At 40.8% G+C, this 106490-nt stretch overlaps 1 protein-coding gene across 7 annotated transcripts; it reads left to right on the plus strand.

Annotated features, from left to right (window-relative positions):
- The first annotated feature begins 11621 nt into the window (after positions 1-11621).
- On the plus strand, positions 11622-93899 carry LOC137155368 (kelch-like protein 5). 7 transcript variants are annotated; one of them, XM_067551566.1, is made up of 10 exons: positions 11622-11676; positions 19423-19505; positions 64855-64954; positions 65040-65222; positions 77132-77268; positions 77854-78050; positions 82757-82969; positions 91905-92091; positions 93091-93315; positions 93658-93891. In XM_067551566.1, exons 4-10 carry the CDS (start codon positions 65080-65082, stop codon positions 93822-93824), a joined length of 1269 nt encoding a protein of 422 aa, XP_067407667.1. In that variant the 5' UTR covers positions 11622-11676; positions 19423-19505; positions 64855-64954; positions 65040-65079; the 3' UTR covers positions 93825-93891. The 7 variants fall into 7 exon arrangements, with proteins under 7 accessions (XP_067407667.1, XP_067407669.1, XP_067407671.1 ...); XM_067551569.1 differs by lacking the exons at positions 11622-11676; positions 19423-19505 and adding exons at positions 46422-46510; positions 47899-47985; XM_067551567.1 differs by lacking the exons at positions 11622-11676; positions 19423-19505 and adding exons at positions 46428-46550; positions 47899-47985.
- The last annotated feature ends 12591 nt before the right edge of the window (positions 93900-106490 follow it).

Genomic DNA, 106490 nt, shown 5'->3' on the forward strand with positions numbered 1-106490 from the left:
AGGACACAAGCAGAGTCAGCTTAATGTTTGTCACAGTTTCCAGTGAGCACCTCCTCTCTGCCACTCACTATTCTGCTGTGAAGGAACACAGCTGCTGGGTCCCTAGGGGTTTTAAGTATCTGGAACCTGAACAATGCCTTAGTATTTGGGGTCCCTCGGTACATCTTTGGGGCACAGCTCCTCCTCCTGAGAGCTAGAACCAGTTGTCCAGCTGCCTAATCCATGGACTCAGTGCTGATCCTTCAGATTCCCATGTAGTTTAAGCACACTCCCTCCCAGAACTCCATCCAAAGATATAAGCTTTTTGGTTTAACATTTAACTCTCTCAGGTGATAACATGGTAGTTGTGGCATATAACACACACACAGACACTTTATTCAGAAGGTCTAATAGATAAAGCACAAGAAAGTACAGAGCATTTAGAAATAGATAAACATCCCAAATGCAATGCCCTCATTAGCTCATTCTCTTGGGAGACCATCTGTGTTCAGGAACTTAGGCAGGGTCCTCTGTCTTATCACACTGCTACACACTGGATTGCTTGTTCCCTCATCTTGTGTGGAGAAAAATGACCAAAGACCCATAGATCAGATCTTCCTTTTCCATAACCTTCCTCTCTCCTTTATCATGTGACTGAAGACCTTTACCCGGTGACTTTATTACCAACTGACTTCTCCCCAGTTAAATCAGTTTTCCCAGTTGGGAGCCAATGTGTTGTCTATCTAGAGCAATTACATTACAGTGGTCAAACACTTAAATTAAACAACCCTCTGTTGCTATCTGGTGCCAGCACTCTTCTATAATTCTAGTTCAAGATGAATGTCAAAAGACAGTAAAAGAGCTCTCTGTAAGCTTGAAGGCTTGTGTCTCTCACCAGCAGAAGTTGGTCCAATAAAAGATATTATACTGGTGAAGGCCCAGTGCAATTTGAGTTGCCTGACCACTGTCATGGGCCTAGCATAGCTTAAGTTGCTTGCTTGATTATTCTGGCCTCCGCAGCTAGACCTCTTCCGGTTGGCAGAGACAAATAGGAATACGGAGAAACCTTGCAGATGTCTCAGTTTCTGCACACCATGGCACATAATAAGATGAAATACATAACATGTATGCTTGACGTGAACATAGATAAACATGATGGGAATAACAAGTTATCTTTGAACGTCGGGGGGTACATTTTTCCACTGCCAAGGGTAATATTTTCTCACTACCCCTCCTATCACCAGATGTAGTTTTGACAACCTCAATTATCATGGTGAGAATGGAATGTAGTCAAGGGTGAGAAGTCAATGTACGTAATAGAATATGTAATAATTAATAGATAGGTAATGAGATGAAAGTTGTGTATAGAAAGATATAAAAAGTCACCAGTTGGACAAAGGGATGCGCTCCATCAACTCCTGATTCTGCAGGAGGTGCTGCCAGTTGGACAACAGGATCCACTGACTCCCTGGTGGGGCCCCTGAAAAAAGCCATTCCTGTATGAAGGCTTTTGAGTGACTGCTTAGCTCTCGAGGTTTAGTGAGTATGATATATTGTAGTTAATTTTAGGCTTTGTATGTAACTAGTATATTTATAGAAAACTTCGCACATTAAACCTTATTGACTTCAGTGGCATACCATTGGGTGGGGGCCAAGCCTCCATGAAGGGCTGGCCTGGAGCACACTTATCCGCTGCTCCAGCCCCACAGCCTGGCACTGTCTCGGACAGGGGTGGCCTCACCTCCTGGCCAGGCAGGCCCTTCACGCTGCACGGGGGGCGGGGTGCAGGAACGGAAGTGGGAGCAGCCGCACCTCAGCCTCCTGCATTCCCCGCTGTCTGCCCGTCATGAAGGGCCAACCCGGCGCCCCAGGTGAGGGGAGTGAGACCGCCCCCGTCCGAGCTGGCGCTGGACTGTGAGTAAGTGTGGGGAGGGGTGCCGGGCCGGCCCTTCGTGATGGGTGGGGGACGGGGAGCGCAGGAGCCTCTGAGAGGCACCCCTTCGCACCTCTCCCCACCCGTGCATCATGAAGGGCCGGGCCGGCCCCCCTCCCCAGGCCAGGGGGGTGAGGCCGTCCCATCCAAGCCAGCACCTGGCTGGGGCTGCCACTGCAGGGGGGAGGCGGGCACAGTGTGCCGGGTAAGGGCAGGGGGGGAAGGTGGCGGAGCCAAACCTGCATTTGCGCCCCCACGCCTCACGACCCCTGCAATTACAGACCTGCGCGGGGGGGGGGGGAGGGGGGACGTGAGGCCTAGGGGGGCACAAATGTTAGCTTGGCCCCCAGGCACCAGAGACTCTCAGTATGCCACTGATTGACCTGCAAATCAGGCATACCATGTCTCACTGGTATCCACACTGATCACTAAATGTCTAGTATCAACAACCTCACCAGCCTTGTCTCTCTAAAAGACAGTAGGAAAGTAAAGACCAGGCTTACAATCAAAATGGAGTTTTCCATATAACACAGATATGTACAGATTTCATAATCTCAGAAAGAATTCATAAATTGTACAGACAGATTGCTCAAATACAATGTTATACAGTATATCATATTCAAGGTCAATGAAGAGGTGACATATGTTCAGGCCACGGATACTTACATAGTTATCCAAAACATAACCATTTATTAATACCCTCCAAACAATAGAGTCTAATAAATATAATTAAATCTCCTTGAGTAGGGAATGGGAAGCATCATATGGTAACCGAGTGCTGCCTGCACAGCATGCAATTTGTGTCTTCCAAACAGATACTCGCTGAAAGGATTGCATCTCAGCTCATCAAATACTAAACAGTTCTTCATTATACATGTTTGTCCTGCATTAGGAAGGCAGCATGAGAAATATAGAAACCCCATATAGAGTGATTTTTCTCCATTTTGGTCCAGTGGTTTAAATGTATCAAACAGAACTTCTAATATACTGGTCAGAATCCCATTGAGAAGAATAGACCCTACTTCTTGCTAAGGCCCTGCAGATGCTAACTGTTTGAAAAGGGAGTGAATCTAGGGCAGGGCCATTCTCTTGCCCCCCTCAAATCTGTAACGAGCATTATGTTGCATCTTTTCTCAGGATGGTAGAACAAGCATATCCTGGCAGATCCCAGTAGGAATTCTAATTGATTCACCTCCATCTCTCAGGACTTTTGCTGTCGTATACTATGCAACTAAATTGGCTGGTATAATCAGTTTCTATTAATTATCATGGAAATAATACAGAGACAGCAGTGCACCAGGATCCCAGTTCTGCAAACCGTTTAAGCACATGTGTAAGTCTGTCCCTATTCAGGAAATGCACTTAAGTGTCTCATTGTCTACTGACTTCAGTTAAACTTAAACATGGGCTTAAGTGCTTTGCTTAATAAGGATGTATTTAAATCCATGCATAAGTGCTTTGCTGAACTGGGCCCAAGTCATTTAATAATAACCATCATTACAGAATTCAGCTTGAATGAAAATTATAGTAAAGATCATCTCTGACATCATCTTTACAGGAATCCAATCTTCACTACAAGGTCTGAGAGAGGGAAAATTGTGATTCAAAGGAGTAAGTATGAGTGAAAAGTAATAAAGTATTTTTTAAAAGTTGCTTTTGGAGCTTTTGTGTAAGTTATTAAGTTTACCAGTAAACATATATGCCATAAGTGTCAAAAACCGAGGTACCAAATCATTGACAGATACATGTGCAAACTTAAGAAATTAAAAGTAAATACATTATAAAGTTAACTGTAGATATTCCAAGTCTATATTCAGGGCACAGAGAATGTTCTTATTTTTCTGAAAAGCACCTGGCATCCTTTGGCTCTATACAAATAATAACCAACAATATTTAATAATAACTTCTGTGGTTTTCCTACAAAAATCAATAACACCCCATCTTCTAAAATGTTGCAATTTCCCCATAGTTTATCTAATAATATAGTATAGCATTACCTGAGAACTTTTCCATTTGATACTGTATCAGGATTGTGACTTTTTTTTAAAAGGAATATGGAACAGTATCACAGATATGGAACACTGTAATAGGAAATCAACTGAACTAAGAATCTCAAAAACAATGGATTTAAGAATGATAAGTTGCTACAGTGTCTTCAACAACTAGTGAGTCTCTACATTTCTTTCATATGGTTTAAATCAGGGGTGTCAAATGCGCTGAAGGTGACAGGCCAAATTCACAAAACCTGTACTTCGTAGGGGCCATGCAATGCCCGCCACCGAAAAAGTATGGGCATCTTCCGCTTTTCGGCGGCAGGGTTCTGCGGAGGAAGGTAGACTCTCTTAAAGTGGCAATGCCTCAAAACCCAAGTAACATGACCATCCTTTTTGTCAAGGAGGACTGGGGAGAACTTCCATAGGAGCAGGAAGTGATCTTAGCGGCAAGTAACAGGGTCACCACAAAGGCAGAAATGATGAAGATATGAACATAGGAAATGCTATACTGGCTTGTGCCTAAGGCTCATCTAATCCGGTATCCTGTTTCCAACAATGGCCAGCACTTAAAGAATAAATAAGCACTTAAAGAATAAATAAGAAGCTCCTGATCTCTTTATGTCTTTATTCTTTTATTCTTTTTATCATGTGCCTTCTTATTTGTCTCTTTTCTAATGTAAATAATCCCAATCTTTTCAATTTATCTTTGTATCAAAGTTTTTCCATGCTCCTAATTATTCATGTTATTGATGATACTGTTTAATATCTTGGGAAATTGGTGTAGTTGACTTGGACTTACAATAAATGCCAACAAAACAAAGTTTTTTATCTTGGAAAAGGGACAATAGATAAAGTCTTGAAATGCAGAAGGGGCCAAATCGTAGAACAAGTAGAATCTTAGCCACAAGTGCTGCATAGAAATTGATGAACTTATGGACTATTAATAATATTATGTTTGGTTCCAAAATATAGCGAATATTTATCAAACCATTTGTGTCACTTTATGGAGTTAACTGAGGTGTCTGGGGTGAATAACTACCACCTACAGAGGGAAAGCACAGGGGGAGTGAGCCTTTGTGATACTGGCAAACCTGGCGTCAGCTCATATTAAGGCCCATAGGCCTCAACTGAACACTGACCAACACATAGCTGGAAACCAGTCTGGCTCACTGTAGCAAGGTGCTGTGACCTTCCTCAGAGCCTGGACCCAAGGAAGGGTCACGACGCCCCTGCTGGGCAGAACAAGGCTGCAGGCTGAATACCCCAGGAGAAAAGGGATGGAGCCAGGACAAGAAAGGGAAGCTTAAAAGGCCGGCCTAGCAGCTCAGTCAAGGGGAAGCTGCTGCCAGAGACAGACGTGTCTTCCCTGAGGTTGCTGTCTGGGCCTGACTCAGGCCTTGCGGCTGTGTAGAGCAACTGCCCCACCGACCGGAGCCTCCAAGGCCTGCCCAGGCCGCTGGGCCCTAGTGACTGGGAAAGCCCAACAGGCCCTAGTAGCTGGGAAGAGCTACCCAAGACCACTGAATGGGAGCAACCCCCTGAGGCTGGTCCTGACCTGGAGGAGCTGCCCAATGCCGGGGACCCACTGGAGCTGCCTGAGCTCGGTGTACCGGAGGACCCGCTGGGACTCTCTGACCTGGAGGAGATGCCCTCCACTGACGGCCCAGAGGAGTTTCTGGACTTGCTGTCGGCTGATGGTACCTGGGTACAGGGTGGGAGGAACTAGCACAGGGATAGCCAAATATAGTTTGGTTGAGGCTATGGCTGATCCAGTCAGCATGTTGTGGCTGGAGCCCCGCTGACCCAGTGGCAAACTACTTTGCCACTGATAGGGCCCTGGGCTGGGATGCAGTGGGGTCAGGTGGGCCTGCATCCTCCTCGCCCATGCCTTAGCCACCCTGGGAGTGCTTGGCTCCTCTGAACCTGCATACCAGAGGATAACATACTTGCAAGCCCAGCCTGTTGGAAGGCCAGGGCTACAGACTACTTTGCCTGCCCTGCCCTGCCTGAGGGCTGGGGGCAACAAATTGCTTGTCACCCCTGCCTGTCTGAAGGCTGGTGGCCACTGACTCCTTACCAGCCCTGCCCTACCCTGCTTGAGGGCTGGGGCCTACTGACTCCTTACTAGCCCTGCCCTGTGTGAGGGTCCAGGGGGTTACAGACTGGGAGGAAAGCCTACCCCACCGGGGGCCGGGACTAAAGATTTATAATCTGTGAAGTTTATCCCTGTAAACCAAGGCGCTGTGGCCTTCCTCGGAGCCTCGACCTGAGGAAGGGTTGCAACGCCCCGGCTGGACCATGTCACCAGCCTACACTCACCTTTGTGTTAGTATTGTTTAAAATAGATGTTAAGTTTATACGAATGTGCTTAGGGTTTAGACTTTATGACATGCTCATAGGATGCTGCATGTAGTAATCTCACTTATAACATTGTGCCCCATGTTATAAAGTAAAATTGAGTGTGTGCATTGTACACCTCTGTAACTATATAACTCACCAAACAGGAAAGAAGCATTAACTAATGTAAAATGCTAACTTCTGCAGAGATGTTAGGTCCTGTCCACCATGAAGGCCCACTGAAACCAAATGAGCTATTGTGAAACATCAAAGACCAAAGACTTTGTCGATTGCTCCCCCCAATACCCATGAAGAGGAGATGTGCAGGTGGACTTGTCCCATCAGTTTGAACTCTGGAGGAAGGAGTTAAAAATCCTGATAAGAAGGAACTGTATCTCTATGCTGCTTGGACTTGGAAAGGGCAAGATTTCTAAGCATAATCAAGGGATCCCCAGTGCTTGACCTGGGTTAACCCTAGAGGACTTATAGAACTTGCATATTATAGCAGCCTCTATCATCTTTGGAACCTAAGACTGTAACTTATTTGTGTGTGTGTGTGTTTACTTTAACTTTGAACCTAACTATTTCTTTTTCTTAGTAAATCTGTAGTTAAACTTGTAGCCAATCCTATAATAAATTATCTTTGGTGTAAGATCTAAAGTGCAATTGACCTGGTGAAATCTAAGTATAGAACTCACAGCCAGTTTGGCGTTTGTGTCCTGATTTGTAACAGTCTGTCCTCAGGTTGATATTCACACACTTGAACCACTCCAAACAGCTTGACAGCCTTGTCTGTCCCCACCAGGCTTGGCAACATAAGTGCTCTGCTCCAGGCTACACGAGCCCTCCTCTTTCCTAATGCAGGCTAGCAATTTAAACATCCCACTTTGTTACATTCAAGTGCCCAGTGCCTTATGTTCTAGTACCTAGAATGTACACCTATCAACTGCCTCTGTGGAAGCAGTGCACCCCAGTTCACTAGTTTCACCTCCCTACAACACCTTCCTTAGCACAAAGCAATTAGACATAATAAAACCATAGTTTATTTAACAGAGCTTGAGCCAGAGATTCAATAAAAGCAAGTATGAGGGTTTGGAATCATAAGGTTACAAGTAAAAGAAAACCATAAAATGCAATCTATATCTTATACTTATTAACAAGTTATTTTCCTGTTTAATAAGGTATTTCTTATCCAATGGTCAGTCCTAATGGTGCTTGACCAGTCCAGAAAGCTGGAATCCATATTTCATGAGACACTCTGCTAGCAGTCTCTCCTTCATAATGGATAACATGTTGTGCCCTTTCTTTTTCCTCTATTTGGTTAAAGACTATTGTCCCTTACCCCAAGAGTCCCCTATTCAAAGTATTTTCTTGGGGTTCTTATGTCTTTTTAAATGCTCAAGACTGCATCTGATCCAGCCTATAAACACAGGGCTGGCTCCATGGATGCTGATTGTTCTTAATGTTGACTGAGTCAGCTCTGAGACTCACCTGCCTCAAGTGACAAGTTTCACTTCCAACAGTTTTGGAACACAATATCCTACTTGTTACATAACTCTAAAATTGTTTCCTGTACAAACATTTCACAATAGCCATTGCAATCAACTAGTTCTTAGCTTTCAGCAGAGACCACACATGACCACCTTCATTGAACTACTGAGAAAATGTTCGGATACAGGGGTAATAGACCTGCCTGGGCCACACCAATGTACTAACAATATTACTGTGTAGTCTGGAAGCAGCTGCATTAAATGAAATAGACATCAGAAGGCTATACGTAGTAGAGATGAAGATTCTTTGAAAGACAGTGTGTATAAAATGGGATGATTTTAAGACAAATGAAGTTAGAAGGAAAGTAGCATGTGAAATCAGAATACAGGATAGTCTACAATCAAAAGGATTATGATGGTAGAGACTCATGGGGTTCCTATTCACTGTTGGAGTCCCCTTTGTGGCTGCATCTGGGGAATAGCGCCTCCCATTCTGATACCACTTTCTGTCTTATGTTCACGCTGTGGCCCCTCTCATGCTCCAGGAGTTGCTGTGGTTTCTTTTCATGATGTGGGGTGCTTCCTCTTCATGGGTTGGCCCTCCAGCCAGCTCATGTGGTTTCCCCATTCCAGGATATAAAAAGTCTCACTGACTGGCTAGCCAGATATAATTCCTGACAGTCCTCCAATTCAAGGCTATGCCACTTCCCCAGTGGGGGGTAGAGGAACCTGGGTCTGCCTGCTACCCCAGGTTCCAGTTCAGGGACCCTACAATCAGCAAGCAAGGTCTGCTCCATCCCAAACTCTGCTGCTGTTTCCCTGGGATGCTTCCTACTTTGCCTCTATCAGGCTTCCTTATCCACCATCCTTCTGGGTAAATCCTTCCTTCGCCAGGATCCCAGATGTTCCACTCTCCCTATGGGTTTTCTCCTTTCCCTCTCTAAGCCCAGAGAGTGACTGCAAGCTTCCACACTGAAGTCTCCTCCTTATTCTATTTTGTGGCATAGTAGACTCATTTCCTAAGTCCACAACCACCATGAACTATACTTTGTATGTTGTCCATGACTCAGTGTCTCACATCTTTGCCAGTATTCTCAAATAGTTCAGCCCCTTTCTTCCTCTTCTTCTTCTTTAGTTTTGTGATGTAGCAGATTTGTTTCCTGAGTCTATGACTGCCAGGCAGTATACTTCATATCTTCTTCATTACTGACTCTTGCACCTTTCATCGTAATCTTAAAGAATTGCAGAAGAGCTTTATTTTATTGCAGCAGCCTCTTTCTGCCCTCACTTCTTGGCCTTATACCAGGTCAGTCTGATCCTTCTCAACTTGGATTCTTCCTTCCTCAGTCAGTACTTGCATATCATGCCTAATTCTCCCTCAGATGTGGCCTATCAGGTTACTTAACCCTTTGTGAGACACATTAACCCTTTCTGAGCTAGTATGGGTGGAACATCCCATCACATGAGGACACTGCAGAAGATAAACAGAAGATAGGATACCAGAGAAATGACTGTAAACATAACCAAGGTTAGTCTGACCTATAGGCCAATCACTGACTAGATGGCAGGACATTGTACTCAGGGATGTGACCATGTTGGGCTTAATGGATGAACAAGCCAGGAATGAATGTCGATACTGTATTGCTCTCTGTGTCTGCAAAGACACTTTGGGATAAAAGAGAGACAATCATTCATGTCACTCTTCTCTGAACCCCATCTAAATCCCCAAATGGATTCATCATTCACCAATAGCTACTGTTTTCCTACCTTCCCTCTCCAGCAGTGAATAGTGTTCATGATATCTTCCACCTTTACTTGGAGGGACAGCTAGATCACTGTGCAGACACAGTTAAACCCTGATCCTGCAAATGGTTAAGCATGTGTCTAAGAGTCTGTGGTATCAGGACCATATCTTTCACATCCAATTCCCTGGGAAGCATCCAGCTGATGAAGGATTATACCTAACCTCCACTGTTTCACAACTACTTAAAGGATCTAAGCTGAAGGGGAAATGTTGACTAGAGTGCCTAATTTTTTACCTAAACTTTTTTTCTGTGAAAAATGCAGATTCAGGGATACCTTAAAGTTTCATGAATTTGTATCAGTTTTGTTGACTTGTTCATTTTAAAACACTTCCTTTAATTTTATTTTAAAAAAATAAAAAACATTTAAAAATGCACAAAATTTAAGTTAAACATTTCATTTTGGAGATTTTTTCAACTTTTTGATTAACTGAAATTTTTAAAATTTTGTTCTGACCCAAACTGAATACACACACACGTACACACATACTTACCAATGAACCAAAAAGTCCATTATTTGCACAGGTACAATGGTGGCCAACACTACCATTTTGTAGTTCATTAAGGTATTGATCCTCCAAGGCAATGAGAATTTTGGTCCCAATCCAACAAAATACTTAAGCTTGTGATTTGAAGTCACATATTTAAAGTTATTATTAATAAACAAAAATTACATTTAGTTACAACTATTCTTATATTGGGACTTATCCTTCCCGCACAAAGCCTTAAAAGCATGGAAATAAGAAGGGAAAAATCTCTAGCATTCCTTGCCACCTTCCCACAATGCCACCAATAACACTCCATAAGGTTCTCAGTTCTATCTATCTCCAACAGATACCTAAAAACAATACATGCTCGAAAGTCATCAAACACATACTGTGAGGCAAAAGCTTAATGGGGAACTCACACACTCTTGTATCACATCTGGTTGTCACACCATCCATTCATTTGGGAACTTATTCTGCATTCATAGGATTGAGGACGTTGATAAGGTTTTGCATGACAGCAGCAGGTGCTTTGTAGCCCTCAGGGTATGCTGCAAGGCCTAGCTTTTCTCCTTTGCCTATGAGATGGATACTGAGTATGATGGTGTGTGACTCTAGTGGGGATTGTGCAGGGAGGATGATTTTTGGTCTACTTACATTGTCACTAGTTTATTTGATTTAATGTGGGGTTTATACATTCATGTATCTATTCATAAAGATTGTTTGCTAAGGGCACCCAGAGAATTGGTTTGGCTCTCTTTTAGACTATGCCTACACGATGAGGTTGGTAGGACTATGAGTCCCAGCTCAGGTACACATACTTGCACTACTTCAATGAGTGCTACAAACCTGCCCGAACCTCATGGGTACGTACTCAGCACGGCTGTCGTGCCCTGCTGCCACTGCCTGTACTAAGTCTTCAGCTAGCCAAGTATGCCTGAGCCAGCTGGGAATCACACTTGTTCTGGGAGTGCAGATGTGGCCTTGGTGTACTTTGCTACAGAATTGAACAAATAAGTATATAAATATCCCAAAAGGGTGGCAGTGCCCCCACATTCCATCTGCCAGCCTGAGGGAATCCTCATATATGGGGAGGAGAGTATAGCTCTAACTGCTTTCTCTCCCAAGGACACAGTCCCTGCCCTAGCCCAGGGCATCCCGCCCTTCCGACGCTCTCCTTGGGCGAGGTGCTTCAACCCCGCCCATTCCCTTGTTTGGGCATGACACGCCCCTAATTTTGCATATCTCCACCCCTTCGGCCTGTGACTCCAATTCCTTCCCCCTCAGTGGGCGGAAGTGAACTGTTGTCAGCTGGCGCGCGGGCGGCGGTTGGAGGAGCCCCACCCGCGAGTGAGGAGGCGGAGTCGACGGTTGGTCGGAGGGCGTGGCTGAGTGTGAGTGGCCCGCCCCCTCCTCTCCCCTCGTTGTGGTCCCCTCCATCCGCCGCCTGGGTGAAAGCCGCCCTGAGTGGTGTGGGACTGGGACCGGACTGGGACTCAGAGCCGGGAAGTCCCGCAGCCGAGGCCGCCAGGGAGGGGGCTGCGCGGTGACTGAATCCTTCCTTCCCCTGCCTTAGCGCGGGCTACAGGATAGAGAAGGAACCCCCTCCCCCGGCCGGGGGCCTTCCAGTGAACCCCCTCCCCCCGGCCCTGAGAGGTGAGAAGGGAGGCGGGTGGACGGGACGTGGCGTGGCTCTGCAGCAGGGAGGGAGGCCTGCGGGGGGCAGCGCCAGCGGTTCTGCGGTTCTCTGAGCTGGCCTCAGTGCTCCGGGCACTGTACAGAGGAGCCGGCGGCCCCTGCTGCCCCAGGAAGCTCCCATGGACGGGGAGGAGGCTTGCGTCCGTGTCGAGTGGGGTTGAGAGACTCTTGCAAAAAGTGACCCAACTTTGTGTGGGTGAGCAGGGGGTGGGGGTGTCCGAAGTGAACAGCGGGGTGGGCGTCTCACTCCAGACACGCAGTAGCAGCCTGTCCCACTGGCAGTTGAGCCATAAATCTGGTCTGGGGAACCTAATCTAGCACTGAAGTCGATACAAGTGAATGATGATCCCCGCCTGGCTGGGATGGTTTGATTGGGGTTGGTTTTGCTTTGAGCAAGGGATTGGACTAGACGACCTCCTGAGGTCCCTTCCGTTCCAACCCTAATCGTCTATGATTTTATGATTGATGGAAGTTGAGGCCCATGCAGAAAGATGAGAGAAGACAGTGGTTTGGGGTAGGGTTTTTTGTCACATACCACTCTCGAGCACTGCACACATGATTGGGGGGGAGATCAGATTTAGGAAAGAGTTCCTGTGTCCTTACTAAACCAGATGGGCTATCTAATAATTAAATAACATAAAATACTTAGCATATTTTTCAAATATTTTCCCTTTTTTTTTCTAGTTTTTTTTTTTTTTTTAAACACAACACTTGCAATATAACAAACTGCATTAACGGTAAAATGAGAATCTCTTCAAATGTATATAGAAGAGAATTTCCAAAAAATGGAACGGTAAACCATTCTTTTAATTACTACTTTTAAAAATAAAAATTAGTATGTGTCCTCATTCAGGACCTGTTCTGAATTTAAATTATCTGCTTTTTTTAAGGTAATCATCTTTGTACAGATTTAGGCCCTGATCCTGCCAAACACTTACCCGTGAAAGTAACTGTCATTATTGCCATAAAAGTCTGCCTATCTGGTATTTAAGGGCTTGTCTACACATGGATGTTTGAACAGGTTCTACCTATATAACTCCCCATGCAGACATACTTATTATAAGGTAAGAGAAGCTTTTTTGGTTTAGTTTAAATCTCTTCCAAAATGACATGAGGTAAACCAGAAAAGTCACCCTTATTCTGGAATAAGAGTGTCCGCAAGGAGTTATACTGGTATTGCTGTATCAATTTCATTTAACCTTATACTAGTATAATAACTTTCTTGTGTAGACATGTCTAAATGGTTGTAAAGATTAGGATTTAACTGTTCAAGAAACCAAAATCTCTGTTATGGTGTGCAATTGCTTAATCTCGCGGGAAACAATACTTCCAGTTCCTTGTCTTGAAGATTCTTTCCATGAGTGTTTTAATTTTGGGTCTGTGGAATAAGATCAGGAAAAATAGGTCTTCATACTACAATGTTCTCACCTCTAACGATTTCTGGTATTCTCAGAATTTAAAATCAGCAAGGGTTGCCAATAGAGTTCCATTGTTGCTCTCTCCCTTTTCTACCCTATGGGAATTGTATTGTTTTTTTCCAGTGCCCACAAAGATTTGTATCACTCTCAAAATAAAATAAGTTTTTCTACAAAAGCAACCAAAGCTAGCAGTATTTTGGCTTCTGGCATGTTTAAAGTTTTTTATTGTACTTTTTTTTTTTTTTTTTTTTTTTTTTTTGGACTTTCTTATGTTGTCAGAGTGCTGTATTTTCTTGAAGTTCATAGAAATTGATCTCTGGTTTGGTATCTCTGTTGTAGTTGTTATTACTGTATTATTAAATATTTGTAATGTTGGCAGAATGTTGTTATTGGTGGTTTAAAAACTTCATAGATTTCTGCAAAGAACAATTCTTTTATTTCTTCAAATATTTGTTTAATTGCAAGGCCTTTGGAAATGCACTACTATTGTCTGACTTCTAGGATAACTGAAGTGAACTTTGAAATGTGTAAGTGAAAGGGATTAAATAGGGCATGAGTTGACAAATTATAATGAGTCTTTAATTTCATTTATTTATGTACTTACTTTTTGTAATGAAAGCAGGAGAAATCAGCCATTATCTTCTTGATATTGTGTTAGGTTACCACCACACTTTTTTAAAGAGAAACTCACCTCAGTATCAGTAAAAGTATATTGAGCCTGCTTTTATTTATAGTAGCACTTCCAGGTAATACCTGGATTACAGTTCTTAATTTTTATTTATGGGGGAGTGTTTTGAACTAGGGTGAGAATGAGACATAACAGTAGCACAAGTGAGGGGAACATATTCATAGAAATATGCTTATCATTTCTAGATAAATGTAGTTCCAATCCTGCAAACACTTACTTAAATGCTTAACTTTAAACATTTAAGTAATTAAATTGTAGTTCTGTTATTGATCGTCTGCTATCCTATCACATAAGAGTGTGTGAATATTTGCAGGATTAGATCATGTGCCCTGTTGATACTAGAATGGGAGTTCTGCTAGTGACTTCAGTGGGAACAGAACTGGGTTCTAAATAAAAACTATGCTTACAAGTTGATCACACATATTTATACCAGAAAATTATTTTTAAGAACTGTAACTTAAATTGTGGATTGCCAGAAAAACTTTGACCTACTATTTTAAGAGCACAAATTTTAAAATATATTTTAGAACATGATTTGAAGTGACAAATAGGAACTATATTAACATTTTCAATTTGGACATAATTCCAAATATATATATGTGTGATTGGTTGTAAAACTAGACACTTATTCTAGAGAACTGCAGTGTCTACATCTTTAGAAAAGTGAGTTAATTTATCATTCTGTGTAATACTTTGTAAAACATATATATATTTTAGTAATTCCATTATAAAATCATAGAATTACATCGAAGAGACCTCGAGAGGTCATCTAGTCGTCTCCTGCACTTATGGCAGGACCAAGCATAATCCTAGTTCAAAAACTCTCCCATAAATAATATATATATATATCCAGAGGCATTTCAATTCTTGAATGGGATTTAGTTTCTTTGTTGTGCATGTGTAGGCCCTAAGGCTGCAAGTGACTCTGCTTGGCGGACCCCCATAGACTTCATTGGGTCTCTGCGCAGATGAAGTGGTCCATTGACATGGAGTAACATGTAAGATATGGACTGTCATTTGTGTGCCTGTTGGTCTGAGAATAGACCTCCACTTAACCATCATTGTCTTATAAACACTGACAGATGAGATTTGAATATACCCTAAGAATATTCTATTGTAAAATAGCAAGGCACATTGCAATGGATGGTAAAGAAACTGTTAATTTCAAAGTAATTTTAGAACCTCAGAATTACGAACACCTCAGGAATGGAGGTTGTTCGTAACTCTGAAATGTTCATAACTCTGAACAAAACGTCATGGTGGTTCTTTCAAAAGTTTACAACTGAACATTGATTTAATACAACTCTGAAACTTCACTATGCAGAACAAAAATGCTGCTTCACCTTTATTTTTGTAGTCGTTTGAGTTTAAAACGGTACTGCACTGTACTTGCATTTTATTTTTTTGGTCTGTGCTACTGCCTGATTGGTCAACCATACACCTCATTCGGAACTGGAAGTACTCAATCAGTTTGTAACTCTACTGTTCGTAACTCTGAGGTTCTACTGTATTTTAGTATTTTTTCTTTGACATATAATTCCAGCTCTTTTTTGATGATGCAGTATACACATCATATCTCTTGTGCATAAGATTGGAATGTATCCTTCTTAAATGTGTATGTTGTTGCATCTTGATTCCTAGTCTTGCCTAAAGAAAATTAAAATAGGTTATGGTGTTGTATAAAAGGTTATATTTTTTGTAACAAGTTTAAAAATCTTATGGCCAGTTCACTAGAAAATTAATAGAATCAACCCAAATTAAGTTTCTTTGCTACAAAGAAATCACTTCCAGGTAAACTACAGCCCAGGACTTCAATGACATTTACTAGAATATATAATTTTGATTTTGCCCCTTTGATTTAATTCAGAAAATTATATACAAAGACTTAGAAGTTTGAACAGAAGATATATAATCAGACCATTTGATACCATGGTGATGGGTACAGTATAGGAACTAGAATAGACTAGATTCATAATATGTGCTTCATCTATTTCTATAGTAAAATTGTTCATGTTATGAAAATTGATATGTTAAATATACTGATTATCAAGCTAAAAATCTGTGGCTGTACAACATCTGCAGAAATTGCAGACTCAAGATGTTCCATGAACACTTGTTCCCCTCATGGCATATGAAGAAAATAATTCATTCTTTGCAAAAAAAATCTTTAAAAGTGCATTGTAAAGAATTAAATCATTTTTTTCCTCTTTTTCAATTTTCTGGATAGTCTATTATCAATTAGTTCTTCATCCCAGCACAATGACATTTTAAAAATAATGTACAAACTGAAGTCTATAATATTAAAAGAAAATAGATGTGAACCTAATAAAACTTAAACTTCAGGTAATAGATAACATTTTTAAAGAGTTAGATGCATTTGAATAAGAATTGCACTGCCTAGGTTCAAAAGTTACAGATAATGTCAAATAAAGATAATGGAAATATTCAAGTTTGTGGGTAGCTTTACTCAATTAAGTCTTTGCAAAACTAGTCCATAAGCCATTGTACAGAGGGAAACTAGGTGTGAGTACATGCAAAGTGCTGTCAAATACACAAAGATAATAAACTGTAAAATATAGATTTATTTTGCCAATTATTTTCACTTCTATATCTTGTGTTACTCATAACTATAGTAAGCACAAAATTTTCAAATAGGATTTTAAAATAATCACTGTTTCTTCAGTCATGCACATCATTGCTAGAGACAAGATACCAGACTAAATGGACCAGCGCATTCTTGAAATATAGGAGCTGCAGTACCAGAACTTTATTCATGGATGAAATTGTGGCATTGCTAGTTGTGTAGGACTGTCCTATAATCCATGGACTGCAGTATCAAGCAGCCTCTCTTCCAAAATCTTCAATTTCACAGATGGGATGTTACATCTGTGAACTAAATTTAAACTAATTGCTGGTAATTGCTTTTCCCTGCCAAATTGTTGTCAGAGATGGCAGGGAAAAGGCAATCAGAATGTGAGGTAGAGATTCACTCCATGAAGCTTTCATTGGAGTAAGAGGCAAGAGCCACACTGTGAAGGATAAGCTTCTGGAGTGGGAGGGAATGCCATCCTAATTAAAAACAAAACAAAAAAATCCCTCCAAAATAGACATTAATGGGAGGATGGGTGTGGCAACAGCAAGGAAAAGGACAGCAGGCAGTCCTTGTAGGGGTCTGCAGTGCTTGGATCTGTCACCCTGGTGTATGTATTATATACTGTAGACTGGAAAACAAACCCCTTTTAAAATTATGAGGCTATAATTCCACAGCCAGATTTGAGCTTTGCTCTCATGGTTTGATGTAATTCAGACCTTCTTCATGGAATTATAGCCCTATCATTCAGCTACTTATTTCTCAACTGGTTTCGGAGAGTGTACATATTGTATACAGATCATGGTTTAAGGGTAAGAATTTTAAAAGTGCTTGGCAGTGGCCTAACTCTGCTTCTTTTGACTTCAGTAGGAGCTTTGCTCTTTAATTCAGTGTGAGCAGGGTTAAGTCAATGCTTAGCATTTTTAAAAATCCCACCCTAAATTGACATTAGAAATATAACCGTTTCATAAATTTTTTTAATATTAAACAAGGCAGCCTGTATCAAACCCTGTGCATATACTCTTTTGGGCATGTCTGACTCTTTTTCACTTTTGTGAGGAAGGATAGTCTGGTGGTGAAAACACTGAACTTGGACTCAGTAGACCTGTTCTCTCTAACCTTTGGTGGTAGGACAGGAAGCAATGGGCTTAAACTGCAGCAAAGGAGGTTTAGGTTGGACATTAGGAAAAAATTCCTAACTGTCATGGTAGTTAAATACTGGAACAAATTGCCGAGAGAGGTTGTGAAATCTCTGTCACTGGAGATTTTTAAGAATAGGTTAGACAAACACTTGTCAGGAATGGTCTAGTTATTACTTAGTCCTGCCTTGGGTGCAGGGGACTGGACTAGATGACCTATTGAGGTTCCGTCCAGTCCTATACTTCTATGATTCTCTGATTACAGATACTGTATCATATTGAATTGTCTTCATAGCAGGCCTCAAAAGAGTAAGAAAATAGCTTCTCCAAATAAAATAGTCTCTTATTTTCCATTCTTGGATCTTTTGCTTCAAGCACACAACTAGGCAAGAACTCTTTTTTGATTTCAAAGATATAAGTCACTGGAGAATCTGAAGAGGGTGCCAGACTGTTCCACTGTATTCAGAGTTGAGTTCCTTACTGACGTTAGTCTGATAAGGAAATTCTGGGGAACCATCAAGGCTTCAGACTGATGTTTTGAACCAGTGCTTCTCAACATGGGAGCACCTCATTTATTTATCCATTTTTCTCTGGAGCCCTTAGGGTACATCCTACACAGCAGTTAAATGCCTGGAGCTGGCCTAGATCAGCTGATGGGCTTGCAGACCTCAGGATGTGGTGCTGTAAAATTGCTGTGTAGATGTTTGGGATGGGACTGGAGCCTGAGCTCTGGTACCCTGCAAGGGGGGAGATCTTTTATTCCAGTGGCCATGACTTTGAGATCAGCATAGATAGGAAAGCCGTGTTTAGCCCTGTGTCAGCTTGTCATGGGTTTAAACTCTAGTGGGATATTAAATCATATTTAAACACATTTTATTGTATTTAATATAGACGTGCACTGAGACTCAAAAGAGACTTCACTGTACCCTTTGGTACCTCTGAGAAATCAGCTGGCTGCTTCCTGTTGCTAGAGTAGGCTTGCTTATGTCAATGTGCTTCTCAGTTTTCCCTGGTCCCTTTTCAATTGTCTTGAAGTTCTTAAGGAGTAACCATGCTATGGATGATGCCTCACATTGTTTCAGGCTTGTTACTTTCCTCACTGTAATTTCCTCCTCCTAGTTTTTGCTCTGTGTTTCATTAGTGCAATTTGTCACTACATTTGTTGTTTTCTTCCAGTGATTTAAGATATTCCTAGACTGGTCTTATGATGTTTTTTATGTTTGTGCATGATTAGGGAGGGGGCAAAGCTCAGGTTCAAAAATGTTGTTCAGTGCAGCCCAGTGAGCTCAGTTGCCCAGTGCAACATTCACAAATGTTGCTCAGGTTCTTGCAGAACCACGTAAAACACTTTTGAATCCTCTAAGTCTGACAATTTGTTAGCCCAGAACTGAAGCATCATGTTTCTTGGCCATTTCAAGGCTAGTACCCAAGTAAGTGACTTAATACATTATTCTAGCGGTGCTCTGCTTAAAGCAATGTAACACTTTCTAAGGTAGCCAAGTAACATATACTAGAGGAGACCAGTGATAGCAATTGCCTCAGGCTTCTGATGACTCTTCTTTGAACAGCATTTGAGAGGATATTGGAGTCGGGATGACCTTTTTCTCTCTTTTAAAAAAAAAAAAAAAAAAAAAAAAAGAGTTTTCATCCCATGACAGTTGGTATTGGAAAGGTGTTTTAAAAGAGCCAAGGTGAGGATTTTGGCATTTGAACTAAGTACATTTCATACTGAACCAAATTTATTCTATAGTTGTATTTTGAGACTTGCCCACAGTACTGTTAGTTTCACATTCTAGTTGTGGGTATAGTCTAATGTCCAGTTCTTTCAACCATTCACTTTTTTATTAATGTGTGTTTTTCCTCCTCTAGGTTCTCCATCTAACTGGAACATTTTGAAGGAAGAGAACAAATGAAACTACAGGGCTCTGTGAGCATCTAGAGAAACAGCATAGGTAATTATTATATATCTCTTTTATTATAACTGCAAGCTATGCTCAAGTAATGTTATGGAGTTGATGCTAGCTCACAAAAGCATATCAGTTTCAAAGTTAGACTAAAATTCCATCCCTTCTTTATTTGTTGTGCTACACATTGTTGTCAGATCCCCTCATTAAGTGAGGAACACTTGAACAAATTTTAACTGAATTTGCTTTTGTGGATTTCAGACCCCTAATGTTGTTGAAACATAGTCGCTTGTGGCTTTGTCTCCTTAGTTCTCCTTCAAAGCATGGTTTATAAAAGAATACCTGTAACCCTATAAACTGCTTTTTTTTTCTTTTTAAAATACAAAAGAAACTATTCTAATTTGTACACAAGCATTAAATGAGAATCTGTTTAATCAGTGGAGGGGAAAACAGAACAAAATTATTGTAACATAGAATCAATAAGCGCAATTGTTGTATTGAGAGGAATAGTCATGATGAAGAGGAATTAATAGCTCAGTTGAATCTCATTATTCCAGTAGTGCTGATAGGTTTTAGCTTAAGAGTCTACTTGTTTTAGATGAAAGCTAAAGTAACTTTCAAAAGGCATAGCTTTGACATCTGAACAAAGCAAGGTGATGAATGCTGAAAACATGAATATATACAGGAATCTAGCATTGTCTGAAGTCACTGTAAAGTGAATTGTTGCAATAAAACTGAGGGGTTATCGCCAATTAAATTAAGATTTCTTTCTTGTATTAAAATGGAAATTGATTAGCTGCTACTTGTTTAAACGATAGAACCATTTTCAATTTTGGATCTTTGATAAAGAAATAGAGGGGAAAAAAATCAGTTATTTCTGATATTGTCTAGAACTCATTCATGATGTGATATTACTACAGAAACAGAGGTGGCCCTTCTCTGTATTTTTTCAACTTCTGTCATGTTATCAATAGCAGTGCATATTTTAAATAGTAAATGTAAGTTGTTCCACTGTCTTTATTACTACCTATCTAATTCTATGAAAACATTATTTTGACTTTTTTGGGGAGAGGATGTGGGTGGAGCATATTACTCTCAAGCAATTTCAGTATAGAAGCTTGAGTGCTATGCCTTGTGACCCACAGAATCATTCAAAGCAGTAAAACTATTGGGGCATACGTGTATTGACACATCTGAATATTTACAATTACAAAATTCTCTGTCTCTTCTACAATTGTCAGTCTCTCTCTCTCTCTCTCTCTCTCTCTCTGTCAGCTGGCATGGTTATAGAGCCAACAATTCTTTCCTTATTCTTCCTCCTTCTCTGTTATCTCTTTTGTCTCTTGCACTGTCTCACACATACCCCATAAAGTATGTCTACACTACAGCTGGGAGCAAGCCTCCTAGCCCATGAAGACAGACTTGAGCTAGCATACTAAAAATAAGTGTGGATGTTGTGGCTCAGGCTGCAGCTCGGTCTCTGAAACTCTCCTGAGCTGCAGCTCAAGCCACAATGTCCATGCTGCTATTTTTAGTGAGAATCTGTCTACCTTGGCTGGGAGGCTTAATCTCAGCTGAAGGGTAGACACACCATCACTGGCTTTTGTAAAGAACTATTCTTTAAGGAGAGAGTATTGCAAACATATGGATATACTTTCTTGCTCCCTCAATAATCAGACGACTTGAAACAAGGAAATAGAAATGTTAAGAGACAAGCTTGTAAATATTTTAAAATCTAGTGCCAAAGGCTACAGTGGACTTCTTAATAAATAGAGGCTGATTGGGGCCTGTAGATGAACTTTGGATGAATCTAGCCATGACTAAATAACCTAACTCATTATGTCATTGAAGATCTTGAATTTCTTCTTGCTCCTCATGTATTTAAAAAGCCTCTGCTTATTATTCTTTGCTAGGTGTGTGTAACTCATTTTGTGCTTTAGTCTTTGATTTTGTTGCTATGTGCTTGTTCTATTCTTTCATTCTCCTCCTTAGCAATTCATCCATGTTTCCAATTTTGTAGGATTCTTTTTTGATTTTCCTGTCATTAAAGAGCTGTTGGTGGAGCAATAATGGCCTCTTACTATTCTTCCTATCTTTCCTTTGCAGCAGGATAATTTGCAATTTGTCTTTAATATTATCTCCTTGACAAACTGCCAGCTTTCCTGAACTCCTTTTTCAAGTTTAGTCTTCTTCCAGTATTTTCTCAAGTAGTATCCTCCCAACATCCTTAGCTCTTATTTATGTTGGCATTATCTAACGAGCAATACAGTACCCCTACATGCTACATATTTGTTCTTAACTTCTATAGGACACTAAGATTTGGTCTACATTAGAAAATTAGGTCAGTTTAACTATGGCAGTCAGGGGTGTGAAAAATCCAGGCCCCCTGAGTGGCATCGTTGAACCGACCTAAGTCCCTATGTAGACAGTGCTAGGTTGACGGAAGAATTCTTCAGTCAATCTAGCTACTGCTTCTTGGGGAGGTGGATTACCTACGCTGGCTGGAGAATCACTCTCATCAATGTAGGTAGTGTCTACACTGAAGTGCTATGGTAGCACCGATGCAGTGGTGCAACAGTTCCACTGTAGCATTTTAAGTGTAGATAAGCCTGAAAAAGCCAATATTGTTTACTCACATAGCCAAGGAGACTGCATTGATCATCCCTAAATTAAGTAAAAAATAAATTTAATCTAGGGAATTTGCCTTTTCAGTTAGATGCTATCTTAGTCATCCTCTTGTGTATGATCCCATTTGGGTTTCTTTATGCTTATAAACAGCTCTCTGGCTAACAGCCTGGCTATCTTTTGTGGTGACTGCAAGTAATGTGCATAGTAAGTGCTGGTGTGGTAACACACTTACTGCAGAGACTGCTTTCATTCAATGGCAGAACCAAGGCATTTGGTAGTATATATGAAAACTTTCTCTTGTACAGTCACCTAAACAGAATTTACCATTAAAAAGCAGTCCAACTTGGAGATATTGTACGGAAAGTGGAATATGTTCCCTCTTCCCAAATTTTGAAGTCTTTACATGTAGTTACAGCTCGTAGTATTGTACTCTGCTTATTCCTTGTAGATATTTTTTCCTCAAGAAGTCTTTGTGGCTCACTGCTCCTGTCAAACAAGTTATGTGTTGTAGAATTTTACATGTCAGCTCATGACGGTATCCCCAGAAAAATCAACTCATCGTAGTAGTACCAGAAAAAGATAACATAGTTTAAACTAAGAGTGACTGTGAAACAGTTTCAGTAGCACTAGGAGATTGCAGTTGGGGCACCAGAAAGGAAAAAGAAAAAGGGGGGGGGCGGGGAAGCTTCCGGGGAAAAGAAATCCAGACAGAGGTTTAGCAAACTTGAAAATGTAATGTTAAAATTTTAAAATTTTTGGTTGTGTGAGTAGCTTTTCAAAGACTACCATTTTCTCTCATATTTTTGTAAATAATTTAATACAGTAAGAGACTTTTCTTAAATTAACTGTAATCCCAGCTGTTAATTAGTAAGAAAGGTGTGGCCTAATTTAGCAACTCTTCATAAGCAAGGCATGCTTTAAACTGTCTGGAACCATTTTTTCCCTTCAGAAAGCTGGCTTTTGGGTGTGGCAAAAATACTATCAATCACAGAACAAAACAGATGAAAGGAATAGTCATGGTTCTGGCCTCTAAATATTGCCAAAGCTTGCACAGGAAAATCTAAATTAATAGATTCACTGATGGATATTTCACTGCCAAGAATCACTGGCCCAAAATTTTGATTCTCTTTTTTTCTATCTGTTCTACATATGGTTCTCTCTGTGGATGGGTGGGTGTTAGTGTTAGTTATAATCCTTCTGTGGTTATGCACTCCCTTCATGCTCATGGTCTAGTATTGGCAGCCACATTCTCATGTGTAAATAATTCTGCACTTGGAATCTTGCTTAATATTGAAATCCAATATGAAGATCTTCTTGCTGCCTGCTTTATGCATAACCTGTTTCACGTTTGATCATGGGCTCCTCTTCTTGGCTGAAGTGTAGATGGAAGGGAGTCTCCAGAGAAAGGGAAGAGAGAGCAATGAAAGGGGGTGGAAGGAGAGAAGAACAAGGATTTTGAACATTGCTTTCCATGACTCCCCTCCCCACTGCTTGCCCCCCACCACTGTGAAAAAATGTAAACATGAGCTTTCTCTTGTTACCCCTCTGGGCTACTGTGCAATTAAAATCTTAAACAGTATAAGGAAGGAGAGAGCTACCTTACAATTAAAACCTTTTTGAGATTGTTCTTGAAGTTTTGCCTTTTCCCTAATGTGACATCCATCCATCCATTCCCATATTTCCTTTCATCTTCCCTTAACCCCTCCACAATAGTACAGCACAATGCAAGAATAGCAGATCTCATGTTGTGATTCAATATGTAGTTGCAGGAGTTTGTCCCATTTGGCATTCTTGGAGTAGCAACACTGTGTGCTGTAAACAAATACATATGACGTGCTAGATATACACAAGTGTAATATTTAAAATGTGAACAATATTGAAATAAGAAATACTGTAATATTCATAATGCTATGAATCTTGATTGTACATTATATATGCTGAAACTTAGTGGCATTGCCATTAAATTCTCAATATTTGCTGGTGTTTTGATCCAGTTTTAAAGGAAGAGTGGATATAGATGCATGGGATCATCAACAATACAATATTCAGAAAGATGAGAAAAGAAGCATTACGTATGAGTGCTTGCAGTTGCAAGCAATAAAAAAAACTTGAGATTTTGCTGTCTTTTGAAAGGTTGAAATAGCATATGCATTAATCAATCTAGTAAGTTTAAACTGTTAATTGTTCTTATTGGTAGTGGACAATAGCCCACGTTATTAAAATCCTGCACACCATTCTTATAGTTGTTAGTAGCATACAGATTGTGTAGTACAAGCAAAGTTTCTGTCTTCTCTTGTTCTTGGACATTAGGTTCTCTCCTGGTCAAGACTGAAATTAAGCATACCTATAAAACGGTTTAGGAAAATATTTATTCATTGTACCTGGCTTATGTTATTTAATACTGTAGGTATGCATAACTTCATAGATGTAATAAGACACAATCAAAGATTAGAGAAGCTTAAAATCTAAACGGTACAGAACACAAAGATATCAGCAAGGTTGAGTGACAAAGCAAGAATGTGTGTGCGTGTGCGGTGATGGAAGGATGGGGGAGGGAACTCTCAAACTGCTTTCCTGTTGTTCATGGGCAAAGTTTGCATTGCCATTATTGGAGTTATCATTTTGTTAACTTTTGTATAACAAAGCTCCCTAGCATTACAGCTTGCTGTTGAATAATGCCTCCTACTTTGTTTACATCCAATTTAATTTAAATAACTTTAACTCAACTTTAAAACTAAAATATTGTGTCTAAAAACAACAAAAAAATCATAGGTGTTGAATGTCAGTGTAGTAACAAACCTATGCAATCGGGTTATAATTACAACATTAAATAATTAAAGTGCTTTGTGTATTAAATCTTTCTTCTTATTTCTATTAACATAAACCAGATAAGGCTTAGCAAGCTTTTTTTACTAATAAGAAGCATGGAATTTTAAGCCTTGAAGTATTCTTCTAGCAAAAAGAGAATCTATTAAGATTCCGGAGCATATACAGTATAGTAAAGCTTTGGTAATTATCATTTGGGCTCCCACACTGTCATAAATCCACAACTCAAATTTAGTTAATCAGCAGTTTATTTCTTTCAACTAGTTAATTTAAATTCAAGTTGCATTTTTGTACAATTAATTGACTGAATTTTGGCCAGAGAACAACTGTAGTTGGAAACACAGTAAATGGACCATTTCAGTAAAAATCTGACTGGTTCTTCACTTCATCATAAGTATTCTCAATATACTATATATTTAAAAAAAATCAGATCAGACATTTTAAAGAGCCACCCTAGGATTGTTGTGTGTGAGAGAAACAAGGTAATGGTAAGGGGACAGTAAATTAGCAAATAGTTACAAACTAGTTTAAAATACTACACAAAAACTTAGAGTAGTTAATCTTGCATTGGACTCTCAGATTTATCATCTGGCATGATAGAGAAAATCAGATGTTAGACCTTTGTCCTAAAGTTTCATCCTAGTTTAGCTCTTGCTTGCTTTCTTCTGGAGACCGAGCCAGTTGACTTGGAGGTTTGTCTTACTCTGTGTGTATTTTGACTTGTTAGACAGGTCTTGCTTCTCTAGGAACGAAAGGATTTTGATGCTAGTCGTTCAAGGTTTGTGCTTTTAGTTCCTCTCTGGAAGTTTGTGTATGCCACCAATGTACAGTTGTCACTCTGGATGTGAAATGAGAAAATGCTGCTGGGAGTCTTGTAAAACAGGGCTTCCTTCAGTGGCATTGCTGTGTACTTTGGAAGAACTATTAGAGAATTAAATTAATTGGTGCCAATCTTCAGAAAGAGGAATTGTAGCATGTAGGGGTACTGTTCTTCTCATTAGATAGTGCCAGCATGAATAAGAGCTGCAGATATTGGGAGGATACTACTTGAGAAAAATACTGGAAGAGAACTAAACTTAATTTTTAGATATTGTAATTGGAGAATTACTAGTTCAAGTAATTCCCAAATGAGTCAGAACTAGATATAGAACCAAGGAAGTTTTTTGGCTTGTTTTTGTTACTTATGAATTGCTGCTGGTGCAGTTACTGAAAAAAGTGGAGAGAAGTTTCCTTTTAAGTACCCAGGTAATGTAGATATAAATGTCCTCTTTCCCTATTGGGAAAACCACTTTGATCTGAACACCCCAAGAGGATAATTTATGTCAAAAGACACTATGTGAATTGCCAATGTTTCTGTTTAATTGCAGAACATGCGAACACAGTTGACCAGGTCTGATGAGAAAGAGAGGGCTAGATTCTTGAAATATGTGCAGTGTAAAAAGGCAGAATGAGTCAATTTCTTGAATGAGTCATGCAGTGTCTTCTGACCTTTTGTTTTTTGTCATAAATATGGCTTGAAGGAGGATAGAATCCACTTATTTTTGTAGGAATTACAAAAAACCTGAATTCCAGGATAATGATCTAAGGTATTGGAATTATAATCTCTGTGTCTGGCTATGTTTATTTATTTCTTGGGCATAGAGGATAAGAAAGAAGATGGGAAATCTCTCAATTATATTAGGTACTCCTTTTGTGTAGCATTTACATTTTGATAGTATTGTAAGTGAAAATTAGTATTTTTTCCAAAGACACGTGGAACAGGTGCTTCATATGCTAACACTTAAAATGTTTTGGATTTATGATGTCTGAGAGTTTTTTTTTTTTTTAAAAAACAAAGGATCACTTTAGTGAACAGAGAAGAGTTTTAATCATCTGAAGTAGTTTATTCCAAGTAAAAGCTGTTTTGGAAATGCAGCAGTAAAAAGGGATTGCAAGCATTTTGGAGTACAGGATTAGAATTCAAATTGACCTTTTATAAATTGGAGAATTGGTCTGAAATCAACAAGATAAAATTCAATAAAGACAAGCACAAAGTACTGCACTTAGGAAGGAAAAATCAAATGAACACATACAAAATGGAGAATAACTGACCTGGCAGTAGTACTGCCTTGAAGGAACTGGGATTATAGTGGATCATAAATGGAATGAGTCAGCAATGTTAGGCAGCTGAGAAAAAGGTGACTATTTTGGATGTACGAGTAAGAGTATCATATGCAACTCAAGAGGTAATTGTTCTGCTCTTCTTGGCACTGATGAGGCCTTGGCTGGAGAACTGTGTTTAGTTTTGGGTGCCACACTTTAAGATGTTGACAAATTGAAGAGAATCCACTGGAGAGCAACAAAAATAAGAAGTTTAGTGACCAAAGGGAAAGGTTGAAAAAATTGGGCATATTTAGTTTGGAGAAGACTGATAAGTCTTGATGTGTAAAAAGTTGTTATAAAGAGGACAGTGATCAATTGTTCTTAGCAGAGGATAAGGAAAGAAGTAATTGGCTTAGTTTGCAGCAGGGGAGATTTATATTGGATATTAGGAAAACCTTTCTGATTAAAAAGATAATTAAGCACTGGAACAGGTTACCTGGGAGGCTGTGGAATCCCAGACATTGGAAGGTTTTAAGAACAGGTTAGACCAGTGGTTCTCAAACTGTGACCCATGGGCCGCTTGCGGCCCAATCGGCACACAGCTGTAGCCCATCTGACATCCTCAGGGCCATACAGGTAGTGTGTGTATATATAGTGTGAATGCTGCCCCCATAACACACACAGAGCTGCATGTGCGTAATGATAAATAGGTTGAGAATCACTGGGTTAGACAAACATCTGTCAGGGATGATCTAGCTATACTTAATCCTGTCTCAGTGGTGAAGGATGGACTTCACTAGATGACCTCTCGAAGACCCTTCCAGCTCTAAATTTCTGTGATTAACATAAAGGAGTGAATTTTCAAAGCACAGTGTGGGGATTTATCTGCATGAGTCCTATTGATAAGGAGAGTCGTGTCTAAACCCTCTCACACAACTTTAAAATGTATCCTAAATAGACATTTTTATATAAGCACACTAATCATGATTAGCAATACTCACTGGGTTGGTGGTGTGTGTGTATATATACTACATATCTATATAGTTGAGACCTATTTGCTTCTGAAGTATTTAACCGTGTGTATTATGTTTAAGTACCAACATATTCTGAATCAGCTCAAATATTTAGTGAAGGATGCTATTTGGTTATGACTAAGTCTGCACATTAGCAGTTGAGAGATGTGTAATTCTTACTGTATGGGCATATAACTACAGATTATCAAATATGGGCATTGTCACCTTCTCTCCCAATATATAATGAAATGTATATCACTTCCTTTTTTTAAAATTTAAAATTATGCACTAGAAGTTAGAATAAATAAGAGATTATTGATTACAAATGGTGGTGTTCTTGAGAGTTAATAGCTCCAGAGATGTTTTCAGATGGATTTTGTATGGTGGGAGTATTTCTTCATTTTTCTTCAAAAATTGAAGGTTGTACATATAAATTATTTTATCATGCATTTTGTAAAACTGTTTCATAACACCTGGTTTGTTTACATACATGATGTGTTTACAAATACTAACAATGTACACTTTTCATGTTACACTGTGCACAGTGATTAAATCAGAGCAGCCAACTGAGACTTCTAACTGACTCTACACTCAAATTTTGCTCAATGCATGCTGTTCTGAAAGAGAAAAAATACAGAGCAACTCAGTATAATTAATCATCCACTTTCAACAATATGCAACGCTCTCACAAACTACCTAAGCAGATTGAGAAAATGTTTCTCGTGAAAACAGACCCATACATTTTAAAAGTGCTGCAAGACTCTGGTTGGTTTGACACTCACATAGAATCGTAGACTCGTAAGACTGGAAGGGACCGAGAGATTTTCTAATTCAGTCCCCTGCACTCAAGGCAGGACAAAGCAGTATCTAGACCATCCATAACAGGTGTTTGTCTAACCTGCTCTTAAAAATCTCCAATGAGATTCCAGTGTTTAACAGCCTATGCTGACACTTAGGCGGGACATTAGGAAAAGCTTCCTAATCTGCCCTTGCTGCAAATCATGCCCATTGTCTCTCTTCCTATCCGCAGAGGTTAAGAACAATTTTTCTCCATCCCCCTTGTAACAACCTTTTATGAATTTGAAAACGGTTATCCTGTCCCCCTCAGTGTTCTCCAGACTAAACAAACCCATTTTTTTTCAATCTTTCCTCATGTTTTCTAGACCTTTCATCATTTTTATTGCTCTTTCTGGACTTTATCAAATTTGTCCACATCTTTCCTGAAATGTGGCACCCAGAACTTGACACAGTACTCCACTTGAGGCCTAATTGGCATGGAGTAGAGAGGAAGAATTACTTCTTGTGTCTTGCTTATAACACTCCTGCTAATACATCCCTGATGGAGTCCCACAGGAACAGTGCTCTGGAACCACTCGGAGTGAAGCCAGTCAGGACTCTAGTGGAGCTTGTCTACCTTAAATCCCCTCACACCAGTGCAGCCACCTCCTGAATCTGGCCTCTGAGTGTTCAGCACCCCTGCTCTGCCATGAGCTCCCTGCAGTGAGTCCCCCTGGTTGGGATGCCTAGGGAGCTCTTACATGCGCCCCAAGGGACCATGCACCCCACCTTGCAGTCAGAAGCGATTCACAGCTAGCGTGGAAGTCAGAAGGGTTTATTAGTTCTTAGGATCACAGCATAGAAAGACTTCGTTAGCAGATTAATCAAAAAATTACAGCAACGACCAACTGGGCAGCACCAGAACCCCATTCTTGGTCTCTGCCCCATGCGATCCCTTCACAGGGGACTGACTGACTCTTCCAGCCAGCCTGTCCCAGATGCTCGCCCCCGACCCCTTTGTTTGTTTGACCTGGCAAGGAGGTCACCTGACCTCTCCCTGCTCTCCAACACCTTTGCAAGGGGATTGGTTCCAGCCATTGTAACTAAAGGCAGTCTGCTTTCTAGTGGTCACTACAAAGATTACACACTCTTAACCCAACATCTAAATACTTGAATAATACATAGTGGAAACTGAGGCACACACAGTAGTCAGAAAAGACATTAAGAATATCTCCACTTCATCACAACATCCCAGAATGAAGTTTGCTTTTTTCATCAGTTACACTGTTGACTCATGTTTAGCTTGTGATCCACTATGACCCCCAGATCCTTTTCTGCAGTACTCTTTCCTAAGGAGTCATTTCCCATTATGTATGTGTGTATCTGATTGTTCCTTCCTAAGTGGAGTACTTTGCATTTGTCCTTATTGAATTTCAACCTATTTACTTCAGACCATTTCTCCACTTTGTCCAGATCATTTTGAATTTTAATCCTGTCCTCCAAAGCACTTGCAATTCCACCCACCTTGGTATCGTCTCAGTGCCTCTACTGGTACTGGAACCACATGTTTGTTATATTGTGTTTCAGGAACACTTTCAGTGGAGGAATTTTCTTTAGTCTTCCGCTGCCACTTCCAGCAGGAATCATTCCCCAAGATCAGCACCATTTTCATTAGATTGTTACAGGAGCAGGAGGCATACTGAAATAAGTTCCTCCCAGTTCCCCTTCCAAGGTCATACACCTGCAATTCCTTATGCCACTGGGGTGTCACCTCTTGGCAAAACACACCATATCCTGATAGTTTTCGGACCTGACCATGTTGACCTGCATGGGTCCTATAGCAAGAGAGGGTTGTCCTGGGCTCCTATTTTCAGTGTGGCAAACCAGGACACAGACAGTTTGAATGCTATACATGGTAGCATGATTCCTGAAGGTGGTCTGGTCAGAAACAGAGGAGTGATGAAGAATGGACCAGGAGTGAAAAAGACACCCTCCTGAGCGATGCAAGTTACAGCAACCTAAGTGCTGTTTACACCAGCGCTGTGTCACTCAGGGAGTGAGAGAGGATCTGCAGGAAAGACTCTGACATCACAGGAGTTTGGAGGCCACAGCCCAGGGAGCAGGAGGCTCCTGTGGGAAACACTGATTGGGTTTGGGCATGGAGGCCAGAGCCAGAAGGCTGAGCTCTAGCTAGGAAGATCTAGGAGGATTGTCTGAGAGGAGCAGAGTGGGACAGAAGAGCTACTTTTGTGGCAGAAGGGCCAGAGTTGAGTATAAACTTTTGTGTTTAGTGATGGACTTTGTTTTGGGACCCTGAGGATTGTTTTGAACTGTTTTTTTATTAAACCAGCCCAGGCAGGGTTGGTGGTAACCTGAAGAGAAACTTGTGAGCAGTTCTTAAGGGGCCCTGAAGAGGGGGAACAGAGACAGGGTACCACAGAGTGATCTCTGGCCATGAGGGGCTGCTCAGGAGGTGGCTGGCCTTGTTAGTCTTCCACTCTCTTCTGAGGGTGGACCATGTCAGAAGAGCAGCAATTGCTGAATGAAGGTCATGACATGGAACATAATCTCTAGATGAAGCAATGGTTTCCTTATTAAAACATTCCAGCACTACCTCAAGAGGCTAGCAGAAACCTTTGAGAGTGTGTTAGAACTTGTTCAGGAGAAATCCAACAAACAGCTGGATTTTTCTCCATCTGGTCTCTCGGGTGTGTTGCTATGCCCATAAATGAAGGGATGATTTTAGGCTCAGCAAATGACCTATGGGCTACACCAGCTTCAATTCCTGTGTTATTAAAGTGTGTGGACTTCAGGTCTCAGGTTCCCTTGGAAGGATTTTGAGTATTTTTGTACGCATGCAGCTCCAGGTACCTTGGTAGTGATAGCAGCTAATGAAAGGTCTAGACAGCCTAGTTTGTCTAAGTCTCTACTCTGAAAGATTATAAATCTCTGATTATACTATATGTTTAGCAGAAAAAAACTATTCTTTGGCCTGCTTGCAATTCAGGATAGCAAACTGCTACGCTCTCCAAGCTAAACATGATTACCTTCATTGGGACACTGGCCCAATTTACAGATAAGATGCCAGAAGACCTGAAGGATAAATGTAATCCATCTGCTCTGAGACACAATTTGTGGCCAAGACAACTCTACAGGCAGCTCTAAATGCCACAGACATGGATGTCAGAGCTATGGCCACAAGCATTATAATGAGAAGGGACTTGTGGGTGCATGTGTCTGTTTTGCTTAAGGAAGTGCAGACAGGTATTAAGGACTTACCTTTGAATGTCAGGACTTGGTATAGCTCAAAGACTGATAAAGCTTAACATTTGTTACCATAATGTCACGCTGTGTGCAGCGCCTCATGACCGTGAGTGCCTAGCTCAAGTCAGACTGTCAAAAACAAGGCCCCGCCCCCAAAACTGGTGGTGTGTTCTATAATTAGATTTCACCCACCCAGTAACAAATATGAACTCCTGGATCCCTATATCGGTCTTACCATGGAGTCACAGACAGTCTCTTTGGGCTCTCCAGTCTATCTTGCCACCCAGGCATGCTGAACTTAGTGATAAATGGTCACTCACACCAAAAATCACAAAATAGTGAGGTTGAGGTTGCTTCCAGTCCCAAGAGACCAGTCGCTTACCTATCAGTTGGTACCCTGGACCTTACACCAAAGACAGCACCTGTAGCCAATCCTGTAATAAACTGTCTAAAAGTTTATTAACTAGGAAAAAGAAATGAGTTATTTACAGCTTAAAGAAAGCAAGCAAGTATATAACACATTGAGTTGCAATCTAAATTCTAAGAGTGACAGAGTTATAGTGATCTTTCAATTCAAAATGTCTTTCAGGGAAAACCCAGGGATAACTCTGGGGAGTCTCTGACTTCAATTTAGAATCTCTGGCCCTGTGAGAGTTCAAAGAGGTGGTTATTTTTCCTTTTGAGGTATTTTTATATCTTCCCTCAGAAATCAAGCTGATAGCAACAGTTCCCACACAATACCCTTCTTCCTGAGCTGGCGGGGAGAGGAATGCACTTAACAAAGTCTTTGATCTTGCACAATGGCTCATTTGCATTTAATGAACAGGATTTAATATCTTCTTGTTAAAGATGATTATTTACATTACACAAAGCTTTTCCCCTGTTTGTTGAATTAGTCACAGAGGTTTACAGTGCAAATGCTTGCTATCGCTTTATAACCTGGGTAGTAGTTGAGTGAGAACAATACATGCAGCATTCTACTAGCATTTTATAAAACACTAAACACGTTCTTAAGAACTTAACATGTAATATTTCTTTTGGTAATGCTAACACACAGGTAAGCAAGACTGGTTTCCAGCTATGCATTTGTAAGTGGCCTGAGAGGCATCTTGTCTATCAGCATCACACCCAGTGCCCAAGAACTTGAGAACAAGATATTACCAGACAGGTTTTGGGTTTTTTGCAGCTGATGAGAGGGAGGTTGCTTCTAGTTCACTTCCAAATCCATGGACTACTGCAGCTCAGGATTTGTTGGCTAGGTGTATTGCCCTATATACCAGCTCTGAGAGCCACAACAATCCAAGTCCTAATGGACCAATCAAAACCAATCTTTTACATAAACAGACAGGAAGGAGAGAGATCAGATCCTTTTTGTCAAGAGGCCATCATTCTGTGGGAAAGATGGAGGCAAAATCAAGTTGATTTATTGGCTCTACAACTGCCAAAGGAAGAAAATGATTTAGCAGGCCATCTAAGCAGAATGATGTCATCTGACAAGTCTCAGAGGACTCAATCCAGACTCATATTTTTCAGAATTGGGTAGTTTCTCAAGTAGGTGTGTTTGCAACCAATGAGAACAAGGAATGCCCCAACTTCTGCTTTGGAGGAGGGATAAATCCAGGGTCCATATCCTGTTCCAATGGCCCAATCACCTGAGGTGCATCTTTTCACCATTTTCTTTAATTCTGTGGGTCCTTTGGAAGATGAGACAGGACGAGGCATGACTGATCCTCTTAGCTCCCCCATGGCTGCATCAGTTCTAATATTCAGATGGTCTCTATTTCTTGAATCATAGCTTCATAGCCCATACATCTCTGGCACACAATTCCCCCAAATCATGTTCCTGTTCCTAGACCCAATGGCCTGGATGATCTGTGGCTAACCTCAGGAGATAAAAGCTGCCCAAAAGAAGTTCAAGATGTTATGCTTCAGAATAGAAAACCTCCACTAGATGAACACATTCTATATAGTGGAAACATTTTCTTTGTGGGCAGCTCAACATGGATTTAGTCAAACTACAGTTCCAAATATTCTGGACTATCCATTATTCCTAAAACAAATTTATCAATCAGTTCAAAGTGAAATTAATGACAATTGCAGCCTATCATCCACCAGTCCAGAATGGCCTGTTTTTTGCCATTATGGTATTCATAGATATATTTTTTAACAGAGCCTGTCTCAAGCTTTTCCACCCATTAGGAAAACGGAATACTCTTCTCATTGATTAATCTGCTTTATGAATCTATGATATTGTGTTCTCTTCATCGTTTAACAATTAAGACTGCCCTCTTAGTTTCAATACCTTCTCTTTGGAGATAAGTGAGATTGAGACCTTAAAACCAGGCCTTCCATATACGGACTTTCATGTGGACAAGGTAACGATGAGATTTCACCCCAAGTTTATTCTGAAAGTGGTCTTGGATTTTCATATGAATATGTTAATTTGCCAGTATTCTTTTTGAAGTCTTGCTTTTCTCCAAGAGAAACAAAACTCCATCCCTTAGATGTTAGTAGAGAATTACCTAAACAAGAGAAAATGTCTTCAGAAATTACCGAGATTATTTGTGGCTGTGATGAGGTGTAAACCTTACTAGCATGTGTGGGCATCCTTAAGCCTTTTGATGACTGTGTGATCTCACTGATTGCACTTGGGGGAGAGAGTGATCAGGTGAAGGAGGTGGATTTAAGAAAGGAGATCAGTTGGGGGAGGAGACCCAAATAAGAGGTCGTAGTGAGTTCCCTCTCTCTGGGAAGAGGCCAAACAGAAGGCCAGGAAGGCTGGGAGAACACAGAAGTTAACATTCTGCTCCTCAAATGAGCCTGAAGCCTGAGGGAAGATCAGGCATCACTGGAGGATGAGAGCCTGCATGAAACCTTGGGAAGGCAGAAAACTATGCCAGTCTGAGGGGAGAGAGGTGGAGTAAGGCCCACAAGCCTGTTGACAGATGTGAAGGCATCGTATTATAGCTGAGGCTTGTGTGTGAGGGAAAGGAGCGACCAGCTGTGTGTGTGAGAGTGTGTGTGTGTGTGTGTGTGTGTGTGTGTGTGTGTGTGTGTGTGTGTGTGTGTGTGTGTGTGTGTGTGTGTGTGTGTGTGTGTGTGTGAGAGTGTGTGAGAGTGTGTGTGAGAGAGAGAGGAGATTTAGTTGTCTTTATATATTTTACTGTACTTGTTAAAGGGCTCTGTGTCTCCAGGAGGGGTTATACTCTTGAAGATGTTTTGGCCAGAGAACCAGACTATTTCTATTGCTGGAATAGGCTGAAAAACACAAGGGAGAAACTGAAGCACAGCTGCTGCAACATCACATCTAGCCACTTTGGGCATGGTGGGGTGGCAACTTTCCTATATTGGCATTCAGTAGTAGATCCAAGGGAAAGGCTGTTTCGTCACAGAGACTTTGAAAGTAGATGTATTGTATCAGAACAGCCTATGATATTAATAAATTGACTCCTATCCAGTATTAGATTGCCCTCTACCAGACCACAGGTGACCTTGACAGCATGTTTCTGCAGAGCTCAAATAGCTGAAATCTGCAGGGCAGCTACATGAAGCCCCATCCAGATGTTTACCATCTTACTACTCATTGGCATCACCTTCCAGATCTGATGCTCAGTTTGGTTGAGCAGCATTGCAGCCATTATTTAGATGATGGCTTCTTGAGTGAACTGCTGGCTAATCATGATGAGTGGGGTCCATGTTACAGATGCTTGAAGAAGAAAAAATGGCTGTTTACCTTACAGTAACTGTGATTATTAGCTATTCTATATGTATGGATCCCATGACCTACTTTCCTTCCCTGAAACTCCAAATTTTTCATCTGGGTGGCGAAGGAATTGAGTGGTTGAGGTAATTCCTTCTGTTAGGCCCTTGAGGGGGAACATGAGGGCATTTACGGTACATAGAATCATAGAAATGAGGGCTGGAAGGGACCACAAGAGGTCGTCTAGTCCTTTTCCCCCATGGTGAGAGAGGACCAAGTATACCTAGACCATTCCTGACAATTATTTGTCTGTCTAACCTGTTCTTAAAAACCTCCAGTGACAGGGATTCCACAACCTCCCTTGGTAATCTATTCAATACTTAACTATCCTTTATATTTAAAAAATTCTTCCTAATATGTAACCTAACTCTCCCTTATTGCAGATTAAACTGATTACTTCTTACCTTACTTTCTGTGAACATGATGAACAATTGTTCACCATCCTCTTTATTACAGCCCTTAACATAACAAACTGTTATCAGGTCCCCACTTGGTCGTCTTTTCTCATGAGTGGTCACAACAGATACTGCTTGCTTTTTTTTTTTTTTTTTTTTTTTTTAACCAACGAAAAAACTTCACTCCTCAATTCACGGTGCATGCACACTATGAGTGGGGTCTGTGTATACAGAACATCTTGAAGAACTGGTTATTGTAAGATAAGTAACTATTTTTTGAGACAGGGAGGACAGCAGTTCCCAACTTTCTCTACATCATTCATTATTATACTTTTACGTTATCTCCTTTCTAAGGTAAACAATAAAAATATTTTCATGGCCTTGATTATTGTTGATGCCTTTCTCTGAACTCCGTTCTAGTTCAGTAATACCTTTTTTGAGTTGGGGTGACCAGTACCGGACATAGACTTCCAAATGAAGCCACACTAGTGTTTGTTGTAAGGGCACTGTTTTCACTGTATTATTCACAGGCCCATTCCTTATGCATCTTGAAATCTTGTTTGGTCTTTTGCCTACAGCTACATCTGATGCAGAGGTCTTCATGAGCTGTCTGTAATGATGTCCACGTCCCTTTCTTGAGTTGAAATGGGTAATTTAGAGCCCTGAAATGTGTACAAGGAGCATAAGCTTTACGTCCAATATCCATTACTTTGCATTTACAGACATTGAATGTCATTTGCCATTGTCTTACCCATTCACCTAGCTTATTTAGGTCTCTCTGAAGTTCCTCATAGGCAGGAGTGGAGAGCACTAACTTAAATAATTTATCTTCACATTTTGCTACCTTGGTACTCACCCTCTTAGCAGAGCATTAATAAATTCAGTGGCAAAAAACTACACTAATGCAGAGTTAAGATTGCTTGGTGATAGGTTGTCCCTTTACAGAATGTTGAGTTGAGCAAAACTCAAACTTCTGAAAACCTGGATATGCACAGTTAAGGTTGTCCATGCAATCTTAACTCTGCCTTCTTTCAGCAATGCCACAGTACACCCTGTAAACACATGCCTTTAATCTAATGCCATTGTTCAGTGATTTTCGAGCTGAGCCCCTACCACTTTTGAGTTAGTTTTTGGTTGTGCACCCTCCTTCCCCCCTGTCCCTCCAAACCCAGACAAAACAGATCCACAGGAGGGGTGGCCTGCTGAGGTGACTCAGTGAGTGGAAGTGGTGCTCCTTCCCTGAGCTCCACCATGCAGGGCTGGCCCAAGCCCCACTGTACAGGGCTGACCTGAGCCTCTGCCTCTGCCCCTGGCCAGGGTGGGGGAGCATAGTGTGGGCCTGCTAGGAGCACTATGATCACAAATGGGGGAGCGGGTCTCTGAGCCTCATCCAGGAAAGTGGGAGGTGACCCTGTGAACACCAGGATTGCAGGCAGACTGCTGAGCAAGCCATATCCTACACAGCAAGAGATTGGGCACCCTGGCTTTGCATTCCCCAGTGACCCCTGCTCCAGGGGTCAGACTGCACTAGGGGTGGAGGAGAAACCGCAATGGTCCAAAGTAACATAGCTTAGGTGATAGTGACAGCATTGCCTTCCTGTGCTGGGCCAGACTATCTGCCGCCCACTGGGACAACGGCAGTCATAGGCAGGGAATAATCCTCCAAAACAGATGGCTGTGGAGATCCCACCCCTCTGCTGGAGCTCCTGCCTGGTCACTGCAGTAGCAGGGTCTGGGGCCCCCTGCCTGGGCTTCTTTACACTCTTTGATGATTAACAGATCCTGTCACCCAGGGGGAGCCAAGCTCCCTGGCGTGTTCTAAGGGGGGCTGCCAAGGCTGGGCTCAGGCAGACTCCAGGTATCAGGAACCTGCAGGTAGAGGGCAGCTTCCCATAGTGCTTTGGATGCCACATGCAGTGCTGGGACCCCAGACAATACAATCCTCATCCACCACCCTCATCTTTGGTCCCAGAAACCATTGTCTGTGCAGCCCCCTAGTGCTTCCTCAAGGTAACACTACATTAATCTGCCCTTACATCAGGAAATAGGCAGTTACCATCTCCCTGCCCACGGGGCTAGTAAAATACAGATTTTTTTCAGACAATCAATAAAAGGCTTTCTGTCACCTCTTATCATTGCCCAACCATTGCAAGCAACATGAGTTATTAAATCTTTATTGTGCAGGTGTACAAAGATTTGGACTAAAGCGTCCGTGATGGAGTGTTCATCACGGCAATCTGCTCAAGTGAAGAAGTGAAAGTGTTCTTAAATACCATTCACGATTTGAGTGGGTGTCGTGTATTACCTTGGGTAAGAATTGACCAACTGAGTCCATTTTGATCTGCATCGTAGCAATAATTTGATCTCTAGCTGTGCAAAGATAATCACCCATCTAGAAACAGTTTTTTTTTTTCAAGGATTATATCTCTGGAACCCTTGGCTTAGATGACCCCAAGTATGGGTCACTAAGCCTACTCTGCACTCCCTTGAGGCAAAGGAAATTTCAAGAACATCTGTGCAAGCATGCAGATTTTAGAACATTTAGAAGTGTCATCCTTCAAACAGGAAGGATAGAGGGATGAAGGAGATGAAAAGGGGCTCCTCTGTATATACATGTCTGCAGCACAGGAGGCTTTGAAAAGTGTGAAGTGGCGTATTGATCTCAATGTGATGACAATATGCATGAAGTACGCCCATTTTACCCCTTTGGGTGTGGAGCTGAGGACTTCCTCAGATCCTGCCTCATGTGCAGGGCAGATAGGGGGCCTGCGACCCTCTCACAAGGGCAGGGCCCCACAGAATCTGACTCACATAAAGGAGAGTAGGGGGTCCAACCCCTATATGTGGGTGTGGGCTCCTCAGATCCTGGTCGACATATGGGGGACAGCAAAAGAGGCTCAACACCCCAAAGGGGCAGAGACTCCCCAGATCTGGGCGCACACAGTAGGTGAGAATGTGAGGCTGACAGTTGTTCCTGCCCCTGTTCTTCCCCAGTCCTCCTGCCACTTATGCGCACATCTCTTTCTCACTGTCCCACCTCTTCATTTCTCATAACTACCAGACCTCCCTCACCCGAGCCCCCCTCTCTCCCCTCCTCTACCACCCATCCATATTTATCCCTCACCCCTTGCTGTGGCCCCAAACACTCTCCCTTTATTCCCTCACTTCTTTGCTCCCTAAGACTCCTCCCCTCCCAAGACGCATTGACATGTCTAATTTTCCCCCCAGAGACTTTATTTTAGGGGGAAATGTAATCAAAATTGCCTCCCATGTTGCAGCAACCTCCAGCCACTCAGTCCAAAACTCCTTTTGTCTTAGTGATGAACTTATTCTTAGTTAGGTTAATTGAAGGGTGAGTTCACAGCCATCAATCTCAGTGAGGTCTGTGATTCATCCAGTCTCCGTTTAACTATACAAGGCAGTAGAAGGAAATAGATGTCTTTTGGTGGGGCCTGTAACTCGAGAAACCTTTGGTCAAATGACCCCAGGCTTGGATCACGAACTTACCCTGCATCCCCATGAGGCACACCAAATTCAATCCAACTAACCGTTCTGATTTTAAAGCTTTTAAAGCATATAAAATGGTGGGAATGGAACCACTCTCGCCGTTTTTCATGTGCTATATAAAATGTACATTTATATTAAACACTGTTTCTTCATTTGGATCCTCCAAAGATTTAAAGGGTGCCATGTACTATTTTGGGCAAAATTTGACAGATTGAGACTATGACCTGCATCACGTTGGTAGTTCTCTAGTGCTGTGGGGAGAAAAATCCCATCTAGATATGCTTTTTTGTTTTTAGCTTGTATCTCCACAACTCCAAATTTGTGTCACTGACAGTACTCTGCTCCCACCTGAAGCACACCAGATTTCAAAAGAATCTCACTAAGCATTTGATTTTTAAAAAGTCCACCTTTTAAACAGAAGTCATGACACAATCTTAACTATAGTAGTGCTGCCATGTCACTATAATACATTAAACCACACAGGTTCTAGTATAGAACCTTCAGGTGTGCTGCTGTTAACCTTTTCCCATCCAGACAGTAATTGGTCTGTTACTTAAGAAGCTATTGCTTAATGCTGGCAGTCTTGCCAATTATCTCCATTCTTCCCTTTTTTGAGAATTGAAACTCCAGAATCACCACAGAATCATCAGATTCCTTTAATCCGTTTTGATTTGCCTTGAAACCAGGGTATTACACAAAAACAGACCATGCCTTATTTCTTCATATTCTCTTCACAACAGGAAATGGTGTCCATGGTGTTCTGTAGAGATCTGTCAGCAGCCTGTGATATCCTTGACTATGCAATTTTCCTAACTTGATTAGATGATCCCATTCTAAACTGGTTCCGTTCTTCTCTAACAAGTTCAAGAGGTTGGGTTTGGGCAGTTGTTCAGCTGCTTGAGGGATCTGTTGTGTGGGGTTCCACGAGACGGTTTTGTTATCCCTCTAGTTCAGCACTGTGAGGCTTTTAGAGAAGATAGTGGTGTGATTTGGGTTGTTGTTTCACTGGAATTCAGATGATCCATACACCTAGGTCTAAGGAAAACAAGTCAAGGTTGTTCAGTATCCTTAGGCTTTCCCAATGCCACACTGGAACTGAGGCTTATGTGATAGTGAACAAGCTGAGGCTGTGGCCTGACCTAAAAATCCACACCCCTGAGAGACATAGTTAAGCTGACCTAAGCCCCAGTATAGATACTGCTAGGTGGTTGGAAGAATTCTTCCGTTAACCTAGTTACTGCCTGTTGAGGGGATGAATTTACTATAGCAACAGAAAAACGTCATCTGTTGCTGTAGCAAATGTCTAAACTACAGCAGTGCTGCTGCTGTAGCACAGACATAGCCTCAGTCTCAGCAAGTCAGATGGTGGGTGAAGGAATTAGAAGGGAGTGCAGGACTGACTGATTCTTCCCTTATTATAAGGGTGTTTTTTCCATCCATCTTTAAGAGGTTTGCAAGTTGGTGGTGTTCTTGGACACTTGTCTACTCCGAGAATTTGTCAGGAGGTGGCACTTGCTGAGTTGTGGTTTTTTTGTTTTGTCTTTTTTTAAATCTGTGCCTGTCTAGGAATGTGTGAAACTTTTCAAAGGCAGACCTCACCACAGAAATATCTCTGATTTTTTTACTTCTAGAGTGGTGTATTGTGGCACAACCCATGTTGGACTATAACTGAAGGTCACTTGAAAGCTAGAGCTGATGGTATATATGCCTGCCCTCCTCTTAAGGGGTACTGGCTGCAGTGAACATATTTATTATCAGTTCTCCAGGAACTGCACTAGATTCCTGTTTATTTCTAGGTGCAGTTCAAGATGCTTGTACCACTGTGATAGATAGATGAACTTAAATCCATATAGCCTTGTATGCCTTAGAACTTGGCTGCCACTGCTTTGCTCTCCAGAAGCTGCTAAAATTAGCTGAAACACTAGATTTAAACATATGGGGGCTAGTAATATGCTTTTCTCTCATTAGAGAGCTCTCAACTCTGGAATATGCTTTCTCCTTCCCTCCCCCCACTACGACTTTGTCAGAGCTATAGTCTATCCTTTCTTTTCTTAAGCTTTTGCTTGTGAGGTTGGTTTGGATAGCAGTGATATGATGGATTTTAATAAAGTACCTTTTCCTCTCTAGCATCTTCGGAGGCAGAAATTTTATATCACTGTTTAAATTTGTAGACATGCCCTGAGGTATGTTACAGGATGGAGAGCAGAGCAAAGTCCAGTTGCTGGTCTACAAAGGTCCCTTCATGGTGCCATAAATCTGAATGCTGTCTCTGCTCTAAACAAAGCTCCTTCTCCTTTTGAAGTCCCTCTCAGGCTGTTGCCATTATCCTCTGGGTGAAGCTAAAAGGATGCAGAAAAAGGAGGACAGAGAGGGCTTTTTTTTCTTTTAGTGTAACCACTTGCCTTCAGACACAAGTAGGCTTTTTTTGTCTCTGTGTTAACTACTTTCTTTGGATTAATATTTTAATCTGATTTTATAATTTCAAATGCCACCAAAAATAATTTTGCAAGCCTCATAACATTCCAGAATATGCATTTGATCAGTTTACAAACATCTTAAGTATTCTGAAGCACTCATCTATGCCTCAGCATAGAAGCCTAGTGTTGGTTTGCAAATACTGGAAGTTGAAAATATTTCTACTTTGTATCAATTTTTTAAAGTTTACTTATGTTCTGAAGTTTGAATTACAATACCATTCAGTACAGGGCAGTTTTTGAAATTAGGAGAAACTAATCACTAGCAGTTAAAATAAGGACTGTGTGTATTCTTTAGTTATAATTTTGATATTTTATTCTTAGTTGACACTTAGATTGAATATTAAAATTTTCTGACAATCGGCTGAGTCTTTTGTCCACCAGGCCTTGACTTGAAGGACAAAAAGGCTGTTCAGGATAAACCGATAATTTTATAATCCATTTGACAGAATAATCAGAATGAAAATACAGTATCTGATGTTCCTTTGATGTTGGTTAATAATAATATAATTGTGTAAAGCAAAAGGGTAGGGTAGCAGCAGCTACAGCAGGAAAAACATCTGGATAGCAGAGTGCTGATTTTCAGATCTTGAAAATGCCTCAGAAGATATTATTAGTTGTATATTTCTGTTCATTTGGAGGTTTAATTTTAAGCCTTGATTTCGTAATAGAAAGTTAATCTAAGATGATAAATACCAAATAATAGAGACTTATTTAGACTTACCTTTTTAATCGGTGTATATATATTTACTGAGATGTATTAAGTGCCTCTCTAGTACTGTATGGATACTTCACATCCTTATGAAAATGCATGCACAAAATTCAAATGGATTACTATCTACAAAAGTCTAGCACAAATAAAATCTCTCTCCTGCCTCTGCTCATGTACTAGCCATATTTCTTTAGATCGGCTAGTTGAGGTTAAATAGCACCTTCTGATCTTCTTTGAATAAAATTACATCTAAATTCTAACTAATTATATTGGAATATCACTCTTCCACACTTGCATAAGTGAAGAAGGTCATATATATTGTCTAAGGATGTGAATGCCATGGATTTCTTTTTTAATAGTTTAAAAAAAAAAAAAAAAAAAAGGCCAAAACCTTCCCCCCCCCTTTCATGCTGGTGAATTATTGTTGAGACCTTTTGGGAGGAAGTAATTTATTAACTTCAAGAATTCAGCAAGGCAGTTTTATCTATCTTGTCCACTACTGCAAGTTTAACTATAGTACCATTGGGATTTTAAATTGTTCAGAATACAGATTTTGGTAAATTAAGGCCCCAGCCATGCACATACTTAAGTGTTTGCAGAACCTTATTCACGTGAGTAGTCCTGTTGACGTTTATGGGACTACTCTTGTGAGTAAAATTATACACATGCTTAAGTATTTACAGGCTCAGGGCATCATCATTCTTTAAAGAATATCAGTATTCTGTTATCATTGGAATCGGAGCCTGGCAAGCTCTAGGTTTCTCCACAGTAAGTATATAAAACTCTCATTAATTTCAGCAGAATTATGTTAGCCAAGAGAGGAGAACATGCCCTTAGAATCTCATAAAAACATATAATTTACTTATAAAATAGAAAATTATACCTTTTTTACTTTATTATGAAAAGATGTGCTTAGGCATAGATTCTTTGGTCTACAAGTTAAAGGCTCCAATCTTGCAAAGACTAAGGCCTGGTCTACATTACAGAGTCAGCTTTTGTCAACAGAATGGTGGAGGTGTTCACATTGAAGTGCTTCTCGTGCTGATATAACTCCCCTGCTATGTCGATATAATAAAACCATAGGGCTTATGTTGGTGTAGTTAGCGTGACGCAACGTCAGTGTAGACACTATGTTCCTTACATTGGCTCTTGGCTATCATTCTTGTCAATTTTACGGCTCCAAATTGACAAGAAAGCTAGGCAGTTAGAGCCCAGCTGCCCCTGTCTTCCTTGCAGGGATGAATGGCTGGAGCCCACTCCTGGCTAGGAGCCAGAATGAGAATGCACTCTGCACCCGGCTGGGAGTTGCAGGTGGCTGGACCCAACTGGGAGCTAGGGTAAGAGGCCTGAGTGGCTGGACCCTGCTCCTGGCGGGGAGCCAGTGTGAGAAGCCCAGGCAGCTGGACCTTGCCCCTGGCGGGGAACGGGAAGGAGAGGGGACAGCCTGCCAGGAGCACGGGAGCCTGTGGGCAGCTGGGCTTCCAGCAGGGAGCTGCCAGCAGAGCTGAGAGACCAGTCTCTCAGCTCCCCGCACTGCCCCTCTTAGGTTGGTGGAAGTGCTTCTGATGAGGATGTGCATCACCAACCCAAGGAGGTTAGTGTCGATGTCAGCCTCTGCAGTAATTAATTCAGTGGCTGTAAATTGATCTAACATAGAGTGACTTATCTTGGCGTATGTCTTCAGTGATGACAGCAAATTTGCCACCGTCAGATCGATTTATCCAGATTGATTGAGTGAAAGTGAAGTCCTGTTCAATCGATCCAGAAGTCGATTAAATAAAACCACCTCTCCAGAAAACGCAGCATAGCAAAGACGGTGCACAGAAGAAGATTTAGGAAGTCGATGTAACTTATGCAAGCTACTCTGTGTAGCTTGCATAATTCCTGTCGACTGCTGCCAAATTTTCCCGTAAGTATAGATCAGGCCTTAGTAGTGTAGACAAGACCTTATACACGTGCTTAACTGTGCACTGCAAGTAGTCTCATTGAGTTATTAAATACATGTGAATTAGTTTTGCAGGATCAGGGCCTAAGTGTAGCTCTCCTCTGAAGGTATGTCTATGCTACAGAGACCGTATCAGCATAGCTACTCTTGCATAATCCTGTAGTTTAGGTGCAGCCTGTATGCATGGAAGGGTTTTTCCATTGGCATAGTAACACCATTTCCCTGAACAAAGTTTGCTATATTAATGGAAGTGGTCTTCTTTTGACATAGCTGCATCTCCACTGGGGATTAGGTCAGTATAGCTGTGTTGGTCTGGGGTTTGAGTTTTTTCGTAGCTATGCTGACCTAACTTTAAACCAAGCCTGTCAAGTGCCTATACAAATGGCATTATGGCATCATGTATGTACACGCACTTGCGTGCGTCTCTCTCTCCCATATAAAATATGAAACTAAATGGAGGTTATTAGTTGCTCCTGTACAATCCTGTTAATTTACATTGAAGATCTTGGTGATACTTATCTAATCCTAATGCATATTATTACAAAAATATGTAGATTATAATTTTACATATATTTTCATATAATTTAGGTACAAATTGTTAAAACATGTGCTTTATTATTATCTCTTGGGAGATTGTTTGGGAAATCCAAATTTGTATAATCTCAATTATGAGGGAAATCAAAAAAATAGAATTTTTTTTGTGCTTTTGTTGTTTCATAATACAACACAATTTATTCTCTGATCTCTCCATGACTGAGTCCACAACCTTGTGCCAGAAAAAGCGGTAATTTGGTGGGAGTTCCCAGTATGTCGGTAGAAGGGGCTGAAAAGCACTAGAGTTGGCAAGTCTGCCATTGTCTTTACTGGGTTTGCACAGGAGCAATTTGAATTTAAATAAATTATTTTGTTGACATGCAAGAAAGATAGAATCCAGGTCAGTCTCTTAGTTGTGTTGGCTTTGCCACACTAACTGCAGCTGTAAATCTTATTGCTAACATATAAGTCGGTATGACTTTGAATACATGCAGGAAGCAGATTGTTATTGTGTGAACATGAGCCCAGGTGTTAATGTGTTCACCACTTCTTATCATGTATTGTTTCATTGTTATCCCTCAAGAATACTGAGCACAGATATACAACATAGAGAGAGGGGATGAGTAAAAAGGTGCCATTTTAAATTTCTGTTCATGAGAGTAAAACCACAGTTTTATTTTCAAATTGCAGAATTCTTGTAAGTTATATTTAAGTTAATATTTAAACAATAATTTCAGTAGAACTTAACAAGATCATCTGGAAAGCAATGCATTGTTGTCTGACCTCACTGGTATTTCTCTGTTTATGTAATGTGATAACGTTTTACTGTCGCATACAATCAATTCCAATATTTCAGGGAATGTTTTAGGTATCATTGGCCAGATTCCTAATGATTTTGGAATTTTGAATTTTTCTAATTATAATATCTAAAGAGGAAAATGGTGAACACCTGGACCCACTATCATTGGCATCCATTAACACCTTGCAGCACAACAGTACCCCAGCTCATCTCTCCAATACAACTTAACATATTGACATCCTGAATGACAGAAGAGTAACAGTTATTCTCCTTCTTGGGAGCCAGATGGAGAATACTCAGCCAGCAGGAGTATCCAAAGAGAGAGGAGAGGAGAGAGGTGGCTTCTTCTATTCCTACCTTCTAAAAATCTGCTCCAGGTGATGGAGAGAGGGAACCAGTTGTTCAGCCCTCCCTTTCAATCTGGGGAGAAAAAAGTACTTTACAGGGGTGGAGGAAGAGAGACTCACAGAGTCCCTGGCATGATGGGGAGAACAGGGGACCCTGGTGTGGGGAAAGGTGGGAATAGGGGGGAAACTGAGTCTATGGTATGGTGGTATGAATGGGGGACTCTGCTCTGGGGTAAGGGGGAAAGCTAGGGAAACTGAACTCCTGGCATGATGTGGAGAATGGGAAGTGGGGCATGCGTAACCCCTGGCAGAGGAATTGCGGGACACTGGAATGGAGGGGTGCACAGAATACCTGATGGTGGTGGGGAGATTGGTGGAACCTGGCATGGGGGAAAGTGGGAGGGGGTACATGGAACCCCTGCCATTGGGAGAGGAGGAGAATAGAGAGCATTGGGGGGAAGTAGGAATGCAGGGGGACACAGAGCTCTGGCATGGTGGAAAGAATGGATGATCATGATACGGAAGAAAGGAGGAATGGGGGATACAAAGAACACACACACACACACACACACACACACCCCGCCAGGGGATAAATGGGGGAAGTTGTGAGAGTCCCTGAAATAGTGGGTAGTGGGAGCATGGCACACAGGGAGCTTGTGTGGGGAAATGGAGGGAAGCCTGGAGCCCCTCGTATTTGCAATAAACTAGGCCTACAGAAGCCATGAATTGTGCACCACCTTTATATATTGGTATTCATTGACACTGAAATCTGAGGTTAGGTACATGTCCAGTAGAGAAAGAGAATGGGTTTGATCTATGTTTTGTAAAACATCATGTAACTTCTGTGTTGCTATATAAAATCATCAGTATAAAATAATTCTGTCATACTGCTCTGATCAAACAACGTCACCCTCCCCCAACAAAGGCAGCAACAATAATCTCATATCCTACACACCCACTCAAAATAGTAATCTTGACATGCTTCAAAGGTCTATAAATCTGGGGTCTGGTAGATATAAATTGAGAAAACTGAAACACCTCTATTGATTGCAACTGTGATAGCAAGCGGGAGAGGCATTCTCTCAAGTTACCAATCCCTAACCAATGTTTGAGCTTAACGGGTTAAAACCAATGCTTTTATCAGTACGGATCCCAGAGCATTGGTATAACCTGGGCATGAACTACTTCTTAGGAAGTGAGTGGCAAAATTCAGCATTCATTAAATTTTCAAAAATATATAGCCCATGTAATGGAAATTACAATAATCTAATCTTGAGGTGACAAAAGCATGGCTAATATTTAAAATATTTGCATATGAAAGAATATTCTCACTTTGCAACTGTCTGAGAGTTGTTATTTTTTCTATCTGCATTTCCAGGAGCAGCCTGAGTTTTAACAGAATAACTACATTGTGAAGGATAAAATGCAGACTTTGACCTAACCTGGCAGTGTAGACCAGGCCTATGTAAGTCGCCTTGTGTCAACCTATTTGTACGTGTGTCTAGACTCAAATTTGTCTCCAGCCAACATAAGTGCCCCATTATGGCAACTTAGTAAAACCACCTCCCCAAACAGATTGAACAGTGGTCATCCTACTGAGGTCGACTCAATGCGAGTGTAGACGTTTCATGAACTGTGTTGACCCCTAACAATTCTCCTTCAGCTTACACAATGCCCAACGGTGACCGCTGTGGTCATAATTGTGAGCTCCACTGTCCAGGGAGCACGTAGACTGGAAGTCACTACCTGACTTTTAAAAATCCTTAGTATTTTTGAAATGTGTTTTCCTAATTGCCCATCTTGGCGAACACACCTAATAGCTCTTCCCTGTTGTGTGAAACCGCCCAACTGACCATGCCAGCTCCATGCTCTAGATGCACTCCTACCAGGAGTAGACAGGAAGTATTGGATCTCGTGGGCCTGTAGGAGGTGATACTATGCAGGCACAGCTACTGACCAGCCATAGAAACGTGGACATCTCAAAAAGATGCACATGTAATATATAATATAAAAATAGTAAATGAAACAATGAATTCATACTACTATGGCTCTTTTGGGTAATGTTGATTGCTAATTTGGCTTCTGAACCACTGAAGCCTTAGATATCACTGGTCTAGCCAGTCCCACCAGCTGAGCACGGATGAGGCCTCAGGTAAGTGTATGTATGCATTTTTCCTTATAGTGTTTACATGTAAAGATGGCGCCCAGCCACAAGTTGGCAGGACAAAGGTATGAACTTTTCATTTTTACTCATAGGAGAAGAGAGAGCAGTACAGCAAAAGGCAGAGTTATATGCTTTTCATTCCTCTATAGGGTTAGACGAGGGGAGTCATGTGGAGGAGGTTGTTTATGTACATAGAGTTGTCCCTTGTATTCTTCTGAGAGATCTTGATGAAACTTTCACAGAGATACTCTGATCCTCTCCTGAAGGTTTCTAGGGATGGCAGCCTTATTTTTTCCTCTTTGGTAGGACACCATTCTGCGATGACTTCATCAGGCACCATTGCAGTAAACAGGCTAGTGGCACACAGGCCAGGGTGGCTTCAGGACACCAGCAACAGCTGTTCTTTCTGTTCCCTTGATACCCTCAGGAGTGAGTATCTGCTATAGTCACCATTGACTCTTGAAAATAGTGTCAGTGTTCGGTGGCATTGCCCTATACTTGTATTCATGGAAATAAGGGCCAATATTATTTTATTGTTTCATGCATCCAAAAAATTCCCTCCCTCCTGTCCGGTGGGCTGTACTCACCATGGCTGGGGCTGGAGAGTGGTGCTATGCAGAGGTGATCCAAAGCTGAAGTTTCAATAAGCATGTCTTATTAAAAGTGATTATGGGAATAAGGGAAGGAAGTTTTGAAATTTACCTCTTCTTCGAGTGCTTGGTCATGTTGATTCCAAGCAGGTTTGCACATGCCACATGCACAGATCACCAGAAAGTTTTCTCTCAGAAGTACCCATAGGGTCGGCACTGGAGCCACCTGGAGTCACGTCTTCATGGCGCTCTATATAGGGCCCTGCTGATCCTCCACCGCCTCAGTTCCTTCTTACTGGCCATGATGGTTGCTGTTCTCTTGCTTAGCAAGTGCTTCCCTCTCGAGTTGTTTGACTCAAGTATCTGTAAATAGTTGGTTTAATAGTTCTTTGTTGTTTTCTATAGTATAGTTAGGTATTCCTGCTTATCAGGTTGTTAACCGCCCTTTCCCCTCTGGGGATGGGGTATGCCTGCCTTCAAGCCCTGTCAGTCCTGCCTGAAGCCTGTACCGAGAGACGACCTGCATTCTGCCTGCCTAAGGTGTCTCGGGAAGTCTCATCAAAGGAGTATGAACACTTCTACACTCACCCACCTCCCGGCTCACTGGTGGTAGTGACCGCTAACGAGAGAGAGCGCCAGGGTCAACAGGGTCCTTCCCTGAAGGCAAAGGAGGCTAAGAAATTGGACCTCTTCAGGAGGAACGTATATTCCACCGGGGGGCTCCAACTTCAGATAGCAAACCAGCAGGCTATCCTTATAGATATATCTCTAATTCTTGGCTATCTATGGAGAAGTTTGCAGAGCCATTGCCTCCTGACTGTAAAGTGGAGTTTGCTGGCCACGTTAAGGAGAGGAAAGCAGTGTCAAAGACCCTCCTGTAGGCAGCACTGGAGAGCGCCAGTGCAGCTGCTTGGACAATGTTATTGGGGATGGCAATGAGACGGAGCTCCTGATCTGCAAGCGTTGGGACTCCTTCACGAGGTCCAGACCACCATTCAGGACCTCCCATTCAGGGACCAGCCCTCTTTTCGTCTCAGACTGATGAAAAACTGCACAGTCTGAAAGACTCGTGCGCCACACTCCAGTCTTTGGAGCTTTGTATCTCGGTTCCTCAAAGGAGACCTTTTAGACTACAGCCCTTACTGCAGTTTTATCGGAGCTCTTCCAGGTAGGACAGTGACTGCAGGAGGGGTAGAAGTAACAACAGGTGGAGGCCCCAAAATCCCTCATCCAGCAGGGACTCTGGGCAAGCGAGGCAGTCCTCAGGGGGCAAGCAGAACTTTTGAAGATGCGCCCGAGGATGGCATGACATTCATTTTCCCTGATCCATTCCCTTTATTTTTGCACCGGCTATCCCATTTTCACACTGCATGGTCCCAAATCACCTCAGACCAATGGGTTCTTTGCACTGTGAAACTGGGATATTCCCTCCAGTTCTCCTCACGCCCACTTTCCTAACTCCCTTCCCCTTCCCTGTCCTTCTTCAGGGACCCATCTCACAAGCAACTCCTTCAGCAGGAGGTGCAGACACTCATAGATGTGGGAGCAGTAGAGGAGGTTCCTCAGGAGCTCTGGGGAAGGGGTTTTTATTCCTATGACTTCCTAATCCCAAAGGCAAAAGGAGGGATCTGCCCTATTCTTGACCTGTGAAATCTCAACAGCTACATGAAGAAGTTACCCTGGCCTCAATTATCCCATCTCTGGATCCAGGCAATTGGTACGCCACCTTCGATTTGAAAGACGCTTCTTCCCATGTGGCTATCTTCCTGGCTCACAGGAGATTTCTCTGTTTTGTTATCAATCAAGTACATTACCAATTCATGGCCCACCCTTTGGCTTGTCAGCAGCTCCCGTGTTTTCACCAAGTGTACGGCGGTGGTAGCGGCATTTCTGAAGAGGAGGGGAGTCAAAGTGTTTCCCTACCTTGATGACTGGGGTTTGACAGGTTGGGCCTTATCCTCAATGTGCAGAAGTCGACTATCACCCACACCAGGCGAATAGAATTCATTGGGGCTGTACTGGATGTAGATCAAGCCAGAGCATGCCTCTTGGAGGCCCGCTTCCATATGGGGCATCATACAGAATCTGTGCTTTAGCCACATACTACGGTCCGGAATTGCCTAACGCTTGTTGGACACATGGTGTGTGCACATATGTGGTGCAACATGTGAGACTGCATCTCAGGCCCCTTCAAGCTTGATTAGCTTTGGTGTACCACCCAGGGCACCATAGTTTAGATAGGATAGTTTCCTCCCACCCCTTCCTCAATGCTAGATTCCCTGAGTTGGTGGTGCCAGACAATGTTTGCATGGGAGTTCCCTTTTCAGCCCCCCAGCCATCCGTATATCTGGTGACAGACACCTCAGCAATGGGATGAGGAGCACTGTTGGGGGACATGAGGACACAGGACCTTTGGTCCCAGTCGGAACTCCTGCTTCATATCAATGTGAGAGCTGAGAGCTGTGCGTCTAGACCGCCAGACTTTCCGAGATAGTCTGTGGGGCAAGGTGGTATCAGTTCTAACAGACAATATGACAATGATATTTTATATAAACAGACGGGGGAGCTCGCTCCTCTCCCCTGTGTCAGGAAGCCCTCAGGCTGTGGGACTTCTGCATCATGCGGTATTGTAAAAGATCAAGCGGGACAGGGGTTGGTGATCCTGTTAGCTCCAGCCTGGCCTCGGCAGCACTGGTTCACCACACTGCTCAATCTTTCAATAGAATCCCCAATAACCCTCCCGCTGCTACCAGACCTCATTACTCAGGATCACAGGGCCCTACTCCATCACAACCTAGGACCTCTTCTCGTCACAGCATGGAAGCTCCATGGCTGAGCCCCCCTGGAGTTAACATGCTCTGAGCTAGTGAGGGAGGTACTCTTAAGTAGTAGGAAACCCTCCACAAGGGCTATTTACCTGGACAAGTGGAAAAACTTCTCATCTCGGTCCAGCCAAAGGGGTTGTCGGGCCAAGTCAGGCACAGTCTCTGGATCTTGGACTATCTGTTACACTTGAAACAACAGGGCCTGGCATGCTTCTCAATTATGGTGCACCTAACAGCAATCTGAGCCTTCCATTCTGGTGAAGCAGGGCGCTTGGTGTTTGCCATCCCTTTGGTGTCTCGGTTCCTGAAAGGCCTAGATAGACTGTACCCTCCCACTCATTGACCACTTCTCCCGTGAGACCTTAACCGTGTCCTCTCATGGCTCCTTATTATACTTATCCTGGAAGGTGGCATTCCTTGTGGCTATCACTTCGGCCAGAAGGGTCTCCAAACTCAGGGCACTGATATCAGAACCACCTTACATCGTTTTCTTTAAGGATAAGGTTCAACTCCATCCTCACCCGGCATTTCTACTTAAGGTGGTGTCCCAGTTCCATATGAATCAGGATATCTTCCTACCTTTTTTCTACCCGAAACTGCATGCTAGCAGTCGAGAACGCAGGCTGCATTCGTTGAACATTAGATGAGTTTTGGCCTTCTATATAGGAAGAACAAAGCCATTCAAAAAGACTTCTCAGCTCTTTGTGGCACTGCCAGAGAGGATGAAAGGTCTTGCAGTTTCTTCTCAAAGCATTTCTTCATGGATTACCTCATGCATTAAGACCTGTTATGAGTTTGCGGAAGTGCTGGCTCCCAAGCTTATGGCAAATTCGACTAGGGCATAGGTGTCTTCTGCTGCCTATCTGGCCCAGGTACTGATTCAAGATATTTGTAGAGCTGCAAGGTGGTCCACCATACATACTTTCACTGCTCACTATGCTATCACCTAGCAGGGCAGGAATGATGCTGCGTTCGGCAGAGCTGTACTCCAGTCCATACTTCTCTACGCTCCGACCCCAGCGCCATTGGTTTGACTAGGGAGTCACTTACTTGGAATTGACATGAGCAAGCACTCGAAGAAGAAAAAATGGTTACCTACCTTCCATAACTGTTGTTCTTTGAGATGTGTTGCTCATGTCCATTCCAAGACCTTGCCTACCCCTCTGTCGGAGCCAACAGGCAAGAAGGAACTGAGGGGATGGAGGATCAGCTGGGCCCTATGTAGAGCACCATGAAGGCGTGACTCCAAGGGGCTCCAATGTCGACCCTACGGGTACTTCTGAGGGAAACTTTCCAGCAATCTGTGCACGTAGCGCATGCACGCCTACTTAGAATGGACATGAGCAACACATCTTGAAGAACAACAATTATGGAAGGTAGGTAACCGTTTTTTTCCTTTCTGTTGTAACTGTAAATTCAGTGTTTACATCTGTCTTTCATTTGTAACTGCTGCCATTGGAGCCTTGAGGAGTACCCCTTCACACTTGAGGAACACCTGACCCTGGTGAGAAAATAAAGAGGATTAGGGAGGATAGGTTCAGCAAGATCCTACAAGCCACTGCTGCATCAGACTCTGAACAGAGGGCCTGGAGGATGAATATTGCATATAGTATGGAGAAGGAAAGAGCAGACAAGAGACAGTACCAACAGGAAAAGGAGAGGGAGATGCACCAGGACATAGTGGGACTTCTCAGACAGCAAACAAATGCTACAGATGCTTGTTGTCCTTCAGGTCCAGGAGTCATGGCTTGCCACCCTTTGCAGTCACTGGACAACTCCAGTTTAGCAGCTCTCTACATCCCCCAACATTCCATGTGGCATCACGGGCCATATCCCTACCCCCACCACTCCACTCGGGAACAGCAATGAGAATCAAAGTTCACATATACCAACTGTGGCTCTCACAGATCAGTATATGTATAGCCAAAATGGATAGAAATGTTTTTTGCCTTTCTAATTTTAAAATTCTGTTCTGTTAACTTATTTTGGAAGGTTGTATTGTATTGTTTTTTTAATGGCACATTGTTTTTTGCATGGTTTTTGGCATGCAGTGAATTTATATATTTTTTTTAAATAAATTCATCTTTATTTCTTCATACTATACGCTACTACTAGAGCGCTCACTATTTATAACTAGTTAGTTAGCGGTCCCATTAATTAGTGCTCGTTTCTCAGACCCAGACACGATGCTCCACCATCTGCAGCTGCTCCGTGAATGCCATCAACAATCTTGAATTGTTTTGTTCACTATGTCCCTCATCAATATGTCCTTAAAGAAATCATCATGTCCCTCATTCTTGTGGTTCCCCTTGTGACTCTGCATATATTGGAGGATCATTTGTCTTGTGTTTGTAACATTCATGACAATAGAGCAGAACTGTGAAGGCTCTATGGTTCTGTCATAGATGGTGGACAGTGAAAAATGCTGTAAAAGTTTGTGTGTTTTTTTTAAAAATGAGAAAATTATGGGCTATAAATGACATTATGGGATGGAGAAAAGTTCCCATCAAGCAACTAACTCCTTGCTCCCAGTCACCCCTGTGAGACTCATTTCTACCCCACAACACCCTCTGAAAATTTCCCAAAAGGCAGTGACCTGGCCAGTGGCGAGTGGCACACTGGAATACCTACCTGTGGCGCACTACACCCTGCATAGACAAAATCACTGCTGAGTACACACAGCATCAGTGCATGCAGCCAGATATCACGTGGATGAGTCATATGCTAACTGCAATGGCTGTATGTTCGTGTAACTTACATTGACCAATGTTGGTAGTGTAGCAGGGCCTCACTCTCTTTAATCAAGATGCTTTTTAATAAAATCCTTGCTGCACCTTCTAGTTGCTTCTCCCAAACCACCAGCACCATCTCTTTTTTTTGTCTGAATTGAGAGTCTGCTAGCTAGTTTTCAATCAACCCCAAATCTTACATAAACTGTGATTTAAAATACCCCTGTTGTTTGACCTTCTCTTTTCCAAATACAAATAGAGAATTCTAACATGGGATTTTAGAATATTTTAAAAATTAAATTATTGCTTATAAAATGTATATTTGGATAGCACTAGAGACAGAACTCCTTTCTGCGGAAGCAGTTTTATTTTTCCTCTCTTTAAGCTTGACCTGTAGAGGCCAGTTCTAGAGATGAGAAGATAGTGTAGTCCTGATGCTCACTGAGTCTGTGGTGCCTCTGACCCCTTGATCATGATCCATTAGTTTCAGCTGTGATTATGGTTTTCATGATGTGTAAATAGACTGAGACCATTAACTCATTTCTCTTAGGCTACTAACCAACTATTAATAATAACTTTGTTACTACAGACCCAGATTTGATTTAAATCAGCATGTCAAGATAAAAGGCTCTGTAACCCTTTAGCAGTCCCCTGAGCCATTGTTTGAAAAGTAATTTGATGCATGTCTTGTAATGGGAAAGAAATAAGGAATCCTTTCCAGTTCAGATTGTCTTAAAATAGAAACAGTATGTTGGAATATTTTAGCTGTTTTTATAAGTGATTTCTAACAGTGCAAGAAGATGTTTCATTTGCTTTTTAGAATCACTGATTTTTTCCCTCATTTGTAGTAGCAAGAGTTAACACAGTGGAGCAGTAGAGATTCTGAGATGCAGCATAGGAATTACATTCTCTGTCATTTGTGGTTTAAGAAAAGGGGGTGGTATTCAGCATTTGAAAGGGTTTTAATGAATGCTCTTAGTGTTTGTGAAAATGAATGGTCAGAGGATGGGGAGGAAAGCAGTAGAAAGTGCATTGACTGCTTTAGTATAACCTGATTAGCATTTTTCTTGATTGAGGTGACTGTTTCATCTTGTATTTTCATTCCAGTATTTTTCATCATCTCTTGCCATTTGTTTATATTCAGATGACGTGATTTTAAAAAAGCGCTTTTATGCATGGGAATGCAGTCCCTCCCAAAATTTGCTTGCCATATGCAGGCAGAGCATGTGTTTCTCTAGTCTTGGTTGGGTGCACAAATCTTCTTTTATGTGCACTGCTTCTTGCCCTGTTGCCTAGACGATCACTTGCTTTCACTGAGAATGTCTGGCTCTCGTAAAGAGTTTGACGTGAAGCAGATTTTAAAAATCAGATGGAGATGGTTTGGTCACCAGTCATCAACCCCTAATTCTGCAGTTGATGACCACCAGAGAGACTTCTGGAATAGAGGCCAAAGTGCAACAACTGGTGGGACAAAGTTTTTAGATCCAGGTAACCTACCATTACCTTTGGCATCAATTGGTTACAGAAGGTCCAGCCAACAGGATTTCCAGAATTCACCTCCTTGGCCAATGGCATCCACCTCTGAAGTCTCTACATTTGAGTTCACAACAGCAGACTGTGGAGGTGCACGTTGGCTTGACAGACCAGAAACAGATGATGGAGCGAGTGAAGAAGAAAATGAATCGGACAGCAGTTCATGCAGGTTAATTGTTATTTTCCTATTGTGGGAAATGAGTTGTCATTTGTTGTCTTTAATGTCATTTTATGTTTCATGCCTACAAATGTAGGCTATAATTGATCATAGTTTAAAATACTTCAGAATTTTCTGACAGTTGCATTGCATCAAAAACATAAAAATACTGATAAATGGCAGAGCGTATAGCTGAATATATTTGCTATGACCAATTTAAAGTGTAACTTTAATATAACTAACCTACAGCAAAATTAATCTTTAAAGCTACTAAAAATATGCACATGACAGCTTTACATTGCTGTTTTTAAAATTACTTCAGAGTAACATTTGTTCTGTGCTTAACTGTATTAAGAATTGGTTTTACACTAAATTAAAAAGAAGTAATGTAGAGGTAAGATTTCTATAGCTCTGAAATCTTCAAATGTTTTTGAGAATAAAAGATTCAATTGGAAAAAATAAAATGATTTGTTTTAGCTATGAATCTCAATTATAATTTTTTCCTTTAAGTGCATTTTTGTAGTGTTCTTCAGTTGTAAATCTGGGCGTATAAATCTGTATTTTAATTTCCACATGTATATGTTGATTATGAAGCCGAATGTGAGTACAACTTAAAGAAAAAAATGTTACTTCATACATTGAACTGATACACTGCCAACCAGCTTGTGCAGCAAACTAAAACATGAAGAGTGCCTTAAAATGATTGTGGCTGTGCTAATCAAGTATCTTAAGTTGTAAACCTAATTATGTCCATAAAATTATGGCAATGGTTTTGTTTTTCTCTTGCATCTTGTTTCTGGTGCTAAAAATAAATAAGACATGATATTGCTATTGTTTTTTATCAAATGGTGATTGTTAATTGGTGGAAAATAAATTATACGTATTTTAATATCTTTTTTTTCTTGGTTACTATCAAAATGTCAGTTTATTTCCATTACCTCCTTTAATACTTAGCTCAACTGTACTACACAAAGTACCATGTCTTGCTGTGCCCTTTTTGTTGTTTTAAATATTGGAAATGCTACAACAGTTAACTTGCCCTTTCAAATTCATTTTTATGTTGTTTGCTTTCTAGCTTTTAAAATTATTTTGCAGTGACCTGATATTCTAAAGAGGGGGTGACTATATTTATTCAAAGAGGGGGAGAGTGTTTACTAATAAACCTTTTAGGAATAGATCAGTCCAGTTAATGTAGTTTCAGTGCATTGAATTCCCTTTGGAGAGTGTACCCATATATAGAAAAAATTACTTGGTACAAAGGCAAACAGACAAGAATAAATGCTGCACAGTTTATGGTTATCCTTTCAAGATGGGGGAAAAAACAACCAAAAAGCAAAAGAAAAATTCTCTCTGTTTAGGAGACAACATAGTGTTTGCTTTTGTCACTGAATTGTAAACCTTTTTCAGAATTATAAGGGAATGAAACATTGCATGCTAAGGTTATATGGAAAGCAGTTTAATCTTGCTGTAATGAGTATATCCAGCTATCAACAAAATGTGAATCAGAGAAAGTATGCAAGGATCTTCTTTATGAGGTGATTTTCAGTATTTGTTTTTGTAAACAATTATATGAACAATTACTACAAATGACATGAATCCATCACCATTCGGTCTACATAGATAGTGTCTTTTTAATATTTTCAGAAACCTCTTCAGATTGTGTAATTTTTCTATGTACAGCACTACACAAACAAGAGGATATTCTCAAGGTGAAAACAATTGGTATAAGAATCCATTTTTCATTTGAAGTGATCAATGTGCAGTCTTTAAAATTTTAAAGAGACATTTCAATTTGCAGAAAAGGTCAAATACAGGAAAGGAACTGAAGTATGACAAATAAAACTAGTTAATAAAATAATAGGGAAGTGGAATATTATGATTATCTGTTTGAAGTATAAGGGGAATCTGTGTATAATCTTAGTATTTTAATTTTATTTATTGTGGTCGAGTTCTGTTTTGTTTTTGCAAGTGGCAAGAGTTATATAGTACTAGAAACACTTGTAAATTTAATAAAATTGAAGTACAAATCTTGTCTGGCTTCTGTATCCTTTACCAAAGTAACTGCATCCTAGTTTTCTTTGTGTTTACACTCATCATCTGTACCATGTAGAATTATTTGCCTGATGCTTGTATTCTTTGTATTGTGATTTAACGTTTGCCATTACTTTATTTTCCTTAAATGAGAGAATTTTAGATAAATTATGGGTTCAATATGAAATTTCATGTATAGTTATTGCTAATGGTTAGGAAGTTTCTTCAGTTAATCATTTGTTTGTGTACACTTGCATCTTCAAGATAAAGTGTGTACTAAACCATTTTTGCTCCACATTCTTTACAAAAGGTATGTAAAAACCCACAAACAGGAATCCTCTAAAAATACTAAACAGTATGGCACATCAGTTGATAAACTCTGAATGAAAAGTTTGAACCTCCTTCCTACTTGTAATCATTAATGTAAAGGGAATTAATAACCATACAATCAGTCTTCTCTGTACATTCTTCTAAAATACAATTTCACATTTACTATGTTTTTTTGGGGGTAGCTCAAAAATAATCTTTGTTGCCTTCAAACTTCCTTCCCAATATAAGGTCCCCATGTTCCTGTCAGTGGAAATAAGCCACATCTGGGAGTGGAAACTCTACTCATAGGTGTTTTTTCCATTGAATTCTTCTGTAAAAGAGGGAAGATTTGGATGAATGGGTGCATGTGCACACAACCACCCCCCGCCCTTTCTGTCAGTAAAGGAGAATTGGGTTCCAAGCCCATTGATCTGCAGAGATCTGTAGAAGAGAAATGTTGTGTCTCTCAAGTTCTTGCGTTTGCACTCCTCCCTAGATGAGTGCCATGTTGCAGTCCCTGGAAGCACAGCATGGTAGAGGCAGTAGTCTTGTACTCTGCATGTCTTCTCCTACCATGCCGTATGGGAATATGTGGGCCAAAGCAGAGGGAACAAGGGGATTTAAATCGGGTCTCTGGTGTGGTGAAAGTTTAAAATCTTAACGTACACTTAACATGTATATTGGGGCCTATAAATGAGATCCTGTTGGCTATTGATCCACTCCTACACCTACTGTAGTGCAGCTATGTATTAGCTCTTTTAAATACCATAGGGCAGTGGCTCTCAACCTTTCCAGACTACTGTACCCCTTTCAGGAATCTGATTTGTCTTGCGTAATTCCAAGTTTCACCTCACTTAAAAACTACTTGCATACCGAATCAGACCTAAAAACACAAAAGTGTCACAGCACACTATTACTGAAAAATTGCTTGCTGTCTTATTACCATATATTTATAAAATAAATCAATGGAATATAAATATTGTACTTACATTTCAGTGCATAGTATATAGAACAGGATAAACAAGTCATTGTCTGTATGAAATTTTAGTTTGTACTGACTTTGCTAGTGCTTTTTATGTAACCTGTTATAAAACTAGGCAAATATCTAAATGAGTTGATGTACCCCCGGAAGACTTCTGCAAACAGCCAGGGGTACATGTATCCCTGGGTGAGAACCACTACCATAGGGTGTGCCGAGTAGGCTAAGCATACAGATTGTTCATTTCACCTAGACAGCGCTGGAAGATTGTTAGGGATAGGTTATTTAATGATTAAATAAATACAAATTAAAAAATAAACATCACCATGGTACTAACCAGATCTGTACCAAACATTATTGATCACTTTGCTGGTATGTTGTAGCCTTCCTCTCCACCCCCACTCTCTTTTTAGATTGTAAATTCTTTGGAATAGGGAGCATGTCATATATGTACAGTGCCTAGCACAAAGTAGATTCATCCTGATGGAACAGTTGTTTCTGGATTTCTTAGCTGTGGGTTTGTTTGTAGTGGGATGATACTAAGACACTTAATACTAACTGAGGGGCTTATAGAAAGAGAGTGTACTGTTGTATGCCTCTGTCCTGGGAAGTAAAAATCAGAATAGATACTTTGAAAATATTAAAACAAATTTTCCCTTGTAAAACTGAAGTTGCCTGTATACATATAAATAAGACAATTCTCAGTAACAATGGCAGTTATAGAAAGTGTTAATGTCTTCTGTTTCTTCAGAGACACATCACACACACAGAGGGGCTAAAAAATTTTGTCTTTATTGTTTTTCCCTACCTGGGTCAGAAAATTCATTTTAGCATAATTCTATTGTGAAAGGTAGAGATTTGCTTTTTTAAAAGGCACCTTTTTACTCAACAGGTCTGTTTCTCCTGTATTTTGTGTCTTTCTTTACTCACAGATTTTGAAGGGTTTTTTTTTTGTTTGTTTTGTACTGCTTCTCTTCTGTGTCTCCTGAGATCTAGATTTCAGTGTCATCTCAGTCTTTACAGAATTAAAGATCTTTTTTGTTCCTTCTAATTCCTCTCAATCACCATTAATATTCTGGTCTCTAAAGCTCTCAATCTCAGTCTCTTCTTTCACTCTTTTCTTCTTTTCCCCTGCCATCATGACCCTTCTTCCTAATATCCTGTTTCCCATTAAAGGGTATTTCTTGCTTCTGGGATCACTAAAATTGATTCTTTCCTTGGCATCCCACTCTTTAAAACTCTTGCCCACACCTTGATCATTTTTCAACGTGGCTACTGTAAAATTATGCTCTCTAGCCTTCCTGTCTCTCTTCTCTCCAAAACACTACAATTAATGCCATTTCCTTTTGCTCTGTCCATACCACTTCCCTTCAATATTTAAATCCCTTCCCTGACTTCTTATGAAAGTGGTTAGCCATGATCAAAGCAAGTCTTATCTGAAAAGTGTTTAGCACAGATACACACCATTAGGAGTATTTTTATATGAGGATGTAAGATCTGTTTGATTTAGAAGGACCTCGTGGTCCTGGCCATTAGCACAATACATTTCTCTAGTGTAGACAAGGCCTTAGTCCTCAATTTCAAAGGTGTATATACTCTCTCTTCCTTTACTTTCTCCCACAACCAACTCTGTTCTCATTTCCTCCTAATTTTCGCCCTTCACAGTCTTTTGCTCCCTATGCTTCTCAAAAGCCTCTTTAACAATCCCAGTATGGCTTCATGCCTTCATTCATGTTGGTGTCTAAGTTTGGAAGAATCTTCTACTTCCTGTCTGCCAAATGCCTTCTCTTTCATATATCAAGAATCCTTCCTACCTCATTCTCCTTTTCAACAAACTTTCCACACTCTCTATTACTTGAATTGTTGTCTTGTCAGTTTTTGATTGTGAGTTGTTTTTGGACGGGAACATCTTATTCCAAGTTTGTGAAGTATCATGTAAGCTGACAGCATATGCAAATATTATTAAATAACCTAGAAAAAGCTGATGTCTTAAAGTGAAGTACATGTCTTGCCTCCATTTACTGACCAAAATTACATGAACAATGTATCTATGACCTTTTCTGCAATAAAGATTTTTGCAAAATCTTTCCCTAGAAAAGACTTCAGTGGCTTCCTATATTTTTACCATTTCTTGGCTGTGGTGTGTGGGGTTTTTGGTGTTATAGTAGGATAACTATATCACCTTAGCTGCTCCTCTCCCTTCCTCCCCCATTAAAATCCTAGAACAGATGATGCACTGCAAGGTAGTCTTTACTGCGAGGTGGCTAAGCAAGATCAGCCCTTATAATCCTGCCTGTGGTTGACCTCACCTAGTTTACCTCCCAGTAAAACTACAGTGCTTTGTCTCCACTAGGATATTATAGCGGGATAACTAGTGCATGTTTGGCATACCATGGTAAGAATGCAACTTTTCTTGACAGTGAAGACAAAGCCTCAGTTTAAACTAACTGGACCAATGGTAGTTTTGGTAGGCAACTTTTAAAAAATGATATTTACTGAATAATTGTTTTTCAAACCAAAGGCACTAGTCTTCAAGAGGAACGATGTCCATGCTAAGTTTAAAATGTCAGGTGTTGGTCCTGTAGTCCTGTTTCAAAAAGGATATTTGGAACTTTTTATAGTAGGAAAGGGATAAAATGTGTTTTTTTCACTTTATCAAAAAGAGTTTTGCTCAGACTTAAAATTTTGATTTTATTGGTAGAGCCAAAGCATTGAGCAGCTCAACCTAAGACTTGGTCTACACTAAAAAATTAGGTTGACCCAGCTGCATCGCTCAAGGGTATGAAAAATCCACATCCCTCAGTGGCATAGTTAAGATGACCTAATCTCCAGTGTAGACAGTGCTAGGTTGATGGAAGAATTCTTCCATCGATCTAGCTACCGCCTACTGGGAGTTGAATTACCTATGCCGATGGGAGGGGTGTAGATAGTGTCTACAGTGAAGTGCTACAGCAGCACTGCTGCAGTTGTGCTGCTGTAGCATTTCAAGTGTAGATAATCCCTAAAAGGTGAATATTTTTGAAAATGGAATGTTCGAAAACAAGTGCTTATAAGAATGATGGATTTGCAATCTTAATTATGATAGGCCAGGGCTAGTAATTCTTGTACAAATAATTCTTGTATAATAATTAAAATTTTTCATTTGCTTTGTTACTATCCGAAATGATTAAAAATCCAGAGTTTACATGTTCCCTGACACTGTGCTCCCACTCCCTCCAGAATTTAAAAAAGAAAAAGACATTTCTTCTGTTTTCAGAGAGAGCTTTCATATTATAAACTGCTGCTGTGTGACCTCTTTGCGCTGCAGCACTGCATCCTGAAACAGCAAAACGATAGGTGTCTATTTCACCCTCCTGCTTTTTAATAGGCTGTTAATTTTGAAGCCTAATTATGATCACTTCAGCACCAGCATGATTAATTGTTTCACTGCTGAACAATGAACCACTTTCCCAGGCAAAAATACTTAATTAATCAAAAGTCTTGCTTGGAGGAAAAAAAAATCCCTTAAACTACTAACTCTCTTACTTTGGTCTCTGGTCGTCAGTTGAAATGTTTTAAGTCCCGAGTAGTGAGTTGAGTTCAAAATAACTACTCATGATTAAAATAAAGCACGTGCTTAAATTCCCTGCTGGATTGGAGTCCTAGAGAACAGGTTAAAATCTATATCCTCTGTATATTGATACATTTATCTTTATCAACAGGATATCCAAAACCCCATATCTAATATGGATAAAGGCCAGTCTTCAGATTAACAATTCTGTATTTCTTTTTTATACCTCCATCCTTTTAAAACTATCCTCTTCTTTCAAATCTTCTTGTTGGTGTAGTCAGTGCTATATGAGCTCTTCTTTACAATAAATGGTGGAAAGAAAAGCAAGAGAAAAATAACAGGAAGGAAGGAAGCTTAAAAGAGAAAAAGGAAAGCGTTATTAACTGAATCATGTTCCAAGATATTTGACAATAAAAATATTTCCATTGCATACATGTCATAACTGTGTGTATCTAAATATTAATTTTCTTAAATTTATCCTCAGAGAAGTTGTATAGAAAGGGCACTTTAAGACCTTTATCTCTCAAAAAGTACTGATATGGCCCCTGTTACAATAGTATCCGAAAGCCTTACAACAACCTGTGAGGAAATAGAAATGTTGATGTGACTTTCATTGTTTCAGCTGTGAACTGAATTGCTTCATTAGAATATTAGCCATTTTAAGATTTTGTTGTCGTCTCCTCCAGGACTTCCAACAGCAGTCAGACTCTATCATCTTGCCAAACCATGGAGCCTTGTACATCAGATGACTTTTTTCAACCCATTTTACAGATGGGGAACCAAGTCTCAGAGACTAAGGGTATGTCCATGCTACAGCTGGAATCATGCCTCCCTGCCCAAGTAGACAGATGTACACTAGCTCTGCTCAAGCTGGCATGTTAAAAATAGCAGTGTGGAGATTGCAGCCTGGGTGGCAGCAAAGGCTAGCCACCTAAGTGCAAGTCTACCCAACCCCATGGATACGTACACAGGTGGTTAGGCCATGCTGCAACACCCACACTGCTATTTTTTGCATGCTAACTTGAGCAGAGCTAGTGCATATATGTCCACCCGAGCTGGGAGGTACGCTCCCAGCTGCAATGTAGACATGCTGTAAAGGTATGTCTACACTACTGAAATTGTCTGTCTAGCATAGCTGTGTTGCCATAGCATTGCCAGCATAACCCGCTAGTGTGGACATAGCCTATTTGGATAGAAGAGATCTTTCTGTCTGTGTAGGAACAAGACCTCTCCAAATGATGGTAGCAAGATCAATGGAAGCATTCTTCCATCAACATAACCTCCATAATCAATGCACCTAAGTCAGCATATTTATGTCAGTCAGGAGTGTGGATTTTTAAGTGTAAACCAGGCCTCAGTGTTTTGCCTTCCACAAAGAGTCTGTAGTGGAGCAAGAAATGGAACTCTGGTCTTCCGAGTTCCATGCTAACTCCCTAACCACTAGATCTTCCTTTTACTCTTCAATAGGCTTGGACCAGGCCCACAGAGAAGAGGGAAGATGCGAATAAAAATAATGGCAAGAGACAAAATGTTAACCTGAGTAGTATATATCACTTCTAAAATGCAGGTGTGACTTTCATTGTTTCAGCTGTAAACTGAATTGTTGCATTAGAATATTAGCCATATTAAAATTTTATTGTTGTCTCCTCCAGGACTTCCAACAGCAGTCAGACTCTATCGTCTTGCCAAACCATGGAGCCTTGTACATCAGATGAATTTTTTCAAGCACTCAACCATGCTGAACAAACCTTTAAAAAAATGGAAAACTACCTGAGACACAAACAGCTATGTGATGTGGTATTAGTTGCTGGTGATCGCAGAATTCCAGCTCACAGGTAAATATCTAAAAGATTCTGATTCTAAAATAAATTACATTGGTTACTTATGTTTGTGCATCTATAGTGTGATGGTTAACTATTTTGTTTTAAAATAAAAGATTTCAAGAAAGAGGAGGTATTGACCAAACAAACTTTGGAAACTAAAAATTAACTTCTGTCTACTCCCTGTGACATAATCAAAAATAATTCCAATGGGTACAGTGTCAATTCCCACCTGTGACTATATGTTCAAAGATTTGGCAAACAAAAAAAATAAAATCCCTACTCAGAATCAATTTTGAGAATATTTTAAGGACTATAGTATTTTGTACTGTTCACAAAGAAAAAATAATTTTTAACATGTGTATTGGATGTTCCTTTGTGTCTTCAAATTAGTTCAAAGTGTTATAGTTTGCACAATTTTAAGACCAACCTATCCCATATAGTTTGCCACTCACATGAAAAAACCAAACAGTGTGTAATTGTTGTACCATGGGTTCTTGTTGGCTAACCTTAACATCTATCAGCTTTCTCAGAAGATATTTAAATATATACTGATGTTCTGGAGAATAGGCTGGAAAGCAGTTAACTGATATTTCACTTAGGGACTCAAAAGTCTGAACACGTAGGCATGTAGTGTCAGTTTCTTAGGATATTAAGATTCCAATGTCTTGGCATCTGTAGTTTGCAAAATAATTGAAATACATTGAATGGTATTTGAGTAGAGTACATATTGCATCTGGAAGAATAGTAATGTGTCAGTAGTCAAAAAGGTTAAGTGGGATGACCTGGGTAATGATAGGCTAGTTAGCCTGACATCAGTCTCAGACAAAATAATGGAAAAGCTGATATGGGATTTAATTGACAAAGAATTAAAGGATAGGGATATAGCCTTGCCTGCCAACATGGTTTTATGGAACATAGCTTTTAACCTGATTTCATTCTTTGAGATTACAAGTTTGCTTGTTAAACGTAACAGCATAGATGTAATATACTTAGACTTTTGTAAGATATTTGACTTAGTACTGCACAATATTCTGATTAAAAAATTATTGCTATACAGTATCAATAAAGAACTGGCCAACTGAGAAGCTCAAAAAGTAATTGTCAATGGGGAATCATCATTAAATGTGGGTATTTCTAGTGGGGTTTTGCAGGGACTGGTTATTAGCCTGTTCAACAATTGAATAGATCTGGAAATAAAATCATGCTGATTAAAATTTGCAGATGACACAAAGATTGGTAGAGTAGTAAATAAGAATGAGGACAGGCAGTCATAGAGAGTATCTGAGTTGCTTGATAAATTGAGCCTGTTCAAACAAAATGTATTTTATTACAGCCAGGTGCAAATTTATACTTATAGGAACAAAAGTTGCAGGCCATATCTGCAAAATGGGGGACTGTAGCATGGAAAGCAGTGACTCAGAAAAGGCTTTAGGGGTCATAGTAGTCAAAAAACTAAACATTAGCTTCCAGTGCGATGGTGTGGCAAAAAGGGTTAATGTGATCCTGGGATATATAAATGGGGAAGTAGTGAATCAGAGTAGGACAGCAATTTTACCTCTGTTTGGGTTTGGCGAGACTGATACTGGAATAATGCATCCAATTCTGGAGTCCACATATTAAAAAATAAGTTGAAAAATTGAAAGGGGTGCAAAAAGAATCACAGAAATTATTTGAGGCTGGAGAAAATGCCTTACAGAGAAACTTAGAGCTCAATCTATTTAATGTATTTAAAAAAAAAAAAAATGATGAGGTGACTTCTTTGCTATGTATAAGTACCAGGCATAAAGAAAAAAAATACTGGTTACTAAAGGGCTCTTTATTCTAGTGGAGAATGGCATGGCAAAAACTAGTGGTCGGAAGCTGAAGCCAGACATATTTCAAATGACAAATTAGGCACAATTTTTAAAAGTTAGGACAGTTAACCAAAGGAACAAAGATAGATGTTGGATTCTCTATCTCTTAATGTCTTCAAATCAAGACTTGGATGCTTTTCGGGAGGATATGTTTTGTCCAAACACTGCTGTTGGCAACATAGTTGGCACTTTGTTTCATAGTCATACCACTTATTTTCAAATATGTCACTCCAACCTATATTGTTCACTGGCAGTTAATTTCCCAAATCTCAATGTCAATAATACATTAGTTTAAAAAAAAAAAAAAAAAAAAAAAGTGGGCTCTACACATGTGCAACCCCTCAGGAACAGATAAGAATATGCAATCAGTTCTACTTAAAATACTACAAAATTCAAGTAAACTACTTAATCATCAATATAGAAATTAAAAGATACTGCCAATGCAGTACAGTAGAACCTCAGGGTTACGAACGCCTCTGGAATGGCAATTGTTCGTACCTCTGAAATGTTGGTTACTCTGAACAAAATGTTGTGGTGGTTCTTTCAGACGTTTACAACTGAACATTGATTTAATACAGCTTTGAAACTTTATTATGCAGAAGAAGAATGCTGCTTTTAACCACTTAATTTTAAGGAAACAAGCACAGAAACAGTTTCTTTACCTTGTCAAATAATTTTTTAAACTTTCCCTTTATTTTTTAGTAGTTTACTTTTAACACAGGACTGTACTGTACAGTGTACTGTACTGTTTTGTCTCTGCTGGCTGACTGTGTACTTCCAGTTCCAACTGAGGTGTGTGGTTGACTAGTCATTTTGTAATTCTGGTGTTCATAACTCTGAGGTTCTACTGTACTTCCAAAAAAAATTTCAAAAATCCAATCAATTACTCTGAAATTGTTCTTAAATAGAAGTCCAAAAATTTGTGTCCTATTAAAAGTCCTGTGTTCCTGACATCATATGAGCTCTGATGGTGATGTCTGAAAACCTTAGCACAGATAGCTTGTGCAAAGAGGGGGGAAGGCTGATGTTTTATGCTCAAATTCCTCCATACTGGAACTGCTGTTAGCGTAGGTTGTAGTGGTGGAGTGCCTGGCGCTTAACTTTACTTTTATTAAAAATCATACAACACGCATTTTATATCAGAAAGTTAAGTAAACTAATTCTACAATCCTTAGAGGGGGACTGCTGAAATATAAGGTAAAAAATTAATGCTAATTTCCCACTGTTTTTCACACTGTTTCATTGAGTCACTGGCATGAGGGCCGGATTAATGCAGGGGTTTTAAGAGCTGCAGCCCAGGGCCTCAGGCTAAGGGGGGCCCCGCAGAAATAAATCCCCAGCCCTCCCCCCCCCCCCACCGCTCTATCATGTGACATGGGCCCAGCGCCCTGGCTAGGAGCCACTTCTGGCCCCAAGTAGTGCCACACAGTGACCGCTTCCCCCTCCCGGCCCCGCCTCTTACTCTCACCCCTCTCCCATGTGAAGTGGGCCCAGCATGCGTGAGTGCCACTCAAAATCATCTCGTGTGCCATGTTTGGCATTGTGCCATAGGTTGCCAACCCCATTCTACATGTTTTAAGACTGAAATGAAACCACAGAATGGCTTTATGTTAATTAAAAGGCAAGTTTAGTATAGCATTAATAGCCTCGATGCCATAATTGTGATCATTTTGGTTTAAATTAGGAAAAAGACTTGTATACAGGAACCCCACAAAAATCTTATAGCCCTGGGCCCACAGGAAAGTTAATCCGGCCCTGAATGGCACACCTCAAGATCCTTGGAGAAATCCTTTAAGTTCTTCTTTGAGTAGTGTCCCTGTGGGTGCTCCACTCCAGGTGTTGGTGTGTCCTCGCATGCTCGATCGGAGATTTAACCAGCAGTGCCTGTCTGAGTCGCACATGCGCCATCCCTGTTTCGCGGCGCCGTTGGCACCCTTTTCGGCATGCGCAACCTGGGCTCCTCAGTTTCTTCTCAACAGTCTGCAGTCCAAGACAAAGCTCCCAGCAGTTCTTCACAGCCCACTAGACATCTTCAATTAGTCTTGTCTTCTCTGTAAAGTTACTCAGTTTTACCCGTAGTTTAGTTTACTTTACCTTAATCCTTACCTGATTTAAAAAAAAAAGAATTCTCCTCATACTTACTCCTCTGTTATAAGTAGGATTATGCCGAGTCTCCTGTCTTCAAACGCTGTACCTGATGCAGGGACACTGTATGCCTGCTTCGGACAGACACAACAAGTGCATCAGATGCTTCGGTGAAGGGTATATTGTCCAGTACTGCGTCCATTGTACAAATCTGAAAGCCAGAGCCAGGCATGAAAGGGACCTCCGCCTGAAGTTAATACTCATGTAGCAGTCGCTAAGATCTGCTTCAGACCTTGGGCAGGGTAACGGCTCCTCACAAGAAAACACCAGAAAAAGGCATTCTACTCCACCAAGAAAAGGAGGTCACCAGAAAAGGAGAAAGGTTTCGATACCAAAGAGGCTTTAGGTTCTTCAAATATATTGACCTCCTCGACAAGGAGAGATTCTCATAGCTCCTCTAAAGAGCTGAGACACAAAGCTAAACAACCCCATGCTGACACGGCACCATCTAAAGCAATGGTTTGCACAACGGCTGAAACTACCTTGACAGCGGCACCGACTCGGACGTTGGCGCCAATAAGTGACATGGCACTGACGCACGCTGTCCAGACTACATCACACTGGTGAAAAAACCGTGGTACTGATGGCACCGATACCACCTGAGCACCGTTCGGCACCAGGGGCACCCATGGCACTGGCAGTGCTGATGGATATGTCCACACTGGAAAAGACTATGGTGCACATTTCAGCGCTGTCATTGACAACAGAACCGACAACTCCGGCTCCACAAAAACATGCTCAGAGGAGCAGACATCATGAGAATGAGGAGGAATTTGTAACATCTTCCCTGCTATCACCTCCCTACGGGACTGACACCTCTCCAATGCACTTTACTCATGAACAGCCCATGTCTCCCATCCCCTTCTCAAGTGATGAGGAGTGTGATGGTGAACAGGCTATCACCCAGAGGCCACCCATCCAGACATTGGCCACATCACAGCCAACCAACATATCCATGGTTTGTGCCTCCAAAATCTGCACCACAATGCTATATGCACTGGTCTGGCTGGGACACCTGGTCTACTTATTCTCCATCGCACAGTAGACGGTCAATTTCATATAGGCAAAGAGAGATCACCTATTAGACCTACTCAAACAGGACCTGAAATAACTGGTCTTGCCGATGAACAGGATGTGAGTGCAGAGCAAGAAATGCCGCGAACCACACACAACTCATCCTCCTCATCCAACGAGACCATAGTTTCCCCCACCCCTGACGACTGCAGGTGATTTTAAGCAGTTCCAGGAACTGTTTAAGAGTGTGGCGGACAGTTTGGAGATCCCACTCCAGGAGTGGCAGGGTTACAACACAAATTGCTTAAAATATTGCAGACCTCAGCTGCTACCAAAATTGCCCTTTCAATGGATGATGCCCTTATGGAGCCAGCAAATAACATCTGGCAGACCCCTGCCACCATCCCCCCTACTTGTAAAAGGGCTGACAAAAAGTACTATGTCCCAGCCAAAGGCACTGAGTTCCTCTTTGCCCATCCAGCTCCTAACTCCCTAGTTACAGAAGCTGCTAACCAGAGGAACAAGCAGCAGCATCATAAGTCGACACCACACAACAAAAATGACAAGACTGTGGACCTAATGGGCAGAAAAGTCTACACATTAGCTACTCTCCAATTAAGAGTGGCAAACTACGCCGCCTTACTATCAAATTACGATCACAGCAATTATTCCAAGATATCAGAATTTATTGAATTTCTCCCAGAGGATAGAAAACAGCAATTTCAGTCATTGATCAAAGAAGGGCAGCTGGGCACAAGAATAGCATTGCAGGCTTCACTTGACGTGGCTGACACTGCGGGTAGAATTGTCGCAATTGCTGTCGTCATGCATAGGGCATCATGGCTTCACTCTGCAGCCCTGCCTAAACAACTTCAGGCAACCATCGAGGATCTTCATTTTGATAAAACGAAGGTTTTTGCAGAAAAGACGGATGAAGTCATGCATGAAAGATTCCAGGGCTATGCTCCGCTCCCTTGGAATTTACACACCTGCAACAAGACGACAACCCTTCAGATATCAGGCGTATAATTCCAGATACCAACGTTACTCACAAAACAGACAATACAAACAATCATGATCCCGACAAAGGCCACAGTGATGTCGACAGACTAACGAGGAGTGATCAACGTCCCAGACTGCCCCTCCTAAAGCAGCAATTTTGAGGACTTGGTCGAGGGTCTGTATGACCTCCCGCTGCCTTCAACAGCCAGAGTCCATCTTCTTCAAACATCGACTACAACCCTTTTACCAACACTGGGCGAACATAACATCAGACAAATGGGTACTAGAAATGATCTGATCTGGATACACTATCCCCTTTACCTCCGTATATACAACCCAAACTCCTTCCCCGTCCCTCCTCAGGGACCCATCTCATGAACAACTATTACAACAGAAGGTCGATCATTTACTCCAAATAGGTGCCATAGAGCATGTTCCTTCCCAACAGAGAGGAAAAGGCTTTTATTCTTATTATTTTCTCACCCAAAAGAAGACCGGAGGTTGAAGACCCATTTTAAACTTAAGAAAATTGAACAAATTCATAAAGATACAAAAATTCAGGATGGTTACTCTGGCTACTATATTGCCGGCACTGGAACAGGGAGATTGGTTTGGAGCCCTCGACCGTCAGGATGCATATTTTCACATTGCTATTCATCCGGCCCACAGAAAATTCCTAAGACTCACACTGCTCAACAACCACTATCAATACACAGTGCTACTCTTTGGCCTTTGCACTGCTCCAAGAGTCTTTTCCAAAGTCCTTGCCGTAGTAGCAGCTTACCTTTGCAGACTAGGGGTCACCATATTCCCCTATCTCGACAATTGTCTAATAAGGGCACAAATCTATATGGAAGCTGTACATGCAGTTCACACTAGAAGGACAGTATTTCATACACTAGGGTTTATGATAAATGACAAAAAATCCACTTTACAGCCTGTGCAACAATTGGAGTTTATAGGTGCGCACCTGGATTCCCTCACTGCCAGGGCGTTCCTACTAAAGACCAGATTTCAGACCGTTATAAATCTGGAATCTATAATACAAAGCAGCCCAACTCTGAACATATGCACATGTCTTCAAATGTTGGGTCACATGGCAGCTGCATGCAAAATGCACGATTGCACGAGACCACTTGAAATGTAGCTCACAACAGTTTACAAACCACACAGACAATCTCTATACAAAACGGTAGCAATGCCATAAAAGATCAAACAATCATTAAAATGGTGGACACAGCCCAACAACCTTCAAACAGGAACTCCATTCATCTGCAAAACATCTTCGATCATGACAAACACATCAATAATTGGATGGGGAGTGCACCTATAAGAGCATATCATTCAAGGCAAATGGTCACCACAGAAAATGAAATTACACATAGCCCTACTGGAGTTACGAGTATCCGCAATGCCTGAAAACACTTCCTACCTCTGATAGCAGGGAAAACTATAAAGATAATGAGACAACATCACGTGTATGTTCTACGTCAATCGTCAAGGAGGCGCAAGATCCAGCTGCCTGTGCTCAGAGGCATTAATTTTTGGAATCATTGGAATTTGATGCATATCCCACGACATCCACATTTCAGTGGCATATCTACCCAGTACCCAGAATACCACTGCAGACAACCAGAGCAGTAAATTCAGCAACAATCATGAGTGGGAATTACCCAACACAGTCCTGGAAAACATCTTTCATCAGCGTGGCTACCCCACAATCAATCTATTTGCGACAATGAAGAACCACAAATTCCATTACTTCTGCTCAAGAGCAGCTCTAGGTACATGTTCAATGGGGGATGCATTTCTCATCAACTGGAACACACGTCTCCTGTACGCGTTCCCACCTGTCTCCAGGATAGCCAAAACCATACACAAAATATGCAAGGATAGTACAAAGGTGATAATGATTGCACCAGCATGGCCCAGGCAATCATGGTTCACTTACCTCACACAGATGTCAATCTGCGCAACAATCGCTCTACCACTAGTCAACGATCTCTTCTCCCAGGAGAATGGAAACCATACGCCATCCACACCTGAAAAATTTACATTTCACAGCATGGTTCCTAACTGGTTCCGACAAGCCGAACTATAATGTTTGGCACCAGTAAGGAATATTTTACTAAATAGCAGAAAACCTGCCACAAGAAAAACTTACCTTCAGAAATGGTGTAGATTCTCCTTATGGTGTCAAAAGAAGCAGGTCAATGCACTAACAGCGTTAATCCCCACTATATTAGACTATCTCCTGGAAATAGAAAAATCTGGATTAGCAATTAGCTCAGTCAGAGTACACCTAGCAGCTATCACCACCTTCCATGATCTCAAAGATGATACCATGATTTTTGCACATCCAATTGTCAAATGCTTCATGACTGGTATACAAAATGTGTATCCAGACATACGTCCTCCCATAATACCTTGGGACCTCAACTTAGTCCTCAGGACAATTATCAAGCTACCATTTGAGCCTTTAGTGACTTGTTCATTAATGCTCATGTCCATGAAGGTAGCATTTCTAGTCGCAATCACATCGGCACTTCGTTTGAGTGAACTCAGAGCACTTATGGCCCACCCACCATATACAGTATTTCACAAAGATAAGGTGATGCTACAATCTCATCCGAAGTTCCTCCAAAGTAACATAGCCATTCCATCTTAACCAAAACATTCATTTACTTACCTTTTATCTGAAACCAAACTCTAATGCACAGGATGTGGCCCTCCATACGCTGGACGTCAGACGAGCCATTGCGTTTTACCTAGAAAGAACAAAACTTTCAGGAAATTTCCCAAACTTTTTGTATCAATTACAGAACGTTGCAAGGGCAACGTCATATCCACCCAAAGACTTTCAAAGTGGATTTCCACCTGCATCCACACATGCTACACAGTCTGGGGTAACGCCACCCCAAAGTGCAGGACACATTCAACCAGATCAATCGCTACATCCACAGCCTTCTTGCATAATGTACCAGTTACTGAAATATGCAAAGGAGCTACCTGGGCCTCGGCTCACACTTTCATAAAACACTACACCATCGATCAAGCATCAAGACATGATGCAGCAATCGGACTATCAGTACTCTCTTCTATTCAGCCTAACAACTCTGAAGCTCCCTCCTCCAACTGAGGGCACTGCTCGAGAATCACCTGCAGTCAAACACCCACAGGGACACTACTCAAAGAAGAGATGGTTACTCATCTTGTTCAGTAATGAGATTCTTCTAAATGTGTCCCCCTGTGGGTGCTCCACTACCCACCCTCCTTCCCTTCTACTTCGGAGTCAAACACTACGGCTCTACGGTAGAGAAGGAACAGATGGGCCCGGGTTACACGTGCTGAAAAGGGAGTGGAGCTGAGTGTCACAGATTCCATGGCTGAGAACACAAAAAAAAAAAAACCTCAGGCTATACTTACTCTACAGAACCGATGTGAGTATAGCCCCTTAGCTTAGAAGCAGCTTACACCAACAGAAGGAGTTTATCCCACCTCCCAGAATGATATTAGGTATGCTGACAGAAGAACTCTGATATAGCTGCATTCACATGGGGTTTTTGTATAGCTATGTTAGTTGGGTGTGTGGTTTTTTCTCACCCCTGACCAACGTAGCTATGCTGGCATAAATTTTGAGTGTAAACCAAGCTTAAGGCAGTGTTTACACACAAGTTGTACCGATCTAACTATATTGGTATAGTTTAAGTGGTATAATCATCCCTAGAGTGGCTGAAGCTTTACTAGCTTAAATGAGCTTATACCAGTATAGTTTATTCCTGTATAGAAGGGGAATAAGCTATACTGTCATAAGGCATCTTTTCAGTAGTATAATTGTGTCCACCCTAGCACTTGGACTGATATAGCTCCATTGAAAAAAATCATATGTCTAACTGAAATAGTTATAAAGTACAAAAATCTGTGTAGACTAGGTATTAGCCTCGGCTACTGTTGCGGCCACCACTTTTTTTTCCGTTAGAGCCCTAAATATTGTTACAATATTGTCAATGTTAAATAGTTTTAAAATTAGATATTTAGTGTAAATATCTGATTCTGAATTTTAATGGCTGAATGTAATGAACTGCAAGTTATTTTAAAATTTGTATTCTTAACTCATTCAAATCTAGTCCATCTAAGGCACTTTTCATTTCTCTAAACTTCCCCAGATGAACCATGAATACATGGTGCTAGGATAATCTAAGACTTCAGACTGATCAGGAGCATATCAAATCAACCTGACAAATCTCCCTCAGTGACCAGATGAATTTATCTCATACCATACCCATGCTGTATAGAACCCTATTCTGAGAGGCAGTATTGGAAACTGAGATTTTGTTTAAATGAAAAGCTAAAACATCTAGAGCTGCCACATGGATAGTCACCCTAACAAATTATTCTAATTATCCTTTGGGACCTGTGGCAAACAGCCGGCTCCACCCTAGTGGGTCTCACGCTTCTGCCCCTTGTAGTGGGCCAGGGAGTCGCCAGCTACCTCATCTCCCCAGGGAGGTACCTTTCTGTGGCTCCCTCCTGCTGGCTGGGGCCAAGGGTTCTTTCCTTCTCTGTTCCTCTGGCTGCAGAGAAGCACCGTCTCCTAGCCCAGGGGGAAGTTTCTCCTCCAGCTGCCCCAAACCTTCTGGAAGCTTTCTCCTCCTTTGCTCCCTCTCCCTCCCTTTTAGGGAAGGCAGGGTTTAAGTACATCTGGAGTAGCCCTTCATTGGGTCCAGGTGTCTCTAATTGCCCTGCAGCAATCTCTCCTCTGCTTGCAGGAAAAAGGGCTTTTGGCATTCTTGGTCTCACACCCCAGCCCTGGTATACCTTTTTGTGGCCATCTGGCCTGACTTTACCACAGACCGAATAACTTAGTATATCAAGAATGGGCCACAAAAGGAGTTTTATATTACAGGGATTACATAATACTGTTATGTCCTTTGAAATGCTTAAGCCATTTTCTTCATGGCCAAATTGTTAATTTTGTTAAACATAACTCCTTCCCTATACATTCTCATCCATCTCTGTTGCCTCCAAAAGGCTGGCAAAAAGGATTTACCTGATGCAGGCCTGGACAAAGATGATGCAATGGATAATATGTAGTTCACAGAATTTTATTTCACCACATCTGTAAAATGCATCCAGTTAATCCAAATATCTGTAAGAAATACTACCAAGCATTTCCCTTGCTCTTCCACTCTATTTAATCATAATTAATTAATGCTACCTTAATTCTTGAAAATGATATGTAGTACCATGATAATATGTATTAAGTGTTTTACTCTCTCAGATGCAAATAACTATTTGTTGAACATTAACTTAGACATGCACTCATCCGAAGCAGTTGACAAAGGTAATGTGTTAAGTGCTTACACAAAAAGGTTACTGTACTATTACCATACTCACGTGACTGACTTCCTATACTTATGGAATTTTCTGATTTGTATAATCTCCAATTCTACTGAGTGGGCAGTTTCTATTATCGATGTTTATTTTAATTAGTCTATGAGGAATATAAATACAAATATTTTAAATAATTTTTTAAAATTATTAAGAAGTAATTCCTTTACCATTTTAAAATTAATAATCGATAGTTTTTTTCCAGTTATTTTCATACAATATCTAATGCTATGCATTTTCTTCTTTGTGTTATTTTTATATGGCGATTTATAAAAAGTCATTGAGCACTACAGAGTAAATCATTTACCTCAGCAGAAATGTATTTTCAGTAACAGTACCTTATTATTTGTAGGAAGCAATTGGGGCATGAAGCAGTTTATCAAGTTTAAAATGCTTTCCTCAGTACAATTGCATCTTCAAAGGACAAAATAATGAAGCATTTATTAACAAACTTCAGCTTCACTAAGGTCTTTTTCCCCTCCCCCTCTCTCTTCCCTTCCTCCAACATGTTCTCAGATTAGTTCTCTCCTCTGTTTCGGACTACTTTGCAGCCATGTTTACTAATGATGTAAGAGAAGCAAGACAGGAAGAAATCAAGATGGAAGGTGTAGAGCCAAATGCACTGTGGGCTTTGGTTCAATATGCATATACAGGTAATAAGAATGAAGAGAGAGGTGATAACGTCTCTCTAATGTTTTGTTTCTAAATGAACATAATATTCCATTGTTAGATTTCAGATATTTGGTAGAAATAGTGCACCATACAGTTCAACTGCTTATTTATTAAAACTACTATTACTGCCATTATCTAAGGCAACTCAGTGGAATGTAGTCTCTCTAATAATTCCTTTGTAGTTAGTTGACAAATGCTAAAATATTTCAGATGCATACTGACTGGTGAAAGGAGACTTTTTTCATAATTCTCTTGCACTGTATTATGCAAGTTACTAATTTTTAATTTTTGAGTTGTTTGGAATGTTGTTTGCTTAGTGTGATGTTCTGTTATATATTCTGCAAATAATTCTATGTTGATTATGATTTTTTTCTGGTTTGACAAAAGATAAAAGCAAAGGGACCAGAACTACCATTTCAGCCACATTCTCTCTCTCTCCCTCTTGTTCTCTTTCTCACTTAAGTCTGTCAAAAACCCTTTTTTTTTCCTTCAGGGAAAATCTCTTGTTGGAATTACAGTCAATATTCTTTCACAAATAATGAGCAACTTTCTTTTAATATTGTTAGGTCGCCTTGAATTAAAAGAAGATAATATTGAGTGCCTGTTATCTACAGCTTGCCTTCTCCAGCTCTCTCAGGTTGTGGAAGCATGCTGCAAGTTCTTAATGAAACAGCTTCACCCATCCAACTGCCTTGGAATCCGATCTTTTGCTGATGCACAGGGTTGCACTGACTTGCACAAAGTGGCTCACAATTTCACCATGGTATGTCCTTATTTAGAGCATCATCCATTCATTGATTTTTCTATAGCAACAAAAAATATAAAGTATCTGCCTTCATGAGGTAAATGTTGATGTCCCCATCTGTTCCCCATAAGCCATTGTTATTATCAGAGCTATTTATATACTGTGACATTAAGCACTGCTTTCTATGTTGGTAGTGTTCCATTTAGTCAGAAAAAGGTAATGGGTAAAATCTTCAAAAATGCCTACGTGACTAGTTAGAGAGACAAGGTGGGTGAGGTAATATCTTTTATTGGACCAACTTCTGTTGGTGAGAGAGACAAGCTTTCGAACTTACACAAAGCCCTTCTTCCAGTCTGGGAAATGTATTCAGCCACCTTCTGTACATCAACAAAGGAACAAAAAACATATGTTCATAGGTAGAATCATGAGTAGCCAAATGCAAAAGTATAGCAGCAATTAAGTGAGGGTTTGGGGGTTTATTTGGAGCAACTCTGATTCTCTGACGTTCTTAAATTTCATTCCCTCAGCAACATGGTTTTTAAAATTTTTCTCAAAGATAATTTTATAGTAACTTTACTATCAAAGGGAGGGTAAGAGACATATCTGTCTGAGGCCAATCCACACTGCTGCTCTTTGCTCATGGGAATTTCTAGAGTTATGTAAGATGCTTCTCTCCCCTTCCTTTGACATGGCCTCTGCTGGCCTCAGCTCTTGAGATCTGAACTCAGGCATCTAGATACCACATCAGTGAACTTGGTATTAAAGTCTTTAATCCCCTGTGTTGTATTGCCACATCATCTGAAAGGTGTAATTTGTGTTTCTTAATTGGAATTGGGGTCATTGAATCAGAAATCCATGGATTCTCCTATCTTTGGAATTTTTGCTGAATGAAATCCATTGTTTGGTTGTTTTATATTTTTATTATTATTATTATTATTATTATTTATTTTTCTTTTGACTTAATGTCCAAGTTTACTATTGCTTACAGTGTTGTTATAGCCGTATTGGTCCCAGGATATTAGAGAGGAAAGGTAGTTGAGGTAATAGCTTTTATTGGAAGAGAAAAGCTTTTGAGCTACACAGATCTCTTCTTCAGATCTCTTCTGTGTACCTCAAAAGCTTGTCTCTTTTACCAACAGAAATTGGTCCAGTAAAAGCTGTTACCTCATCTATCTTGTTACTCCAAGTTTACTGTCAAGGATTAGAATCAAAGTACCCCTGCATTCTTGTTGTGTGTGATTCAATTCCCTCTCAGCTGAGTGGATCATTGATGCATTTAATAATACATACGTGCTGCCGTTTATCAACATGTGACTGAATTGTGAGTGTGCAAATTAGTTTATACTAAATAAGGAAAGGTTTCATTATTGGTCAAATATGGATTGAGAACAGCAAATCAATAAAGCAATCAGATGAGACAGGAAGAACAGAGTAAAACAGATGTGTATGATTATGAGAAATAGTATACTTAATTGCGAGAGACTGAGAAATCATTGTACATTATGATGAAAAAAAATTGTGCAGATATAGAATCCTTTTTTGCCCCTGGCCCAAACAGTTTTTTCTAAATAAATAATTGTCCTAATTATGGTATTGTCTAGTCACCCGCTTCTAAAATTTACCAGTGGAATGCTAGAATCAGAAGATTAACAAAATATTAATTGATGCATTTTAAAAGATTAGACTTAAGAGAGTGTATCTCCATCTGGTCTTATTATTTTGACAGCAACTGTTGATTGTTGTCTCATTTCTCAAAAGTTAGTTTATTACTGACCGCACATCTTTCCTTTAGTAAGAAGTTGTTCAATGCACAGGAAAATAGTTGTATACCTTAGGCCATTGTTTACTGCAGTGGCACAATTACTGATTCTAAAGCTTTGACATGAATCAAATTTAAATTAATTTGATTTTAAAAAGCCATTTTCAAAACTAATTAGTTGTGCTAGATGGATTCTTCCCAAGGCCTTTTTAATGTTGTTTAGTTACAATGGAGACATGAAATTGAATTTTAGTAATAATGAATAATACTGAATCAGTTCCTTTGGTTTGAAACTAATGTTGCTATGGAAACTGAATAGAAATGTACAGTCCAGTTGAATCTTCAATTAAAATAAATCCCCAAGTAATTTCATTTGTTTAAAAGCTGTTTGAAAGAAGACAAATCTTTAACACTAATAAATACTAGTCACTTGATGCTCATTCCATTAAAATATTAAAGCATAAGGGTTAAACACAACTGTAGTATCTGTAAATTCTGTTGCTTATTAAGTCATGAATTATTCATATGCTGCAAATGATCATGCATAACACTGAAATTACTCTGACTGAAGAAATTTTTTTTAACACTATTTTGCCTTTTTTAAAGGCACTTGAAATTTGAGGTAAATGAATAGTATAAAATATTTATATTTTATTTCAATATATTCATTTTCTTAGTTTTGTTGCTACTTTTTCTTTTTTAGTCTGATGCGAAGAGTAGTTCACCATGCAAACAATTTCAATGCAATTAAAACAGCTACTCAGTTTTTCTGTAAAAATATTTAAAGCTTTAAAGCTGTTCTATTGAAAAGCTATGCATGAAACCATGAGTATTTTGATAAGCACCTAAATACTCAATTTTAATTTAAAACAGTGCTGTACTTTGAGACCAGCAGTTCAGATGAAATGGGCATTTTCTCAAAATAAAAGATGCATCAGTGAATAATTTCAGTGGGCCCACCTCCACTAATAGACTTTCTCTATCTGAATAACGTCCGTGAGTGTCACTTGAAAGCGTTGGCATGGTTTCAATAAGTGCGGTGTATTTGAAATATAAATATAAGTAAAATGGATTTGAATACTGCACCACTTCAAATTAAAAGTATGTATTTATGTTGCTGTTTTGCTATAAGAACATAAGTGTTTCCTTATTTTATTATTAACTATGTTGTCACTCAAATGATAGACTATTTACTAAGTCTATCTACTAAAATAAAGAATAAGAAGACTCTTCAGGGTTATTGTCAGTCCATCCAAACTTTATAAGTTTTGTTCCTCTTCTTTGAGCTCCCTTAATTTGTCAATTATCTTTCTGCTAGTGAGATGCACTGAACTGAATGCAATATTCAAAAGTATAGCCAGAGCCATATTAAAAAAAGAACGTCGTCGCCCTACTCTGTGATGTTGTACCCAGTGCTTATGCAAAACTGCAGTGGACATTTTTGTTGCCATTTTGTATTGCAAATTCATATCAGATTTCAAATGCCATTTTCAGCACTATTTCTCTGTACTTGCTCCCAGATTTTTCTCTGTTATTAAATCTGTGCTTTGAGTTACCAAAGAGTTTTTCCTCTGAGGTATTAACTTGTATTTTTCCAAGTTGCCGGTCTTTCCAATTTAGTATTTGCAGTGAATTTCATTAATGTGCAGCTTACTCTTTTTAGATCATTAATGAAGATATTAAATAGAACTGGTTTTAACACTGATCCCTGCACAGTCCCCCTGTTGAACACACCCACCCCTGTGGATATTTTGGCTTTTATTTTTACCTTTAAAAAACAAAAGGTATTTTAGCCAGTTTTCAGTCTACATGTGTTTGGATATCCAAACCAATTTCAGTTAATTTTGAGAGTAATATTTCCTTATAATTGAAATTAAATGTTTTTCTAAAATTCAGCTGTATTAGGTCTACTAATTTTGGACTTGATCATGAAGTTACTATGATCTCTGAGTAAAAGAAAACCTATAGATGTGCTGTTCCAGGAGCAGACCATATTGGCTATGTCTACACTGCAATAAAAAAAACCTGCGGCACCGAGTCTCAGAACCCATGTTAGCTGTGGGGCTATAAAATTGCATTGTAGACATTCCAGCTTGCCCAGGCTCCAGCCCAAGTCCAAATATCTACAGTTCAATTTTAAAGCCCCTCAGCCAGATCCCCGCAAGCCCAAGTCAGCTGAGCTGCATAAGCTACAGCTGTGCCACAGGTCTTTGATTGCAGTGTAGATGTACCTATTTTGACTCAGAGACTCTTTCCACTTTACGCCGCCTTCTTGTTCCCCTGCAAAGGAGTATGAAGAAGCCGTGGCCTTGCCATTTTCAGTTCTATCAAAAAAGCATTCAAGTTTGGCAAAATATATTCTTTATAAGCTTTTTATTGTTCTAGATTTTTTTTTTTTGCCACTTTCGCTTGAGTTTAATGAAGTATCCACAAAATCTTTTAAAAATCCTGGTATTTTTAAATAATGTTTGTGCACTTATGGTTGGAAACATCTAATATTGTGATTCTTCCTACCCTAAAGTGAGGACAGGCTACCAGAAATGACAGAAGGGAAGATGTGGAGAACTGAATCCTACAAAAAAGTAATTGTTGATATATTAAAAAAAAAAAAAAAATTGTAATGTGTGCAGTATTGTGAATCCTTTATATCTTCAGTCCACTACCTATATACATTATTCATCTGTATTTGTCGCACAAAACAATAAAAACAATTTAAAATAACCTACTGAAGCTTCAAGTTAGAACTGTTTTCCTGTTCATTTACTCATTGGAAATTTTATTTGACATAACTATAATGAAAGACCATTACAAACATGCCTATTACTGCAGTATGCTGTACACTCTACTCAGCAAAATCTGCATCTCACTACATTGTGTTTCTACATAACCTTCAGCAGCAGTGGACAACAGTGGCCTATCCAAAGGACTTCAGTGTTCATATTGAAAATACTTTTTTCTTTTTCAGGAGAATTTCATGGAAGTAATTAGAAACCAGGAGTTTTTATTATTGCCAGCCACTGAAATTTCAAAACTTTTGGCAAGTGATGATATGAATATTCCTAATGAAGAAACAATACTGAATGCACTGCTTACATGGGTTCGACATGATTTGGAACAGAGAAGGAAAGATCTTAGTAAGCTGTTGGCTTACATTAGGCTGCCTCTGCTTGCTCCACAGGTAAACTGTTGCAAATATAAAACCATTAGCTCTTTCTTTCCATGGATTACGTAAGTATTTTTAGGGGACATACTTGTACTGTCTGTGTGGAAGTTTCCCCAACCTGTAATGTTTTTGATTTCTTAGAAACAGAGGTAAATAAATGAGGAATGTACAGAATATCTGTGCATGATATGGTCAGTGTCTTTTCCGTGGTGAGTTGCAGTGTGCCACAATGTGAATCTGAGATCAGCCAGGATACCATAGTGAGGAAATTTTTAGAAGCAAAAGCCTTTAAATAATAATACCTAGGTCTCATATAGTACTTCTAATCAGTAGATCTCAAAGTGCTTTACAAAGAAGCATCATTAAATATATATTTACATTTTACTTCAGTTTCAAATGCCTACGAAAACTAGACAGACAGCCTTTGTGTTTTTTTTCCTGAACAGTATCTTCTGGGATTATTCTGCACCCATTTTACATGCAGTTGGGGAAGATCTGTGGTCAGTTTTGTATTTGAATGGATGAGAATGCCACTTGCACTAGGCTCATTAAAATAACTGCTCTTATTGATTTAATTAATAACATTTAGCACTTATATAATGTTAAAGGGCTTTACAAACTGAACACTTGCAATATCTTTGTATTGTAGGATAAGAATTATCTCCATTTTATGGATGGGAAAACTAAGGCTTTCATGAGCTGTTGTTATATACAAGTAAAATTCACTAATTTACGGCTATGAACTGTGTGGTCTTCTTCAATCTCTTAATGATTATCTTTAAAGCACTCAGTGATCTTTGACTCAGTTATATTCGCCCTGTGCCCTCTTTGTGATAGCTGGATTGGCTAGAAAGCATTTGCTTTTGATACTTACATTTGAATACTTCATAACTAGTGGCAGAATTTACTCAGCTATGAGTCCCTGAATTTGTAATTCATTTTCTTTAGAAACATATTAAAGTCAAAGTCCATTGACCGTCAGGAAATAATTCAAGATTCAGTTGTTTTGTTCAGCATATGTTTAACTGTTTTTATATTGTTCTTGTCTTTTAATCCACTGTAATTAAAGTATTTAGCTTCTTTGGAAATAGAATCTATGGAAATTAGTAAATAAATATATAATGAAGAGAAATTGGGCCTGATCAGTAATTGGATAGTTAACATTAAGGGTAAAACACCAGAACATTACTTGATTGCAACTGTTATTGTGTCTCCCACATTTCTTCCATCTTTTGCTGTATGCTGGCATTTCTGTATGCTGTATTGCTGATGTATGCTGGCATTTCTGATTCTATATTTCTATTTTCATTTTCATTCTTTTTCATTTCATACTCTTTTTCATTTATTCCGTTTTTTCAGATTCTTAAAAAAAATGAAATTGAAGTATTTTGAAAATGAATGTTAATCATGCATAAATCAGGAAATTGAGTTAAGTTGCAACAACAGTCTTAAGTCTGACCCATGATGGAGCATTATAGTATGGTGTTTTGTTACATGATCATACAGCAATGGGCAAATGTGACATAGCAAGCACAGAAAACTATAATGAAAATTATAAACTGTTTCCAGTTTTATGGTAGAAGGATCAGAGCTGTCTGGAAGAAAGGAGACAGAAAATTAGAGGACTCACTAAAATTCATAATGTTATAAGTAGAGATGTGAGGACTTAAATTCATACACTTAAAGAAATCACAGGGCAATGTTATAGGACTGTAGAGCTGATGTCAGCAAACTTGTAATGGAACCTCTGTTTCATCAGTTTTATTTATAAAGTTTTCTTTGACGCTACCATTCCACATTCTGACATCACTGTTTATTGACAAAAGAGCATCCTAGACATGTGGAAAATCTTGTTGCTCTTGCAAAGGCTTGTGACATGGTTGTTTATTTGTATTTGTATTAAGTATTTGCCAGGTTCCAGTGGCTAATATCTGGTCTTTGATCATATTCTGAAAAAGTTGATTAATCACATCACTAGCTGAAGAGATTCAGCTTTCTTTTATTCAGAAACTCATCGTACTTTAGAGTTTTTCTGTTAAATTACTGCTAAAAAAATTCCAAGTATACTAACATTAACTTTTTTCTGCATCTGTTTTTTTAGAAGTGCTTATGATGTTAATGCATCATTTGTAACTGCTCAATTATAAATGTCTATGAAGTTTGATGCAAGGAGCTACATACTGTATTTTATAATTAGGGATTCTGGATTTTGGGGTTTATTAATTGCATTTTTCAGGGTTTATTTTTAAGCAATTTTTGAGTTTTATGTAGATGTAAAAAAATCAGAGTTTTTCAGCAGTTTTCTTACTATATACTATAATGTGTAATGTATATTATATTGTGTAGTATAATATATACTGTAATGAATAATCCCTTTGTGATGTTCCTTAAATCACTTTAACATAGTATGATTTCTAACAGCACTACATTAAAACACACTAGGGAAGCTTTAGTGCATTCCAGTAGAGTCTGCACGGACCAATTAATGAGTGACATGTAAGTGTGCTTTAGACTATGTCTACAGTTGCCATGAAATTCGGCAGCAGTCAACAGGAGATATGCAAGCTACTCTATGTCCATCGACTTCCTAACTTCTACTTACCGCAGTGTTTGCAATGCTCTCCAGTCAATGCAGCATTACTCTTTTTGGTGGAGGTGGATTAATAGCGTCGATTTCCAGGTCGATTGAGCCGGGTCTCCACTTCTGCTCAATCGATCTGGATAAATCCATCTGACGGCAGTGAATTTGCTGCTGTCTGTGTAGACATAACTTTAGAAATCATGCTCCTGTAATCCACATTACTGCTCTGTGTAGACAGGCCTTTAGATCCAAGCACATTTCCAGTGTTTTTCAGGTTTTTATTGGATACATACAGTTTTTCTTTTTTTTTTTTCTTTTTCTTTTTAATGAGCAGTGTTTTATCAGTGTTGGTTGGTTAAAACCTAAAATCAGAATGCATTATAATTAAATTATAATGATTATAATGCATTCTATTAAATTGTTTTTAGCATTCATATAATATGTGAGTCAAAACAAAGGTTGTTTCAGTGGGGAATATTAATGTACAAGGAATTGCAATACAGTAGACTTAGTCACAAGAACACAGTTTGTTTTTTTCCATCAAAAACAGCTTACACTGCTTATTTTTAGTTAGGAAGGAATTCTTTTCATAGGTCAAAGCCTTGTATTATAATAAATCATAGCTACGCTAGGGTTCTCTATTCTGGTGAGCAGATATATTTTCGTTTGGAAATGCAATTTAATTTTGCAAGAAATGTTAATTTATGCAGTTTTAGCGGGTTTGTTTCCCCCCAAAGATTAAATAGTACTTGTCAATCTCAAAAGTAGATCCAAGGACTAGGTTGGAGTTAGATTGGTATCCTATTGGTAGTCTTCTATATTACAGGAAAGCGGATTTCAGTGGCTATTCTTAAAGTCTTGATCTAGAAGGATAGAGAGGTTGGTGGTGTTTTTAGAGGCATCAGAAGTAATCCATACAGCCAGGTAAGGAGTTGTGTTTACAAATATGGGTGGAATCATATCGTTCTTTTTATTCAGGAATATAGTGACCTTGATAATGCCATATGTAGGAGGACAGTAGTGGGACACTGATGTTCATATCTGTACGCAAGTATAGAGTATTGCATGCTAACATTTAAAAATTGTAACATTGCTTTCAGTTTAGCAATTTTCTAATAATTAAATGACTGTAAGATTGTCAAAGCAGCAAGCAATGCTTTGTAACAAAAGAAGAAGCTCAGAGGCAGTATTGCAACTGACAGTGATGAAAACATAGGCACTGTTTCTTCTTACTAATGGTTTAAGCAAAGGGATTTTAATTTGCTTTTTAAACAGAAGCAAAAAGATGGTTATGAATATACTGCAAAAGACAAGTTCTAAACATTAAGTATAGTGTGATGCATTAGTCTAAAAGCAAAAGTTATGTTACAATTTGACAGAAACCTTTTTTATAAATCTATAGAAATTGACAAATGAGATACATACTAGTTCTGTTTACTTCATTAACTGATTTTGCTGCCTCTATGCTTATATGAATCTATCACTTTTACCAAAGGAAAAATATGTATGCAGTATGTTTCCTTTTCCAGCATAAAATGGAGTGAGGCCCAAAAGTTGTGAAATTGACTCTTTTAATTTACAAAAATCTAGTGTTTTTTAGATATTTTTACAGCACGATGACGAATGTTGGCTTCAAGAGAGCTGAGAAACAAACAAAGAAACAAAAAAAACCCAACAACAAAAAGAGGAGGAATAGCACAGATGAAGTATAGAACTTGAAACATGAATAAAGGAATTGGGTGTATAAAACTTCATACTAAGGGCTAAATTGTGCCTAGCCCCTGCACAGGGGTACAAGTGGGAGAAGCAGGTGCAAGGTGCCTCCTTTCCTTATGTTCCCATATTGCAGCTAGGCACTATTGAGACTTTGCAGTCACCTAAGTACTAGCCTCTCAAAAAGGGAGTGAGATGGAAGCCAGGCCTTGCCTCACTCCTTTGTATAAGCCAGCAAAGCTGATCCCTCACTAAAGGAGTGCACATTACACCATCTTTAAAGGATGGTGCAGCAGCTAGAGAACTCATCTCCTGGGATCTTTCTGTTTACCTGGAACACAATACCTCAGTAAGGTCATACTGGGAGAATGTACTACCCACCACCCCACAGTAGGCTCTGTTAAATCTAGGCAGCTCTAAATTCACAAGAGATGCTTACGTTTATGTGGTCAATTATCAAATCATTTGGTGAACCTGGCTAAACTACAGGGGCAATCTTTGAGAGATTTTAGTTAGTACACTTTAAAGAGAGAGGGTTCTCTGGAGACAGGTAGGAATATAAGGTCTGTCATGGATGACAGTCAACTTGATCCAATCCATTCATTATAATCAGGAAAAGCAATATTTCTTACTGAAAGAGCCACATTTTCCATCTCTTCTTGTTATTCATGATGACCATCTGTCCAGAAGAAATGCTGCTTTCATGACTGACCTCGGTCTTTTTTTCCTTGGACTTAATTGTGCACAGTTCTCTTAATGTATATTCATCGGGTCTTATTTTTTCCTAACTTTTTAGAATACTTGATACTGTTGTCTAAACTTTTTAGCATATTATATCAGGAAATTTTATCATTCTGTATTCAGATGTTGCTCTGTGCAGAACTCATGTGCTCGAGATCTCCCTGCATTCCACAGGATACAGGCTGTGTTTACTGTTCATAAATCACATTTGAATAGTTTTAGATTTAAGTGTTAACCCTATGTTAATTTAATAGATGATAGTGACATCTTTATATTGTAAGAAACGCAAGTATGAAGAAGAAAACTGAAGTTTTAAGCTAGAATAGGAGGAAGATTTTGCATTCACTGTTAAAGATGACAAGCCCCTGTGCCTTATCTGCAATGTATCATTCACTCACTACAAAGCGAGCAACTTGAAACATCACCACAAAACGAATCACAATAACTTTTCATCTAAATCCCCGACTGAATCAGAATGAAGGAAAAGTAAGTTAATGGCATTAAAGTTACGCCTAAACTGTCAATAGACACTATTTTTGGCATTCATTAAGGAAGCTGACAACAACCAAAGCTAGTTTTGTTATTGTGACACACTATACCCCAAAACAGCATGCTATAAACCTCTTATTCATCATTTCTGTATGATTGTAATAATTCATATTAAGCATGCCACATAAAATATCTAATGAAAGTTCATAATCTGCTAAAACCCGTTGTGCTGTCAAAATATGTATATCGCTAGTATGTATCAAGTTATAAGATTTTGCTGTTATTACAATATGTTATAAGCTTGCTAGTAACAGCAGAGAAGGAACCATGGAGGGGCTCGGCAGCCGTCAGCCAACAAAAGAATTGTAAACAAAGGATTTACAATACAGTGACAGTTGCACAAGCTATACAATAGAGACTGCTCAACTCTATAATTCACTGGCATGGGAGGAATTGAGCAACCTTGTGACTCAATAGGGCTTGGAAATGCCTGGACTAGTGTCTGGTGGCCACATGGTCAGGAGATATAAAAGAAGGAACCAGAGACTGCATGCTTGGTCCTTTCTTCTCCTCCATCCACGCTGAAAGCAACAGGAATGCTGGAACACTAAGAGACTGGGTCCAGGCTTGGGAGAAATCTGTATACTGAGAGCTGGAACATTCAAGTGGGGTGAGAAAATTGCCTAATCTAGATACTGCCTAATGCTAAAAGTTTAAGATTTAGGTTGCGTGTTTATCTTTATTTTCCTTAGTACCTATCTCTAATTTCCTATGCTCTACCCCTTATACTCATTTAAAATCCACCTTTCTATAGTTAATAAACCTGTTTTATATTCTTAACTAAAACAGTGTGCTTCTGTGAAGTGTTTGAAACCCCCCCCACTCAGTTAACAAAAGCTGGTGTGTCTTCTCCACGCTGAGGGAGGGACGAACCAAGTGATGAACTTACTGACCAGGGCAGGGAACTGGGGCAGACTGGCTGGGGCCTTTCTCTGAGATTTGTGAATGGCTCTGAGAGCATTCATGCAATCTAGTTGGGCGTAGGGCTCCACCTACTGTTGGGCTGAGTGATAACAGGACCTGGAGGTGTGTGCTGCTTTTCACTAGCCAAGTAGTGTGGGAGACAGCCCAGTTTGGAGAGTTAAGGGGGTGCAGTGGTACCCCAGTCCCAGGTGGCACCCTGGGGAGACCCATCACAGTTATGTCATGGAATATTGTTTGTGCTAAACATCCATGTTGTGATGGAGAATTTGTTAAGAAGAATATTGCAGAAGTGGTTGTAGTTTTAGATCCAAGTAATGCAAAACTTCAGTGACTAATAAAGCAAATGCCAATTTTGCACCACACTATGGAGAGGCATATTTCCCAGATGAGTGGTGATGTTCCAAGCAAGATACAAAACAATATAAATAATTCTCTAGCACTCAGCCTAGCTGCGATGAATCCACAGATACACACGATAAACCACAACTAGCGATATTTGTTTGCATGGATGTAATTATGAAAGAAGAAATGTTGGACTTAGGGTGCTAAAAAAAACAACCCACAGTGTTGATGTAAAGAATGCACTTGACAAAGCACTGACCAATACCAATGTACCGCTGGAAAAACTTGTCAGTAGTGCAACATATGGAACACCTGTAATGATGGGGAAGAAAGTAGGCCTTATCGGACTCTTGAAAAGCGATCCCAAATTTCCAAAGTTTCTCCCTGTTTATTGCATCATCCATCGTGAACATCTTACAGGCAGATACTTCAAGTATGAAAACGTTATGAAAATGGTCCTAGAAATTGTCAATTTTATCCTTTCAAATGAGAAGACTCATTTGACAGTTCAAAAATTTCATCGAACAGCTGGATCTTGAAGACAAACCTAACGACATCTCTTTCTACTGTATTGTGAGATGGTTATCAACCAGCAATGTCGTAAGTAGGTTTGTGGAACTGTTGGAGCCTATCAGTGTTTTCCTTGAAGAAAAGAAAAAGCTCTATCCACAACTGGAAGCTGAGCAATGGATGCAGGATCTGATGTTTTTCACTGATGGTATGCAGCATCTACATACTCTCAACTTGGCACACCAAGGGAAGGATAAGACTATTTCTGACCTTACTCAGACAGTCTTCATCTTCTAGAACAAGTTAAAGCTTCTGGAAAGAGACATGGTGTCAAGAGATTTTAACCACTTTCCCCTCAACAGTAGGGCAAACACATTCCCTGAAATCAAAGTAGAAGATCACAAACATGAGGAATACATGGACTGCTTGATGACTTTCAGACCAGATTTGAAGACTTGCAGAAATTGAAATCCTGCTGCACCTTTCTTGTAAACTCATTCATGGTTGATGTGATCAGTGATAACTGTCCAATTCCCAAAACCATGAGTTTGGAAACATCTACTGTAGAAATGGAACTATTGGAATTCCAGGAGGACCAGGCTTTAAAGATGATGCAGAAATCACAGTCTACAATTGAGTTTTGGAAGCGAGTGCCAGGAATCAAGTATCCTCAACTGAAGAAGATTAGCATGCGACTCATTTCAGTTTTCAACACAACATACTTCTGTAAATCGCTGTACTCTACGATGAAGTTCGTAAAATAGAAACAGCGTGCAGTCCTACAAATCAACATCTGACCGAGCTCCTCTGTACCGCCTTGAGAGCATATCATCTGGATTTCCAAAGACTTACAACCAAGATGGAGACCCACAAGGCCTCTAGCTATAGCAGTAATTAGCTGTGAAACAATAAGTAGGATGTTAATATGTCAAAAAACATGTGTAAAGGTTGTGTGTGTCTTACAGCTCTTGAACGTCTGAAGATTATTGTATGCGGCTTGGAGGGTCATTAAGTTTGACCACCCATGCCTCCTTCCCACGTTGCCCTGTCAGCCCCTAAGGTACTGTACTGAGGTACAAAGAGGCAAAGTGAATTTTCCAAGAGCACAGAACTGGTCAATTGCAGAGTCGGGAATAGAATCTACTGTGAAGTGTCCAACTTTTGCTGTGATGACTTTGACAGCACCAGATTAGATGTTTTGTTGTAATTATGGTGATTCTTGATACATCTGAGCAAGATTAAATTGAGTGGCAAATTTGAAGTCAGGAAGCATTTTGCTCTGGGTATATTATCAGTGACATTGAGAAATGTATTGTGTCTTCCTTTGGAGCATTAAGCAGGAATTGTCCATTAGGATAAGGTGAACCTCATTCCTTCCCTACTTTTATGTTTCTAAGTATATTTTTAAATATGTGAGTGATCTGTACTTCGATTAATCGAATTTTATACTTGTACTATTCATGTGATCATTCTGAGGCGCGTGTATTGTAAACCAGACAGCAATATTTTTTGAACAAAATGTGATTTTTATTCTTTAATCATCTTGCTGTTTGCTTAGCAGTTTAACATGTTTAATTTTATTTTTGGTAGTTTCTGGCAGACATGGAAAATAATGCTCTCTTTAAGGATGACATTGAATGTCAAAAACTCATTATGGAAGCAATGAAATACCATCTGTTGCCAGAGAGACGACCGATGTTACAAAGTCCTCGCACAAAACCTAGAAAGTCTACAGTAGGAGTGTTGTTTGCAGTTGGAGGAATGGATGCAACAAAAGGTATTGGTTTACATAATGTTAGTTTAGTATATTGAAAAATCAGTCGTAGGGTTTTTTTTAATATATGTTTGTTAGATATTTATGTAGGGTACAAATTAAAACATTCAAATGCTATGTATTATAGTGTACAAAGTTCATAGATATCTACTGATGTTTTTACTTCAGTAATAGACATATATAGCAATAAAAATATTACATGTGCGCAAGAAGCTGAGTTATGGTTGTTGAAAACCCATAACGGGATCGCCTCATTTCTGTTCATTTAAATGAATGGAAAATCACCTCTTCATGTGAATGAAAATTAACATGGTTAAAAATTTAAGGAAATTAAACATAAAAAATGTTAAAATTAAGGCAGACTTGAATAAAAACAAGAAAAATAAGTGAAGGTTGCTACAGAATATTTAACTTATACCCTTATTGACTAATTATTAAAGCATTCTATCAAGGTGTCTCAGAAGGGTACTTTTATGAGTTTTCATACTGTGTTGTGATAACTAGAAATGGTTTCGTGAGTTATGAATGCCATAGGAGTTGGAAAACATTTTCATTCATTCTCAGTTTGTGTATTAATTTTAACACTATATTAATACAGATTATACAAATGATGTTAGGTATATATTCATATACTGTGAATGTGAACCTGAAGGTTTTTCACAGAACTTCAGATTTTGTTCTAAATATTATGAAGAGGTTAATCTTAATATCTAAATATAGTTCCATCAGATTCATTTTATGTCACTTCATGAAATTTTAATGGTCTTTATAGGCTTGATCCTGCAAGGATATTGAGCATTCTGGCTCTCGCCTTCCAAAGCATTTAAATTTTAAGTGTGTAATTAATCCCAGATTAATTCAAGAATACTACTTGCATGTTTAAAGTCAAGCACATGCTTAAGTGTACTGCACGATCAAAGACAGAGTGCTCAGCAAGCCCTCTGCCAGTAATTTAAATAGAACACTTATTGCAAATACTATAACTTGTGTATTACTGTTAAGGAGCTACGAGCATTGAAAAGTATGAACTCCGTACCAACATGTGGACTCCTGTAGCAAATATGAATGGGAGAAGATTACAGTTTGGAGTTGCAGTGTTAGATGATAAGTTGTATGTTGTTGGTGGTAGAGATGGACTGAAGACATTAAATACTGTGGAGTGCTACAACCCAAAAACAAAAACTTGGAGTGTAATGCCACCTATGTCCACACACCGTCATGGCCTTGGTATGTATAACTTCATATATGTTAATGACTTAGGTTTAGCATTTTTAAAAATTATGATTCGTTAAAAGCAGTTAAAAACTCTCCCTTTAAAGATCATTTGGTTTTATCTTGATACTAGCCTAAACCTGAACGCTAAGATCAGCTAAAATTATTGACAAAATTGTGACAAATTATTTTGATTGATTTTTTCTGTGGAACATATTTAATATTGGCAACCAAAAGGGGATGTGATTTGTATTTATTTTAAAGGTTCGTCGTCTTTGGTTGACATTTTGGCGAGCGTAATGGGAAAGTAATGCTCTGTTTTTACAGGAAGCAGTTGTTTCTCTTGTTTGTTTTTAGGGGTAGCTGTATTGGAAGGTCCTATGTATGCTGTAGGAGGGCATGATGGTTGGAGCTACTTGAATACAGTAGAAAGATGGGATCCACAGGCTCGTCAGTGGAACTTTGTAGCCAGTATGTCAACTCCAAGGAGCACTGTTGGTGTAGCAGTATTAAATGGAAAGTAAGCAAAGGCATTTTCTTGAGAAATAATTGGACCCAATTTTTGTTTACACTAATTGTTTTTAAATGTAGTTTTAGAAATATTTTAAATGAATTTATTGCTCATGAAAGTTGTCTGTTGATAGCACTGGGAAGTGAAATCCTCTTCTTACAGAATAAGTACAGCATTGCCCATGTAAGCTTCCCCACCACATCCCAATGTGCTTCAGTGCTGTGAAGGAGGAGAAAGGCAAGCCTGCAGTTCTGTCTCCTTATTTATGAAGTCCCCAGCACCTTTGCTGATGGCACCAGTTGGAATTCTAGCTTCTGTTGATGATGATCCTACCTATTGATGAAAATTAACTTTTTATAACTCTGCAAATGGCAAAATAATTAAATTTGCCAAAACCTAACTTTAATATATACAAGTAATAGTTTCTTCTTCTTTGGCTTTTGTAGTTTAGAACTACATTTTAAAAGCTATGGCCTATTTAAAGCAAAATACTTCAAGTCACAGCATTATTTCTTGAAAAACAAGACACGTTCAAGTTCTCATGTTTTTAGAAGAATGAAGACAACATTTATTAAACCAACAAAGACTTGCACTAGTCCATATTTTTAGAAGTAGAAAAAGGCTTCTAAAATATATTGTGTTTTTATTTCTGCCACTTGTCCAAGTCTGTGGTAAAGAAATACATAACATCTATAGCTGTGCAGCACAGTTTTAGCCTATACTATAGTTGATGTAGATATGGCCTAGAATAATCTCTTATTTTAAAGACTACTAACTCACTAACAGTAAAGACAAATGCACCTATAACATATCAGCTAAAAATCTCCCTAACCTTTTGCAGGTGACATTGGTAATGAAAGGTGATTTTTGCAGTTTCCATTAGAACCTTCACTAAACACACCTGTTCAAACAGGTAGAAACAGACAGATTTTTTAAAAGTAGTTAGTTTATCCACTTATAAAGTCAGCTCATAAAGATGTTATTAATCAATTTTATGATCTTGCTAAAAACACAAATGCTCAAATATACAAAGAACCATAGAAAAGATGGAAGATGTGAAAAAACTGTCAGAAATCACAAAAGTAAGAAATGGGGGTGAAAAAAGTTTGTATAATACCTCTCTCTGTCATTGCAGAATTGTTCCTTACTGTACATTTTCTAGTTTCTTGTCCAGCCTAGTTTTGAAAGTACTAGGCAATGCGGATTCTTCTTCAAGTAGATGCAGCCATGCATTCCATTTAGATGTATGCATGCCCAGCGCATCAGAGCCAGAGAAATTTGCTTCACAGTACCTGTAAAGGGGAGGGCATTCATGCCTCGTGGCCGTAGCCCCTCCCCTAGATACATGAGGTAGTGTCACCTCAGTTCTCCCTCGGTTCTTTCTTACTGCCAATGGCTGGTGTTGGAACTCTGTGTGGTCTTAACCTCACAATCCCTCAACTAGTTTAGTTTTCTCTTGTTGTATATAGTAAGTAGTACCCTGAGTGTTAGTTAGAATAGTGTTAGTTGTATTAGTTTAATTTACCTCAGTGTTGCCCTCACCAGCGTTTAAATGTTGCCCTTCATGTGGGGGAGCAATCTCCACAGCAATCCCCACACTCATTGGTTGCTGCATCTCAGTAAGTCCCATGTTAGAGTGTTGTGTGATTTGAAGATCATTCAAGAAATTGGCTTAAGTAACTTGGGGCCTTTGCCTGAATCAGCACCTGCTCGAACAGGCCATGTGGCCGGCTTTGGCACCAAGGCCTTCATCAGGTCAGAGAGTATTGCTCCTTCGCGTTCCAGACCAGGTGTCTCTCCAAAGAAACAGAAAAGCCTTTCCCCATTGACTGTCCCAAGGAAATGGTTGAATATGACCTATCAAGACCATTCCAGGTCTCAGTGGGACTCTTCTGCCTCCTTGAAGAAAAGCTTGGACCAGCACAGAGTTGATGATAACGCATGGAATAGCACCATCTATCGTTCCGTTGACTGAACCAGCTGGTGAATCCTCAGGTCTGTTGGAACCACCCCCAATGTTCCCTTCCACAGGTTGTGGAAGCAGGGCTGGTACTAGGAATTTCCTTGACATCATTGTAATCAGTACCACCAATGTTGTTATGGTGGCTTTCACCACCTTTAACAACAGTACCATCAGACACTCTGGTACCTTGCTGACTTTGGGATCGATGCCGCTTCTTCACCACTTCCTGCCTCATTCTGGGCAGTGGACAAGTCAGACCTGTTACTCACTCCCTCCCTCTAATCTTGGTTTGCCCTTATCCCTCAGATCCTGAGGCTCCACAGCGTCTGAGTTGGGGTCATGATCCTCCTGCTCTCCATCGCCTGAGCAGCATCAGGGGCCTTTGAGGGACCATTACAGGTACCAGGATTGGCACTCATCTCGTAGTCAGGATGGAAACTCAGCCTGGCATCTACTGGCCACCAATGTCTTACTCATTGTGACCTGTCCATGCCTAGGGTAGCCACCTGAAAATGCCAAAGTCAGGGCAGGCTGTAAAAGGAGAGCAGATTCTCCCAACACTGGTGGGTGACACTGAAGTCAGACTTCACAACCAGCCACAAACAGTGCTTCTGATTCCCCAGTGCTTCTGATTCCCCAGAACAAAAATACACACAGTCCCCTTTACTGCATTCCAGTCTCTTGCTCCCAATCGGCCACTAGGCCCAGTAAAGAGACCAGTTATTTAAAACTCTATGCTCTTTACCAAAAAGGTTTCTCCTGACCTCAAAGGGTCAGCCACAGTACGAGATCAATATAAGTTTAGATCTTTCCCAAAATACCAAGCTACCAGCCAATGCTTTAGTAACTAAAATTAAAGGTTTATTATAAAAAGAAAGAAACAAAACTATAAGAGAAATGTTAAAGGATTAAAACAATCAGATACATACAAATGATTTGAAAGTCCATATATATCAGGTTTCTGAGGTGCCTAAGTGCCGTGTTTTGATAAGATTACCAGGGACAAATGGCCCCCCAAATTATGGGAGCAGTTTGAAGGGTGCTTTGAGGCACTAAGGCGGTTCGTATATATCCCCTTTTAAGACCGAGTGTGAAAACGCTAACTTAGAAAAAGTTGGCAAACTTCTTGGAAAAATTTGGCAAACTCAATTAAATTCTTAACCACTTAATAGACTTTATTTAACAACTTACTAATACAACTACTTGAATCAAACTTTTCTCTTACTGATTTACTTTATATATAACTACAAACAACAAAAATTGATTACAATGATTAAATATTAGACACAAACTTACTAATACAACAACTAGTAACGTAAGCAATTTGTTTTACCACAAATCTTGTTCCCTTATTCTATTGCAAACTCTCAAAACACATATAAAACTAAAAAAAAACAACTAACAATTATAAAGCACATACAAAAAGCAGTTATTCCAACAATTACCATCACAATCATTCCTGGAATACAAATAGAATTATTGCTAGTTTTACATTCACATTCACTACTCACCACATGTAGAGATGAACTCAGCTGCAGCAAAGATAACAAATGTTTCATGACCTGGTCTTTCTATTTAGAGCTCTATTTTTTCATGCAGGTGGGATCTCTATCGTATCCGCACCTAGGGTATTTTCCTTCAGACGGAACCTCTATCATATTCACGCCCAGTGTATTTTCATCCGGGTAGAACCTCTATTGTATTCACACCCAGGGTATTTTCATTCACAGGACAAGTCCCAACGGGTTATCAGCTCAGTTACCTAACTATTCTGAGGTAATGTAGGCAACGAGAGCTGGAGAGAAGCCAGAGAGCTGATCAGACCCTCTTGCAGGCACAATTCAGGTGTGCCCCATGGGGAGGTTCAGTGGTCTTCACGACAAGGCTCTCTAATTTTTGCTTTGTCTGACAACCCTTTTATCTCCACTCCAGCCTATACGTCCGTCAAACCAATTATGGGTATTCCTATGTCACTTTGTCAGTCCCTCCTTGGGGAGGTCCCCAGGCCAGAAGTTTATCCTTGACCAGGTATAACTCACCAAATAAAAGTTGCAGCAACTGCAAACTTCCAAATTTGGGCCTAGGAACTGCTGTGCTCGCAAGTTACCCCTATTTCAAGTTCAACTGGTTACTTTTGGTCAGGGTTTTTGCTGCCTCTGAGCTCCTCTCCCATGGGGTTTACAACTTGTACATCTTTGTCCATTCTCGAGGCTGTTCCGAAAGGTTAATGATCCCCGAGAGTTAATAATGAGTCGGTTAGTAATTAACTGGATTTTATTATAAGACAACAGAAATAATATAGGATTTTAACTATTTATACACATTTAAACAAACAATTAACTACAATACCCAAGCTAATATGATGGAATGCTAAACAGACAGATAACTGGAAGACACAGACTAATTTTAAAGAGACAGCAGACAGTTAACTGCGAGTCACAGACTGATACGAAGGAATCTTACAGTCAGCTAGCTAAAGAACACAGGCTGATAATTAACTCCTTACCACCCAGACTAGAAAGGGACACAGCAAAAAACTCGAACTCGGCCGGCTAACAAACGATTCGCGCTCGGGGGAGACACGGGAGCGGGAGAGTCCAGACCAGGTTATCAGGCTGGTAGTTCGGGAAGGCTCTCAGCGGGGGCTTGGGAAAGACCCCTTTTTATGGGCTAAATGGGACGTGAATGGTTAACTGATTGGTCAGAAATGCAGCAAGGGATGGGGCTATGGGCTTCGTGCCAGCACCAGATTGGCCGGGGGACACTTGCAATAAGTTTCGTTTCCTGGTTGCTGTTAAGTTTCGTTTCCCATGGTCAGTTTCATTTCCCATATATGAGGTGGGAGCCGAAGGCATGGCTGATCACATAGGCATACCCTAATAAGATCAGGTCGTGGGTTGACTGTTAGCACTGAATGGGTAGGGTGGGGCGAGGGGTGGTCATGGCAGAATTGGTGCAGCGACAGAGGCCAACAACTTCTCCTTATCTCCTACAAAAAAAGACTAGGAACAATTATAAGAACAGATGGTTACAAAACCTTGAAATATAATGAACAATCTTCAATAAATTTTTTTCTATGTCCCTTTCTCAACATGGACTCGGGGCACACACACAATGCGGTGATTTTAACCTGTTACAACAGTTTCTAGAAGAATTGTGGCGTTTGCAGGCTTGTATAATCCCTTGGTGTACATCCAGTACCTGGATGGGTCTCAGTCATTTGTTTCACAGCTTCAGTTCAGTTGTAGATGAGTTGATCCATAGGTAGGCTGAAGACTGAAGACAAAATGGATGTCATATAGCTGCCTTTTATGTCCTTTGGCTTTTTCCATGCTGCTTGTGGAATTTTACAGGAATAAAATGGAGTCCAGAGTCACATGAGTAAGTCCTGGTGATTCATCAGGTATATCCCTGGCTTCTCCCCCTGGACCCCCTGTACCTGTGAATTTCTTAATGGGCCATTAAGCAGGCTAATGCTGCAGCTATCCTGTCTGGGGTGTCGTCCAGCCACAGTACAATTTGAAATACAGATATATCAACCATATCCATAACTTTCATTACACATAAAGCACATGAACATAAACATTATCATCTTACTTAGCACATTATATCCTTTCTAACAGTACCTAACATGGCATATCTCACATGAATTATTATGATTTTGACACACTGATGTTAAATAATATAATAAATGCCTCCCTCATCTGGCCAGCATGACACTCATGTCAGTGGCCTCCATGGAATCCATAAAGCGCTCCTGGGAGTGGAAGTCCTGCTCTTCATCTTGCTCAAAGGCAAGATCACCAGCCAGGTCTGTGGTGGTGATTGTTGATCCACCACAAGCTCAGGCACCAGCAGTCCTTCTCCCTGTGGAGCCTCCAGAGTTGTCCCATCTGGGTTTGTTGTCCCGGGAATAGGATCCAGCTTTAGCATATTTAAGGGCCTTGTCTTTGTATCTGGACGATTCCATGCTGCCTGGTTCATCCCTCCCTTTGGTAGTGGATTTTAGGGTGTACCAAGACCTTTTGTGTCATGTAGCTGCTTCTCTCAGTATCCAAACAGAACTCTAGCAAGAGAACACCTACAAATTAGTAGATATTCTACAGTCGTCTGTTCTTGGGAGAGTCACCCTTCCTATCAAGGATGGGCTCCTTGAACTGGCCAAAGCCCACTGGAGCATGCTGGCTTCAGTATCACCTGGGGCTAAGCACATGGAAAAGTGCTGTTTCATTTCCATGCAGGTATTTGAAGGGTTTTACTTCCATCTGGTTCCAAATTCTCTAGTTTTAACTGTGGTGAACGACAGATCCCAGAAGGACAGGTTTACGTCCTCCCTCAAGGATGGGGATTCTAAACGACCTCATGGGCAGCCTTGCTTCCCACGTACAATTTTGTTAGGTGGACAGCTATGTCAAAGTTTGCAGACCAGCTGCCTGAGACCTCGTGAGAGGAATTTTGGGCATTTGTAACTAAGAGCTGCCTGGTGGCTAAGATGTCCTTCCAGTCCATGCTAGACCTCATGGATACCTTGGTCAGTGCATAATGGCCTAAGCTGTCATGAGGAGGGATTCCTGACTGCAAAATTCAGGCATTGACTCTGATGTCCAGCAAGCCTTTGAGGATTTGCCCTTGAATGGCCAAATGCTGTTCTGAGACAAGACTTATGAAATTTTGCACTCCTTCAAGGACTCCAGGGTTACCCTGCGGTTCTTGGGAATGTACATGCCAGTGGTGCAGAGGCATCACTACAGCATTCAGCAGCAGCAACAATAGCAGCAATATCATCCACAACACACATTTGGCCAACCTTTGTCTCCTCCAAGATAGTAGGACTGCCCCAGAAAGGGGCATAAATCCCACAGGAGGAAACAGTCGGGTTTGGGGTTCAGCCAGTCTACACACCCTCCCCTGGTGCCCTCCGAGTGCTCATTTTGACTCCTTGGCCAGAGCACTGTTCCAGTCATTGCTGTTCCCTCCCACATTTGGGGACAGGCTGTCTCACTTTCACAATGCTTGGGGATCAATCACCACAGACAATTGGGTCTTAGGCACCGTCAGACTGAGTTATGCAGTCCAGTTGCTCTCCCACCTCCTCCCCAAACTTCTTCAGGGACCGCTCTCACAAGATACTGCTCTTTGAGCAGGTGTGGTCTCTATTGGCTTTGGGAGCAGTGGAGATATTTTCACCGGAACACCAGGTCACAGCTTCTTGTACTTTCCGGTACCCAGATCCTAGGGAGGGGTAATTCCCATCCTCAAACTTCACTGCCTCAACAAATTTGTCAGGTACATGAGGTTCCAAATGGTCACTCTATTGACTATTCTCTGTGAATTGTCTCAGAACAACTGGTTTGCTGCTCTGGACTTTCAGTATGCCTACTTTCGGTGGCTTGGCAAAATCGTCATATGGAAGTTTCTTCAGTGTGTCGTGGAATAGCACCACTTTCAGTACACAGTGCTTCCATTCATCCTCTCTTCTGCCCCCCAGTTTTTACCAAATGCATGGTCGTTGTTACAACATAAATTAGGAAGAAGGGAATTCACATCTTCCTGTATCTGGACGACTGGTTGCTGAGGGGCAGATCCAGAAAGAAAGTTCTTCTTCGAATGCTTGCTCATGTCCACTTTATGTTAGGTGTGTGCAAGGTGCATTCACAACTGCTGAAGATTTTTCCCCTAGTGGTATCCATAGGGCCAGCTCTGGAGCCGTGCGTGTATGTGCTGGTATAAGGGGTATTGCCGGCCCTACACCCTGTCAGTTCCTTCTTCCTTTCCATGACGGTTGCTGGAATGCTCTCTCTCTTCTTTCTCGGCAAGGCTCTATACAGTGATTATTCGGTTTTACTTAATTTTAGTTTATACAGTTGTTATATTTGTTGTATAAAATAGTGTACATAGTTTGTTTAGTTGTATAAGTCCCAGTTGTTGGGGGGCTTATCATTCCTGAGGCCGGGTATTTCCCAGTCCCTGGGTTTCAAACCCTGTGCCTTCTGAGGAGAAAGTGCTTGAAATGCCTGGGGGAGTCGCACGGGAGGGAGAAATGCCAGGTTTGTCAGGGCTTCAAACCCTAGGAAGGAGTGGGATATAAGACTAAAGGCTATCCTTATGGAAGCCACCCTCCAACCTGCCTCAGAGCCCAGCCACTCAGAACAGATTGGCCTTGGTGTGAAGTGTGCCACCAACACCAAGCTCTTTCCTGCACCATTCACCATCACTGGTGCCAAGGAAGAAGCACAGAAAACAAAGCAGAGGAAGGACAAGTGGGCAGAGGGAGTGCAACCCTAACTGGGCCATTACGCTACCCTGGGACCTATGTTGGCACTGTCAACTCTGCCAAGTGTGTCAAGTTCGGTGCAGGACTCCCTGCCAACTCCAGGCATGGCCTGCTGCCTAGCGGTCCCATCAACACCAGAAGCCTTCCAGGCAACCAGAGACATGCTGTCCCTGCCAGGTCTCCCGACTCTATCGGGACACCAGGTGCTGATGGTCTCCTCAGGCAGGAAGGAACAACCCAGCACCAGGCCTACGGAAACTTCCAGGGGCAAGCCCCAGATGATTTTGGTGTTCTGATCCTAGGCACGCTATCAAACGCTGGCATGACACCAGTCCCCAACATGCTATCAGTCAGTGACCTGTCACTAGTCCCCGGCATGGCACCAGATGCTAGCACAGCGCTGATCCCCAGCACAGCACCTGTCACCGGCACAGCACCAATCCCCAACTCAGCACAAATCTCTGGCTCGACACCGGATTCCAGCATGATACCAATCTCTGGCATGACATCGGTCCCTGGAACTCTGGCACCCGACAGAGGTGAAAGCTGGCATTGCACCACTGTGGTCACAGGGAGAGGACTCCTCAGGATCTGAGGGAAACTCAGAGATGCAAGCAATAGGACACCAGAGGGGTTCAGCACTGGCCCTCCAGCGGGTAGTTGGGCTGCCGGCCAGTTGCCAGTGCATTAGCCCTATTGGAACCCTTGGGATTCCCTCTGGTGCAGGTTCCTCCTTCGCACCATTTGTAGTCTGGGGTTCTGAAAGAAAGGGCACCGCTCCCTCCCTCTCGGCATTGGGCCCCGACTCTGGTACCAACCCAGCTACTGAGGTGCAGGAATTGCCACCATGGGATGTAGTTGAAGAGGAGGAGGGAGCTCCTCCCCCAGTACAAGCTTATTCTTCATCTTCCCCAGGTGAGGCGGTGGTGGGACCCCAGTAATCTACTACCCCAGGACAACTTTAAAGCCCACCAGAACTTGCTAAAGCAGGTGGCATCAAATCTGGGCTTAGAAGCAGAGGAGCTCAGGGAGACCTCTCATAGCCTCATGGATATCTTGGCTGCAACTGCTCCAGCCAAGATTGTTCTGCCTATCAATGAGGCAGTAATAGGCCTAGTCCGGCAGACACCTTCCTCTCTGGTCCCTACATCAAAAAGGACAGAGAAAAAGTACTGTGTCCCACAAAACAGTTTGGCTACTGTGATATAGCAAGGGCAGAGGACAGTAGGAGAGTAGTAGAAGGGAGGAATGTGAGCCCCAGAATGCTCAGGGCTTTGTTCCCTGCAGACTAGCCAGAATTATTAGAGGGCAGTTAGGAGCACCTGAGGCCAATTAAGGTCCAGCCAGGTGCCTGATTAAAAACCCTCTGCTACAGACAGACAGGGCATGGGGTGGAGGTGGCGGAGTGCAATGTTGTATGGAGGAGCAAAGAGGAGTTTTTAGACAGGTACCGGGCTTAGGAGGGGGAAGTTTGCTCAAGCAGGACTGAGTTACTCCCCAGGCACAGGGGCCTGAGTAAGGAAGCCCAGCCCAGGCAACGAGGAAGCAGAGCACGAGGAGCTGAAAGGATGGGGGGGAAATTAGCCCAGGGGAATAATATTGCAGCTGTGAATACGGTACCAGCCCCTGGGCTGGGACTTGGAGGAGCGGATGGGCCTGGGTCTCTACCCCTCTTCCCACGGGGCCACGCTGGGGGGACCATTCCCCTCCCTTCCTGGGGAGACGAGGTAACTGATGACGTTCTGGCCCACAACGAGAGGCGAAAGCGTGAGACCCACTAGGGTGAAGCTGGCCATTTGCCACACTACCTACTATTCTCTCACCTTCCCCTGATTCACTGGTGGTGTCCGCAGCAAATGAGAGGAACAGGCAAGTGTTACCCCTAAACAAGAGGGCACCAAGAAACTGGACCTTCTCGGTTGAAAGATTTATTCGACCAGTAGACACGATTTTAATCTGTGGGACTCTCTCAACAAATTCAAGGACTCCGTGCCCCAGGAGTCCAGGCAGAGTCTTGGCCATCTTGAAGGAGGGCAAAGTGTCGCCAAAACTTACCTGCAGGTGGCTCTGGACACTGGCGACCAGGCGGCCCAGGCAGTGGCCTCTGCAGTCACACTGAGGTGATGCTCCTGGCTTCAGTCCTCTGGCCTTCCTCATGAGGTCCAGCAGTCCATCCAGGACCTCCCATTTGAGCAACCTTCTCTCTTCTCAGAGCAGATGGATACCAGGCTTCATGGACTAAAGGACTCAAGGGCTACTCTTTACTCCTTGGGCCTGTATGCTCCATTGGCCTCCAGGAAACACTTCGGGCTTCAGCAACCCCTGTGATTTTCAGGGCCGCTGAGACATGAGCCCTATAAATGAAAGAGCAGGGTTTACAAACTGTGCCACCCATTCCTTCATTCTACTGCCTGCAGGGGGGGGTCTAAACAGGTCTTTTGAAGGTGTGCTACCGTACCACTCAATGCTTCTATTTCCTCCGACCTTTTATTTTGGAACCATCTGTCACCTTTCGGCCTAGCATGGGCGTCTATATCATTGACCCGTTGGGTCCTCGACGCAGTAACAATTGGGTATACCCTGTTTTTTTTGTCCACCCTTCCCTCTCACCTCCCTTCCTCATCCCTCTTCAGGAACCCTTCCCATGAGCAACTCCTGGTCCAGGAAATTCAATTCTTTCTATGCATGGGAGCTGTGGAGAAACTTCCTCAAGATCAAAGGTGGAAGGAGTTTTACTCCTGATACTTTCTAATTACGAAGGCCAAAGGGTGACTCTGGCCCATGCTGGCCTCAACAAATATCTCAAGAATCTGAGATTTCACATTGTCTCTTAGGCCTCTATTATCCCCTCCCTGGACCCAGGAGACTGGTATGCCACCCTCGATTTAAAGGGCGTATATTTTCATATCTCCATCTTCCCTAGCCACAGAAGGTTCCTCTGCTTCATAGTGGACCATTGCCATTTCCAATTTGGCGCCCTTCCCTTTGGCCTATCAGTGTCCCTGAGGATCTTAACAAAATGTATGGCAGCCTTCCTCAGGCGTCGAGGCATGCAAATATACCCCTACCTTGATGACTGGCTGGTCAAGGGTCAGTCGTAGGCACAGTTGCAACACAGCATCAGTATGGTTTATGCCACCTTCCAAGAGCTGGGCCAGCTGATAAATGAGCAAAAGTCAACTCTGGTCCCTGTTCAGAGAATAAAATTAATCGGGGAGGTGCTCAACTTGACTCAGTCCTTCTTCCTCCCAGAGGCTTGTTTCCAGACCATGTCAGACCTTATTTTTATGGTCACAGCTTACTCCATAATGACAGCCGCAGACCTGCCTCAAGCTGTTAGGTCTCCAGCAGCCGTGCACACACCTAACATGGAATGGACATGAGCAACACATCTCATTTTCTTGCTCACGTCGGCATCACACTGCTCTTGCTTGTCCATCTGGGTCTCATCCTAAACATTGGGAAGTCAACCTTGGCTCCCACTCAGAAAATCAAGTTCATCGGGGCCCTGTTAGACTCCACTACATCAAAAGCATTTCTGCAAAACAATCGTTTTCAGACAATTTGCCACCTTTGCCTCTGTCTGCAGTCTCAGCCATCCACAACAGTTTGAATGTGTCTGAGGCTCTTGGGCCACATGTCTGCTTGTACGCAGGTGGTTCAGTTTGCAAGGTGGAACCTCTGCCCCCTTCAAATGTGGCTCAGAATAATTTACCATCCCACTCTTTACACCCTAGACACACTGGTTCATCTTCCTCCACTGGTCCTGGACTCCTTGTAGTCCAGAGAATGTTTGTCAAGGCGCTCTCTTTGTCCAGCCCTGGCCAGCCAGGTAGGTTATTACCAATGCCTCGCTGATGGGTTGGTGAGCCCACCTGATATCACTGAAAGTTCAGGGGCTGTGGTCTGAGCAGAAGGCCTCACTCTATATCAACTTGCTAGAGCTTCAAGCCATCTACAATGCATGTCATGCTGTTTGGGACCATATTAGAGACTCGGTGGTTTACATACTTACTGACAATACCACTGCAACATACTATGTGAACAAAGAAGGGGGAGCACATGCCAAGTTGTTCTGCCTGAAGGCGATCAGACTGTGGCAGTGCTGCATCAAGGAGAACATTACTCCTAAAGCCATTCATTTGTCTGGGGTTCAGAATCATCTTGCAGACCATCTCAATAGGTATTTTTTCTAGTCATGAGTGGTCCCTGAATACAAGTATCCTCCAGGTCATCTTCACAGCATGGGGCATCCCAATGATTGACGTGTTTGCTACAGGAGACGACACAAAATGTCTGTTCTGCTCTCAAGGGAACCACAGTCCAGGCACCCTGCCTGATGGTTTCCACCTCAACTGGCAGTTGGCTGTCCTGTACGCCTTTCCCCTGATCCCGATCATCCTTCAGGTCAGCCTCCAACTTAAGGCAGATTGGGTCAAGCT

Source organism: Emydura macquarii, unplaced genomic scaffold (assembly GCF_026122565.2).
Source record: "Emydura macquarii macquarii isolate MOO-44397 ecotype Brisbane River unplaced genomic scaffold, CSIRO-AGI_Emac_v2 contig_1353, whole genome shotgun sequence".
Classification (NCBI taxonomy): domain Eukaryota; kingdom Metazoa; phylum Chordata; order Testudines; family Chelidae; genus Emydura; species Emydura macquarii.

Excerpts from the sequence above, each read along its gene's own strand:
- LOC137155368 (XM_067551562.1), top strand. The coding sequence starts at position 56,148 with ATGTCTGGCTCTCGTAAAGAGTTTGACGTGAAGCAGATTTTAAAAATC. Across the intron at positions 65,223-77,131 it reads CGCAGAATTCCAGCTCACAG|ATTAGTTCTCTCCTCTGTTT; the intron begins GTAAATATCTAA and ends ACATGTTCTCAG. Across the intron at positions 92,092-93,090 it reads AGGAATGGATGCAACAAAAG|GAGCTACGAGCATTGAAAAG; the intron begins GTATTGGTTTAC and ends ATTACTGTTAAG.